Consider the following 144,179-nt stretch of genomic DNA (forward strand, 5'->3'; position numbering starts at 1 on the left):
AGCTCACTATGTCAGTCAGTCCGTCACGCCTCGTGACACGTTTCCATATATATGATACATAGCTTGCAGAGTTAGTTCAGTCAGATATACTCGAGGGGTTTCATGCTGTGGTCAAGGGCGCATACATATACTCAAGGGTTTAACATGCTGCATTACTATGTGGGTGTATTCAGTGTGTGCAAGACCCACATGTCATTCGCTGATGTTGCAGTCAGCTGACCAATTGGGCGGGGTACTTATTAAGCTCACTAGACTGCATGCTTCTTCCCATAGATATTATAAGAAATAGATGCCCCATTTGCCGCTGCAGTTCATTGGAGCGACGTGTATCCCAATGAAGGCGGAAGTGCAGTGCTGAAGGCTTCTTTTTTTTTTAACAAATCTTTATAACAGTCATGACAATATACATTACAATACAAAACAAGACAAACAAACAAACACAAACAACAAAGTTATTAACAATACAACATCAGAGCCAGGGGGATTAGATTACTAACAGAAAACATTAAAGAGTGAACACAAAGCAACAGTTCTCCGCAGCTTTCTTATTTAGAAGTGCTGAAGGCATTTGCTGAAGGCGACTGCGTCGCTGCCCAAGTGACGTCACTCATGTGACTCCTCCATGTCTCTCGCTGTCACTCAAGTGACTATACTGGCCAATCACAGCGCGTCTTTTCCGGGACTTTTGTTACGCACGCGGAAGCTTGACAAGCTTCCGCTTTGCTTCCGCTAATGCTTTGCAAGGAATGTCGGGAAAATTGTGCCTTCAATGGTGACACACGCGTCAGAGCCGGAAAGGGCGTCTATGTATATATGTCTATGCTTCTTCCTGCCTACCTTCTGCTTATGGTTCCTGGTTGTTGTTATGTGATGTTTGCTCCCACCACCACCCCAGCACCACCGGTGGGCTCTGTTATTTATGTTCCCCATGAGGGGTTGTTATTGAATATCTATCTCCCTGCTCTTAATGTTTAATGATGGTGTTTGATTGTGCCGAGCAGGGAGAAAAATGTAGCAGAGCTGAACGCCAAGATAAAATATTATATGCACACTTGTATTCTCTTTCTACAATAAATATTGGTTCAATCTATTCGTGAGTTATCTGACTGAAATGAAGATCACAACACTGATCATGACACTGACCATCAAACCCTGGATAGCCATATATGGAGAAGACTGGATCATCACCTAGATCTATGGAGCCGGCCAGCAACTCAGCTCTGTTATTTCAGCGCGACCTGGTCCTCAGGGCGTCTTACTGGTACTGATGCTGTGATATGTAATCTGCTGGATACCCGGGACTAAGGTTATGTACCAAGCCATATATATTTGTTGAAATTCCCCGCCAAGCCATGGAGGATTCAAACCCCTATTCTCCTCGGTGGTGGGCAGGAACTTAATGATGCAGGAGCGCAAAGCACCAACGAGCTGGCCGGATGTATGGAGAACAGGGATGACTGGAAGCGACGATGGAAGGCTCGTCTGAGGACGACCTAGAGAGAGCCACCCAAAATACACAAAATTGCTGTGTATAAAATGTGTGGACTTTATGACTGAATGCTCTCATTAAGGGAGGGAGGGATCTTTCCCTGTCATTCTGCACTGTTCTACTCAATTGAGAACCTCTCTACTGCCTATTTCTCCTGACCTACACTGTCTCCCTTTCAGTTTTCCTACTGCCTGTGTCTTCTAGTTATCTAGTACTGTCTACCCCTCTATCAGCTTTCCTAATGTCTGTCTCCCCTACACTTTCTCCCTCTCAGTGTTCCTATGCTTTCCTATCCTACGCTGGGCATTGATTGATTGATTGATTGAATACTTTATTAGTTAGAAATGAAAACATCACGATACAGTCAGACATTAAGTCTAAAAGGATAACACAAAAGAAAAGTCCTGGGGATAATTTCCATTGTGGCAAAGTTTGTGCATTTGCTCATTACCCTCAGACCATGTTGTGTCCCTGTCATGTGTGTACTGACATTTCTAGCTGCTCACAATTGTTGTCACACCTGTGTGAAGTGAGGCGCGCTCTTATCATCATACGTCATCTCATTCCGTCCAATCACAATTTGCGTCCTCAACTTCATCTTCAATGTATGTGTTTACGCAATGTTTGTTTTCACAAACACTCAAAACTGGCCATTCATTGTCAATGGCATTCAATGTTAGTGTTTGCACAAACACTCAAAACTGGTCATTCATTGTAGGGATGCACCAAAAGGGAAATTCTTGGCCAAAACCGAATATAGTCAAACCGAATATCCGAATATGATTAATATTTGTTGTCTCACCTACGTACTGGACTCTAACCAAGAGCATCCAGTGTGTCTTTGATCTTTGAGGTTTGATTGGTTGACTGGCCTGCAGACATCAGTGCAGCATCTATGTTGCCATGGACATGGGATGCTAGACATTTGCTCAGAGCCATGAGCACTAGAGTGCTAAAGTACCAGAACACATCTTTTATGCTTTCCTGTCTGGGAAATGAAAGCATACAATTATAAGAGTAAGAGTTTTATTTCCTACAACTTTACATTTCTGAATTTAAAGGGAACAGGAGGTGGAACAATGTTGCAAGCTGCATAATTGTACACGGGTGCGATCAATATCACAAATTGGGATCCCCTGGTCGCTGTCCACGGTGCTGAATTCTTTTTTTTCCTTCTTCAATTAATTGATCAACATTAAGGCAACAATAAATGAACTATTGACTGAATGACTATTGCCATTCTAAATGACTATTAAGCAAGGTTAAAGTCTCTTCAAACTAGGTAGTAATACCAATATGTCATAGTCAGTGACAGACAACGGCTATGATCCTTTAAAATACAAGATCAAATCCAGTCAGATTAACAACATGAAACAACATCCCTGGTGAACATTTGGCGAAAATAGCAGATCAGCAAATACCTCTTTTTAACCTCTCATCTACTCTCTGACTTTTGTGAGCACTCCAGACAGTTTTTAAGATGCTTGATTCAATATTTAACTATTTTAAATTAATTTTATTAGACACCCCCCTTCCTATAAATACCCACTGTAACTTTAAACTCCATTTTAGCCATATTAGATTAATTGAAAACACCCATCCTTGGTTCTGGTGACTGATATATTGTCATTTTAATGCATGAGGGGCCGTGTTTGTTTTGTTTTGGAAACGCTACTGAATACAATTTGGTCACACGACTTAGACGGGATGTGAGGTCACAGCTTCACACTGATTGATGAAAGTTATTGGCTCCTTTTTCTTTTCAGTTTGGATGATTATTATTATTGATTAGAGCATTAAAGGGATTGCGGGGGTGTGACACATTAGGTCCAGTGACAGGGCTGTCCTGCCCACCCAATTTTCTTTTAGCCAACATATAAAAAAAACACCTAAAAAGAATACCACAAACAAAGTCTGTAGGAGGCCTACCATTTATCATTTATGATTGGGTGGGCAGCATTTTTAAAGAAATTTTGACCCACCTGAACACACGACTGAAACCGGTTTTGCCGACTTGCTAATGGGGGACCATTTCAAACAAAGGCAGCTTGCTGTGGTTGGTGTGATTTTGGACATGTTAGCTACAAAAGAAATGTGCATACACAGGGGGCTGCCATAGTCTCTGAGGTGAGGTAGAAAGTCTGGTGACCCGAGGTTGCTGCCAATGTCATTTTGTTGGTTTTCTTGTTTTTTCGCCCCAGTATTTCAGAAGCTAGACTTCATGGTGCAAGATCAAATGACTGGGCCTGTGCTGCAGGGTGCTGATGGAAATTGGGTTACTGTTGGTCAAATAAGGAGAAGATAGATAGATGGATAGATAAACTGATATGAAGATAGCATATAGTTTTCTATGCATTTCGGGGGTTCACAGGGATTTGACCCCCCAAAAAACTTTGTCCGTGCCGCTACGCGGGACGCACCCCCATAGTCATGCCCACCTGTAGCAGGTTAGAACCGGCCCTGCAACCAGACATTCCAAAGCAGTGGTTCTCAAACATTTTAACCTCAGCCGTCCATCTGAAAAGATATTGTGCCAGGGACACCGGCAAGATATTTTTTGTGTTAACATTCATAATCATTCAAAGCTTTTCACAATTCAAGCTTTTTCAAAATGTTTAAAAAATAGCCCATCTACAAGCTTAAAACGGTGTGATGTGATGCGTTGTGAACTTGCAACATCGGCTATTTTGGAATATCCAAAGACCGAAGTAGCCTACTATAAAATAGAATTAAAGTGGATTTTGATATGAATTATATTAAGTAATTTAGCTGAGGACACCTGTAGCCTATCTATAAGTGTAGTCAACAAACTTAGCCTATGTCTGTAGGCTATGTAATACATGCACTTATTTTACAACCATACATCTTAACAAGCAAACAATGAGATCAATCTACTTAATAATAATAATAATAATAATAATAATAATAATGTCAAGGTCTAGCCTTAACATTATTGGTTTCCCCCATTGTTGTGCATATATAGGCTATATTCCTGTAACCTATTTAGGCCTAGAATATAATGTAGGCTACACTGTATCTCTGACTATGGGCAGGGAAGGGTTAACAAATGTGCCATAAGACGTGCTTGAAGGAGGAAAGGGAAAACACACAAGCAGTGAGGCTCTGTGCACACACAGCACAGAGTCACCAAAGGCAGCCCACACATGATCGGTGACATTACACATCAATAGGAAAATCATCTGATCGATCGATCGCCCGATCGGTCATATCAGAATAAAAAGGAGGACCCAGACATGGAGCTAATCTCGGTCACCACCCCGACGAGAGGATACAAAAACACGCGTGGTTTGCGGTGGTTTCTGTTTGCTGCCGCTGCTTCTCAGTAGCGCGTCGGGTTTGGTCGGTCGGTCGGTGTCGGTGCGCGCTTGTGTGTGTCTCTCGGGTGTTTTTGTGTGTGTGAAGACAACCGGGGGGGTAATTTACAACAACCGGGCAGCCAGCCAGGATCGCCACTCCACCAGGCCCCGGTCACCAGCAGCTTCCAGCGTTTTAATAACGACACACACAGTCACACACACCACTGTGAAATGACCAGGTGGTCCCAGTCGAGGGTCTTCATGCTCCCATCCATACCGTTGCTGCTGCTGCTGGTGCTGGGCTTTCTTCAGTTGATCTTCTGCACACATGTTGTACACGGTACGTTTTCCCCAAACACACACACTGCGGATTATTTATATGGAGGCGGGAGGAGGAGGACGCATTATGGGCTTGAAACGATGAACTAAAAACGCTATTGTCGCTTCTTTATTTGACGTGTGTGCCTGACTGACATAAGGTGTGTGTCTGTGCGTGCACGGTGTGTGACCGTGCAGTGCACCTGTTCTTCGGTGGGTTTGGTCTAGACCTGGGTTTTTCTTTTTGTTCAACCTTGGATTTGCGGAACAAATCCTTGACACACAACCTTACTCTGAGAGGATAAAGATGTATCCTCTCTGAGTTATCAAATGTTTAACACTGATTATTTAACAGGTGCACGTCACACGTGTGTGAATGAAATTGCTCAATCGAAGCTTAAAGAAATAGCTCCCTGTTATTTCGTTATGGAAGCTAATGGAAGGAGTGCGTTTCATTCACACACACCCCGTTTAACGCCTCGTGCGATTTAAAATTTCACTGAATTCCTCCTCAAACGGGGTGGAAATACTACTCCCGTTTGTGTTGCTGTTGCATTATAATAGTTTGTCTACATACACTGCAATGTATATCTTTGTGTGTTTCATATCACTTGTGGTCACTTCATGTAAGGCTTTATTATGTAGGCTATGTAGACAATTTGTTACACATTTCCAGTCCAGTGTATTAAGATACAGCGTGTGTAGCCTAGAGATCTTGGTGTACCAGTCAAATTGAAAACCCGCACGCGCTCACACTACACACACCTTTATTTCTCGTGTGTCAGTCAGTCAGACTAACTCATTCCCCAGTGGGCTTGATGGATCTAATTTATTAATTTATATATTCATGAAGTGTGGAGGCCGTCAGAGACGGGGGTGGGGGTGTTGAAGGCTAGCTTTATTCAGTCCACGGTACAGCGCGTAGCAACACTGCAATCCCCATTGGATGAGAGAGGGAGGGAGGGAGGCAGAGAGATGCGGGCAGGAGGGATAAACCCGTGGTGGGGGGGAATTAGCATCGGCAGGTGATGCCAATAATTATGAACCAAGGTTAATGCCAATTGATGCTGATGCTGCTGTTGAACTGTGAGGCGTCCTTGCAAATGTGCTAAATAATTAGTTGGCCAATTTGAAGAGGGAGAGAGAAATGGCACAAGCTTCATTTTATTATTGTGCCTTTGTGGCTGACGGGTTGTATTAAACATGAACAATGTAATAAATAATAGATCTACACGCTCGCAATGCATGCTTTCGACCTTTCGTGATGTGTAGTTGTGAGCTATCAGCTTGTAGATCGGCTATTTTCCTGCAGCAACTGCTGGCCTAATTAAAATGGAAGGCAATTTCCCTCAATGGTGACTGTGGCACTATTAGACCCAGTTCCTAAGCTGTGAGGAGAGAGAGAGGGAGACGGGGGTGGGCGCGCTCCGTCTTTCAAGCGGGAGGGGTGGTGTTGGACGGGGGGTGCACCCACTCGGTGTGAGTGGGTGCGCTGGAGTCTTGCTGTCTTTAAGTGGGCGGGGTGGTGGGAGGAGGTTAGGCTCCATGACAAGTGCAGTGCATGGTGTCTGTCTCTGTTACTGGGGCAAATTCTATTACCACCATGACCTCCAATGTGACAATTCATACAAAGCCCAATGGCTTGCTATTTTAAGGCCCAAATGGCTGTTCATTACAGCAATGGTGTGTTTGAATCCATGTTACTTTTGACGTTTTGTTCATTACATATGTCTAATCTAAACAAAATGGTAATGTTACTTTGTGACCTGTATTAGGCTAGCCTAATGTTTCAACTAACCATGCGTCTCCCTCTCTTCTGCTGTCTGTCTCTATGCCATGATGTCTCTCTACTATGCATTGCGGTCTCCCTCTCATTCTCCCCTGCTGTCTATGCTGTGTCCGTCTGCTTTCCTACTGTCTCTCCTATGCCGTCTCCCTCTCATCTTCCATATGATCCTGTCTCCTGGGCCCTTTCAGCTTTCCCTACTGTGTCTCTCCTCTCCTACGCTTTCTCCCTAATCTTACCTGCTGCGTTTCTTATGCTGTCTCCCTCTCAGCTTCCTTGCCATCTCCCTCTATCCCTCAGCATTCCTACTGTCTGTCCTACGCCATCTCCCTCTCAGCTTTCCTAATATCGGTCTCTCCTGCAATGATCATCTCTCACCTTTCCCTGCCACCTGTCTCTCCTACACTCGCCTCTCACTCAACTTTCCTACGCTGTGTCTCAGAATATTCCTATTGTCTGTCCTATGCCATCTCCCTCTCAGCTTTCCTAATATCGGTCTCTCTTGCATTGACTACCTACTTCTTTCATTTTCCTGCCGTCTGTCTCCTACGCTCTCACTCAACTTGCCTGCACGCTCTCTCTCTCTCTGTCTCAGCTGTCGTAGACTGTCTCCCTCTCAGCTTCTTTCTGTTCACTGTCTCTTAGCTTTCCTACAGTCTGTATCGCCTGCCCTACACTGTCTCCCCCTCAGCTTTCCAATTTGTCTGTGAAGAGAATACAAACTAAACCAATGCAAAAGACTGAATAGGATTGGTCCGCACTCCGCAGACTCTTTTCTAAACTATTCTTTGGCTGCATTTATTAAAACATGTCATTAAGTAATGTTTGGTCATCTTGTCCTAATTCTCTAATGCAGACGCTTTCAGCAGTGGTTCCAAAATCCATTAGTAGATTGTAAAATCTCAGTGGGTCAAAAGCCCCAATAGTGGGTCATGAAAATCTCAACTGTGCAGCACAATCCTCAGTTTAACTCCTAGTTTAAATATTGACTACATTGTACATTGTTACACTCTTAACACTGAGGATGTTCTGTGTGCATGGCGGAGAGAAAGAACAGTGTTTGGAAGAGGAATATTGACGTTTGGGTCCCTGAAATCATGAGATCAATAGAAACTGTGTGCATAAGCACAAAAATCTGTTTAGAATTGCTACTATACATGCCTTTATACCCAGCAAAAGGGTACATGTCTATGTTCATGTTCAGGCTTAATTTAACACTGATTTTAATGTGTTGCATAGATGTGGGCTGGGTCATCAGTAAATTAGAACATAGGTGTGAAATGCTGACTGTGCTATTTGCTTCAAAACGGCTTCCAAGTAAGCTTGTTGCACTTGCATTATTCTGCCTAATCAATAATCATACCCCCCTGGTTCACATGCCATCAAATGTGATTGTTTTTCCATCAACAGATGACTAAGCACTTGCCATGTGCCTGAGGCTAGCTTACCATGTAGCTATAGTATGTACTATAAACGCTACTATAAGTATGTACTATAATTTAAATATCCATGCTTTTGGTACTTTTTTCATTTGTCTAGTGACTCTATAGTCCTTGGACCAAATCCACAATAGCTGCTTCTCTGAAACAGGGTAAATCTTAAACTTCTGAATTAAACATCATAGAATCATGAGTGATACATCTTTGTATCGGTTTGAGGATGTAGAAACCATTTAAAGTAGACATTACTTTGAAGGAACTCTGTTCTCTGTTTAGCGTTAAAAAAACACATCCCATCATGTCCTATCTATCAGAAGCGTCACGGTGGTACACACAACTGCACATGGTTTGTGGAAATACACAATCTAGGCCTTGGTTTGGGAGAAAACCTCTGAGAGTCTGGTTACACTACACACATTTAGGATCTGACACTTTGAGTGCCTTTGGTAGTCATGGAAATCTGAATGAGGTTATTAAAGAAAAACCTAGATTTTCAGGAGACATTCAAACAACTTGGCCAGATTTGGGATGTTTCAACAGAGCTCTTTGACCAACTGCAGCAGTTCACTTGTAGCTGGTACCTGTCTGGGACCACCTACAGTGACGTGAACGAGATCCACTACCAGCTTTTCTGTGCCAGGACAAGGGAGGCTGATTCCAGTCAACTCCCACCATGTAGATAATGTCTTTCTCCATGCCCAATGTGCCAATACCAGACTTGAATATGGAGATGCTCTCTCAGACTCACCCATCTGCACCAGATCCCATACAGAGTGGATGGACAACTGTTGATGGTGGACAGTTAGCAATTCAGTGGATGCGCACAGCCCCTGCACCAGATGTAGTCCTTACTGTTTAACTTAATATCAACATGATGAATGTGGTTTTCAACCACTTCTCTAAACACTATTTTTAGAGTGTCTGGTCCTGACACTTCACTCTGAGGAAGTGCTTTGGAACTGGAAATGTTTTGCATTTTGTTGCTCAAGGAAATTGTAATTGTAAGGAAATGCATATGAATATTCTTCCCTCTCAGTCTGACCATGTTTTATTTGTTCTGAGGTGGTGCTGGGGAGACTAGTTTAGTTTTGAACTGACTTCTTGGAATCACATGGTCACATTGCTTATTGCCTGTTATACACTTAAATTTGGCTTGTAACATTGATTATGGCCTCTTATATGCCACAACTACTACAGCGGTTAGAGCATATGCCATACATGCGGAAGGTTGTGGGTTCGAACCCTGCCTGGGGCCTGTTCTAGGCTGGAGTCTCCGGACGTAAAAACAAACTGCCTACTAATTTGTGTACTTGTACATCCAAAGTGACAAATATTTATGGGGTGTTGCCAAAAAGACAAATTAATTCAGGTGGTCAGACTTTATTTCACCAATGTCAGTGTCTCTTTAAAAAAGTGTTTTAACAGGCATGCTGCATAGTAAGATCCTCAGTGTTACTTTAACTATGAAGAGTGTAAGTCTACAAATGGAACCAAATAAGGGTACATTTGGTTCCATTTGTACACTCCTCAAATTTTACTGTGTGGTAGTGGTGCGCGGGCCGGCCCGTTGCCCGCAGGTCTCGCGGGTTGTACCGCGGGGCGGGCGGGCGGTTCGGATGGTTTTCAGCACAATTATCGCACGGCGGGCAGGGCGGGTCGCAGGCGACACATTGTGAGCTTGTAGAGCGTCTATTTTTGGTGTGCGGTACCGCTGCCGAGAGCTACATTGCTGCAGTGCATGCACAACCCAAACGAGTGAAGTGAACCGTTCTGAGACAGATAGGCGGCGGCCTATGTCACGTATGTAAGTGTTGGGCTTAAGTTTTATATGTTCATTCGGGGGACCGTCACGGCGTCACCTCTCACTCTCGCTCGCTCTCTCGTCTCTCAGTCAGTCACTTCTAGGCAATCAAGCAAATGCGATTATGCATGCGTGCGAATGATGCGATCGCCTACTTAATATTAATAGCGGTAAAGCAAGCAACTGCTCATTTTACTCTGATAACCAGTACTTTGGGCTGGTTGGGCAATTTCCTATAGTGTTTCAAATGAGATATTCCTCTAAATCTGGGTATATGTAAAAGAAAGATAAATGTGCCTCCTCCCCCCCCCCCTCTCTCTCTCTCCCTCTCTCGAAAGCAACTGTACTTGCTGTTGAAAAGCCGGTTGTTTTTTTTGTTTTTGTGGGCCGCGGGGCGGGTTGTTGATTAATATATTGTTTTGCGGGGCAGGTTGGTGCGGGCTGGCTCCCGTGGCGGGACGGGACAGGCGAGTTATACAAAAAAGCCGGCCCGCGCAACACTACTCTGTGGGGTCCGTCATGGGCAAAACAAATTTGAATCTTAGAATGCAATTATAAGCAACCTTTAGTAGCCTCCCTATAGTACCTCTCGTAGCCCTCCGTTTTATCTTTAACTTATGCTCAATTTATTTATACTCCGTCGCACGGCTGTGTCACTCGCTGACGAGAACACATTTTCAAGATAACGGCGTGTCACATCGCAATTAGGCAATGTATTATTTTTAGCCTCCCATTACCTTTTTTTGTTTCTCTCTTTTACTCCTCCACACACGCACACACCGGGCACCAGGTGTCCCTATAGTGTGGTTGTTTCACTCCTGTCTCCTTAAGACGGGTGGATAATTAGCTATTTTTCCACATTAGCACCAAGCATAGTGCACTGCAATGGCTCCAGCCACGGTGAGACCAATGGGTTCAGCAAATGATGACATATCACCTAGAGTAGTCTTTATAGGCCATACCTGTTAAACAATGGTTTAAGGCATAAAATGGCTCAGAACTAGAATTGACCACAGTAGGGATGCCGCCGATTAATCGATTTTCCGATTAAGTCTCCGAAATAATAATAATAATAATATTTCATCAAAAATCGAGGCTGCATGATATATCTTCATATGTACCTTCATCAGAGTGGAGAATATAAGTATAGATCAAGTTGAGCAAAGCCACTCTTCTCTGCCCCTCTCTCTAACAGACACAGTTAACGATCGCTTGTTAAGTGCCTGCCAGACAGACAATCGGATGAAATGAAGGCAGTTGTAGAGTAGAGTGTAGACTAGTGAACTGAACGTTTTCTGTTTATATCAAGTACTATGAAACTACTTCTCCCCAAATCCAAATGGATTTCATTTTCCATCCTGAATGGCAGTAACTAGCATATAATGAGAACTGAGAAGATCTCCACAAAGGTTTACTCATCAAAACTGATTATAAAACTGTAACCATCAAAGCATGCACTCGACATATAATGGTTATGTGACCATGGCATGTGCATAATATAAAATCTTAAAAGTTTTATCTGATATTGATTAAAAAAAAATGTTAGTGTATATGCATAGTTTCATTATGTAGATATTCCACTTTTAGACGGATGTTAACTAGGTTCTTAGCTTACGCATGCTTCTTGATGACTATTTTTGTGTATTTAATTTTATGTATTAACATGTGTTCCTGCTTACTGTAAATCGCTCTGGATTAAGAGCATCCGCTAAATGGCTACATTTTACTGTTCAATACAGATGTGTGCTTCCAATTTTGTGGCATCAGCTTGTGAAAGGCCATTTCCTGTTTCAGAGACAATCCCCCAGTGCCCTCCCACGCTCCCTTGATACAGAAATGTTTTGTTGAAGCGTGAGGAAATGTGACCGGCCTGCACTGAGCCCTGACCTTAAAGCAGTAGTTCACACCAGTAGTAGTTCAGCTATTAGTGTAGATTTTTGTCACAAACATTAAATTCTCATTGACAATGAATGGGGAATTTTACCTCGTACTGTCTGAGCAAATCGGCTTAGTGTCTATTTTACGTCATGATGTACAATAAGAGTGCCCCTCACTTCACACAGGTGTGATTATTATTATTTTTGAAGGTCCCTCCTATATACAGCTTTTGTCCCCACACGTCTCATATTTGCCATTGACAATGAAAGGAGAAATTAGGTCATGTCCTTCAAATATGATGTAAATTTGTGGCAACACAAACATTAAATGCCATTGACAATGAAGGGAAAATTTACGTCGTATGTAGACGAGCAAATCGTCTACAAGCTAACCAATCACATAAATTCAGTTGTTCATGAGATGATGTATGATGATGCATAATGATAGTGCCCCACACTTTTTTGAGTGGTGTAAACCACTCCTACAACTGGCTTTGTTAGTTTACGTGTCTGTCCGTACCAAAAAAATGAGCATGGTTGCTATGGTCACCCAGTTCACCCGGGTGTGATTTCATTACGTCAGGCATTACGTCAGATCACAGCTGATCAGGCTATATAATACCTTACACCACCCATTCACACGGGTGAGGCCTTGAATTCATGGAGATTTATTTAGTTTTGTGTGTAATTGCGACCAGGTCGCAGTTAACCAACCCATTTAGACCTGGGGACGATTCTACAAATGCCTTCTAAATCCTGACAGTTTTCCTCTGTTTCTATGTCAGTCGTTCTCAAGTAGCAGTAGTACTTAGAATATATTCAAAGATTTGCGCCACATTTTCACAATTAAAAGAAAATAGCAGACCTACAAACTCATAGCACGGCACCGAGTGCCGCGCTATGAGCTTGTAGATCTGTTATTTTTCAATAGCTAAAGCATAACATAATGCTTAAAACACCAAAAGGGGTTCCCGCCCAGAATGGGTTAACCCCGTCGTCAGTGTGTTGGTCTGGGTGAGAGAGCACGTAACATCAGGGATGGAGCCCATATATGGAGATCCCTGATGTCATCAATATTGGCCAGCAACTCTACATCTGACCTCAAACCCTTAGATCTCCATATATGGAGCTGAGCTGTTCTGACATTCCATATGTTGATCATTCCTCATCCATCCTTCCTCTTCAATGTCTCCCTTTGACTGATTGACTGCAGCCGGCGAAAACTAGAGTTCTCAAGAGGCCCGAAAATTAAGATCTTACCCCCCATGCCAAAGCGCCAGCGCTCGCCCAGCGGTCTGCTGTCACCCAGGCAGATATATTGATCTGACCCCCCATTCCAAAGCGCCAGCGCTCTCTTGGGGGTGAACTATAACCCCATCAAGCACCTTTTGAAATGAACTGAAACGGTGCGTGTGAGCCAGATCTACTACTCACCAGTCACCCACCCGACCCAACATAAAGTGTTTGACTGATTTCATTGATCCCTTGTATATACTTCATTGTGCAATGAATAGCAGAAATAGCTGATCTACAAGCTTGTCTGCTGTTTTTATAATTTGTTTATTTGTCTTTTCTTTTTCACTTGCTGTAAGATATTAGTAGCTGTCATGTGGCCCATAGGTCAACCCCCTGTTTCTGTAGCGTGAGGTGGCTTGATGTACAAACATACCTCCCTGGACTTGATGCTATAGTCTGTCTCAGGGACATGGCCCAATCCTTGATGTTGAGTGCCAAGCAGGGAGGCATTTAAGGGTACCATTTTATGTCTTTGGTATGATTTATTAGCCATGGATTGACTTGAACCATGACCTCTCAATCTCATGGTGGACACTCTTAACGACAAGACCACTGAGCCGTTCTTTTGAGTGGTGCAGCTACTCCATTGCCCAGCAATGTGTGTCCCTGGTTGGGTCCGAGCACGGAAATAGCGTTTTTTTCACCACCAAGTCTCACTGTTGCGCAGCTACATAAAGCAGCACTCAGTTCAGACGGGTTTGATTCTTCTTTTTACAATGACATACCCAATAGGGACACCAGGGTTGATGTGGTTAATGGTCTTGTGGGCAAATGCAAGCAAATCACAGGCATTGATATGGTGTTGACAGTTGATCCCCCTTTATGCTACGATAGAACAGTCTCCACTGTTCTGGGAAGGCTTTTCATTGGTTGGAACACTAATGCAGTTTTCTTCCATTCAGCCACAAGAGTGTTTGTGAGGTCAGGCACTTCATGTTGGGTGAATAGACCTGGCTCACATGTCATTCCAGAGGTGTTTGACAGGGTTAAGATCAGGGCTTTGTGTAGGCCAGTCAAGTCGATAAAACTATGGTACTGTATGCTTTTGAAAAGGGTCAGCAGTAATGTCAAGTATATAGTGAGTCATAGTCAATGGACTGTATTCCAAACTGTCAGTATTATTGTACTGTTTGAGTATAGTTGCCCCAATCATGATCTTGTTTTAGCCTAAACCACAGTAGAAATTGGTGTGGTTGACCTTAAAAAACGTTTTGCCCCGATCCGACCCTTTGGTGTGGTTTGGGCTTTAGATTTAGACTCTTTGAGTAGATGTATTTTATCGATTTTGACATTGTCTAAGTCCTCTTCCCCCTGTGGATGTTTAAGAGACACTCGCTGAGCCCCTGCAACTCTGAACATGTACAAATGCAAAATTTAAGGTGCTTACTGCTTACCCTGATGCCCCAAATGTTTTTGTGATGTCAAAATCGATAAAATACAGTCTTGAGTCTTTTTCTCAGACTCTTCAGAGCGAGTATTCATCTTAAATTAAAGTGTTTCAAGGTTTCAGATTTTTGGACTTAAAGCTGTAAGAAATATTTGCTATTAATATAGTGGTTGCAAATGTATTGACTGAGTCCCGTTGGTGGGAGGTCTGGTTTTGGTAAATATTAAGTAGTTCCGGTCATTTGGTGGGGTGGTGCTGGTGGGAGTGATGCCCAGTCATTAAAAATGGATTCACAAAACTAGCATAATTTGTATCGTTTACTTATTTCTATCACTCTTTCTGTCACATGGAACTATGGTTTTGTGCTGCTGCTCGCGTAGTGCTACTGGACACACAAAATAGTTCCATGTCACAGAGGTCAAAGTTGAACGAAAGTTGTGCTAGAATAGGTCAACAATACAAATGACGCTGGTTTTGTGGATTCATTTATTTTTTACGAGTGGCCCCCAGACCCCCACCAAATGACCAGAACTACTTGATATTCACCAAAGCCAGACCAGAACTCTCACCACATGACTAGAGTCCAAAAATCAGAACTAACCCTTTAAGTCTGTCATAAACTCATAATGTGTGGCAGTAACAAGCATTTAAACGTAGATCTTCTCCTTTGGTTTGTGTTCTAGGAACTGATGTTTGTTCTATCCCTATTCTAGAGCGACCTTGATGAAAATGGCAGATCTAGTATTACGCTCACAATGCATGTTGTGAGCTTGTAGATCAGAAAAGAGAATCATGGGGTGTGTAGAGGGACCAAGTATAGAGCCGTACAGCATATATAAGACTTTATAAGTCTCATAAGTTGGAATATAAGTTCTTGACACAAACCCTACAAAGTTTAACCCTAACCCTGATAGGTGAATAGGATGAAAAAAAATCACACCTGTGATTTCTTTTTATCATCATACGTCATCTCATTCCGGCCAATCACAATTTGTGTCCTCAACTTCATTTTCAATGTAGGTGTTTACGCAATGTTTGTTTTCACAAACACTCAAAACTGGCCATTCATTGTCGATGGCATTCAATGTTAGTGTTTGCACAAACACTCAAAACTGGTCATTCATTGTAGGGATGCACCAAAAGGGAAATTCTTGGCCGAAACCGAATATAGTCAAACAGTTGGCCGAAAACCGAATATCCGAATATGATTAATATTATATATCTTTTTTTCTACCATTGCTGTCATGGCCGTACCTTAAAGCTACCTGATTTATGGCAAAATAAATGGTTATGGCAAAACTTAACTTAAAATAATAATTACTATTATGGGTCCATAAAACATTTATTCAGATCTTTTGAATGCATTAATTGCATTGTGATATATTTTCTGCCCATTTCGGGCCGAAACCGAATAGACCGTAAATGCATTTTTAGCCATTTTCTGCCGAATATTTTCTGCGGCCGAATATTCGGTGCATCACCAATTCATTGTCAACAAAACTGGCCATTCATTGTCAATGGCTTTCAATGTTTGTGTTAGGATATTAATGTTTATGTTTACACAAACCTCAAAGCTGGACGTAGGAGAGGCTAGTGACCCTCAAAAACCACACCTGTGTGAAGTGAGGGCCGCTTTTATCATCATCCATCATCATACGTCACATTCCGTGCTCAACCAATCGAATCATCACAAATGTCATTCCGGCCAATCACAATATGCGTCTTCACTTTTCTGTACTCACTTTTGTCTTCAATGTTTGTTGCATGAAAAGCTGGGCATAGGAGAGGCTAATGCATATTAATTTGGGCGTCCTTGACATGAAAATGTTTGAGAACCCCTGACTTGGCCCACTTGTCAATCCAAACCAGCCTTGACCTGCCTTATAGTCAGTCCCCAGAGGAAAGGTCTGGAGGTTTAAATGGAGGTTTAAATATCCACTAGAGTCTAGTGGATATTAAACTCCAGACGAGTATGTGAATAAGACTGCAGCTACTTTGTGCATACGTAGCATAATTAAGTGAAGTATAATGTCAACCTAGAGGGAACTGGGCTATTGGCTAAAGCCTAGGACAGTTTCTTTGTTTAGGGGAAATCAATTTGTCTAATACCGCTGATAATGCTGAGCCCTATTATGTTTGTATTTCCATTAGTCTCTTGCTTGGTCTCCTGTAAATTAATACATCACACAAACCTGTTGACCTGTGGGTTATGAATTTATATATTCTTGTATAAACATTGCTGAGGACACCCATGACTTGAACCCCATTCATTTTCTGTCATAAAATATGAATAATGTAGCAAGCAAGGTTGCTTTGTTTTCTCACTTAAAGCTGTGGTTCAACCCCTGACCTTAATTACACAATGTTTATCCATTTGCCCTGAAAGCCTTTCCTTAAAGTACACCTTAGCTATTTTATATTATTACATGGCTTGGTTGAATGCTTGATGTTTGGTTTTTGAATTCAGCCGTGTGTTATTTCTGGATAATGACCACTGCGCTCTATAACAGACCGATGGCTAATCAAAAGGCTTGGAGCACCTGGCTGCGCTGCTTGGATTTTATGCTGTACCCAACATGACAGTCATGTAAACTAACACACAATGTAATTTAACTAAACATGCTTTCAATGTTTTTGAAAACATTTGAAGTGAGAAATAGACTTATCTATCAACAATGACCACCCAGCCAGCCATACATTATCCCTTACATAACATGCGTACCACAATAATGTACTACTGTATATTGTGGTTTATGCTTTTTGCACTTGTTCAGATCTCATTTTGTAATTCTAATTAGTTTGTACACAATTGGGCTCAAGTGGGTCCTTTTCTTTAAGTTTACATTTATCACAAGTAGGGGTGACAACGGAATAATGCTGGATAATTTGACCTAGGAAATAATGAACTCTGTGGACTACCTTAATTTGCAATAAACATATGTCTTAAAAGGGAGGCCTTGTATATTGAAGTGATTCAAGTGAAGATGAAATCCAAATTTTCGTTTCAAATATTTATTGTGAAGCACAGGATAAAGACGTACTGTACCGGTAGTTACAATTCCAACACTTACTGTATGAAGTGCTTCCCATTACTTGTTTCAAAAACAAACTGACATACAAACACAAATTAAACGGTTACTATGCGATACAAACGACAAAATATACATATTACACATACTCATCACTGGGAGGCCATTCTATGACGTCAGTCATGTGTGTGTTTGGGGAACTCCATATTTTGGCAGATAAGTGATGCAGACAAACCGAAATTACATGGAGACTCACTCACTCACTCACTCACTCTAACACACACTAGTCTCCCTGTTGCCTAGTAATAACACTAATGACACCAATTCCGTCGGGGATCTCTACATATGGGCATAATCCACCTGCAGTCGTTATCAGTAATTTATAATCTTGCATATGTAATCTACGCTGATGTCGTCGCTACAGTACTTATTTGGACATACCACTGTCTGCTCCATGTTTCCACCTGGACTGGCACAGAGTCACGCCATGCTGGAGCTTCCACCAAGGTCACCCACTCTTTTTAAGACTGAGGGATAAAGTAGAGGGGAGGATTTCTTACTTTGTCACCTTCTTTATTCCCTTTACACAAAATTTCTACTTTGGTGGCAGCTCACAGGATAATAAACGAAAAGTGTAGTTGCTTATTTGAGCTTAATGGGTTCTCAAATATTTTCATGTCAAGGGATACATTTATATTGTCCGCAGACCCCCATTTGAAAATGATTTGTGCCAGGCACCCACATACACGTTTTTAATTTGCATACTAAAACTGACTTTGATATATTAACTAATTTAGCTTCTTTTGGGGCTTGTTTTCGTAGACCCGTCTGCTTGTTTCTCTCGCAAAATCTGGCAACACTGGGTTAGCAACACGATAACTACAGCGTACAAATGATGTTGTGTTTGTCACTTAGAAGTGAGTGTCTGTGTGGTGATGTCATTCTCTGAATTGTTTAATGAAATCAAGACTTGAGATTCACCCTCGTACACAGTAGTAGGCCTCAGGATAGTGTACAAATGTAAACTTTCACTCTTGTTATGTACACACTGAGGGTGTTTCTGCGTAGCTTCTAATCTAAACCGTAACACGCATCCAGTTTGTTTCTGTGAGTTGATCTCTCCTTCTGTTTTGCTCTCTCTCTTGCTCTCTCTGTCTCCAGGCGCTACAACAGAATGTGAGCCCAATCAGTTTCAGTGTGGTAACGGTCGCTGTATTCCATCTGTGTGGCAGTGTGACCGAGATGAGGACTGTTCCGATGGCAGCGACGAGAGCTCGTGTGGTAAGGGGACTTCACTCACTCCTCCACACTCTCTCTCTCTCTCTCTCTCTCTCTCTCTCTCTCTCTCTCTCTCTCGTGCATAGCATGTCAAAACCTAATCCTTGCACAAAACCCTCACTGACTGAGTCAGCTATTTCCCCACTGAGCATTTTTTGGGCTATTAGATGTCCAAAAACATCTAAAACGGGGTTATATCTGGTCTAAAAGTGAATGTTTATTTTTTTTCTGTCTAGGCTTAGATTAGACATTGAAACGTAATTTCAACAGCTATATATAGCTACTTAAACTGCTAATATATAGACGCTTAAACAGCAAATCAACATCTAAGCTGAGCCTAGACCGCTAAAAAAACGTTCACTTTTAGACCAGTTATAACCCGATTATTGCTCAGTAGGTTGTCTATAGCACACGCATCCACACACGCAAGCATGGACAAACGTGCGTGCGTGCATGCGCGCTAGTCACTGTCCAACCTTGTTTAGATGGGCCCCAGTGGGTGTTTACCCAGCATCCTTTAGAAAGGGGGAGAGAGGGGTCCAATAACTTGTGGCTCTCCTGTCTTCATCTTCTCTCCCTGATCTGTCTGTCATGATGACCCAGATAGATGTTGTACCAGGAGGGAGGGAAGATGCGAACAAGAATGGCGGATGGGAGCGGGAGAAGGGGAGGATATCGGGGAGATGTGGGAAGTGGGGTCTCGGTGTTTAATTTATACTTTTAAAAATGATAGTTCTGTTCTATTTCACCATACTATTCATTGATTTCTTTTAGGGCATATCAGAGTTTTACAAAGCCCCTTAGCTGTTCTAAAATCCACACTAAACTACAGCATCAGCCTCTTCTGTGGCTCATTGCTTTAATTTGTAACAGTGTACAAAATGTAACCAAATGGAGCATGAGGGACCCGTAAGGCTCACAACATGTCGCATTGCGAAGCGGTGTGAGCTTGTAGACCAGCTAGTTTCAGTTCTTTTTTTCTTTTTTGACTAGATGCATTGATCGGATGTACTGTATTAACTGTATTTGCAATTGCTAATGTTTCTGCATCTTTCGTTGTGGTGAAAATGGCTCTTTAAAATTAAATTCTCCCTCTTTATACCGCTTTCTCTCTTGACTCTCTTCCCAACAGATAAGAACACATGTGCGGATGTAGACTTTGTTTGTCGTAATGGTCAGTGTGTTCCCAAGCGGTGGCAGTGTGATGGCGAACCCGACTGTGAAGACGGTTCTGACGAGAGCACGGACATCTGCCGTGAGTAGAACATGGTTTGCACTGAGCTGTTCTCAGGTTAAAGGGCAGTAGGGCACATTGGTTTGAAAAGGATCCATTAAGATTCTACAAAATGTCATCTAAAGTTGACAAAATGTATATTTGGCCGTGGACCGCATCTCAAATTATTTTGTTCCAGGGACCAGATCAAAGATTTGAGTTAAATAAGTTTGCTTTAAACACAGGATATATTTATTCAAAGATTTGCAAAAAAAAATTAATTTATTTTTAATAAAAGATCTACAAGCTCATTGTGCCAATTTGTGCAGCTATGCTGTGAGCTTGTAGATCTGTTATTTTTGAATAGCCAAAGAAATCTAAAATGACAGATGCTTTCCCGGTTTTAATGAGGGGAGGGGAGCCTGTCGGCAGGGAGTGTTGGGCTGGCTGTCCTCCTGGTAGGGCCTCCTCACTGGCAGGTGAGCCAAGTACGATACAGTGGCAGTGAACACATAAATATGTGTGGGGAGGAATGAATTGGCATAACTACTAAATTGTGGAGAAAATGTGGTTAAATAGATCTAAAGGGAACTATATTATATTCTACCACCTACACACTCTCCCTCTCAGCATATGGTCCAACACTGTCTCCCTCTCAGCTTTCCTAATGTCTGTACTGTCACTCCTACATGGTTTCCCCTCTCAGCATTCATACGCTCTTTGTCTCTCCAACACTGTCTCACTCTAAGCATTCATACAGTCTGTCTTACCTACACTGTCTCCCTCTCTGCTTTCCTACTGTCAGTCTCTCCCATGCCATTTCCCGCTCAGTTTTCCTATGGTCCCTCTCCTACACGGCCTCCCTCTCGGCTTCCATCTGGGTTAATACAAGTGGAATAAAGCCATAGCGCCACGTCCGGTTGAACACTGCCCCTTAGCTGTGATTCAGACCCAGTATACTATGGCCTGCAGTGACTTATCGCTTTCATGAAAAGGTCACCAAACATGGTGATATGAAAATCATAGAGGCAATGAAATAGCTTTTGTTTTACGGCATGGCTCTGTATGAGGCCTACTGTACAGTAAGTACTGTACCTCTTGGGGGTGGGAATTTTGACTAGTTTTGCAAAGGTGTAACCTTTGGAATGTGGGTGGTTGGCCGTCTATGGCGTCGTATCAATACATTAAATTGCAGTCCTATGCGTGATTGTGTGGGCCTTTTATTATAACATGCATTAGGTCTACGTCTCATTCCGTACGGCTATTTTTGAGGGGCGCTAGTCCTTCCAATGCATGGCTTTTGAAGATTAAGTCATGTGGCATGAGTGCTCTAAAAAGACTTTAAAAAGTCTATGGACTTTTTTATGTTTGTTTAGAGCACTTATGACATAAATTGTTTGCTAGCCAAGTCAGACTGTAACCTCCCACTGTGGCAGCCCCTCACTTCACACGTGTGTGGTTTTTTTTAATTAGGTATTGTAAAATGTAGTATGAAGAACAATTTATAGGTTAAGGGATTTATTTCCTTAATATTTTATTAATATTTAATATATTTGCATGACGTAATTTTGGTTGTTTGATATAATTAGGGGTCAAGCCCAAAGGGGCGTAGACCCCTTTTGTTTCTGTGAAAATGTTGGCAGTTCTGAGTTCCTGAAAGATTCTCACGGCCCTCTAACCATATTGCCGAATGAATTCGGCAATATGGTTAGAGGGCTCAACCCTCAAAAGACCTCTGACCTTTAGATCTCCCGATGAGAAAATTGTTAAGATTTGCTTGATCCACTTTTCGGCCTTTATTTGGGTCACGTCAAAGAATAACGACTCCCATTTCAAATCGCATTTCCATTCATGCAAATGGAGTCTGGACTCCGGTTACGGGACTACAGCGTTGACATTCGGCTGAGAATGTGATGTATGAATGTGATGTTGATAAGAGCGCCCTTCACTTCACACAAATGTGATTTTCTTTTTGTCCTTTACCCCGTATTATCTGCTTGCAGCTATATTTTTGGTTAATTTCAGTTATTTAATACTAAGCGGTTAGTGACACGCATTTTGGTTAACCGTCCCGTCCCTAATGGTATGTCTGTCTGGGGATAACTTTGAAAAATGCAGATCCAATTAGTGCCAAATCGGGCTGAAACCATGCCCAAATATGGAGTCATAGCGTCATAGATGTCTGAGATCCATGAAGTCAAGCCCTTATTAGATCTTGTTATGTGGTGTTAACATACATTTCATTAGAATATTTTCTGCCATGAATTTCATTACAATAATTATTTTCTGCCATATAAAGTAGACCCTGACTGCCTGCATAAACAAATTAGATTTGTTATTCCAGTTATCTTTGTAGTATTTCTGAGGTCTTTGACATTGATGTTTCTGATACTGACATAGAAATATTACATTTAATTAACCTATTACACCTTTGATGCTGTTTTTGGAAGATTTTAACTGACACCAGTCATCAAATCCATGTAATGTTCCATTTAATGTGTTTAATGGCGTTTGCTTAATTTAGTCTGCATAAATGAGGACTCTTAAATGCTAACACAGCATGAGGGTAATGTTTATATTTCTGCAATTGGAATAAAGCCAAAGATTGAAAAGAATTCCCAGGGGTCCTGTCACTAGTCAATGCGTAGACCCAAACTGCAACACAAAGTCGATTCACAAGACAAAACGGAAGTGACTTCAAAAGGCAGCAACAAAAACCTTTAAAAAAAGAAAAGCACTCCTTTCAGATGCCTGACAGCCGAGGTGCGTACAAAGTGGTATTTGACGACGTTAGATGTTAGTGCTGACTCTTTTCTATCAAACATCACAAGTACCCTAACCATTTATGTTCAGGCCTTCAGAAACATTGGAGGGGTGGGGGTTGTTTCCTAAGGCAAGTCGGCCTGTCAACTAATGATGGTAGTTAAAAAGGAAGCCGTACCACATAATTAACAAGGTGGCATTCATGATTAAGGAGATGATTATTAACAAGGTGGCCTTCACGCTTAACACTTATACCGCCATTGCCGTAGATCTAGGTCAATTAAAGCCTATTATTTAATGCTACGCTTAACGCCATTGCCGTAGATCAATGGCAATTGCGCTCTTATAGCGCTTTCGATCGATCAAGCCATAATGCTACTTACGTTAGCATCGGGTAGCTAGCTGTTGTCACATCTGTTTCTTTCAATCGCCTGTATCTCCTATTCCTTGTCCCAGATGGCATTTTTGGTCAAAACAACGTTTCTTTGATGGCACAGAGCTGACGATGTGGAGCCCTCCAGTGCCCCGGTATAGATCCATCTTGTGAACAGTCGTCCAGGACCCGTTCGACTTCATAGTTTATGCTCACTTCCGGAAGTCTGGAAATGTGGTTTTTCAAAATAAGAGCTCAACTGGGAAAAATGCTGGCGTGAATTGGATCCTAATTTGTCAATAAATGATAGCGGGCTAAGTGTTAAGGAGATGTGATGTGCATTTATCTTTAGTTCAGTTGTGATTCAGTTGTGATTTTATTTTGTTAAATCTTAAAGATGGAAACGAATACATCAACACCCTGTTTAGTTTGACAGTCTGATGCTCTTCTGAAAGTGTAGCTTTGTGCCGTGTCAAACAACCTTTAAACAAATCAAAGGCCTTAAATATTACAAGGAAGTAAGTAAGTCTCTTTTGAGACTTAAACACGTTCTTGTTTAATATTATCCATTGTTTAATATTATCCATGTCCATGATCCAGAATAGGTTGTGAACCACTGATCTACTGGGTGACACTATTCAGAAGACCTGAGACAAGATTCTACAAAATGGCTTCTAAAATCATGACTGTTTTCTGAAAATTCCTGTTTCTATATCAAACTATTTCATGTCAAGGAGCCCATAGGAGGCTATGTTTCACCAGTTTTAATTGAAACGGGCTTCCACCCTCAGGGGGGCCTCCAAGCTCCGACAGGCGTCAGTCAGTCAACCCCCCGCCACCCTTGGCCCTCTCTCTCGCTCACTCGCTGCCTTGCTCTCTCCCACAATGTTAAGTGACACCTATTTCCTGTTAATAACCTGGGTAAAATGTGCGGCATTGGGAGGTAAAGGGGAGACACTTTATTGTGAAGGGACGACAGGATGAGGAGAGGTGTTGTTGGTGCCAGGCCTGGAATTTCATCCTTTTAGGGGCAAGGCCACTTGGCCTTTAGTGTGGTCAACTTTTTGAGGGCACAAGGCCAAGTGCCAGGGCATGAAGGCCATCAATTAAAAAATGATTTTCCGATGAACATTGGTTCAGAACAGTGCTTCTTAAATAAATAATCACAGCTTTAAATAACTAAATATAAGTAGCTACTGTTGTAAAATATTGTAAACATGTTTTGGGGACCCAGTCCAGAGATGAAAATCATAATGAAATGGCCTAGGACCCTGTCAGGCTGTCACCCTAGGCTAATTAATATAAATTTAATTTGGGGGTCCTTGAAATTTAAATGGCTGAGGATCATTGGGTTAAACTGTGAGTTAATTCACATAAAATACAATGACAGCCTACATAACTTTTGAATAAGGGCTTGGTTTAGAAAAGTACATTTGTTTGTTTTGGTGGGCTAGATAGATTCGGTAGATCATCTCTCCTCCTCCTTGTATGGACAGCCACGCTGTTTCGCATTAGACAAAAAGAAATCAGCTGGACCATGTCTGACCAGCGACCAACGTTAATGCATGTGATGTAGGACCGCAACACTGTCTCAACTGTAGAAAACATTATTTTATTTTGAGTGATAGTTTGACCGGATAGCTAGATTAGCTACACTAGTAGGCAGCGTGTGGGCTAAATGCCCTCTGTTTACTCTGTCTGTGTCTGTGTGTGTGTGTGCGTGCGCGTGTGTGCGTGCGCGTGCGTGCGTGCGTGCGTGCGTGCGTGCGTGCGCGCGTGTGCATGCGTGCGTGCGTGCGCGCGTGTGCATGCGTGCGTGCGTGCCAGCCATGACGACCAGCGGCAGCGGGGGTAGTTATTAAGGCAAAGTACCGCAAAAGAATCAAACCACTTTGCAAATGGCAACACAACTACAACACAGATTTGTTCTGCGCGGGACGTGAGGGGAACATTGGTTACCGTAATGACTGGAAAATTGCACAGAGGAAAAACGGTAAAATGAACTTCTGTGGGCGCCGGTCGGGGCACCACGGCCACTGTGGCCGTATGGGCATATACTTTTTCGAGGGGCACACGGCCAAAGAGAGGGGCAACGACGGCCATGGCCGCCGTGAAATTCCTGCCCTGGTTAGTGCGTAAGTATCGAGAGTAATATTGAACAGTCAAAACGTACTGTTTGTATCAATACACCTGTATCAACAGAATGATTATGTCATAGGTATATTTGGGGGCCTCATATTTGGTCTTGAAACAGGCCTCCAGATTCCTATGGCCGCCCCTGAAGGAGCCCCACAATTGTATATAATTCGCCGCCGACCCCCATCTGAAAATGTTATTCCAGAGACTCCCCAGAAGCAAAGATATTAGTGAAAAGAAATTTGCACACATTTTCACGATCTTTCAAAAATAGCAGATCTATAAGCTCATACTCAGTGCTGCACTATGAGCTTGTAGATCTGCTATTTTTCAACAGCTAAAGTTTAACAGCTAAAGTTTAAAATAATGGTTAAAGTGGTTAAAAGCTATGCGGTTCAAAGCTATGAAGTGACACCCATGCGTCCTCAGATCTAAATGGGTTAATAGATGTACCTTTTTTGTTTTCATATTTCAGTAGTTATGGGAAATAGAAATCTTTTTAAGATGTTGAACCTTTTTGACTTAATTACTAAATCCCAGATACCAAGGCCACACTGCTTTGCATTGATGTAAAAGGGGTTATAAAATCAAATGACAGTTCACAGATGTAACGCGGCTGGTGTCAGCTGTCTGAGTGACTGAATCACAGAGCAAAGAACAAGTCTGTTCTCTCTTGTTCTCTCGTGGCTTATAAATTTGCCTTTTAGAATGTTGTCTGCCGTGTCGTCTTTCCATGCCTATGTGATAAAGGCTCATGATACACTGTAAATATCTTTAGTGTTCATTTGTCCATTTGTAACTCTTGAGTGTACAATGGACCCTTTATGGGTAAATTTTGTTTATTTTATACACTACACTACTCGTTACAAATTGAGTGTGTATAGTGCTGTGCATAACTGTAAGCAGGTTTACAGCAGGTGGCATAATGTTTTCTGGTACATTTCCCCATAGCTTTGTTCGATGGGCTCGGCAGTATATTTGAACCACGTATGAAGGTGTGGTATGCATTTCAAATAATCTGCTACATGGAGTTGCATAATGTTATGCTCTAAACCAGTTTGTTGTCAGCTACTTTCACACACTGTGAAACCATTATGTTCACTGTTCATCAGAAACCCAGTGTATTTGAAAACACAACCTTGCTCTGGTAAACGTGAGAGAGGTAAAGGTATGTCAAAAAGGCATAAAAGAAAATCCAGGTCCCAGGTGCTCGAGGTGGTTTTTATAAGTAAAAAGCCTTTTATTATATTTGGGCTAGAGACATTAAAATACACCAACGCATGTCTGCTTCTGTGTCTTTAGGGTGTAGTGAAGAAGGCATTTTACTTGACTGCCTCGACCTGGATTTCATATGCCTTTTTGGCATAATTTATCCTCACTGAATATTATTCCCTTCCATGAAGGGAACAAACACCGGTGGTTTAAGGGATACCAGAATATCTCCTGTAACTTCTTTTTTTTCTTGTTCTGGTAATGTCATTTGCCTGTGTGTGTGTGTGTGTGTGTGTGTCCTTGTCTGTATATACCTGTAGTGTATATACTATGGCCCACTTTCAGATTCTGCCCCACTTGTTGTGAAACCCTGCAGTGAATTCAAATTATTTAAATGAATGATTTACATCTACATAATGCTGTATTTTAAATGAATGGCGGACGTACAGTACTTGTTTGCGTTCAGTGCCTGTTCCTGGCTGCAGCGGGTTCAAGATCTAAATGGAACAGCTGTGCCGATGGAGGACATGGCACTGAACCAGCACTGTTTACACACGCACGAGCGCACGCACGCACAGGCATTACACTGGCTCTGACCAGAACGGAATGCTCACAAGGTTGTCCTCTTTTACCCCACACACACACACACACACACACACACACACACACACACACACACACACACACACACGTTCTTCACATAGACAAGTCAAGCTTATTATTAAACGTGTATGCGCACACATATTCATGCACTGCACATACAAACACACATACAAACGCACACGTGTGGACACATGGATACCACTGCTGTGATTGGCCAGTAGTCGCTGTGACAGTCCTCGTTTTTGCAACTATGCCTAACGCTAACCTCAGTAAATATTATGCATAAACCTAACCCTAACATCAGTAAAGCTAGGACCGACACGGGTAAGGTGGATCTATCCCATAACATTGGTGGAATCGTGTGCGTGCGTGTGCGCGTGCGTGTGTGTGTGTGTGTGTGTGCATTGTGCTTACAGAAATGCATGTAGTACGTGCATGTACTTTATTGGTGTACTGTAGGTGCAATCGACTTCAGTGTGTGTACGTGATGCCGGTCAGCTTGGATCCAGTGTGTACGTGCGGGCATTTCTCTGTAGTGCATACACTTTGGGTTGGTGGTGGTCGTCTGCGGTTAACCGTAGCTTGTGCATCGGTTATGCACAATGCAACTCTGTGGCTTCTTTCTAGCTGTCAAAATGCATCTGTGGACCAAGTAGAGTGTCTGATCCTAGGGCTTTGGCAACATGACTTCTTTCGAACTTTTGATTAGGATTAATGAATGATAAACAAGTGCTGTCTCCGTTGTGCATCTGTCCCCCCCTATTTTTTCATTTATTTTACGTGTTTGTCTGTGACAACCTCTCGGCCGTTGTTTGCGTTCGTTTCCGACCCGCTTTTGTTAGTTCAATCACTGATTTGTTGTGTAGCTCCAATTAGCTCACAACATTAGCCGCTGTTGGGTTAACACTTCCTCGTTGTAACCAAGAACTGTCTAAAGAGGACGAGACGCGAAGACCGTACGGGCGACGCCATGGTGCTCCATGGAAGGAAAGAAACATGCGCAATGGGCTATTTGCAGCCAACACTTCCGCGTTCAGCTTCCTTGGTCTCAACTGCGCATGTTTCTTTCCTTCCATGGAGCAACATGGCGTCGCCCGTACGGTCTTCGCGTCTCGTCCTCTTTAGACAGTCCTTGGTTGTAACCAAGGAAGCTTTGAGAAGGAAGAGAAGTGGTCACGTGACTGGACTGTCCATGACACTTTCATGGACACTTTCATGGGAGCCAAACTTCATGGGAGCCAAGACCTTTGTCATATAAGCTGTTCAGGAATATAAAAGAAGACATATCGCAGGTTGTTTTCTAATCACTTACTTTTCGATGTGCACAGTATATAATTTTATCTGAGGATCTAAACAGCAGCAGGTATCGTTTCTGGCTCCGAAGTCTCGCGATATTTGGCCGACACAGGAAACGGTGGGAAGTCTCGCGATACTTGGTACGTTCAGAAAGGTACTTTGTGCTCTTTAGATACCATACCTCTATAAATATTACAGTGTACACATCGAAAAGCAACACAGCAGACAATAATGTGTTACATGTCTTCTGTTATTTTCCAGAAGTGATTACTTTACAAAAGGTCTGTCATTCATAAATAATGTTTGTTCATGAGCTGGTCACTGAGCTCTCATTGACTCCAGTGCATTCTGCCAAACTTTCAGGGCTTGGGAGGCACTCCCATTGGTTTAGGCGGCTTTTCAGAGTATGGGTTCAGACTTGGGGCAGCCAATCAAAAGTGTCTGGTAGCCTAAAGACAAGCCAGCCAATCAGGACTAGGTCGCGCAAAGGTCAGAAAAAAACAGCGTTTTGTTTTTCACGTTTAGTGATATTTATTTGTGTGCAGAACAGGGCAGCTTGAATAGTGTGTGTGTGTGTGTGTGTGTGTGTGTGTGTGGGGGAGGTAGCTACAGTCTACTGTAGCTACTGTATTCTTGCTATCACTGTCTTGTTTGACCAGCTGTTAGACTTATAGCATGTCATGTAGACAGCACAATAATTGCATTGTATGTAGTCATAGCACATCATAGTACATATGTATAGCATAGTATAGTATATATGTATATTTAATATGTATAGTGTCATTATATAGATATGTTCTAGTTACGTTCTTAGCTTACGCATGTTTCTTGATAAATGCATTTTATATATGTGATGTATTCCCATACTTTTGTTCTTGCCTAATGTAAGTCGCTCTGGATTAAGAGCGTCTGCTAAATGCCTAAATTGTAAATTGTAATTGTTACACATAGCTTGGCAGCACAGAATAGTGTGTATTTTGTGTTGCCATTTGTCTGCAAGAATGTTACTGTCTATTAAACGAAGGGTAAGTGATGTTAAAATGTGTTAAATAGCTCTATATTGTGATGGTACTCATTGCTATAGAGTGTTTGCTAGTGAGACAGAGAGACTCCTGTTACTGAACAGTGTTTATTTTGACAGCAAATTTTGATTTAGTTGAAGTCTCAGCCCTTTGAATAAAATTCAAAGGGAAGAGTACACAGCGCCCTCTGCTGTTTCCTTTGAATTTGCCTCTGTTGGTGCCACCTAATGTGGATTTGCCCGTTTGGTCCACCCTCAGCCCTCTCTTCCGGTGGGGCGCTCAGGTTTTCTTTCCACTAATCCCCAATGTTTACACGTTCTGAATTCCCCTGCCGACAGATTCAGTAGCGAAGCTCTGAATCTGTTGAGAAATGAGTATATTAGTAGCAACATTTGTTCAAGCTTCAAATACGGACGGGGTGCAAAAGGCCTGGCGGAGACGATAATGGATAGATGCAGCCGTAGAGACCTAAACGGTAGAGAACTAAGATGGAGGGATGAAGGGGGAGAACGAGACTACAGAAACACTAATCTCAATTACATCAGGTTTAATTGGACATGCTTCCATCATTAGGGTTCAGCTGCAACTGAATTGATCTATTTAATGCATCACATTAGTTTAATCACAGATCGAATCTTGCTGTGCTGTTCTCGGGTCGTTGTTCTTACAGAAACATTGAATCATTACATCTGTGTTCCATTTAGCTGCTCTTGTAAGGTCTTTAATCTGTGTCTGATTAAGTGCCTGATTCTGCACGCTGATTGTTTTTACCAGTGAATCGCCAACCCCCCCCCCCCCCCCCTTTTTTAAACAACCCCAGTTTGGTGCATTAATTCACGGACCCCCATTTGATAGGATTTTTTATCTCTGGTACCCCAAATGTACATTGTAAAAATGTCCATTAGATTGTCATATAGCGCCGATGAAGGTCCTATGACCGAAACGTTTGGATTTTTGGAAATCCATGCCCCAACCGGCTATGCAATACCCGCTGTTCCAACCATCTGTCTGTGTCCCTTTTTTGCCCATATATAGAGATTTCTGTATCGGTCTCTCTGTGTCCCTTTATTCCTATGGAGTTCTGTGTCAGGCAAGCCCAAATATGGAGTGTTATGTCAGGCATTTCCAAATATGGAGTGTTTATGTCAGAACAGGCCAGCTCCATATGGACCCTGGGCAGGGGCCCTCTCCAGAGCCCGGGCAGAGGCCTTTTGTGTGGTGGTTCTGGACAACCGTGGGTCCGACCGACTCGACACTGGGCACTGCACTCCCTGTGAGGGTGTGGATCGCGGGGGGGGGGGGGTTCTTGACTTACGTGCATTCCAGCGTACTACTATACACATGCATACGTCCAGACAGACGTGGTGCATTTATTGATAGATAGATGTTGAAATTAAAGAAAACGTTATTGATGAAGAGGGGTCCCATCGAAACAAGCAGACTTCAAGCACACTAAGCAAGGATTAAGATGTAACCCCTGTAGATGTAACAAACTGTACAATGCCGACCGGGAGGGGGTCGGTAGTGCTGTCGCCTCACAGCTAGAAGGTCCTGGGTTCGATTCCCGCTGTGGGCGATGGCTGGGGGTGTGCTCTCTCCTCCGCATCATCAGTGCCCATACCCGAGGCGGGGTTGGCGAAAGGGCCTTTCTGTGTGGAGTTTGCATGTTCTTCCCGTGTCCCCTAGGGTATGTACCCTCACAAAAACATGCAGTAATCCTGGTCTCTAAACTACCTCCCCCCTGGCCAGCCAGGGCACCCGATGGAGGAGAAAGGAACTGGTCGGAATAACGTGTTCCTTCCATGCGCTACGTCCGGCTAGGGAAACTCTCCCCTGTCAGGTGAAAAGAAGCAGCTTGGACTCCTCATGCATAGAAGGAAGCATGAGGTCAGTCCGCTGCCCCCCCAGGTTGGCAGAGGAAGTGTAGCACCCAGGATTACATTAGATAATTGACACTGGGTTGCAAAATCGTGGGATAAAAATGTATAAAAAAATGAATCTGACCGGGTTCGACAACAGATGTCTTCTTCAGGGCGTGGCCATCTTCTTATCAACCATTTAGCTAGGGACTCCCTGGACCACCCCTTCTTGACAACCCCTGGGGTTCCCAGGCCCCATGTTGAGAACCATTGGTTTATACCTGACTCAGTAATTCTTATACCAGGGGCCAGAGGAACGAACAGGGAGGCGGGACGTGGGGGAATGCACGGCCAACTGGTATTAGAATTACTGAGTCATGGTTTATACGGTGGTGTGCTGTGCGGTGACTTTTGCCTCTTGTTGGTTTATTGTATGATTTGCACTGCCAAGCATTAGATTTCAAAAGCCTGAATCCAGTCACCCTAGAATCCCTAGAATCCAGTCACCCAGAATATTTAGAATCCAGTCACCAAGATCAGTTAACACAGGTATGGAATCTTAAAACATCCGGGACAACACTCCACATGTCCCAGACTCTTCTCCCTTCGGACTCCCAAACTGTGGAACGAACTCCACATTGCAATTTGAACTGCAGACTCACTCCCAATCTTCCGACCTTGCAGGCTTATGCAAAGTCTAAAATGTTATTTAGATTGCATGTAGACAGATTCCAGGTCATTTGTAGACCTGGCATCGGTGTGTATAGTTTCAATGTACAGATTATAGATTTTATTATACTCTTACTGTTTAGAGTAGACTAATGATGGGTTATTTGTTTACAGTACCTATGATCTTCGTGTTTTCCCTGCTTCCTGTAAATCGCTCTGGATAAAGACCGTCTGCTAAATGCCTAAAATGTAGTTCCTTTTTTTTGTAGTTATGAGGGCAATTCTAACATATCAAGGCATACAAGGCTTATTAGCCAGGCATCCTTTTAATGAAGCATCGCAAAAGTAGCGATGGTGTGTGTCTGTGTGAAAAGAAAAAATGTGTTATTTTGATCTCTGTGCTGTCCTATCTGCACTGGCTCCCAGTCCATTGATCTCTGTGCTGTCCTATCTGCACTGGCTCCCAGTCCATTGATCTCTGTGCTGTCCTATCTGCACTGGCTCCCAGTCCATTGATCTCTGTGCTGTCCTATCTGCACTGGCTCCCAGTCCATTGATCTCTGTGCTGTCCTATCTGCACTGGCTCCCAGTCCATTGATCTCTGTGCTGTCCTATCTGCACTGGCTCCCAGTCCATTGATCTCTGTGCTGTCCTATCTGCACTGGCTCCCAGTCCATTGATCTCTGTGCTGTCCTATCTGCACTGGCTCCCAGTCCATTGATCTCTGTGCTGTCCTATCTGCACTGGCTCCCAGTCCATTGATCTCTGTGCTGTCCTATCTGCACTGGCTCCCAGTCCATTGATCTCTGTGCTGTCCTATCTGCACTGGCTCCCAGTCCATTGATCTCTGTGCTGTCCTATCTGCACTGGCTCCCAGTCCATTGATCTCTGTGCTGTCCTATCTGCACTGGCTCCCAGTCCATTGATCTCTGTGCTGTCCTATCTGCACTGGCTCCCAGTCCATTGATCTCTGTGCTGTCCTATCTGCACTGGCTCCCAGTCCATTGATCTCTGTGCTGTCCTATCTGCACTGGCTCCCAGTCCATTGATCTCTGTGCTGTCCTATCTGCACTGGCTCCCAGTCCATTGATCTCTGTGCTGTCCTATCTGCACTGGCTCCCAGTCCATTGATCTCTGTGCTGTCCTATCTGCACTGGCTCCCAGTCCATTGATCTCTGTGCTGTCCTATCTGCACTGGCTCCCAGTCCATTGATCTCTGTGCTGTCCTATCTGCACTGGCTCCCAGTCCATTGATCTCTGTGCTGTCCTATCTGCACTGGCTCCCAGTCCATTGATCTCTGTGCTGTCCTATATCTGCACTGGCTCCCAGTCCATTGATCTCTGTGCTGTCCTATCTGCACTGGCTCCCAGTCCATTGATCTCTGTGCTGTCCTATCTGCACTGGCTCCCAGTCCATTGATCTCTGTGCTGTCCTATCTGCACTGGCTCCCAGTCCATTGATCTCTGTGCTGTCCTATCTGCACTGGCTCCCAGTCCATTGATCTCTGTGCTGTCCTATCTGCACTGGCTCCCAGTCCATTGATCTCTGTGCTGTCCTATCTGCACTGGCTCCCAGTCCATTGATCTCTGTGCTGTCCTATCTGCACTGGCTCCCAGTCCATTGATCTCTGTGCTGTCCTATCTGCACTGGCTCCCAGTCCATTGATCTCTGTGCTGTCCTATCTGCACTGGCTCCCAGTCCATTGATCTCTGTGCTGTCCTATCTGCACTGGCTCCCAGTCCATTGATCTCTGTGCTGTCCTATCTGCACTGGCTCCCAGTCCATTGATCTCTGTGCTGTCCTATCTGCACTGGCTCCCAGTCCATTGATCTCTGTGCTGTCCTATCTGCACTGGCTCCCAGTCCATTGATCTCTGTGCTGTCCTATCTGCACTGGCTCCCAGTCCATTGATCTCTGTGCTGTCCTATCTGCACTGGCTCCCAGTCCATTGATCTCTGTGCTGTCCTATCTGCACTGGCTCCCAGTCCATTGATCTCTGTGCTGTCCTATCGGCACTGGCTCCCAGTCCATTGATCTCTGTGCTGTCCTATCGGCACTGGCTCCCAGTCCATTGATCTCTGTGCTGTCCTATCTGCACTGGCTCCCAGTCCATTGATCTCTGTGCTGTCCTATCTGCACTGGCTCCCAGTCCATTGATCTCTGTGCTGTCCTATCTGCACTGGCTCCCAGTCCATTGATCTCTGTGCTGTCCTATCGGCACTGGCTCCCAGTCCATTGATCTCTGTGCTGTCCTATCTGCACTGGCTCCCAGTCCATGTCGATTACTCCATAAACACCACGGAGGTCTGTTTGGCCCCAGAATGCAGATCCGACTATAACAGCAAATCAGCAGGCTGCAGGGCTTTCATGTCTCTGCTCTGATCTGAGATGCTGACTCAAGATTCTTTTAAAACCATAGAGGAGCTTGGCTACACTGTAGAGTAGCATCTTGCTTTATCTGACTGTATGCACATCTTGTATTCCTTATTTTATTACTGTTTATGTGATGTATTAAATCTTTTACCGAATTGAGCGTGTGAAACATGCTTTCTGACTCACATTATGGGGCTCTCTATGAACTTGACGTACACGTAGTAATATTAGTAACTAGGCAATTCATTATTTGTGAAACAGACTTAATTTTGTGTTGGATTCAAGCATGGAGCAAAATATTTACAGTATGCTTTATTTTACCTAGCAATGTCTAAATGTAATGTTAGCAAATGGGCAGTGGTGTCATGCTCGTTACACGGGTACCCAAAATGACGTGCAGGTACGGCACGGTACGGTGCACGCTAGAACACGTACCCCTAGATTCAAGAGAAGACTCACCAAGTAGCCTACCCAAATCCAGTGGTTACTTGCAAACCAATACGACCCACTGCTTTTCGTGCCGGCAATCTGCCCCTCTAGACCAGAAATCCCACAGGCTGGGCCAGGCTAACCGTATGATGGCTACTTGTGCACGTGCGTGTGTACTTTGATTACTATAATTGTGAGAGCCAACTGTCCCCACAAGTATGGTTGAATTTGAGAAATGGACATTGAGGATAATTGTCCTGGTCATTGTAAGACAAATGATGGGTTTAAAATATTTTGGTGAGTTGGGGTTACAATGAAAAATATATTCAGATTTTGAGGTTAGTTTTAGGTGTTGTAGCTGATTTACATATGCATTTGCGCGTCTGTGTCGCACAACAGAAATGGCATATGAATGCAGTGTGAGCTTGCAGATCTGCTCATTTCGGTGCACATCCAAGTATAACTGCAGCTTTAGGGTAAGCGTTAAAATGGCATAAAATGTTGATGTCCTCATGTTTGAATGTGTGTGTGTGTGTGTGTGTGTGTGACGTGTGTGTGTGTGTGACGTGTGTGTGTGTGTGTGTGTGTGTGTGTGTGTGTGTGTGTGTGTGTGTGTGTGTGTGTGTGTGTGTGTGTGTGTGTGTGTGTGTGTGTGTGTGTGTGTGTGTGTGTGTGTGTGTGTGTGTGTGTGTGTGTGTGTGTGTGTGTGTGTGTGTGTGTGTGTGTGTGTGTGTGTGTGTGTGTGCGCGCAGACATGCGTACGTGTCGTGTGAATGAGTTTAGTTGTGGTGTGGGCTCCACTCAGTGCATCCCTGTCTTCTGGAAGTGTGATGGAGAGCGGGACTGTGACAACGGAGATGATGAGTTTAACTGTGGTGAGTACACACAACACATTTGCGCACACACACACACACACACTCTTCCTCACTCTGTCTTTTCAGCTCTCACGCTCCTGTTGTGAGCTTGTAGATTGGCTATTTTCACTATTTTCCTTACTTATTTGTTTTGGGCATACAAGGTTTCCACACCCACCAGCAACGATTATACATCAGCTGTTTCTCTCTGTGTATCCGTCTAACACTTGGTCACTGTCTGCTGGAAAGCTCTTATCTCTATACTGAAAATGGCAGATCATAGATCGGCTATTTTTGCACTATTTTTAAATGGATTTAATGAAGCTCGCATCAAAGGAAGCGTCTTGGACATACAGAACAGTACAAGGATTACAGCAACGACTTACATGTACATGTGTACACAATACTGTACATGCTCACAAACACGGATGCAGTTCACTCACTCGACTCACTCAACTCTGCGTGTACAAATGTAACCAAATCAACCCGCAAGGTTTATTTGTTCACTGAATTCCAAATGGATAAATGAACAGTGAGGGTTTCACTGTGTATATACTGTAGCCTTCTTTAGAAACCACAGTGGCAGCAGTGGCCGAACGGATAGCGGAGCGTTCTTGATACCGGAAGGTCGCCAGTTCGAATCAGCTGTCCGACACGTTAAAATTACCACCGCTGAAGTGCCCTTGAACAAGGCATTGAACCACTACGATGAAATGTGTTCTATGAGCAGGGCCTGGCTGGAAACAAGTTCTTGAGCTTAGCCCAGATACCCTGGGTAAATATAGTAATCATTTCATTTCATTTTTTCATTTCATTTAATTTAATTTCATCTACAGCAGATAATAGGAAACCTATTTTTATCAAACCTCCATACTGTATCCTTGCCAGTTACCGTAAATGTGCGTTCATTTCGAAGGGTGAATTATATGTTCTGAGCTTATATCACCCACATTTCCATGCCCTTAGCAGTACTAGGCTTTTTTATTGTCTCCACCAGGCCGAAGGCATGGGGAGAGAGTATGTTTTGCACTCCGTCCGTGTGTCCGTCCGTCCGTCCGTCTGTGTACAGCTAATCTCCGGCACCGTTAACCCAGTCGATGTCAAATTTTGCACACACACTCCCTGGATGCCAACGATGAACCTCTGCCCCAACATTTCCAGAACGGCCTGTTATAGCGCCACCAGGAGGCCGCTTTGTGCAAAACAAGTTTTTGGACAGTACACCTACAGATTTTGTCCAAACATCACGCAAATTTGTACACAGTCTCTCTAGAGCCATTCAATGAAACGGGTCTTTCACATTTCTCAAACTCCCTCCTGATTGGCTAAGATTGTCTTCCAAAGTTCGCAGGAGTGCTCAGTTTCAAACAAAATGCTGCAAATCATGAACACATCGTGTGATTCCCCAGAAATTGTGCTCGCACATTCCCACTAGGCCGAGGAAGAAATGCCACGTGAACATTTTCAACTCAGCCTCATGGTGGCGCTATAACTGGCCGAAAAGTGTATTTACCTTTAACTGCACGGATCTGTGGATAACTTTGTATGCCAACTCCCTAGAGGCCAAGGAAAAACCTTTGCCTGGAATTTTTCACATCTGCTCTTTGTAGCGCCACCAGGAGGCCAACATATGTAAAACACATTTTCTAATTTCACGCAAATCGGTACACATGCTCTCCATAGTCATGTGATCAAGACGGGTTTGTTTGATTTCTCATAATCCACCCTAATTAGCTACAATTGGCTTCTAAACTTTTCAGGAGTAGCCTGCTTTGTACCCGTTGTGTACAAATCGCCACAACTCCTCAACGCAGCGTCCGATTGCGGTGAAACTGTGCATGCATATTCCCACTAGGCTGAGGAAGAAATGCCACTTGACAGTTTTCAAATCATGGTGGCGCTACAACAGGCCAAGCCGCGTCTCACACACACACACACACACACACACACACACACACACACACACACACAATTACTCCTAAACATTTAGCCAAACGTCACATACACTCCTATCCTCCTGGTGGAGACCTGTGCCCAGAAGGGCACTTTTTTCTAATTTAAGCCTGATTCATTGTCGTCGATACTGCGAAATGGGTTTTCTCCACTGTTTTTGAATGGCTTAACCCACGGAACCTCTTCCCGGAGCTAAAGCGTAGATATGAGGTTCCAAACGGAGCTAGGGTTCAAGTGGTTAAATAACATGCCATCTACATTTTTAACATTGTGGTCAAGAAAACCAACCTACGTAACAATCCATCTCTCCCTCCTCTCCTCTCCGTCTTGTCCTAGGTAACATCACCTGTGCTCCCAACGAGTTCACCTGCGCCAGTGGCAGGTGCATATCCCGTAACTTCCAGTGCAACGGGGAGGACGACTGTGGCGACGGCTCAGATGAGGTGGACTGCACGCCGTCCTCCTGCGGTCCCACCGAGTTCCAGTGTGGGAACTCCACGTGCATCCCCTCCAGCTGGGTCTGCGACGACGACGTTGACTGTCAGGTACTGTAGTGGGGGGCAGTGGTGGAAAGTAACCAAGTGAATTGTACTTGTACACAGTAAATGTCCAATTTTGACTGGTATGTTGACTCAAATCATGTACTTTTACTTCATTACAATTATTTGACCGCTTGAGTTACTAGTTTGCAGATTTGGATTATTAATGCAAAACATACATTAACTACTTAAGCCCTATTGTATACTTAACGCATACACGTGAGCTTGTTGAGTTCTTTTACTGCAAGTATATTTTGAATATTTTGACTAAGTATACTTTTGCTCAATTTTGGTCCAGTAGACGCCTTGCTTGCGTGTCGGAAGTGTTGCTTTAGGTGTTTCAACATCAACAAGAGGACAATGCAGAGCCGTTCTGAAAGCACTTACAGTGCACAACATTGCACAACAGAGAGCATACTGCTATAAAGGGAATTGTTTTCTAACTTAATGTATGCCAGCGATGCCCAGGTTGGTCCTCACTTTCCCACACCCACCTGCATTTGTAAATGATTTCAACCACAGCGGCACAACGTGCTTCAACGTGGCCGTCTTTCATGACGTCCGGTCGGGTTATGAAAACAGACATGGTATTTTCATTTAACCCATTCAGGCCTGACGTCGAAATTTAAACATTTTTTTTTTTCTAAATCATGACAAATTTCGGAAAGATTTGAGGCACATTTTAACGATTTTTCAAAAATAGCAGACCTACAAGTTCATAGCGCGCCACTCGGTGGCGCGCTATGAGCTTGTAGATCTGCTATTTTTCAATAGCTAAATTATAACATAATGTTTAAAACACAAAGGGGTTCCCGCCCAAAATTGGTTAATGGTTAATGTGGTTAAACGCTAACGTGACATGGATGCGTTCCAGGTCTCAATGGATTAAATGGGTAATGGGGGGGGGGAGAGAGGGAGAGAGAGATTCTTCTAAATCAGTAGTTCTCACATTCAAGATGGTTCAAAAAATAGGCTTGTACAACCTCAAATATTGCTATGTAACATTTTGCGCAAATGTTATATAATTCACGTAAAACTTAGAAATGAGCCGCAAATCAAGCTTGTTTTGATCAAAAACGCAGCCTGGAAGAAGAAGAATCTGAGATATTGGGATTCTAAAAACTCTGTTCCCATAGACGGCATAAGCCAGCTGACTTTTCACTTCTGTTTTTTCAGTTCATGTTTTTCATTGCACAGCAACCAGAGTGTTATGAGCGCGTGCAGAACAGAGTTGTGGAGCATAGTCAATATATATTAAAAATGACGTCCAAAGATGATTTCGACGAGGGCCCAAGTAGGTAAAGGCGTCAAATGACGATCGCGGCGGCGAATTAATTGCGTACATCTGCTATTTGAATAGCCAATGCTAAAATAAAATAAGAAACACGTTTCCCGGTTTTAATGGGTTAAAGGGATAGTTCACCCCCAAAATGTCTCTGGGTGAACTATCCCTTTAAGATGTGCTATGGCACCTGCTTCGTTCCATTCTCTACCACTCCCCCCTGGTCTAAGTCACATGCTCAGCAGAGCTGAAATTATGCTCGCATGATACACTTGTTTCCAGGCTGCGAGGGATCATCCATGCCAGGTTGGCAAGCTGAGAGGGAAGTCTTAAAGTCTTCCGTCTCAGCTTGTCAAACCTGGCCAACGATTGTTGCTGCTTTTCCCAGAAACTGATGAGGTCATCACCTTACCAGACCATCTGGGTGTCTCATCTAACCTGGTGTATGTGTGTGTGTGTGTGTGTGTGTGTGTGTGTATGGTTGGCTGCCGGGCTGGTTGGCTGATCTCCATCTTAGTTTTTTCAGGAAATTAATGTCCTATTTCATCACCCTACAGTGTCACACAAAAGTAGCAAAAAGATATTTTTGTGATATTTGAATCCTGAAAAGTAGCACTTTTGGACATCGTGTGTGTGTGTGTGTGTGTGTGTGTGTGTGTGTGTGTGTGTGTGTGTGTGTGTGTGTGTGTGTGTGTGTGTGTGTGTGTGTGTGTGTGTGTGTGTGTGTGTGTGTGTGTGTGTGTGTGTGTGTGTGTGTGTGTGTGTGTGTGTGTGTGTGTGTGTGTGTGTGTGTGTGTGTGTGTGTGTGTGTGTGTGTGTGTGTGTGTGTGTGTGTGTGTGTGTGTGTGTGTGTGTGTGATACTGTACCAGCAACATTCAATCATACAATTCATACAGTAGTCTGTTTATAGTAGGGAAATGGAACTTGGCTTTATAAGATATCTCCTCCATCCTCCTGCATGCGCTCTTGTTCAAGGGTAGTGTTGAAAGTCTGTCCACGGGATGTAAGGGCCTGTTCAAAATGTTGTTCGATAGTCCCGGTTCTGGGCATGTATACTATCCAGTTCAATAAAGTTATTGGGTTTGGTGAGCCTCCTTTAATTTCTCAGTGAAAATTCTGATTTGTCACAGTTGAATTGTGGAGTGCAGCGCTGTGAATGAGTGTTGGAAATGACAAGTGGACGAGGCAAAGTAGTCTACAGTTGGGATGATCCGTCAGAATCATTTTCAGTTTGCTGGCCTTGTGGTTAGAGTGTCTGCCCTGAGACTGGAAGGTCAGGGTTCGATTCCCAGCTGGGGCATACCGAACCCCCGAAAAAATGGGACCTATGAAAAGGAACAATGGTGGGTAAAACTGCGGCTGTGTGCAAGCACTGTGCAATATGTTAGGCTTATGCACTACTTCCAATATGATGACCCATTTAGGAAACCATCACCCCAGTGCGTCCGTTGACGCTGAGCGAGTCGAGCAGGAAAGAACAACCCTTTCTCCCTGCAGCATTTAAACAGTCACAGAGGCTGCGTGATTTCAGCATATGATTTAAAGCGCTTGAGCTGTGCTCTATCCGCTCGACGATGCTTCAGCAGCACAGTAATTCATTATGACAACAAATTAATTATAGCTTCATATGAACAGACACGACTAGGAATTGTCAAAGAATGAGCCGACACAGCCTCCTACTGCATACGGATGGACCTCCTGTGTGTGTGTGTGTGTGTGTGTGTGTGTGTGTGTGTGTGTGTGTGTGTGTGTGTGTGTGTGTGTGTGTGTGTGTGTGTGTGTGTGTGTGTGTGTGTGTGTGTGTGTGTGTGTGTGTGTGTGTGTGTGTGTGTGTGTGTGTGTGTGTGTGTGTGTGTGTGTGTGTGTGTGTGTGTGTGTGTGTGTTCTCTGACCTCCCACAGTGTTAATTGATTTCCACTTTATTCCCTTCTTCCCTCTCTCCTGTCTCTTTTCTTGTCTCTTTTACTCCTTCTCTTTTACTCCTTCTCTTCTCTCTCCAGCTCTCCCTCATTATTCATCCTCTCCTCTTCTCTGCCCTCAGGACCAGTCGGATGAGTCTCCGTCTCGCTGCGGTCGCCCCCCCACCCCTCCGGCCAGGTGTTCGTCCAGTGAGATGCTGTGTCGTTCTGGAGAGTGCATTCACAAGAAGTGGAGGTGTGACGGTGACTCCGACTGCAAGGACGGCAGCGACGAAGCCAACTGTCGTATGTGCTTTAGATCTGATGTTACCGTTTCATTAGAAAACTCCTGACAATTATAAATAGAATGTTTTTATTTATTTTTAAATACAAGAATATATTTACCAACCATCATATCTCTGCTGTCGGGAAGAAACAATTTTTCAGAAAATGGAAAATATATTTTGAAAACGATGCAATACTGCCTTATCAAAGTTGGTGTTGACTTTATATATTGCCAATTATTTACATGGTGAAGTTGGTTAGTAAACAGTTTGAGGGTCTTTTTACTACTTTTCATTGGTTCAATATTTCTTTAACCAACACACAGACGTAAAGGGTGTTCAATAGCACTGATTTATGAAAAGAATAATCAAAAACCTCAAAAATGGAGTTAGGTGGTTTCCTCCCGACAGCAACAAATTATATTTTAGTTTCATTGCCAGATATTAGTAGTATAGTAAGATATGGCAATTTTCTGATAGTTTACTATGCAGATATGTTGGTTACCTGTTGACCAACGAATATTATTTAGGTAGCATGTTGTTTTTTGACAGATGCTACAGTGTGGGTTTCATGTTTATCTGGTGTCCTACAGAAGTCTTTGCACTCGACTACTTATATTACTTTATGTGACCATTTACCTTGTCTCCACCAGCCCAAAGGCATGGGAAGACAGTATGTTTTGCACGCGTCCGTCTGTCCGCCCGCATGTGTGTCTCCGTCCATCTGTGTACAACTAATCTCCGGCACTGTTAACCCGGTCAATGCCAAATTTAGCACACACACTCCACCAAATGAGCTTCAGTTCATATGCTAACTGAACTGAAGCGTCATGTTGCAGTTGCACTGAGGCTGACTGAGCTATCTCGTTAAACCCAGCTGGCTGCGGTGAATAACCTAATCATAGGCCTAATCAACGTCATATAGTCACCAACCGATCCATATAAATGATATAATTCTGTAGTGTATGATGACCACGCAACGTTACAGTCCACTGCAGGCTACAGGTTATTTGATTTCCAAAATGATTAGTATTATAACCGCCGTCCCTCGGTGCGGCGGAGCGCCTCGTTATATGTGCCCGATTTAAAATAACAGATCTCTAAGCTGTCGAGACACGCCATGAGAGGTGCGTGGATGGTTTGTAAACTTTGTAGGCGATGTTTGTTCTTTTGGACACCGAACGGGGACGATACTTGGACATAGCTGCTTCACTTCAGAGGAAACTAAGGGGAGCTACTCGCCACCACTGGAAATGGAATCTATTAGAATGATATGGAAATGGAACATTAACAGTCTAACGTGAGCTACATAAATCCTTTATTTCGGCGATAAGTCCATTGAACTCCGTTCTCACTCTCACACAGACACACTGAACCACGGCGTGCGCCGCTGCGCTGGCCTTAACCCATTCAGGCCTGACGTCGAAATAAAAAAAAACGTTCGCTCTGAAAGAATATATATTCAAAGATTTGTGCCGCATTTTTACGATTTTTCAAAAATAGCAGACCTACAAGCTCATAGCGCGCCACCAAGTGGCGTGCTATGAGCTTGTAGATCTGCTATTTTTCAATAGCTAAAGTATAACATAATGCTTAGTTAAAACACCAAAAGAGGTTCCCGCCCAAAATGGGTTAAAAGCTATAATATGACACAGATGCGTCCTCGGGTCTAAATGGGTTAAAGTGGCTTTTTTTTTTTTTATCAGGCTTTGGGCATAACATTATGGTAATCTTTAGACCCAGTTAGGGCCGGGCCGGGCCTTAATTTTTGGGCCCGTTGAGAAATTTGGGCTGCCAGTCTAAATGGGCCCTGTGTACACACTCGGAGTGAAACAGATTTGACTGTATGGTGTAAGCCAGAATGCGATCACAGAATATGATCTTTTTGTGTTTCCTCAGCTGTGCGAACCTGTGGGCCGGATCATTTCAAGTGCGACGATGGTAATTGTATTCCTGGCGGCAGGCAGTGCAACGGCGTTAGAGAGTGTACCGACGGATCCGATGAGATCAACTGCAAAAACAGTAAGATGCACTGCGCTCATGTCATTTGTTTTTCTTTTTCTTTTAGATGTTCAAATTATTTTCCACAACATACAACCACACAGACAAAACACGTAGGTCAGAACACTATATACAAAGAAATGCTTTGCTTCAAACTAAGTAACGTGTATGTATTCACATTCACACCAACAAGAACAACACTATAAATATCAAAGCCTATAAAGAAGTAGGTATTAACAGTATACAGATATAATTGACAAAGGTTAAAGGTTTGACTGATCAAAGTAAGACAAAAATAAAACTTTCACATTTCCCCATGTGTGCTAAATCTCAGTTTCTCCAGCTTAAGGTATCCCAGTAAATCCCCAACCCAGTGTCTATTAAGCAGGGGTAGAGTCCAATTTCCAGTTAAGTACAATAAGCCTCTGGCCAAAATAGTGCCATAAGCCACAGACTCCAGCTGAGCTTTGGTTAGGGGTGAGCCTTCCGGCAGGACTCCAAACAAAGCCATAATAGGGCAGAAGTCAAAATCTATACCAAAAGCGTCTGAAAAACATAACAAAAGTCAACCTCATAAGTCTGCCATTTAAGGACCAGACCAAAATTGATGAAATAAGGTGGCTCGTTCCGATTTACATTGAGAAAGAAAGGGGGTCAGTATCTGGAAATATCTCCCCCAATTCCGCCCTGCTCCTCCGACCAGAGGGGTGCTTATTGCTTAAAGGGGAAAACCACCCATTTTCAACATTTTACTATGTCATTAATATACCTTAGAGCTGTTGTGTGGAAATAATAAAAAACTCCCCCATTCTGTGTTTCCTAGAACTGTAATTATGAAAAAAATCATTAACATGGTGAAACACATCTTGATGAAATCATCAAGATGTGTTTCACCATGTTAATGATTTTTTTCAGACCTCTAGTTCTAGGAAACACAGAATGGGGGAACTTTTTTATTATTTCCACACAACAGCTCTAAGGTATATTAATGACATAGTAAAATGTTGAAAATGAGTGGAATGCCCCTTTAAAGGACCATTTCACCACTTTTCAACCCATCTTCATATAATAGGTCCTCACTAATAATCATGATAAAATGTCACAATCTTTTTCTACTCAGTCTGTGTCTCATAGGAGGGCTGTGGGCAGTTGAGAAACCGTCCACCAGTGACATCATGGCACCAGTTTTTTCTACTCTATTAGTGAGGACCTAGTACAGAGAAAGACGTAAACATGTTGTTGCTCAAATTATGTAAGGCACACCACGTATTGAATGCTTCATCTAATAAGGCCGGAGAAAACATGAAATTTTTTTCCATTTCTGGCCCGATTCACCAAAATGTCAAGGGCAAAGGTCAAGCGGAATTGGTTCCATGTTTTAATAGAATGCTTTACTATCGGATTCTCGCCACATTTACTCAACATCAAAGAAAGAACAGGACAGCAAAGAATACAGTGAAGCAGGCACCCATACAAATGGATCTCCCAGTTTTGTCCGGCATCCAAAGTTAGGCATTGCTAAGCCACCAAGGTCCTTGGACTTTTGGAGATGGTATATGGCTACTAGAGCAGGGGTTTTCAACTGATTGTGAAGCAGGAACCACCGCACTGACTAAGTAAGAATCAACTTGGGGACCACCGTTGTCTTGGGTCAAGTCAGGATGATTTTTATTCTTTTCAGCACTCAAACACTCATGTCCATGCATCCCACCTCTCAACCAATAGTCCATAGACTACTAGTGATCCATGGCATAATTAGGCCTGCAGGTGGTCAAAAATCACGGCACTATCTCTTTAAAATGTACAACAAATTAGTAAAATACCTTGTTAAACGTATTCGTGTAATGGGAAAATTACATTTCAATCTATGTAAGTCAACTGCTGACAGAGGTAGTAGGAGTAAATAACTCTTTCACCTGTTACCAGCAGTCAAGAGCCTATTTGTGTGAATTCTAGCAGACTGATTGTGAGTTTAAAATATCCAGTACATTAGTGACTTAAAGCTAGAGAAACACTGATGTGACTAAGCATACATTACATGAGCATGTTTCCTAGTAATGACGCCCTCCTTGAGATTCTAACTCCCCCTTTCTGTGGAATTTCTTGATCTCCAACTTCCCAGTAAATGACTACGTATGTTGTCATACGCTATCTCACCAGGTCATTAAGCAGGGTTTCCCAAACTATTTAGTTTGTGACCCAAAAGACAAATTAGTTTGCCCAGGACCTAAAGAATTGCCGATCTACAAACTCACAACATGTCGCTTTGCACCACGAGCTTGTAGATCGGCTAATTTCATTACTTTTGTAATTTATGAAATTTCTGTGAATTCCGCGGACAAGTTAAACACCAGTTCAACTCTTGACATGGGCATGTGCGTGAGACGAACACGGAGGTGACAGTGTCACAGGATTGCACTCTCGTCGCTACGCCTGTCGGAATTCCTGCCTGCTCGAATGCTCGACTCTTACCAGCCACGGCAGTTGCTTTCCATGTGAGAAGCCCTTTACTGTGCCTTCTCAAGGACAAAACTGATCCTCATGCACAGCATTTTCTCTCTCTTCCTCCTCTTTCTTCATACTCTTGTTCTTAACTCTCAAAGACACCTGCCACACATACAAAATACCCTCTTCTCCTTTCTGCCTCCCCTCATCTTTCTAGGTCTTTGCACGCATGCACGGACTACAACATAGTGTACCATCTACAGTATATTCAAGTATAGTACCACCACAGTGTGGTGAGGACGCCACGCAAAGGATCTATTAATTGTTAAATGTCTAAATGGGTCACGTATCACTGGGTGATCCATTGTCAACCTCTGCTCTCTCCGTACAGTGACCCAGTGTAATGGTCCTGATAAATTCAAGTGTCGCAGCGGTGAATGCATTGAGATGATCAAGGTGTGCAACAAGGCCAGGGACTGCCCCGACTGGAGCGATGAACCCATTAAGGAATGCAGTGAGTAGAATGACTTCATGTCCATATTTCAATGTTAAATGGTGCATTTATATAGCGCCTTTTATCCAAAGTGCATTACATTCACTCACTCACTCATTCATGCATACACACCAGCAGTGAAGGAAGCCATGCAAGGCACAAACATGCTCATCGGGAGCATTTAGGGGGTTCAGTGTCTTGCTTAATATAAAAAGACTTCAACACAAACCCAAGGGGTGCTGGGGATCAGACCGGGGACCATCTCAACCGGCTCAGTGGCTGCTTTACGTCTTGGGGCATTGCCGCCCCACTGCATTTGTAGAGCGTTTTAACAACTTTCAACCTTGCATCCCTATTTCTGTCGGGTAGAAACCTTATCTCCATATTTTTGTGTTTTCTCGTAAATTAACAAACTACTTGATCATACTACAGAGTCACACACAAGCATCAAAAGTAGAACCTGTTTGATTCACATTGCTGCGTGTTCCTCCAAACACAGCTGATTTTGATTGCAGAACTTTTAATCTCATACAATGACATCCAGACAGTGTATTACTCATTTGAAACTTAATCGGCATGCTAAAATATTTATCTAAAGACATAGGTTAGAAATTAGTCACGTAGTATAGCAAACATGCTGAGCTTGCCGTCTGTCTCTCGCTTGTAAACTGACTCCACGTGAATGTAGCGTCGGATACGAACGTCCCATAGCCTGAAGGGATGAGACACTCTGATTGGTTCAGAAACACAGGCTTCTGTTTCAGACTGAAACTTACTGTCAATAGGTGAGCCTCAACTGCAGAGATATGCATTGAATTCAGACTGTCAAGAAATGTACCTTGAATTCAGGCTGGCAGGCTTTTCATGTTTGGCATGCAGTAACTTTATGCAGAATCTGTTTTCGATGTGTTGGTTATATTTGAACCTCAACCTGAGATAATGTGCAGTTCACAGAAATCTATTTTCTAAATTGATCGACACTGCTATTACTGACGGATGTAAACATTAACACCTAATCTGCACTGTTTTAGCTTTTGCTCTTGTGTGTGTGTGTGTGTGTGTGTGTGTGTGTGTGTGTGTGTGTGTGGGGCCTGCACACCATATTAGGTGCAAAAAGACTTCTTTATTTATTTGTCTGACGTTTCGATCCTGTTGTGGATCACGTCAGACAGATAAATAAAGACCTAATATGGTGTGCGGTCTCCATCCATCTGTAAACTGAAGTGTCTTTAGCCCAGCACCGCCCTGTCGATGTGCATGTTCTACGCATACTTAACATTCGTCTCCGTCTCCCAGATATGAACGAATGTCTGCAAAACAACGGAGGTTGCTCTCACATATGCAGGGACATGGTGATAGGCTTCGAGTGTGACTGTGCACCAGGACTGCAGCTCATAGACCACAAGACCTGCGGAGGTACTGTCAAGATGATCTGATCATGGCCCAGGCGGTGGCGTAACCGTCTGGGCACCCGACTGGTAATCCAGTCGCAGTGTGCCGCGGGTTCGACTCCCGAGCCCGACACGACCTTTACTGCATGTCTTCCCCCATCTCTCTCCCGTTTCCTGTCAGCCTACTGTCTGTCCCTTTTAAAAACCAATAAAAGGCGTAAGCCGCAAAAAATTAAAAAAAAAAAAAAAAAAGATTATCTGATCATAGGTTTATGACTATGATTCACATCCCCGTCAGCACCTCTGGCAATCATTATTAACACTTTTACTTTTGGCAAATATTTGCCTATACTGTATGACATGCTCGGAATAGGGACATGTGGTTAAGTTCATACAGAAATGTTCAACATACTTGAAATAAACAGTAATGCCGTTTGAAACTGTATAGCTATTGGAAATGTCCCTCAAGTTTAGCAACTAGTGTCTACTGATCATCAGTCTGAAGACTCACTCAGTGGAGTGGGCGGCGTCTATGGTGTGGACCCCTTTTTTTCCCCCAACTGGTCAGTCAAATGAGATATTGGCAAATAAGTTATATTACACTAATTTTTAATATTTTCTTGAGGTAATTGTTTATCCCCCAAAATCACAAAGTCTAATTTGACCATTGGGATATACAACAAAGTCGGTGTCCTAAAACGTAGTTACTGCAATTTGGCTTTGCAGGGCAGTATAGTTATCATTGTCATTTCCCCTAGAGAAAAAAAATGAAGAAAAAGCCAACAGATCATGTTTGACTAAATCAAGTCTTCTCCTCCTCTGTGCAGACATTAACGAGTGTCAGAACCCAGGAATCTGCAGTCAGATCTGCATCAACCTGAAGGGAGGTTACAAGTGTGAGTGTCACAACGGATACCAGATGGACCCGCCCACTGGAGTCTGTAAAGCTGTGGGTGAGTTCAACGCACTACAAATAATCAAAACTGGATTTTTGTCAGTGGCTTTTTTTGGGCAACACTTCTCATAGCTACTTGGTCACTACACTGTGTGTTGGTTGCTTGATTTTGCTGCTGACTTTGCTAATAATAGATTTAAGAAAGGGGGGAGGGTGCTGGGACATTCGTGTTGAGTGTTTAGTTGAGTGATTGAAAAGGGACTGGCACAGGCACTGGTAAACACTTGAGACAGAAGAATGTTGCGATAGAGCAGTGGGCACGTCACACTGGTTATTGTGTCAGTGAAGAATTATTTCAAAAATAAGACATTTTACACAAGCTCTCCAGTACCCAACTTCGCTACTGTTCAGCTCCCTGTAGCGAGCGGTATATAAGTCTGTTATTGTACTGGTCAGCTCCCAGTAGCGAACAGTATAGGTCTGTTGTTGTACTGGTCAGCTCCCAGTAGCGAACAGTATAGGTCTGTTGTTGTACTGGTCAGCTCCCAGTAACGAACAGTACAGTATAGGTCTGTTGTTGTACTGGTCAGCTCCCATAGAACTATGAAACATGGGGGTTGTTTGCAAATGAGTATATGTTGCAGTGGATTGCAAATGCTGCTGCAATAAAGTTTTAATAAAAAGATAAACAATAATGGCCCAGATGGGACTGCAAGGTTATAGCTGTCCTGACAGGCCTCAGATGTGTCCCAACTGTGATGTCACCCTCTAGGCTGGAGATCACATGGTGTTTATGGCAGTAAAAAGGGTTTATTGTGTTGGTCATAATGACAGTTCAGGCCGAGTCCCCTCGGACAGAACACCACACTGTAAAACCCTTGGTGTTCATTTAACTCTGAGAGTGTACAAATGTGTACACTCTTGGAGTTACTGGGTTTACTGTGTGCAGGACCTCTTAAACTCAACAATTATTTGATGATACGAGCGTCTCTAAAACAAATGATGGCCAGTAAACTTGAACAGTGAATGGATGACAGGGTGGCTAGACGGTCTGTCTCTCAGTCTGTAGGCAATCTGCCTACTGTAGAGTCTAGACCCATGGTTCTCAACCTTTTCTGGATCAATGCCCACTTGGAAATCCCCAGCGTTTACGGCCCACCCATCTGACCACTTAACTCGGCAGCCTATATCAGATGGGTGGGCCCTGTGCATTTTCAGTAGATCAATGGAACTATAATTTATATTTTTGAGGGGCGCTAGCCCATCCTACATCCAGCTTTTAGTTACCGTCCACAAACTTTTAAGCAAACATTAATTCTTTCTGCGCCATCTACGAACCTATTCGGACCCCCTAGGCTAGGGTAGGCAGGTGCCAACTACAGTACGTACATGTTCGTAGACAACCGTACTCCATATATGAAAGCGCCGATCGCCAATTTACCTTGTAGCATTGGTCCGCCTCCGTCCCTACCAGTCCAGCTATGGTTTATTTCCATCCAGCTCCATTGAGCCTCCATTATAACATGATTTTCAAAGCCATGTATCTCTAAAGCTTCGAGCGCTGTCCACGGTGAGCCGTCGCACATCCCGATAATCGGATTTCATTTGTGACTTTGTCTCGCATCGCTCCGGACATGTAACCGTTTCTGACGAGAGGTAAAGGGCTATGCGCTAATGGCTAATGATCACTGTGCTCGCAGCCCAACAGCCCCCACCTCCCTGATAACCCGGAAATTAAACTGAGGCTCGTAGACTGAGACTGAACGGCTGGCACATGTTGGCTGTGCTTATGCTACAGTACCACCTAGCGCAGGGGTTCTCAACCCGTGGGTCGCGACCCCTCGGGGGGTCGCCAAATTATTTTAGGGGGTCCCCAATTTTTTTTTTTCACGATTTTTCAAAAATAGCAGACCTACAAGCTCGTAGCGCGCCACTCGGTGGCGCGCTATGAGCTTGTAGATCTGCTATTTTTAAATAGCTAAATTATAACAATGCTTAAAACACCAAAAGGGGTTCCCGCCCAAAATGGTTTAAGGTTATTGTAGCAGTCAATTTATATTGGGGGTCGGGAGGGGGCGGGGCGGGGGTCCCGAGACGTTGCCAAAGCATTTCCGGGGGTCCCCGGCCAAAAACGTTGAGAACCCCTGTGCTACAGTACCACCTAGCGGGCAAAATAAGTTACATTCCCATTAACAATGAATGGAGAATGTTATGTCATAGTGTCTGAGCAAATAGGCATAGTGTCTATTTTACGTCATGATGATTTATTTATTAATAGATCAGATTTTTCTTTCAATTTGTCTAATTTGTGAGGGGCACTATATACCGGTTTAATGTTTGTTTTAAAAACGCCATTGACAATGAAGGGAAAATTTACGTCATCTTGTCCCTAACACAAACATTAAATCCCATTAACAGATTAATCGCCCAGGACGAAGTTCTTTGTCCTTTCTATTAGTAACGCCCGACGCTCAGGACAAAGTATTGTCCTAAAGACGAAGTTTATTGATACGAGAACAGATCGCCTGGCTGTATAGCCCAGGCGCGCCTGCTGGGCTCTCCTCGGTGACGCGCAAGACTGAGACGTCATCAAAAAACTCCCTCCTCTGTTTAGCTGATGAAAACGAAAATCTTAAAACGTTCATAAATCGCGATCTAAATCATCCCGTCTTTTTCTGAAAAAAGATCCTGTGTTAGACGGCGCTCCGCGGTCCAGTCGCTAGTCTCGATAGATTTATTCTTGTCTCCCGTTGTTGTCGATCGATTCTAAAGTGCTGTGGCTATTGTTAGCTGCTACACAACATCATGAACTTCCGGCCGGTCCGTCCGGAAAAGGCGTCCGTGTTTATAAATCGACTGGGCGCATGAATGTAATGGATTAAATAGTTCCGGGCAATTAAAGTGTTAACAATAAAGACAATTTAATGTTCGTTTTGACAGTTTGTTTTACATCATTACATCACCTAATCATAGAAACACGAGTTAGACGTTAATATATTGGCGCCCCTCACTTCACACGCGTGTGATTTTTGCAATACATTACGTACACGTAATGTATATACAATATAACAATTATTGAAGAAAAACAAGAAAAAGTGTTGTACCCTGCCCTTCCCATTTCTGTGTTCGCCCAGAATATTGTGTTGTCATGATTTGTCACGATCCGAGTTGGCTTTGTTCGAGGCTGACATATCTTTAAATAAATACTTTTTGAAAACCTATGGGGAAAATGAATGGGGAATTATTTCCTGGGCCACTCGTCATTCTGAAAGGGGGCGGGACTCTGACGCTCTATATTCAGTCTAGGAATCTACCTCCAATTAGTACCCTGAATAGACTCTTTAGCTCTTAATTAGTACTGTGTAATAGACTCTATATGGGTAATGCAAATGGTAATGAGGCATCAGGGCTCAGGCAGTCACGGTTAAAGACAACCTAAATCTACATCAGCACCATATAGTTGCTGTCGGGCAGAAACCTCTTACTTTTAGTGGTTTTTTTTCGTAAATTAATGTCTTGATCCTACTACAGCGTCCCACAAGTATAAAAAAAATCACACCCGTGTGAACTGAGTGGTGTAAGGTCTGTCTGACGTAATGAAATCATGTCTGACGTAATGAAATCACACCCGGGTGTGATTTCATTAACTGGCTTTTTGTGCAGAAAAAATTAGCATGGTTGCTATGTTCACCCTGTTCACCCGGGTGTGATTTCATTACGTCATTACAACAGGGTGAACATAGCAACCATGCTCATTTTTTCTGCACAAAAAAGCCAGTTGTAGGAGTGGTTTACACCACTCAAAAATGGCAGATATGCAAGATCGAAAGGTGCCGTCAACTGATCCTCTCTGCTCCTCTCCAAACGATAAACTTACTTACTTACGATACTTTTTTGTCTTTTTCTACATTATTGGATAGTCTATAATATATCAGACAGGAAACTTTAGAGCTTGCGGATCTGCTACTTTTGATGCTTTTTTGTGTGACGCTGTAGTATGATTCAAGTAGGGCGTTCATTTACAAATAAAAACGTAAACACATGGCGATACAAGAGGAGGCTTCTGCCCGACTGCAACGAAATATAGATCTGCCTCTGACCCCGTCAGCTGAATCTCCCCTCCCGCAGGCAAGGAGCCGTGTTTGATCTTCACCAACCGTCGGGACATCCGGCGCCTGGGCCTGGAGAGGAAGGAGTACACCCAGATCGTGGAGCAGCAGAGGAACACTGTGGCGCTGGACGCCGACTTCAACCAGCAGAGGATCTTCTGGGCCGACATGGGTCAGAAGGCCATCTTTAGGTGAGAACGAGACCCACGCACTAGAGGTCTTCACGGGTCCAATTTGACCGACCTATGCCCAAATAGACCCATATAAAATGTACCCAGAACCTAATGGACCCGGCTGTTGTTGGAATTCTGAGTTCCGGACTTCGAAAAGTACTGAGAGATGTCGGAAACCAGAGCCGAACGGACCCGGCTATTAGAAATGTATAAGTTCCGATCCGAGCAGTACAGAGAGATTGCGGTCTGTACACGTACAAAACCCAAGGAACTGAGGCTCTTTCTTGTTGTCTACACAGTATCGCTGCTACTTCCTTACTAAAGTCACGTGACGCAAGGCACGCAGGCAGCTCGCCAGAGGAGGAAAAAAGGGGGGAGCAGGGGTGATTGACAGCTGTGACAGCCAATCGCCGGGTCAACTTGTGTATTAGTGGAACCATCATTTCACTGTCGAAACATACGGTAGCGGTTCTGACCTGGCCCCCGGAGGCGCTTCTTGTGACTCCAGGGTCGGATTTCGGGTTTACACAAAGACCTCTGCCACGCACACATGCACACAGTGCCCGTGACCAAGGTACTGGCATTACAGCTGGAGTTGGTCCCCAAGCGGCGAGCGCACACTGTCTGTTTACCGTTCACTGTTGGGAAGGGTTAAATGCAGAGGACACATTTACACAAGGGGACAGTAAGTGATCCAATTAAACCCTAGCTTTCTCTTTATCGCTTTCTAATTCACGTACGCACACACACTTTCTCTCATAAGTCTCCATATCTACCCCCCCCCCCCGCCCTCTGTCTACCCCCTCGTCTCTCTGTCTCTCGGTCTCAGTACGGTGATGGATAAGCGTGGGGACGTTGGGACCCACCGCAAGGTGCTGGACAACATTCAGAATCCCGTCGGCATCGCCGTGGACTGGATTTACAAGAACCTGTACTGGTCAGACCTCGGAACCAAAAGCATCGGCGTGACAAACTTCAACGGCACCAAACAGAAGGTTCTGTTCAACAGCGGCCTGAAGGAGCCGGCTTCCATCGCCGTTGATCCACTCTCTGGGTGAGTTGAGTGAGAGTTTGTGTGTGTGTGTGTGTGTGTGTGTGTGTGTGTGTGTGTGTGTGTGTGTGTGTGTGTGTGTGTGTGTGTGTGTGTGTGTGTGTGTGTGTGTGTGTGTGTGTGTGTGTGTGTGTGTGTGTGTGTGTGTGTGTGTGTGTGTGTGTGTGTGTGTGTGTGTGTGTGTGTGTGTGTGTGTGTGTGTGTGTGTGTGTGTGTGTGTGTGTGTGTGTGTGTGTGTGTGTGTGTGTGTGTGTGTGTGTGTGTGTGTGTGTGTGTGTGTGTGTGTGTGTGTGTGTGTGTGTGTGTGTGTGTGTGTGTGTGTGTGTGTGTGTGTGTGTGTGTGTGTGTGTGTGTGTGTGTGTGTCGCATAGAGTAATAAAAGGATAGAGACCGAACCGGAGTGTTAGCCCCGCCCCCCCGCTATTCATTTCAGTCGAAGTTGCTCAGTGACGTTTTGAAGCACCCGGAAAACTGCCGGAAGTATAATTATAACTCAATGGCTCGAGCGAGCGGAAGTTTAGCCTAGCCTCAATTTTGAAGTCCGGGATCACGCATGTGACGTCATGAACGTCCGTTCACCTCCATGAAAGTGCTGCAATTCCACATTTCGCCAGCAGGTAGTGGCAGCTTCAACGTTGGATAGCCTTACTGCAGGGTGCTTGGTGTGTTGCCACTGCTGTGTGTGGAAACTAGGGCTGTCAGATTACAATATTTGCTTCAATTAAAAAAAAGTAATGTTTGATATAATCTTTCACCAGGTACATTTTTCCACAATATCAAATTATCCATTCCACAGAACTGACACTGTTAAACTCGCACCACTCGCACCAAAATGATGTAGGCACCGGCACCAAAATGATGTAGGCACCGGCACCAAAATTATGTAGGCACCGGAAATGTACCAGAAATATGTTTTACAGATAATTATACCACAGGTCGTTTCGAGGAAGCAATCTGATTGGTTGAAACAACCTTCTAGCCGTGGGTTAAACCAGCACCATTCACCACCTAATCAAAACAAAGAATTCAGCTGCTCTGTTCTCCCAGAGCGCTAGCAAACTCGGTGGCTAGGCTAGCTAGTTTCTTGGGACATTTGTGGTCGTAGTGACTACATCTGTCATTAAAAAAATATATTCTTTCAGCGATTTTCTTAGTTTTAAGGGTAACTGTTGTATAATTGCAATATTACACTCGAGGGTGTGGGTTAACGTGATTATTGCCACTTCAGTGATGCTTGCGGAACTCGACTTCGTCTCGTTCCTCACCGCATCCCTGTCGTGGCAATAATCACGTTAACCCACACCCTCTCGTGTAATATTGCTTAATTCATTGTCTGTCCAACTGTGCATGTATAACCGTGTGAGCCTCTGTCTCCAGGTTTGTGTACTGGTCAGACTGGGGAGAACCAGCAAAGATAGAGAAATCTGGGATGAATGGAGTGGACAGACATGTGTTGGTGGACAGAGACATACAGTGGCCCAACGGCATCACTCTGGGTACACACACACACACACACACACACACACACACACACACACACACACACACACACACACACACACACACACACCCTACAAGCTCCAACAGTCTGTGTCATTGAGGGGTGCGCTAGCCTCTCCTATGCACAGCTTTGTCTGTTTGTGTGTACCCCATAGCAATGATTTGTTTGGTTGAGCACCCCATAGCAATGATTTGATTGGCTGAGCACCCCATAGCGATGATTTGGTTGGCTGAGCAAAGTACATATTGAGGATAAAACTTGAGGACCCCAATTGTGATTGGCTGGAATTGGATGATGTATGATGACATACATCTTCACACAGGTTTTGAGGGGCACTAGCCCCTCCTAAATTCAGCTATAGTGTAGATTCTTGTCCTAACACAAACTGCCATTGACGATGAATGGAGAATTTACGCCATATGTGTCGGCTATTTTTGTGTTAAAACAAACATTAAATGCCATTGACAATGAATGGAGAATTTACGTTATATGCAGACGAGCAAATCGGCTATTTTGTCCTAACACAAAGAATAAATCCCCATTGACAATATCAATTGTTAAAGTGGTTAAACACTAAAGCGACACAGATGCGTAGCACTGGAGTTTTGTATGACTTACATAGAATTTATCGATACCTAGGGAACAGATTTGATTTATATTGCGCATTTGCAATCCTTTTCTTCCAAATGACTTTGCTTTTTTTATACTAGAACATTTTAAAACAATATAGACCATGAAAAGTTCAATCATGCTAGAACATTTTAAAACAATTCTAAACGATATAGACCATGAAACGTCAGTCAGTCTTTCTGACATGAAATAAAAAAATAAACTAAATTAATTTCGATTTTAATATTGTGGCATTAAAAATCATGATATATCCCTGAATCGATTGTTTTTGCCCACCCCTAGTGTGTGGGTGTGTGTGGTAAAACATCCTCTCGTCTCCTCGCTACCCCTCTCATTTCTTCTCATTCCTCTCCTCGCCTCTTGGTGCGTTTCAGATCTGATCAAAGGCAGGCTGTACTGGGTGGACTCTAAGCTCCACATGCTGTGCAGCGTGGACCTGAACGGAGACAACAGGAGGAAGGTTCTCCAGTCACCAGACTACCTGTCTCACCCCTACGCTCTCACAGTGTTTGAGGTACTCCACACCCCATAGATAGACTGTCATGTAACCACACCCCATAGATAGACTGTCATGTAACCACACCCCATAGATAGACTGTCATGTAACCACACTCCATAGATAGACTGTCAAATATATGGTCGACGGGAACGGTGCTGCTGGAGCATTAACACTTTGACTCCTCCTGAACACGACTTACACAAGTTAATTGACTGTAGAACAGCTTCCCTCCCAAGTTATGTTTTCATTGTTTAATCCGTGTTTTTAATAAGTTTGAATTGACTCGTTTTGATGTCATCGCGAAAACATCTGCAAAGGGTTCTGGGAAATTGAGGCCCAATGCATTACAATTGCGCGCGTTCCTTCTCCGCTCTGTTGTTGTGATCGCCACTTTGGAATATTTTGTAACACTACGACAAGCGATTACACCACTTTAAAGTGGATTTTCATGACAAGCAATGATCAAGTCGGTGCAGTGGCTTTTCAAAGGTTAGTGAAAACTAGGCAGGGAGATCTGGAACACAATTGTTTAATTGCAGCATACTTTTAAAAGAAGCTTCAAATCCATCTGAGCTTCCTTGCAGTCTGCACCAACCCTTACTCTTACTACGATCATGGTTTTCAGTCCTTCGCTTTTGCCCAAATATGAAGCCCTACACTAGTCATAGATATGCCATTATCTGTGCATGCCCAGCCCAAGTATGGAGGTTTTACATAACTCCAGGCTTCCTTCCAAGTACTCTGTTGATTGGGTACTGCACTTGAAAACAGAAATCACACTTGTGTGATGTATGATAAGCGCACTTGATGCTCTTATCATAACTCATTGACTGACAATGACATTTGGACATTTGTTGTTGTCGGCGTTTAATGATGTACATATTTGTCTGTGTGGTGTTGATACTCTGTCTCCACCTTCTGTTGTTTAAAATAAAGTTAGATTTTGACTTGGAGATATTTGGTGTCTTCATATTTACAGGGTGTGTGCAGGCTGTTAAGAAACTCTTAACAGCCTGCACCTAACTACTAACATTACCATAAACGGTAATGTTAGTAGTTAGGTTGGAGGAAAGAGTTCCAAGGACTAGAGGGGGGTTTCAAACTTGCACTGGAAGTTGGTTCCAGTGCATAAATCAGGCTTTACTCACTAAATCACTGCCTCCCTCCCTCCCCCCTCAGGACCGAGTATTCTGGACGGACAGACAAAACGGGGCCATCTACGGGGCCAACAAGTTCACCGGTTCAGAAGTGGTGACTCTCGCCAGTAACTTGAACGAACTGCAAGACATTATTGTTTACCATGAGCTGATTCAGCTGTCTGGTAAGAGTTAACATGGGGCTTTAACTAATTTATCGCTAATTACGCCTTTGACGCCTATTTTTCTATCTACCTCCCTGCCGATGACGCCATATCACGCCTTTTTTAATATCCTGTTGTCCTGTATGCGCTCATAACACTCTGGTTCTGGCGCAGTGGAAAAATTTGAATGATTTATTTTTCTATTGGTATATTGGATTCATGTTAATGTATATTTTCAGACTTTTAATACTTAGCTCTGTACTTGATCTGCCCTTTTCCCAAACCTCTTCACTGAAAATAGCAGATCTACAAGCCCCAGAATAGGGATGCTACTGTTCAAGTAAAAGAAGTTCAAATATTTGGAACCCCACCTGTAGTGACTCTTGAGGACCCATGACCCTAAACGGTGAATCCTCCCTGTTCTCCAGGTACCAACTGGTGTTCAGAGAAAGGCAAGAACGGAGGGTGCAGTTACATGTGTTTGCCGGCTCCACAGATCAACAAACATTCCGCCAAGTACACGTGTGTGTGTCCCCAGGGCCAAGAACTGGCTGCAGACGGCATGCGATGCAGACCAGGTGAGTCGTCCAGCCCTCGTTAGCGATGAAACTAGGGTTGTGACAGTTAATCAAACTAATCGATAAATTGCTAATTTAATAAAAATAGTCTATCTACGAGCTTGTATAATGTGCTATTTTAAGTTTTTGCACAAAATCTAATTGGTTTGCTTGATAGTTGCAGCCCTGCCCTAGATGAAACTGTCATAGATTTTGATCATGAAGTTCTATAGACCAAATATTTCTATACACGAACATTGAGACTGCAACCATGTGCACATTCAGGTTGCATGTAAGCGATTCCCAAACCTGCGATCGCTTTGGTTCACTCAGCATCCCGAGTGTGAGACTTGTGACGTTCCCCGGAGCAATAATTCTTTTGCGATTCGTCTGCGTCTCACAGCTAATCTCAGTGACTGGAGGCCGGGGTATTTTGGAAAACTGTTTTGGGAATTGCTTGCACTCAGTATATATGGTGTATAGTAAAGGATACGTCAGAATAAACACAATTAAAAGCTTTCTTCCTCCACACCGGGAGGTAAACCCGAAGGTTTGATGGCATGCATTTTATGTGCGAGTGCCGTGGCTTCTTTTCTATTGTGTCTTATAAGCTTCCGGTTGTTTTGCAAGTTGACTCTATGATAGTAGTGTGGCGTGTTCTGATAAGTTGTCTATAGTCTGAGTGAAAATCACGGTTTCATGATTACTACGCTTAAATGTATTCCACCATTTATATTCCCCACGAAAGGTCTTTGTTGGCTAGACTATTTTTGATAACCTGGTTGGTTGCAGTGTTTAATCTCTCATTGCGTTAAGACAACCTTAACCCCGTTTTGTTTTACACTTGCTCAAGTTAAACTGAACTGTGTTTTGATGCCCAAATGAATGGAAATATTGAGCAGAAGTATAAACGCTCCCTGTTTAATGTATCCATTTGTACACTTTGTTGAATTCCTTGATTTTACAGCCATTTAAATTCGTTCACACAGTGATTAAGACTTTACCCTCATAATGTTTACCTCAGCATTTCCATGATCATTAATTGATTTTAATTATTAATCCTGTGTGAGCTTGTAGATTTCCTACTTCTGCTGCTTTTGTTTGACGCTGTAGTATGTTGGGCATTCAATGAAGAAGTTAGAATATGGAGATAAGAGGTTTCTGCCCAACAGCAACATTATACTGGACAGCCCCTGGACTCTCCTCAAGGACCCCTGGGAGTCTCCGGACCCCATGTTGAGAACAACTTGTCTAAACATGTCTTTTCCAGTTAATTATGTGGACATGTAATCTAATCTTTTTTTATTTTCAGTTAGCTATTCAGTTAATCAGTTTTTTTCCGTTAGTTATTCAGCTGTTATCAGCTGTTGAGAAAGGCAGGTTTATTTGTATAGCAGGTTTTAATACACAAAGGCACCTCACTGAATCCCCTTCTATGTCAATCTACTGGACCACTTGGGCTGTTATTTTTACCATTTCAATTTAATTTCTACCTGGTAGGCTGGGATAAAGGGCACTGAAAAATCACTCTAAATCATTATAGCAGTTGTTGTGAGAGAACAAAAAACATAAAACATAAAAATCAAAGAAATCAATAAAGCACAAGACAAAACATAAAAAAAAAACCAAACGGGCAAAGCAATGGGTATAGCAGGTGCAGCAAAAAAACAAAACAAAAAACTTAAATGTCTTGAGCTGTGATTTCAAAGTGTCTACAGAGGGTGCTAGTCTAACGGCCGGGCTCCACCAGGCGCGTCAGCGTCGCGTCTCCGTCACCGTCAGGGAATGTTCCCTTTTTAATCAATGAAGGGTGGCTCCACTGCCCGCGTTGACGGAGACGCGACGCGTGCATTAAAATTGAACCGGTGCGTTTTTTGACGCGACGCAACGCGTCCGGTGGAGCCCTGGCGTTAGTGGGAGTTTATTCAAGGCCATCGGCCCGTTGGAGCAGAAAGCTGTTTCACCATATTTTCTTAAATGCCTTTTTTGGGGGCACCTCGAGCAGGTCAGCAGTGGCGAACCTAAGGGTGCGGTTTGGGACATATCTGGGCAGGCAGTCATGAAGGTAGGAGGGCGCAAACTATTTAGAGCTTTATAAACAAGTAAAATAATTTTAAATCGATGCTAAAAACAACCGGGAGCCAGTGTAAAGAGGCTAAAACTGGCTTCCCCATTCTGAACAAGCTGTAGCCTGTCAGTTATTTTCTTTGGCAGGCCAGAAAAAAGTGCATTGCAGTAATCGAGTTGAGAGAAAATATCTAGTTGAGGGCATTAATTCCCCCTCCATATTTCAACTATTAAGAGTTGAAATATGGACATACAAGGTTTCTGCTCGACGGCAAGAATATGAAAGTGCTGTGGTCTTGTTGCTCAGTTTAATGTACATTAATACATTAGTACACGTTGCTTGTATTTAACTCCAAAAGCGATGCTGTCTGGTCAAGCTGCTTTGCTCAATCTCTGGATTGCATGAGTGCTTTTTTTAAACTAAATGGAAAATGCTGGCCTTGTCATGTGGAACACGGAATTAATTTGGTCCTTTACTAATGGGTTAAACTGGATTTGATGTTGAAAAGAGTTTCATTTTGTTGCTTTTGTACTGGTATTCATCTGCTAAGGTTGCCAATATGACATTTAGATTTCGTTTTTATTTGTTTCAAAATAGATAATTACTTGGATAATCCAGTGTATTTTGTAATGCACATGACATGCAAATGTCAGGCAGGACTCATAGTAGAGTGCTTAAGCTACCTGAAATCTAAAACGGGGTAAACGATAAACATGCCTGTCGAGATTGAACGACATGTGTTCAGATTGTGGAATCAGATGGTACACAGAGTTTAACATTGGTGAAATGGATATCTGAATTTTTAAGAGAAAATGAAATGGGTTGATATCGACCTGTCAGCTACAGTAGTCTTCCTGTTTTCCCCAAATATCAGCATCAGCCTTGAATATCCATATCCGACAACCATATCCCAAGTACCCCGTGTGGTTGTGCGTGCCCACAGCATCACATTGAGTGTGTTTGTGTGCTATCCATAGGTGTCCTGGTTTTAGTGTTTTTCTATGCCAGTCAGTAGCTGAGTGGGTAGAGAGGCCATCTGGGAATCTGAAGGTCGCAAGGTTCCAGTACTGTACGTGTCAGTGTCCTTGAGAAAGACACTTAACCCATAACAGCCCCCCCCCCTCCCCCACCTAGGGTTGGGATCCTTTTTTATTTTAAAGATTCCGGTTCCTTAACAATTCCTTCCTCTTGTACAGAGGAAGAGTTATAGTGGTCCTTGAAACGCAAACGTTTGAGAACCACGGGTATTATGTGATGGAACCGAGATTCCGGATCCTCGTTGGTTCCGGATCCCAAGCTCCCATCCTCCAACCCCCCCCCACCCCCTCCTGTGATTTGAGCAGCCCATCTGCTGGGTGAGGCTTTACTTCTGTTCCGTCGACTAGAAAACACACTCCTCTTTCCTTTCTCTGGCCAGCCACAGTGTCCTGTCTGTCTGCGGTTAGCAGTGTGACAGCTGAATAGAAGCTGTGCCAGTGTGTACTGTGTATGATCCCGTTTTCTCAGCCCCTACTGTCTCTCTGCCCTGCCTCTCACCCAGCCTGGCTTTGTTGTCTTGTCATCTTGTGCGTGCTTGAGTGTAACTATACTTGTGAGGGGCCAAATGTCCCCACAAGTATAGAACAATTGTCCTGGACCTCACAAGAAATATTTTTAGTTGGGTTACAATCAGTGTTGTCAAAGTTACTCTAAAACAGTAATATTATTACTTATTACTTAAAAACTCCATGCCAAAAGTAACTAGTTATTACTTTACTTATTACTCGACCCCAGTAATTGCATTTTCTTTGCATTTTCAACATTAGCAGTTTTTTCTCTCCCTTTATTTTACTCTGAAAAGTGTACTGTATAGTGTACACATTATGATGGGTCCATTTGGTTTAATTTGTACACTCATTTGAATTAAATGAACACTAAGACTTTTTTTCCAGGTGTTTCATGAGATTTGAAGTTGAGTTTTTCGCCGTGGAAAGTTCCTCCTTCCCTATACACGACTTTTAGAGGCTAGGTTTAGTGGTTGGGTTTGGCGTGAGTGATGCCTGATTTGTACTTGATGGTGTCGTGCACAGAAAATGGCTAATACTGTATGCAATCTCTAGATCTGCGTGTGTGTCCAACTTGTGTGTGTCTCCAACTTGTTTGCCCAACTTGTTTTTGAAAACCTTTATATAACCATACCTAATACCATGCCAAAAATCTAAAACTTGTCACCAAGTGCACAATCTTGTTGATTTTGGACGAATTGGCCCCCACCAAAATTCACCCGAACACCTGCCCTTTTCTTTTTTTTTTTTTTTAAACAACATTTAAAATGTTCTAGTTTGATTTCTATTAACAAGGCTTCGATTATATCATTCTAACTTTCCAGAAATGGAAAGCTATTGGCTTGGATTCCACATCGATGTCACTGGTAGGCGGGTTTCCAAACTGTCCACAGATCTTCTCTGAGACAGACGTGGTAGACTCAAACTTTTTCATGTATTTGTGCCAGAAGCAAAGATTTGAGTTAATAATGTTTGCTTTAATAATGTTTCTGGAATTTTCTAAATGACACACTATGATCTGCTATTTTTGAATATTTAAAACACCCAAGTGGTTGCACAGACTTCTTCCACTACTGGTTTTGTGCCAATAAACAAACCATCATGCCCCCCCGGCTCGCTAACACATTTGTCCCATTTTACAGCTGTCACTACTGTCCCCAATAGGAGCTGTAATGTTGCTTTTAGCAGAGCTAATCCTGTTAGTGCTGTGGTTTCACACACTCTGTTCATTCACTACAAACCTCTCAACGACTACCTAGGGGTTCATTCTACACTCCGTAAAGGCTGATTAGGGAGTGTTTTGGCTCAAGTTAAATAACCGTGAGCATGAAAAGCGTTTAAGATGTTGTTTTTTTACATCCCCCCCCCCCCCCAAACCCTCTTCATGGAGACGCAGGTTCATTAACATAAATAACCCTTGATAGATCCCAGGGAGGATAAACCCTTTGTTTCAGTAGCTGCTAATTTAAATGGAAGCAGGAACAGAAATGTATTGCTCAAGACTAATTTCGCCGCTTTTGTACGGCTCTGCAGGAGTCTAGCCTGGCTATAAGGGGGTCTGTCTGTATCTGGTGCTAGTTGAGCTGGTCTGATAAGCCAGTAGGCCACAGCAGTATCTCCATATTATCTCGACAGTGTTGTAGTGCATATAACATGTTTTATACTCTACTATAGTGTATATAACATGTTTTATACGTGACTATATACAGTGTTGTTGTTTATATTACATTACACACAACACAATGCCCAAGACGTCCACAGACATCCTAGGAATTACCGCATGTAGTGCCCAGGACGTCTGTGGACGCCTTGTTTTTTTTTCCTTTCAAAATGTCAAAATGTGGGTCTAAAAGTGGGCACCCCACGTTGCCATTTTGAAAGAATGAAAGGGCACATAATGTGTTAATATAAAACATGTTGAACTTCAATTATAGAAGTCAGTGAGGCTCTGATCAAGGCCAATCCTTGTCCAAATTTGGAGTTTGATGTTGTGGATGACCGACATCACAGGCGGGTTAGATGAAGATCCAGGATCCACAATGGAGCTACGCCGTTCCCATGTGAATCCCGTGATCCACATGATTAAATGTTTATCGATTATGTCATGAGGTTACATTGGTGTTTGACTGTTTATAATTAGTCTGTGGGTTTGAACTTTGAATCCCTCCATTGAGATGGATAATGAGGAAGGCAGAGAAGGTAGAGTCTGGCCTACCCCAGTCAGGATAATTTGTTGGCTGCCAACTCCCCTTATGGACAACATTTTAATGAGCCCTCAAACCTAGAATTTGAAAACTTCTTTTAGTCGTTGTTTGGTCTTCCTGTCTCGTTGGAATGAAGCTAGCTTAGTTTAGCTCATTCCCTCTCTCTCCATTAGAATGAAGCTAGCTTAGTTTAGCTCATTCCCTCTCTCTCCATTAGAATGAAGCTAGCTTAGTTTAGCTCATTCCCTCTCTCTCCATTAGAATGAAGCTAGCTTAGTTTAGCTCATTCCCCTCTCTCTCTATTAGAATGAAGCTAGCTTAGTTTAGCTCATTCCCCTCTCTCTCTATTAGAATGAAGCTAGCTTAGTTTAGCTCATTCCCCTCTCTCTCTATTAGAATGGGTTGCTATAAATAGTTTCCATTTTATTTTCTTTATAACGAGGTGATTGATCCCAAGAGACAAAGCTCCACGGATTTAAAGACGGGCCTATGTAGGTCAGCTCGTACCATCTGAACTTAATCTACTTGTTTTTCATTCAATATATTTGTGCATTCATTTGTTTATGTACATTTTGTTAGTTGGTTAGTTGTCAAACAGCATGACCATGACTTTGTGTACAACAGACCCATCTACCACTCCCTCAGAGAATGATGGGAACTCTCCGCCTCTCGCAGGTAAACACCAGCCACGGTGTGACGTGTTGTGAGCTTGTAGATCGGCTATTTTTGGCCTGAGAGACTGGCATATGACTAATTGTAAATCAGGCTTAGTAGCTAAAATGCAGATCGCTTATGGGTCCCTGAGTAAAGTAACTGATTTGCTACCAGAGCCCAAAGTAGAGCAACTGATTTGATGCGAACATTTTGGGACATTTTTTATTATATTGATTGAGTCGATGTCTGAATGCGTTGTGCCTAGCAGACCACATGCTGTGCCAGTATTGACTGTGCTGCAGAGATAACAGCCTGAAGAGGATGCTTGGCCTGCTTGCTAGCATCACTAGCATTGTTAGAATGATGTTTTGTGCTTGTGTTGAATGTGTTGTGCAGTGCTCTTGCGTTACAAACCTTTTAGCCCGTGACCCAGAAGAGACATTAATTTGATGTCTCCCCCAGACCCAACCTAGTGATGGCAGATCTACAAGCTCACAACGTGTCGCTTGTAGGTCGGCTATTTTCACACAAAGAAATTGACTAATTTGTGGACATTGATTGAATGTCCTAGTCTAGTCTCCGATTATAATACGACCCCGTTTTATAGGATATTTCCAATTGGAAAAAACGTAGTCTTATAGCATTATTATTTCAACATGTTTCATCAATTACCCCATTGTACTGAATATAAGTTCTGAGTGGTCTGGATGCAGACCACAGATAGGGGCAGATCATATAGGTGGTGGCTTCTATAGGGGAAGTGGATCATATAGGGCTCATACTATGCAATGGGACTACCTCTTTCCCGGAGCATTCTACCTGATGAACGGGCTTGCGTCCAACGTCAGACACCGTGCAGACCACGTGACTGGAGAGCTAGTGGCACCCACGTTCCATGCCCGTTAGCTGATGGTTTTGGAGTCGATGGCAATAGAATAAACTCAGATTTTTCAGTATCTGAATATATCCCTTATGCTCTATCTTTCCACTGGAGTAGATTTGGGCCAATTGAACAGTCAGTTCAGTTAAATGGAATACACACCCTTCAGTTTTAAGCAAAAGGGTACAGAATTGGAGGTACAAACAATATTATACTTTGATTATGTATGTTTGTATTGCGTAATGTGCGTGTGGCTTATCACACAATAATTAGCAGAATAAGTACAGTATGTAATTGCTATAAACTAAGCCATGGGCCATGTGGTCTTGGCCTGTCCAAGGCTACACTTGTTAGGGATGTATGTCATTGCATTTTAAATACTAGAGATGACCAACTGATTGCTATGAGTCAATTAATGTCACTTTTCATTTGAGATGGGCCTAATTAATCCATTGAGACCTGGAACGCATCCATGTCACGTTGTCACGTTAGCGTTTAACCACATTAACCATTAACCCATTTTGGGGCGGGAACCCCTTTTGGTGTTTTAAACATTGTTATAATTTAGCTATTGAAAAATAGCAGATCTACAAGCTCATAGCGCGCCACCGAGTGGCGCGCTATGAACTTGTAGGTCTGCTATTTTTGAAAAATCGTTAAAATGTGCCTCAAATCTTTCCGAAAATTGTCGGAAAATTTGACTGCTCTCACAATTGTTTCCAAACCATGTATTGTACCACACTGCTAAATGCTGTGGCTCTTCTTCCCATCAGTATCATTCTCATAACCTTTCTATGACGTTCTCAATTTCTCAGAACCTTTGAAGTGATATTTTTTTATAAGCTTCCTATAGTGTTGTAAGAATCTTCCTATCATCTCAGAACCATGATGCCAAACAATATGGCAAATGGTGCGTTTATATCCAGTAGCGTTTCTATCCAAAGCGCTTTATAATGTGCATTTCATTCACCCATTCACACACCAACCTGCTCATCTGGAGCAATTAGATTCAGTTCTTGCTCAAGGACACTTCAGGGGGAACTGAGGATTGAAGAGGGAACCTTCCAATTACCAAGCGGCCGCTCTACCTCCCAAGCCTCTGCCGCCCAGGCAGGGCACTCAGACAACACAAATACGGTACTGCAGTAAGAAGTACAGTGATTGTGTAGGTGTGGAGGAAAACCGGAATGAACCGGGCACAGCACAATGACGACACCTGGTGGTCGCTGTGCTACAGTATCTGTTATCAGCAGTTTAGCCTCAGAAACCCAGACTTTTTGAGTGGTGCAACCACTCCTATACGGAGCTATGTGTGTCTCTGGCTGGCTGTGTCCCTGTGTTCGAGCACAACCAAGTGTCACTGTTGCGCAGCCTAACGCAAACAAAGGAGTGTTTTTCGTGCAAAACTAATGCATGGAATGGATTCAGAATGATGAAAACCCCCTAGTTTGACACAAAGTGTTCATATAATTGTAGTGGAAAAAAATATTTTCCTCTGAGATGTAGTGGCGTAGAAGTGAAAGTATTGAAAATACTGAAGAAAGTAAAACAATACCTCAAATGTACAGTACTTGAGTACATGTACTTGGTTACTTTCCACCACTGAGACCAGGCAATGTTTTTACACCACTGAGACCAGTCACCAGGCAATGTTTTTCCAATCTTCTTGGAAGTGTTGTGTTCCCCCTGTGTGGTCTTCTGCTGCTGTAGGCCATCTGCCTCAAGGTTCCACGTCATCAGAAATGCTCTTCTGCATCTAAGCTCACTTGGGCTTGTAGATCTACCATTTCTGGCATACGCCGGAATGTAAAGTCTGTTTTTTTTGTTCCGACGTGTAACTTTGTGTACACACTATGTTTCTGCCAGGCTATCTGCTGGACACAAACACGCACACACACTTGGGAATGGGAATGTTGTATAATAGATGAATGACAACAGTGACGTGAACAGATATTTGCTAGAAACAAAAGAATGAAGTGAACAGATATTTGCTAGAAACAAAAGAATGAGAAACAATGATTTCACATCATGTTGTATTGTGTTGTTCCAGAAGCCAATATGAGCACAGCAATCCATGAAGTCAACTCTACAACCAGAGGATCAGCTGCAGCCTGGGCAATACTACCTGTCTGTGAGTAGAGGCACAACCAAGATTATTATAGTTAAATTGTGAAATATATAGTTTTTAGTAAATGGTAAATATATTTAACGCTTTTAGTTGGCACTGCATAACTTTTCACTATTATTACTATTAAGCATCAGTTGAGCATTAGTAAATACTAAATTCATCATGAATTCATCATTTGTATAGCATTATTCAAAGCTTTAGTAAACAACGGCTATAAATGTTTCAGCTATACACTATTTGGCATTAGTTAAGTGTGTGTGTGCGCATGTGTTTATAGTTCTGCTAGCCATGGCAGCGGCAGGCGGTTACCTCATGTGGAGGAACTGGCAGAGTAAGAACCAGAAGAGCATGAACTTTGACAACCCTGTGTACCTGAAGACCAACGAAGAGGACCTGAACATCGACATCACCAGACACAGCTCCAGCGTGGGTCACACGTACCCAGCGGTGAGTCCACTGCCAATGGGCTTTATGCACACAGAATAAGTCTTCCTACTTCCCGGCCGCCTCCCTACCTGTACTTCCTTCACAGGTGTTACAGGTGATACTAATTAAGGCTCTGTTCCATTTAGTGGGCTCTGAGAGTGTACAAATGGAACCAAATGGACCCGTACGGGCATTTGGAACGCACTCAAGGACACTTTGAGACCCACTGGTGTAGCAGAATGTTCCCAGTGAGTATTATGGGTAACACCTGTGAAGGAAGTAGGGAAGTGGCCCAAGTTCTTTTCCAAAATGCCGTGTGTGTGCATAGAGCCCATGTAGCAGGTCTACACTCTTTACCTAGAGCCACTTGCGATAATATAAGCAAGCAGGATCACAGGTAAACCAAGAACCTAGCAGCATCAGTCTAAACGATATACTATCAAAACATCTGTTCGTTGAAACTATAGGATACTAGGTAAACACACACACACACACACACTTTAATTTTGATTATACCAATTTGCATTTGACTTGATGTCTCCTGTTTGTTTTTGTTTAAATTATAAATTATATCATTTTGGCACATTTCATCTTTGTATACATTTACATAGTTGTTAACCTTGTATTGAAAATAAATGTTTTGTTTGTGTTCATGTCACTGAACTGCTCTGCTGACTGACATTCTGACAGACATTCTCTCCTCTCTCTCCCTCGCGCTCTCTCTCTCTCGTCATCTCCAGCTATCGGTGGTGAGCACAGAAGACGACTTGTCGTGATCATCGTTGTGGGTTTCCGGGTTCCTTTTTCAACTATTTTTCGGCGACCCTCTGCGCTTTACAGCGGTGCCTCCTTCTTGTTGCCAATGCCAACGGTTTGTCAGTAGCAACAGCACCCCCTACTGTTTAGACCACATGCCTTCTGAAGTGCATTACGTTGTTAGCTGTGGTGAGGGCCCAGGGAGGAAATGTTAATTATGTTAATTTGTTGTGTGTGTATATTTAAAATATCAGTGTCGAAATCTTTTCTCGGAGTGTTCAAAGAGAGAGAGGTGGAGGATTCAGATGACAATAAAAATCCTGTTAATTTATGAATTTATAACTGAGGATATACAAATGGAACCAAATGGACCCATAAGGGTCCTTGCGAGTCTATTTGGTTCCATGTGTATATTCACTGAGACACTGGGATTTTAGTGTATATAATTTATATTCTTTCCTGACATAACCTTATGGGCGTGGGGTTAACCAACTTCCTGTCCCTCTCTCCTGAACAGACACTCGTGAATGTTTATGTAATTATTTTTTTTTAGGCCTTAATGTTTCGGTCCAAAAAGATGTAAAGATGGTTATTTTCTTTTTGTTTGTAATTTTCTTACAAACATTACCTCCTCAAGCGCAATCTTATGAAGCATTTTCTTTTCTTTCTTTTTTTTTATTCCATGCTCAATATGTATTATTATAATTATAACGGCTCTGTAAGGATCGCCATGGTTACAACATTTGTAAACACTGTACATATGTACCCAGCAGCCCTCAGAAACATTTTCACCAATCAGGATCCTCTCTCGATGCACTTTGATTCCAACGCGCTCTTTCTGTAAATAAGATCGTATACATTTGACTTGAAATATGAAATGTTTTGCTATGGTCGGGCATAGTACCAGGGTTAGAGTTAAGATGTATTTAAGCAAATAAATAAATAAATGAAATAAAATAAAAATGAACTAAAAAAAAGAATACTTGCATAACAGTGATACACAATGACAGAAAACAAAACTGAAATTTGTTAAAACTATTTTGTATGTTTGTGCCGTTGCTGTGAACTTTTCTAGCATTGTACAGTTCTGGGGGAATACTGTTAAGGAAAGCTCTGTTCATCTGTGAAGGAAACATGGATTTGCAAATCACTTCAAAATAAAACCGACTCGACAAAGTTGTTCAGAGAAACCTGCCGTGTGTGTGTGTATGTTCATGATCACTCATTCTGTCAATATTTTGTGCCAGGAAACCCCATACAAGATTTGTTCAATTAATTCTTTTCATTTTTGAAAATGCCTGACAAGCTCACGTGTCAAGATGGTGGTGCTTTGGGAAACCTTTAACTTCCATTACACCTCAACAGTGCCACAGGCTTATCACCTCCATGCCACGCCCCATTGATGAAATCATTTGTTAAAAAGTAGCCCAGACCAAGTATTGACTGCATACATTAATACACTTTTCAGATGGTCGACATTTCTCGATTTTTCTTTTTTAGTGGTTAATATTTTGAGATGGGATTTTTAGATTTTCATGAGCTGTATGTCATAATTGAGAATCAAGCAGTGTGTGTGTGTGTGTCACGATGGGGTCAAACACCTCGAGGAGAAACGTACCCAACAGAGGATGGTGCGACGCCAGGAAAGACACCATGCTGATCCAGTACCACCTCAGCCTCCATTTAAGTCATCTACGGTGGCATCGTCGGCAGCAAAGATGACCACTGCCAAACTCGCCACAGCATAAGGAAGCTACGTCATCTTTGACACCGATGGACTGCCAGAAGAAAGGTGTGTGTGTGGTCCTGAGTGCAAGAGGTCTGTGCTGCTCAAATCACTCTGGCCTCAGATGAACTCATGTGTGACAGTTGGTGGGGTTTGTGTGCTTCCTGGCATGCAATAAACTTGTGTAACTGTTGGATATGTAGATACAGTATGTATGGAGGCATGTGATTTACTTCACTACAAGCAAGTGGTAAAATGAATGGAACATAATGTCAAATTGAACACGTGCTTGTGTTCTACAGAGAGGAACGGACAGAGGAGAAGAAGATGGCAACCCTGCCAACCCCCAGTTGCTTTGCCTGTTTGGTATAGATGCCACATTTTGCTTCATGTCTTCTCTTGGAAAACGTCATTAGTTCTTGCCACCAGAGGCACATCTGTGTACAGTACGCAGATGTGCCTGCAATGGGCATTTGTTTACCTGGCAACGGTTTGTGTTATTGTGTGATGTGTGACGGTCACACATCACACAATAACACACTGACCAGACTTCAAGAGAGCCATAAGAACACTAGTACAGTTGTATCACATCTATCACGGGATACCACTCCACATCGGAAATATACCAACTAGAGTCCTCGTCCACATAGCTTTCATTTACACCAGCAAGCATGAGCAGCGAGGCCAACACACAACCACCGCACCGTGCTGCAGATGCCGAGTGCATATCCAGCCTGGCCGCTTCTGCAGGGAATAGGAAAGTCATCTCGACCAAGGTTTTGGGTACAGTGAAATGGTTTAATGTCAGCCATGGATACGGTTTCATCAACAGGAATGACACAAAAGAGGATGTTTTTGTCTACCAAACGGCCATAAAGAAGAACAACCCAAGGAAATACCTTCGCAGTGTTGGAGAAGGAGAAACTGTGGAATTTGATGTGGTTGAAGGGGAGAAGGGAAAAGAGGCGGCCAATGTCACCGGCCCAGGAGGTGCTGCCGTCCAAGGGAGCAGGTACGCCGCTGATAGGAATCGCTACCCCCACAGGAGGGCTCCGCAAAGCGGCGGAGACTGTCCAGACAGCTTCCAAAGCGATAGTGAGGCCGCTGAGAGTGCCCCAGAGGGACCCGGAGGGATGCAGCAGCAACAGTGCCAGCCCCCGTGCACTGACGGACCGCGAGGAGAGATGACTGAAGGAGCTGTAGGTGACGAGAATCAGGGGGGCCGAGATCCCCAGAGCAACAAACCAATGAGGCAGCACAGCCACAGAGGCTTCAGACCAAACAAAGAGAAACAGGGTGGCGAGGCTGTCCCAAACCAAGAGCCCCACCAGCGCCGTTCCAGCCGCAACTTGAACTCTCGCCACAGACGCCAACAGGCCAACGGAAAGCCTGACCTTGAGGCCAGGGAGACCATGGCCATGGCTACTCAGTAGTGTTATGCATTATAACAGGTCTGTGTGAAAAGGTTGGGGCAGAGGTTCAGCTTTAGCATCCAGGCACTAGGCAGTGTGTGTGCACAGTTTCGCTGCCATCAAGCCAATGATGGCGGATATTACCTGTTCACAAACGGAAGGACGGTTCCTTACGGCATGGGCAGCGACAAAAACTAACGGATATTTAGGTAGGTATTTTTGTCCTACACAAATAAATATATATAAATTCCCATTGACAATGAATGGAGAATTTACGTGATACTGTATTAATACACCCATTAATACACTGATGGCGGAGGAAAGTGAGGGGTGCTCTTATCATGCAAATGATGATGAGAGCACCCCTCACTTCACACGGGTGTGATTTTTTTTTTCTCCACCGCACTTCATGTAGATTAGAAGCTTCAGACTTTCCCCCACATACAACACAAATTCAAAACAAAAGTGGACCTGTTCAAGTTCTATAGAATTTGGAATCTACAACAATCATAATCTTCATGACACTGTAATGTAGGCCTATCTATAGAACTTAGACTAATACTGAGCATGTTGCAACCCATAGCCCTTTCAAACCCAATTCTAAAAAGAGAATCCCATCAACAATGTTTGTCTAAATGCATTTACAAAGAAGGTAACGCATGATGTTGAAACATTGTTTCAGGATGGCATCATAGGATCAGGAAATTCAATCTCACAAAGGAGGAGAACCGTCCAGGCTATTCAATGGTTCCAAAACAGCTTGTTGGTGAAGATGACGGATAAGAGAGGTTGGGGTAAGGACCAAACCAATACATAGAGGCTCAAAGCCAAAAAAACAGAATGAGGATGCATTCTAAAGACTCCTGGAGAGTTTTGGAGCTTGAAATGTAAAAAAATTGCTTTATGGTGTATTTATATAGCGCCTTTACCCAAGGCGCTTTACAGAGATTGTGCATTACATTCACCCATTAATACACAGATGGCGGAGGAAACCATGCAAGGCACCAACCTGCACATCGGGAGCAATTAGGGGTACAGCGTCTTGCTCAAGGACACTTCAACACTAACTCTGGGGAGCCCGGAATTGAACTGGGAACTGCATGGTCTACCAGCCACTCCACTCCTGAGCCACTGCCGCCCCATGTTTTAGCATAAAAATATACGTTTTTTTTTCCTGTTTTTTTTTGTGGAAAATTACAGATCTACAAGCTCATAACAAGTCACATTGTATAAAATCCAAAACCAAAGCTGTCAATGTAATTATTGTGGAGTAGATGTAGCAAAAATGGAAAGTAAGTAGTAAATGCACTTAGTTACTTTGCATCACTAAGCGGCCAACGACTAGACCACCAACTGTACTAATTATTGCTAGATTACAGAGGGACATGGGTTGATGGTGATATTTGTTGAGTGGTCTTAACTCAAAATGTATACATCACACAACATAGGTCTGTACCATAGACTGTAAAAAAAAATAGGTCTGTACGGTGTAAAAAAAGATATCCGTAGTGTAAAAATTACGCACGCGGGTGAAATCACCTTTGCAGTGACTTTACGAGTACATGGGTCATTCCTCCTGTGTCCTCTCTCCCCAATGGAAAACCCCATTGCAAATGCATTGGGTGCTTAAAGTTAAATATCTCAAAAATGTAAAATGATTTCAAAGTAAAAATGTATATAATTGAGAAAAATGCAATAAATATATTGTTTAAAATAAATGAAATAAAGCTCAAGTGTGCATTTCCACCACTAAGGTGTTTAATTTAAGGCAGAGGTTCCCAACCCCTACCTGGTACTAGTACCTCTGGTGGTACTTGAGCCCCCCTCTGGTGGTACACAGAGGAGTCACCCGGAAAAGGAGAAAAAGACAAAAGTGGAATTTAACTGACCAAGCAATTGGTTGAAATAGGATATCCAGCCGTGCTGAAATGAGCATGACAGCACACCTAGCCGCTAATAGAAGATTTGATAACGGATTAATCACATTAGAAATATTATCAGTTGTGCTGATTTAATCTAACCTGACTCCGCCAGATGGGGCAGCAGAGAGTACACTGGGTTCCCCCCTCCTGCTCCCATCTGGGAACTCTCAGGCAGACTTGATGCCCGGCCACAAAACGGCCTGGCCAATCAGCTAGAAGCTGCTGCTAGAAGCTGCTGCTGATTGGCCAGGCCGTTTTGTTAGATTTAATCAGCACAACTGATAATATTTCTAATGTGATTAATCCGACATTATGCGCACTGGCGCAACGATTGTGTACCGGTTGTGTTCATGTTGTGATGATTAATAACATCTAAACATGAACATGTAAACGCAACATGAACATAGTACTCTTATTAAGCATATCACATTCTCACCGAGATATATTTTAGAGTTGGAAAAAAGGAGAAAAAAACAAAAACGAATGGTTCTAGCCCATTAATTAAGATTCGAGTGCCAACCCTAACGAGCGAACATTCGAACCCCGAATGTTTGGGGACAGCCTTAGCTGATTAGTGATTAGACAGAGTTTTGTCAGAGCAGCAGCAGTTCAGTCTCTATCCTTCTTTATACTCTATGGTTGAATCCCAGGTGGTTCTACTCTTTCACCCGTCCTGGTCCTGAAGGGACTAAACAAGTTCCTTAGGGTGCCAGTGGCTCAGGGGTAGAGTGGCCGGTAGAGCAGCCAGATGGGAACTGTGAGGTTCGATCCTGGGCTCCTCCTCAGAGTTGGTGTCAAAGTGTCCTTGAGCAAGACTCTGAACCCCTAATTGCTCCCGTTGTGCAGGTTGGTGCCTTGCATGGTTTCCTCCGCCATCAGTGAATGTAATGCAAAATCTATGTAAAGCGCTTTGGATAAAATCGCTACATAAATGCACCATTTACCTGCACAGTAGGCATAAAAACAATACAAACACAACGTTTATATATATATATATATATATATATATATATATATATATATATATATATATATTTGTAATCATAGTCTTACTCATGTCATGCAAAACAAAGCCACTTGTCGTATGTGCACACTGCACACACGTGCACATTTAACCACCATCTATCTTATACAAAGGCTGCCTTACAGGGGTAGGTTTTACCCCAATGGGGTTTACACAGGAGATCCATTTTCACTGCCATGCAATTTGTCTTAGAGGCTATCTGCTCAACCTGTGGGTCCGTTGCCGCCTTCCAGAGGTCATACCTTATATATATACTCTATGGGTCATACATGTCCTGGCCGTGATGACCATGCGAGTTCATCATCTGCTTGTAAATTCATGGGTGGTAGGGCGCCTTGCCCCCACCTGCAAAGAAGGCGTGATCCTGTGGCGTGACGTATGGATGGTGGCATTGAGGGTCAGAGTGGCTTGGTAGATCTTCTCCACTACGTCCCTGGAAACTACGTTCCCAGACCCTGACGTGAAGTCTGGGTAGACTGACCATGGGTACATTTCGAAGGGCAAGTAGTACTTGCTGCCCCTGTCTCGGACGGGCCATCAGTGTTCATGTGGCCGGCCCACAGGTCGGTGACGTTCCTCTGGGCCGCCTCCTGCAGGTAGTCGTCCAGGTTGGGAGTGTGGACCAGAGTGTCATCAGCCGTCATGAAGAAGCGTGCGTGCAGGGAACAGCGCTGGCACGTCCAGCGGAACTGCATGATCAACTTCAGGGTCAAGTTGCGGAACTTGCTGGATCAGATCACCGTGGAGGCGGTCCTCCCGGTCCAGAGCCTCATGGACCCTGTGGCTCTTCTGACCGCTCGGCACTCCCAAGGCGAACAGCACTTTGACCGTGACTTGCTTGGTGCGCTGAATATACGTCTCGTTGCCCCAGGTGGACCTGATGGCCTTCTGTCGGTCCACGTGCGCCGGGCACTTTTGATAAAGAGAAGAAGATGGACGTCTTGTTCGGAACACTTGCCTGGATGGTCCAGCAGGTAGGTGAAGTTGCTGAAGCGCTCAGCCTCCTGCCGCGTGACGGTTAAGGCCTTTCTGAGGAAGGTTACGTTTTTGTCTGACTGCCGTGACATCCGGGACTGCCGTGACATCCGGGACAAAGTGGACATGCTGGGTCTGGCTCATCTCCTTCCAGCACCAAATGAAAGCTTTAAAGTTTAAGCAATCATCAGCAACACCAATATAATTGTGGCGATCAGCAATGCAGGTCATATGAAAAACATATCTCACCTGTGCTCTTCTCAGGGTTAGGCTAGGGAGTTGTTGATGAATAGTGTAAAAGTAAATTTTCTTCTGTAATATATAAATTCAAAAACAATTAACTTGCATTCCCGATTTGTTTTAATTTAGATTTTTATGGCATACAGCTCATGAAAATCCACCTAAAAAATGATACACAAGACCACTAAAAAAAAACAATTTAATACAGAAATGTCTATGCACTCAATATTATACCCCCACCCACCCCTTTTACCCTCACTGTAGGCCTATATGTTTTTTCCCTTTTTACCTCTTATTTCCTATTTTGGGCTATATAGAAATTTGTATGTCTCTAAATGTTATGATGAATTTAACATGGTGGACCCTATTGTAAACAAGTGTAATGCGGAGACTGTTTGAGCGAGACAGGGCTCATGATGCTGGACACAATGTCTCTACTGAAAAACAAACTGCATTGGAGGAGAAGGAATGAACATAATCTCATCATTGTGCTTTTTATGCTTTTCATTGTTCAGCCACTAGGTGGTGCATGTATGCTGTGTATTAGTGTAATTCTCTTGGCACTGTGGTCAAAATTGGGCCTAATTAAATTGAAGTTAGGAACACCTGTATACTTCATTCTGTTGACGAACTTGCAAGTTGTGCAGAGAGCAGACCACAGGATTATTGCTTGCTGTAAGTTGTGTAATTTATTTGTACAAATGTCAATATTTGCTGATTTACGCTTCAGTTGTGATTGTGAACTACATTAGGTCTAGACATCGTAGCCCAGCTTAATTGGCTGGTGCTGCATAAGCCAGCTTTGTTTTGTTTGGGGGTTGCGTTTTATGTGCTTGTTTACAGTAGGCTACTTTTATTATGTTCTGTATTGTTTAAAGTTTAAACTACACGTCATGCATAATATGTTGACAGCTCTGTTTGATGTATACACTACAGAATTATTTACCAAGGTTTATTTCCTTTTAGTTTTACTGTGCATCTTGCTACTGTGAGTGAGTGCTAGCTCCTTTCGGAACCCTACGTTAAAGTTTCTGACATTTTGATGACTTTATGTAGGGTTCCTTCTCACCGGATTCAAGCGACATGGGATGCAATCTGATTTCCCCTGACTTACCCCTGTGCTGCGGTGTGGGTGTCACGCTGACATATTCCAAACGAAGCATATGGACGCTATAGGAGACAACGAACCATCTGACCCCCCCCCGCGAACGGCTCAGAAGCCGTTAAGTATTTTTAATGTTTGTACGACCGTTTTGCCAGCTCTGAAATTCTCTCTTCGGTCCCTCCTTGTTGACATCTCGGTTGGCTAGCTGCGCCTACGAGGCGCGTAGGGAGGCGCTGCTAGCCAACCGAGATGCCGAGAGGCGGTACAATGGGATGTCAACAAGAGAGAATTTCAGAGCTGCCAAAACGGTCGTACAAACATTAAAAATACTTAACGGCTTCTGAGCCGTTCGCGGGGGGGGTCAGATGGTTCGTTGTCTCCTATAGCGTTCATATGCTTCGTTTGGAATATGTCAGCGTGACACCCACACCGCAGCACAGGGCTAAGTCAGGGGAAATCAGATGGCATCCCATGTCGCTTGAAGCCGGTGAGACCGGACCCTACGTGGTAGGTCCAAAGGAGCTCAACCCGGGGGGTCCGGAGACGGGCTAAGTGAGTGCCTGAGTGGAGAGGAATAAATCCATCGCGTGTGACCCGAGAAACAGTACAATGACTCGAAGTCCCAGTTGTCTGTCTGCCTAGTTGAAAAAGGGGGCACTTTTTGACAAGGAATAGTTTACAACATCTAACTATAAATGCACCACGTCTCTGTCTGTCTGTGTGTGTGTACGGTTGTAATCCACCGACAGTCGACACAGACTTCAAATTTGACACACGTTCCACACCCCCTGCGGCCTTGAGTCTGTGAGATACACCGTTGTCCAGAAATGCCACAAAAGGCTCTGGTCAGGCTCTGCCAGTGGACATAATGAGCCAATGTCCCCTCACCTCATCATTTGATTGCTTGGAGTCCATTTTTCACAGTTTGCACTCTTCAGAGGCAATCACTACAGGCATAGAGAAATCTCCATATACAGTATGGGCACAAAAGGGACACAGACGGGAGTTAAAAACGGGTGCTATGACAACAGGTATTATTAGTACGGTAACTAAATTGCATCGTTCCCAAGTAGGCCGGTGGCCGACGGGCACAGGTCTAGTTAACTATAAACACTCTATTATAGTATATGTTATTACATGGACAATCATCACCTAGGGAAGAGGAGGAGGAGACGGGATGCAGGAGGAGCGGCACGCGGAGAGGACTGAGGACGAGGATGGTCTGAGATGGATGGTTCAACAGCTGGAGAAAGACAAACTAGACCTGATCTCCCGACATTCTCAGGAGGTACAATTTACAAACCTTTTTCAGTAGTGGTGTAAAAAGTGCTCAAATTATGTCTTTCTCAAGTAACTGTAAAAGTCCAGAATTCTGTACTTATTGAAGTATTATTGGCTTAAAAATGTACTTTTAAGTACCAAAAGTAGAAAGTACTCATTATGCAGAATGTCCATGTTTTCAAATGCATAAAATGCATAAAATTGCTAAACTGAGGTATGAGGTGGAGAGAGGAGAAGCTGTGAGACAAAGCCTGGAATATCAACTGACTGTGGAGAAGATGCATGCTGCTAAACTGTCTGGTAATTCTATCACTACTAAAAATAGAACTTCTTCACTTGCTGGAAATGCTGGATATTTACTGGGGGTGCCGTGAAAAATCCTGCTTTGGGGGGGCCAGATTGCTCAGGACCGGCCCTGGATGCCGGTCTCAAACACCCCTGATAATGAATGAACCATACCATACTGTATGTATGGTATGGTTGCAGTCGGGCAGAAACCTCTTGTCTCCATATTCTAACTTTTTGTGTTTTTTCGTAAATGATCACAGTCACACTACAGCGTCACACAAAAGCTGGAAACTCGGCACGCAGCGACACGTTTTGAGTTTGCATTGCAGATATGCTACTTTCTAATCCTGCTTTACCTCACTTATACAAATGGTTGCCAACTCCCCAAATAGACCTAATCCTACATCCTTGTTATCTATCTATGCTAGAAAGTAATATTGTTTCCGTAATACTAAAAGCAAAGCGTTTATTGTGCTGTACACACTTCTATCAGGAGTAGAATTAGTGTTTTGGTCTTGAGAAATTTTAAATGTAATCCCAAATTATTGCAACATAATTAAAAATCCCTCTCAAATTCATTTAAAATAGTCTTGCTGAATAAAACACGGACTGGTAATTCAGCAGCCTTAAAGCAGTGGATAAGGCTCTATTTTCGCCTATACCTCTTATCCTTTGCCTTTTTTACTATTTTGAAAAACATTTTACATTTTTCATGTTGTGAGCTTGATCAGCTATTTGAACTATTAAACAATATTTTTCAAAATGGTAAAAAAGGAAAATAAGTTTCAGGGTAAGGCAGTGACGAAAATAGGACTATCACCTTACCCCTTATCCTTAAACATATTATATTAGCCATATTTTACTATTTTAAAAAAATAGTTCAACTAGCCGATCTACATCACAAGTTGTGAGCTTGCAGATTGGCTATTTGAACTAAGTAGTAAAAACTGGCAAAGAAGTGCACTAGCATGACTGAGAGGTCTGACCGTTTTTTGGGATAAGGGTTAAGGTTGCGCACAAGATAGGGCCCTTATTCGTCTGCTTTAGAATAGGTAGCATTAATAGAGGATAGTAAACACTTAGCACTTCCTTCCCAGATCTTTATTCGTTCTAAGGGCCAGATTCACAACGCCGTTTACGCTCATATTGTGAGTGTACGGACATTTACGAGGATTGCCACATTACGTGTGAAATTCATGAACTTGAACATGGCCGTGACGTTGGCGTTGGCGGACATTGGTCGTGAAATCTGCTCATTTCCAAGTCAGCTCAGAGGGTGGTGTACCAGTGATCAAGCCATGCGTATATGCATTTAGAATGCTTTAGTCTTCATGCTGAATTAATTAATAGTCAAAACCTCAAAAAACCTAAAAGAAAATTTGTGCACAGCATTTGACAACACACATACGTAAAAGAAGAAAATGTGTCACCTGCTTAGCTTATGTTATGCTGATGCAAATTCCACTGGTTTGTATTTGTATTTATTTTGTAGGCTATATAGCATTCAGAACTGAATTAAGTTCTGAATTTAAATAGACCATCGTGCCTTAATGTCACTGCATGAGCACTTAACTGCCTCCATTTGTGCCGTGGTATATCATGTATATTGATCACATGGATGCCACACAGAATAGTTTGATAACTCTTACCAGTTGGTGAGGAAACAGCCAGCTGGATAGCTTGCCTTTTCCGATGTATAGATCAATGATCCGAAACGGATTAATACCTAAAAAACAAAAGGCAAAACTCTGGTCTGGGAAATCTGTCCTGTGTCCATGACCTGTCCATATTGTTCCATTTGCTTTCCAAATGCGATGTAGATCTGTTCTTTTTAAGCAGCAAACTGAAAGGACCGTTCATTTGTAGGCCCAACACTAGGCTACATTAACAGTAGGCCTTGTATGTTTTTATGCCAATCCTGCCCGCTCCTGCAATGATTTCTGACAGAGAGAGAGAGACTCCACGTGCAATGTCCACTGCAGCACAGAAGGGGAAATTGTGTTCTCCTCAGATCTTTTATTTTCATATTTATTACTGTATATTGTTGGAATGTTACACACCTGCTCAATTAATTGCACCATCAGTGTGCTGTGCAAAATAGATCAGGTCAAATCAATTAGGTTGGCTCAGCCACGCAACTGCGCAAATTGAGCCGGTGGGATTGAAAATGTCCACAACCCCACTTAATCGTTTACCCGCCAGGAACATAGGAATATTAACACGTAGAATCTTGTAGCCTGCCACAAACGGAAAAGCCGTTTTAAAAGCGATGTATTCATTAATGCATGTTTTAATACGATCGTATCGAAATCTACCGTCCGTTAGCTTTGTTATGCTTCTGACACAATGGGCGCGGCCATTTTGAAAATGCGCGCGCATCCACTAACATTGCCGGCTCTGTTTTCAGACGGCTTTATCTCACAGAAGCGACATTGCAGAGGACGCTTTGTCCCAGACAAGCGTTTTCAACGGCCTGTAGCAGGCGCTGTGATACTCGCGGTCCACTTTTTCCACCACCGACCGAGAGAACGAGCACCAGCTTCGTCAACACACACGGAATGGTTTCATAGTAAAATGCGATACGGATATTTGGCTCTTCAAAGTAAGTGTCACGCGTGATTAAACCATGGCAATACGCAATCGAGGGATTAATTAATGGCGGCAGTTAATGGGTTAACTCACTCACGTAGGTGCACGGGTGACGTCACCATAGTCACTTGCATGCATGCACACAGACAGTCACACAGCGGAGCCAAATGAAGACTAATGAGAATCGTTTGCGGAACCGTTAATAAAAAAACGATGGAACCCGTTCCGCAATCTCGGAACCGGGTCTGAAACGGACCCGGTTCCGAATCCCAACCCTAATTGCGAGAGACTCGCCTCTGTTCATGCGGTGCGGTGCATCTCGGAGCATGCGTTCACCGTTGGGAGAATGATTTATAGTTTAATGGTATAGAAAAGATAAACAATCATCATGCACAAATGTAACTGTATATGGATATAAAAAAGTTTAAGTTCAGACCATTTTCTTAAAATGTTCTTTGGTGTCCTTTGATGGATTGAGTGTCAGTTTGTACATAGTACAGTGGTAAGCCTTCATACAAAGGTGCAAACACGAATATATAAAGCCCTATAAGGGCTTGTTTGTGGTCCTGTGTAGAATTATGAAATACCTCTGCACAGCACTGACCAGTGCAGTGATTTCTTTCCAGCAATATTTTTTATTGTTATTTGTGAAGCCTTTATATTAGTATCTCTAATACTAGAGAAAATAATTATTTTGTTGCGTTCCACTCCAAGAGGACCTCAATTTCGTTTGTACTGTAATTCCTTTTCTTAATCTTGGGCATGGTGCCAGATCTTAGACAAACTGCTGAGTCATGCTTGACGCCTTTTATGGTGTGAAATGGGGCATGGAACAATGCAAATTAAGTTTACGATCATTTGGCACCCGCCCGCATTCATCATGATATACACCTGTGATCCGCTCTTTTCAAGGACATATGCACCCCTTTGTGAATGGCACATGAGGTTCATCGTAGAGTGTATATACACACTCCTTTCTTTACACACTTCAATTACACCTGGTCGTAAATCTCCGTTGTGAATCTGGCCCTAAGAGTTGTTGAAACGTGAGATGGAAGTTGTTTTTTGCAGCTCAGAAAACTGTGGACACGCAAACCAAAGTGGTTCTAGGCATTTAAACTCTGCAGTGTGCTCATGCTGCATACATACTGTATGTAGCCTGGATCCAGCCCAAAGACCCCGCCCACTGTATGTGCTACAATATTATGGAAATCAACACTCAGTATTGTGGTAACAAACAAACGGAAACAATATTTGTTCATTATGAGACTGTGGATGTGCAAATTACACTATGTCGGACCACCCCAGACTAGTTGATTAACACTAGCATGTCTGAATTAAAATCACTACTACTATGACGGCTAACGGTCAGGCTGACCGGTGTTTTTCGTGCAATTCCATTGGCCACTCTCTCCCTGCATCTCTTCACACCTCTCCCCCCGTGGCGGGGGGTTGACGACTTGCCATTGTCTTCTAAATGTCACATTCCAACTAATTCAAGGCAGCGTTTCAACTCGACAGGACAACTCAAAGTTATTTTTCAACATGTATTTATTTAGCTATGCTCAATAGATAGGTGGAAACAATACGCCAGTCAGTCAACACACCATATTTCACCATATTTTTGATGCGCTGATATATGAAATGAATATGCGCGACAGCTGTGCGTGCGTGCGTGCAAATCAGAAAAGTTTAGGCTACAGACAAAGGAGTTGGGAGTTTGGGAGCGGCCGGCTAGCCACATATTAGCCTATATATATTTTAAAAATACCCAGCATAATTGTTGGGAAGGCTAAGCCTGGCCTAGCCGCCGCCTATGATCGATGTCATTTATATATATTTGATTTATTGTGCCAGCAGAGAGATCCGTAGCAGCAGCACGGTTTATATATACACCATAGGATAGATCAAGTCATGTGACGCATCACCGCCACAAATAGTGCTACAGCGTTATCTAAAATGCACTTCCGCATACCTCACCGTCAGTTACTTGGATATTTTCTCCCTCTCCACGAGAGAGGGAGGGAGAGAGAAAAAAGAGAGCCGTGATGCGTGGAAATCAGTTCCACTGGTCGCGTGCAGAAAAGTTATTTTCTTTTTCATTTCAGTTTACCAAACTATAATTATAGTGACGATGTGAGCGCTATATATTCAATATATACAATACGCCAGTCAGTCAACACACCATATTTTCTTTTTCATTTCAGAATGATCTGAGAGCTATATATTCAATATAGCGCTCACATGTCACTATAATTAATTACCCTTGCGCAGCAATTACACTGTCCATCTTTGTATTGAGACAATAAAATAAATACGACATTAGCGTTATATATTGTCATTTTTATATAGAGGGGATACATTATAGGGAAGGAGGTCTATCGCGTTGGAATGATTCATGTCATTGATTCATGTCATTTTTACACTGTTCGTTTAGCGTGCCCTCCGAAAAATAAAGTAAAAATATTTTTGATGCGCTGATATATGAAATGAATATGCGCGACATAGTCACAATGCTATAAACTTTATTATTCCAACATAATTATGCTAAAGATGGTGTGTATAGTCAACATATTTCTTTTTCCGTTTCGAGAAATAAAGTCAGACATCGTTATTTCTGCAAACCGCATATAAGAAATATAACATCTAAAACAACATTTAGTTTATGTAAGTTTGTAATGTAAGTTTGCCTACATGTGGACTTCCACATGTAGGTTGGAATGCAAATGACACATTAGCTTGAACAATGCCCGTCTCCAGCCGGGAGGAAGGTGTGAACAGCACGGCTTGTGGGGGAGAAAGGGTGAGGGCTCTAAGAGCGGTCCCACGGACCGCAAAAGAGCAGACATTTTAGTAGAATTATGTCTAAAATCATATTTCCAAAACGTTTCAGATGAAAAAAAAAACAGATGGTTTGAATCGAACATTTAGAAAAAGTCATGCAAGGGGAACTTTCTCAGGACTTCATGGGCAAAGAAAATCCACTTCAAAATTTCAAAATCGGTCAGCCTGACCGCTCCGACGCGCTAGTGTTAAGGGGAAACACTCGTTATGTCAGTGGTACACAACTGTGTGTGTGTGTGTGTGTGTGTGTGTGTGTGTGTGTGTGTGTGTGTGTGTGTGTGTGTGTGTGTGTGTGTGTGTGTGTGTGTGTGTGTGTGTGTGTGTGTGTGTGTGTGTGTGTGTGTGTGTGTGTGTGTGTGTGTGTGTGTGTGTGTGTGTGTGTGTGTGTGTGTGTGTGTGTGTGTGTGTGCGGTATGAGCAGTGCAGTGTACAGAGCTTCAGCAGACAGTGTGTGACCTGAAGACGGCTCTGGAGGTCACCAGACAGCAGGACCAGCATGTACTGCAACAGGAAGTAGAGGGGAGATTCAGACTACACACTCTGCTGCAGGTAACACACACACACACACACACGCCTATGCATTTTTGTGCTCATGCCTTCTCTCTCTCATCTATCACCTCCACCCATCACCTCAGGAGGAAGAGGTGATGGGCGCATTGAAGAGGAGGTTGGAGGAGGTGATGAGGGAGAGAGACGCCGAGGCCCTCAAACGACAAACCAACAGACTGAAATACCTGATGGAGAGAGAACTGGAGGTAGAGAGATTTGACCGTATAAACACCAGTAAGACGCCTTAGTATAGGCGAGGAGCGACCGCAGGGCTGAGACACTCTACCGGAATAATGTCACTTCATTATGTCAGCACTGTCATAGAAGTTTAATTTTAAATTGTCTCATATAAGCATTGTGGTCCAAAAATAAATAAACTGTCTCAGCAATATTGTCTCTGTGTCGTCACAACTGTAAATAAACTGTCTCAGCGATATTGTCAGGGAGTTGTCTGTGTCGTCACAACAGTCAGTTAGTGACTGATTTGATAGCGTCTGTTTATAGCGAAATTTGTAATAATTCGACGGCAGTAACGTTTTAGTAGCGTTTTCTCTCAAGTCAGTTGATTCTTAATATCCATATGAGTCAAACCACCGCGATCATGGGAAGTGGATGGGAAAGTCCCTGGTAGTCAAAATGACAAAAGCGATCTTTTTAATCTCACTACACACAAACCAACTATTTTATAAGAACAAAATTGATGTAACTAAGAGATTCGACGAGTTAGCTATATTTTATATATAGAGTATCGTGATGCGACATTTCCTGGTTTAAACTCCGGAGCTGAGTAGCTCACACTTTCTGGAGTGGGCGGTGGCTTTACAGGCGTGTGTGTGTGTTGTGGGCAGCTTTATGGGTTTGAAGTCAAAGCGGTAGGAAATACTTGCCATTATTAAGGCCTTTTCAGACGGGCAGCGACTGACACGCCTAGTAATTAATTTTCGATGAGAGGCGTGCATTTATTTTGGGCGTTTATTGAACCTGGGGAAGTTAAAGGGCGATTACCGAAGCGTGTTTTATCTTTTGTGCTGCTGCTGGCGTAGTGATACTGGCCACATGTGACAGAGGGGTGGTTAACAGGATGTTGGCCTGTTTGGTCTGCCCTCAGCCCTCCTCTTCCTGTGGGGCGCCTATGTTTTCATTCCCACTATCAACAATGCATAAACACTCTGAATGGCCCTGATGACAGATTCAGCAGCTCTGAATCTGTTCTTGAGACATTATGGTGATTGTGATGTGAATGTCATTTGTAGTTGTCCGGTCAGAAGGTGAAGAGTTTACACACACACACACACACACACACACACACACACACACACACACACACACACACACACACACACACACACACACACACACACACACACACACCAAATACACTTAAATGAGATGTGATGATAATCACCAGTAGGTGGCAGTTGAACACCATTGTAGTACTGTAGTAGTTCACTGATTTTAGAAAGCCATTTATTTTAGACCGTGGGTTCCCAAACTTTTGAAAGAAATATTTGCATTACTGAAACTCGTTTTCAATCCATGAAAATATTTTTGAATCTTTGTAAAAAGTTTTGATAGGCCGGGAGTGTTTATCAAATCTCTGAAACACATTTTACAGTGTTCCGCCAACAAACCCCGCTACTGCTCCACACCCTCATTACAACTGGTCGGCGAGAGGCCAGGTGTATCTGCTACCGCTCCACCAGTATCACCGTTGGAATTGTCAGCCCCAGAGGAGTTGGTCCTGTCAGGAGATCACTTCTCTTCACCCCTCTCTGCCCCACTCAGGGAGCCTGGCTCTGGGTGTAAGACGCTGCCGATCATCACAGAGGCTCCAGATATGGACAAAACGCCAAGTGTGATCACGTTGACTTCTGATGGCTCAGACTGTGAGAAAAGTGGTGACGACAAAAATACTGTCAGTTTCCGGAGATTCATTGATCATCATTGATGCTCTGAAAGACATGTGTTTGTGCCGAAAAACCACTGAAGATCCACAAATGGTGGAAAGTGGTCAGACTGCAAACCACTCATACCAGCTGTGTCCTCCACCGCCTTGTCATACTGACTATTTAGAGTCATTAATTGAAGGTCAAACCGTTTGTCCTTCAGAGTTGCTAACTGACTCATTTCATCTTTTCCTCTCTGGGAGTAGTAGCCAATCAGTGGCCCAATTTGACTCTTCGGACAATAGACCTTCAGTCACAGATGTCCACACGAGTAGCCTTGCACACTTTGTTGAATGCCACCAACAGGTCAGTAAGCAAATGCCAGAAGAGAAGGCTGCGATGATCAGAGCCAGGCTGAAGGAGGAATGTCTTGCTAAGAAACGTACAGTTCCACTGAAGAGACTGGCCTCGACACAATGGACTGGAGCTCACGGACATGGCATGCACTCTGAGCACACTGCAAGGGAAAACGTTTCCACTCATTCAGAGGACATGACAAGGGACCGGCCCGGGACGACCAGGAAGGTGTTTGTGAGTGGTCTGAGTGTGAGCCGCTGGAGAGACGAGGGCAATGCCAGCGCAGACAGTTTCCAGAACCAGTTGTCTGGACATCATAATGAACCCAAGGTGACAATGCCACATGACACATACTCAAATAATGAACCCAAGGTGACAATGCATACACAAATAGCTTAAAGAATGGTACTGAACTTCAACATTTAGTGTTTACACACACTGGATTGAACATAATTGGCAAGTGTTGAAACTAGCTGTTTGCACCTCAATCATTACTAGGAATTAATCTTAATAGCAGCTACAAAACGGCTAGTGAGAGTACTTTAGTTTTCTCCTGCATATGATGCTAATGTTTCAAAATTACATGTACACATCTGCATTCTTCATACGATGCTAATGTCCTAAGTATCATGTATACTGTATGTGTACTACCTTTTTCTTTGCGCTCACTATCTTGTCACGTGACACAAACGATGGCGTGAGCAAATCACACACAAGCTGTGATGTGACAAATAAAACTGATTCAGAATCTTTTTTTCTTTTTCTTTTTTGCCTTCAGATGGTCAATGAGACACACAAGTGGGGCCGACTCAAAGCTCGCCTCTCTGTCCACCGCAGGGTCACAGGTACCGCGACCGATCCATTACACACACCACTCTGTTGCTCCACGTCAGTGTTTCTGGACCCTTGGACCCCCCAAATTGATATGCACATTGCATTTGGCTTCAGCCCCCCATTTCAATTTCACCCATTAATGGGTTTGCAAAATATGGTGCCATGCCCCCCATTAGAGATTTGTCAACAGTTTTTTGAAAATGGCTGATCTTGTGAGCTTGTAGAGCAGCTATGTTCAAATATGCAAAAAATAAAATGGGGATTACATGTTTAAACTGTTCTATGGACCGTCTAGGACCCCTGGAGGTCCCCAGACCCCACTTTCAGAACCACTGCTCTAGATGGTTTAATCTTTATCATAATTATAAAGAGCTTCATTGTTTAATTATGTCTGTGTTATTTCCCTTCCACTCGCTTCATCCTAGCGAGGATGCTCCAGTCACGACTGCAAAACAGCAGTGCTTCTCTGGTATGCATACACTACACCAGCTGCATAGCACATTTATACATAAAGGAATCTGTTATCAATTATTACTTGTACATAAAAAAAAAAAAATCCCTGATGAAAATAAAACTGAAAGTTATTCGTATGGGATACTACACATTCGTCATTGTGCCAAATGTTACGGTTTGATTTTCCAAGTTCAGTTAAAAAGTAGAATCCCTCAGGGTTTAAACAACCAACCTTTGAAATTGCTGTTAGAATTGGACACTGACCGATATGTAAAACTGGATCATTTGAACCATTTCACCCAGCCCAGACAGCACAGACACACAGACAAATGAACATCTACACGCTCGCACCATCAAGCTGAATAACCTTTATACCTTTTAATTCTTAGTTCACATGAAAACAGGAAAAAGGTACATCTACATTAGTGCATTTGGTCATGTGCTCATCATCCCTTTCTCCCTGTTCCTGTCTTCATCATCAGAATGCAAGTGAGGGTGCAGAGTATGATCTGTCTGATGCAGAGAAGGTGTATGTATGCAGAGTGCAACCAGCAGGGGCCTCTGCGCTGGGAGGAGTGCATTCCGGCTGTGCGCAAGAAGATAGGCGAAGGGACCTATGGAGAGGTTTTCTCCACCTCCAACTCTTCTGGGAACACTGTGGCACTCAAGGTCTGTATGATGTAGCAAGACTAAGTTTTGGATTTATAGGGCAAATTCCAATACCCAAAATCTCGGCCACTCACCCACACTCGATCACTCCAGCATGGTGGCGTTATGGTGAAATTGGTGACCTGACGAAATATGTGACCATCTTGTGGACGTCGCACAACTTAAATGGAGGTCTTTAAATACGTGGCCTAAATGCCACTAGTTTGAACTCTGCTAATAAACAAACTGCAACGATTTACATTCGGACACTGACAATGTGATTGTCTACACACTACATTGTCACATATTTCACCATAACACCACCATGCTGGAGTGGCAGAGATTTGGGCTATTGGAATCTGGCTTTAGTCTTCAACGGGCCTTCTAGTTAAGTGGTTCCCAAACGTTTTATAGCCTGTGACCCAATAGTGAAAATGGCAGATCTACAGGCTTGTAGATCAGCTATTCTACGTGTGTGCGCGTGTGTGCGCGTGTGTGCGCCTGCGTGCGCCTGCGTGCGCCTGCCTGCCTGCCTGCCTGCCTGCCTGCCTGCCTCAGTAACAAGTGGGATGACTACCAGCCTCACTCCAACGTGATGTGGCTCCACTACCTGTGTTCCAAGCTGCTGTCCATGAAGTACCGGGGTCGGGCAGGACCCAGTAAGGACAACCTGCTGCAGTACCGCTCTGCTACCGAGGCACTGCAAAGCGGGTTGTTTTGATTCTTTTTTTAACCATTTGTGACCGTTTCTGACATTGTTGTCTCCACCAGGCCGAAGGCATGGGGAGAGAGTATGTTTTGCACTCCGTCCGTGTGTGTGTGTGTGTGTGTGTGTGTGCGTCCTTCCTTCCGTCCGTCTGTTACCAGCTAATCTCCGGCACCGTTGGCCCGATCCATGCCAAACTTTGCACACACACTCTCTGGATGCCAACGACGAACCTCTGCCCCAAATATTCCTCAACGGCCTGTTATAGCGCCACCATGAGGCCGATTTAGGCAAAACACATTTCTGTAGATTACTTGTACACATTTTATCCATACATCACACAATTCGGTATACACTATCTCCATAGTCATGTGATCAACACGGATCTGCACCATTTCCCATCTTCCTTCCTGATTGGCTAAGATTCGCTTCCAAAGCTCGAACAAAATGCCACAAATCACAAACAGTGTGCAATTTCCGTGAAATTATACACGCACATTTCCACTAGGCCGAGGACGACATGCCACTATTTATTTCCCAAATCAGCCTCACGGTGGCGCTATAACAGGCCAATTCCTGTTTTTACCTATAACTGCATCGATCTGTGTACAACTTTGTATGCGCACTCCCTAGAGGCCTTGGAAAAACATTTTCCATGCATCCCTCCACATCTGCCGGTTATAGCGCCACCATGAGGCCGATTTCTGCAAAACACATTGTTTATATTAGTCGCACAGATTTCATCCAAATCTCATGCAAATCGGTATACATGATCTCTGTAGTCATGTGATCAAGACCAGTCTGTTTGATTTCTCAGATTCTACACTGATTGGCTAAGATTACCTTCCAAAGTCTTCAGGAGTGGCCAGTTTTGTACAAAATTCTGCACATGTCCTGCTCATCCAGAATTCTATCCTCAGAGATGCTATGAGTGATCTGGCTCTGCATTTCCTCAACAAAAAGAAGAAAATTGTTGCAAAAAACAAACAAACATGTTTATATCCCTCCTAAACATTTTGCCAAACATCACACACACTCCTATCCTCCTGGTGGAGACCTGTGCCCAGAAGGGCACTTTTTGTCTCCACCAGGCCGAAGGCATGGGGAGAGAGTATGTTTTGCACTCCGTCCGTCCGTCCGTGTGTCCGTGTGTCCGTCCGTGTGTCCGTCCGTCCGTCTGTGAACAGCTAATCTCTGGCACCGTTGGCTTGATCGCAGCCATACTCTGCACACACACTCCCTGGATGCCAGAGCTGAACCTCTGCTCCAAAGTTTTCACATTGGCCTGTTATAGCGCCACCAGGAGGCCGCTTTGTGCAAAACAAATGTTTTGACAGTACACCTACAGATTTTGTCCAAACATTACTCAAATTGGTACACAGTCTCTCTAGAGCCATTCAACGAAACGGGTCTTTCAGATTTTTCAGACTCCATCCTGATTGGCTACGATTGGCTTCCAAAGTTCACAGGAGTGCTCCGTTTCAAACAAAATGCTGCAAATCATGAACACATCGTGTGATTTCCGTGAAATTGTGCACGCACATTCCCACTAGGCCGAGGAAGAAATGCCACTTGAATACTTTCAACTCAGCCTCATGGTGGCGCTATAACTGGCCGATTTGTGTTTTTACCTATAACTGCACCGATCTGTGTAAAACCATGTATGCACACTCCCTAGAGGTCAAGGAAAAACCTTTGCCTGGAATTTTTCACATCTGCTCTTTATAGCGCCACCAGGAGGCCGACATATGTAAAACACATTTTCTAATATTACTCCTTCAGATTTTATCCAAATTTCACGCAAATCGGTACACATGCTCTCCATAGTCATGTGATCATTTGTTTAATTTCTCATAATTATCCATCCTGATTGGCTACGATTGGCTTCTAACGTTTTCAGGAGTAGCCCGTTTTGTACAAATCGCCACAACTCCTCAACGCAGCATCCGATTGCAGTGAAACTGTGCATGCCTATTCCCACTACTAGGCTGAGGAAGAAATGCCACTTGACAGTTTTCAAATCAGCCTCATGGTGGCGCTACAACAGGCCAAGTCGCGTCTCACACACACACACACACACACACACACACACACACACACACACACACACACACACACACACACACACACACACACACACACACACACACACACACACACACACACACACACACACTCTCCTATCCTCCTGGTGGAGACCTGTGCCCAGAAGGGCACTTTTTCTAGTTCTTTTTTTTTTTTCTGTTCATTTTGAAGAAATAAATCCAAAGTTTGTCATATTATGTTTTAAAGTAGGCATAAAATAGCTGTTCAGTCAGTGTGTGCAGACTAGACTGAGAAAGCAGTGAATTGATATATGACCTAGATATGCCATATGCGCAACTGACTGGCAAGATAATTAGTTATTGGCAGCACCTGTGTGAAATACCAATAGTATAAACATAAAAGGCTTTCATATAGCCTACTCATTTCGGCCTACTCGTTAATTAAATTAAATGTTGTTAATTAATTAATTCATTGATTGATTAATTAATGTTCGCACAGGGCCTCGCATTTTTCCCAGACGCCTCTGCTACATATATGGAGCTGACCTGTTCTGTTCTAACATAAACTGCTTCACAAGAAGTATAGGTGTTCTTAAGAATAACCGGTGTAGTGGCTAATTTACACCCGATGTGCTGGTTGGTACCTTGCATGGCTTCCGCTGCAATCGGTGTATGAATGTGTGTGTGAATGGGTGAATGTAATGCACAATCTATGCTATATAAATGCACCATTTGCCATTTAACAATAAAAAACTCAAAAGACATTAAGGGCACCATGGTAGCAAATCTTACTCAGAGGTAGGAATGAGACCATTGTCCAGACAGGCAGCAAAGTTGGGTGGTGTTTATTTCAGCTTTTTGGTCCAGACATAGTACAGCAAAAGATGGTAATTAAATGTTTGCTAGGCTCATCCCTGACCTGCTGGCAAAAAACATATGCCCTCATGGTGCTCATTGACTACCTGACCCTGTGTGTGCTCATTACTTAAATAACCTCAGCTGTGCCCCCAAAACTGCCCATCACCTTCAACATAAAAGCATATAGCTGCAACACAAATAGACTGAAATAATGGCTGTAAACAAACCAAGCAAGATAAACTAAATAAATGCATTAAATAATATAGAAAAATACTACATTAGCAAATACTAAATACAGTATATCACCGTTTACGTTTGATCACATTTATTTGTTTTGTATTGTGCAAGGGGTCTCCGCATGTACTGTACACCTCCCAACAGAAAACACAGTATCAAATATAGTAGCCTATGGAGCATAAACAGGATTTCTGGTTGTAGTGTTGAGTGTTATATGTTCTTTACAACGAGGACACACTTAAATGATACCAGTAAACGCATCAATAGTTTTAAAGTACGTTTATTATGGAGACCCAGTAGTACAATTCAATGGGTTCAATGAGACAATCCTATCAATATGTACAGTCGGTACGAGTTGCACAAACAGAAGGTGACTTGTGAGAACATGGATAGTCATGCCATTTGCCTTCACAGTTCATATGGACACATTTTTGGCCACTACTGTCTGGCGCTCCGGCTCTCCACATGTGTTCGATGTTCTCTGCTTTGCACCCATCAGACCACATCCAAAAATTATCCATGTGAATGTCACTCAGTCCAATCCAGGCCCAATCCTGTGTTGGGTCACTGAACTGGACCACGAGTCTGACATAGCTGTACTCATTGTCACTGTGGATGGACACCAGGTTGCCTCCTACATTCAGGCAGTTCCGTTCTGCTTCGGCCCAGGTCATAGGCCTACTGAAGTACTTATAGCAGCGACCGTTGGCACTGAACCATGAGCTATCAGGACACTGTCTACGCACCTCAGCCGTGGCATTAGTGCGCCCGCTGTCGAGTGGCTCGATGTCACGCTGTAAGTGGACTTCAGCCGAGGCAGCAGTGTCCAGGGTGTCTATCGGCAGGATGTCAGGCTGTAGCTTCACCTCAGCCGAGGCAGCAGTGTCCAGGGTGTCTAGTGGCTCGATGTCTTTCTGTAGCTGCACCTCAGCCAAGGGACTGGCGTGCACGGCGCCTAGTGCCAGCAGGCCCAGAATCAGGAACATGATGTCAGCGTGAGGTTCTCTCTCTCTCTCTCTCAGTGGAGCCTGGATTGGAGTCTTCTTGGTGTCTCTGTTGATGTCTGTATCTTGCAGACGTTGGACTGCTTGTATTTATATCTGCTCCACGGAGGGTGACTGCGCTCTGCACAGCTGATGTAATAATGCTGTTGGCACATTGTCAGTAGTAAATGTAAGATGAAGAGATTAAGAATTGCCAACAGAAGAGATAAAAGAAACGGAAACAGGGCACGAGAAAAAAATAATTACGATAAAGACAATAAGGATGTAGAATAGGTGAAAACAATAACAGATAAAATGTTGCAACATGACAGCATAAATTAAATTAAATAGTAACTGATAAAATGACAAAACAAAAGCGTTGACAAGCATAATACATTCAGATTTAGCTAACCTGAAAAAACAGTAGACAAGGACAAACTTCAGACGGGACAAAATTCAGAGGGTTTTGGGGTCATTGTTTCTTCTCATGCCAATAAAGCCCTTTGAATTGAATTGAATACCCCATCCCACAATAACTGTCTGTCTGCCTGTCTGTCTTTTGCGTGCGTGCGTCACGTGCGCCACGTGCGTGCGTGCGTGTCTAGTCTTTACCCTCTTGTAGCACAGTGGACAACTGCCCTCCAAGCCAGAAAGTAAGACGAACCATATGTAACCGCATACGTCAATGTATTGTTACTGTATTTTACTATTTTTTACATGTTACTGTATTGCTTATTAAACTGTTGCTGAATCAATTTTGAGCTATTCATTATTTTTAGAAAAATCATCTGATGTGAACGTCTTAGTTCAGTAACCCTGGAGTCACTTTGTGGTCAACCCACTACGGTAAACAGGGTTATGGGTTATTATGACATATTATTTATATGAGAGAGAAAGATTTGATCCTTAAACTAATGGTTTCCCAGAAGTTATCAGTGATTTGAATAATTGGCAGTGTCAACCAATGGCCGTGGATACATGGATTATGATGATAAACATACTTTATATGAGACAAAGATAAGATATGATCAATATGTGGAATACGGTTTCCCATAAGCTATCAATTATTAGTTTAATAATTGTTAGACAGATTGACCACCGGACACGTGTTTTAAGAGACGCTTAAAGAGATCAAAGAGTTCAAATGCATACAATAATAGTATTATACAAAATAGAAATTAAATATTTGTTACCAGTTTCAAGATAATATACACAGTATGTAGTGACTGAACTCAGTTCCACATGATGGCTACTATTAATTTCTCTCTTTAATTAATAGTTCAATTATATTGATTGATATTACAGACAGGCAGTGGTCCAGTGTATAGTCTACATCAGGGTTTCTCTAAGTGGTTGTCAAGGCATTGGAACAGGAACGTGTGCCAAAACACACTGGTTTACGGACTTGTCTGTACCTTTGTACCAAATGTATGTAGGCTATAGGCCTACTGTAAGTACAGAACAAAGAATATTCGGAATAAGGTTAGTTTAGGCATAGTTTTACTGAGGTTACGTTTAGGAAAACCTGGTGGCGACCGTTCCGAGGTCACCAGATTTGACCCTGGCGAGTGTCCCTGTTTTTGTCTAGACCAGGGGTACCCACACTTTCTAGACTTGAGAGCTACTTTCAAAATGACCAGCTCAACCAGATCTACCCACCAAAAATATATACATATATTATCCCATTGCTGAAAATACAAATGCACTTCTTTTCTTTTTTTGTAATATTGATGTTTGTGCGAACACTTTTGAAAACACGGTAGGCCTGTTGCATTGTGGGTTTGCGCTGCCTTTTTGATGTCGATCAATCAAGTGTAGTCACCTTAATGTGTGGCAGATGCCAATTTTTTTTTTTTTTTATTGTATATGTTTAGGGGCCTTGTCATGTGTTCTACCTGCACAGCCTGTGTGATCTACTGGTAGATCACAATCTACCTTTTGGGCACCCCTGGTCTAGACTCTCCTATCGGAGCAGCAGATGCATGTCTGTAGCAATGTAGCATTGTCCTACGTGTATATCCTTCCCAACTAACCTAAACGTAAGAAGGAACCAGAATGACCAGGTGCTCACAGAGAGACAAAAGTGCTATTAAAAGTGTCAGCGGTTCTTTTGGATCCAGCAGGATCGTAGCTAGAGAGAGGGAGAGGACGCAATCAAAAGGCCAACTGGTGTTTTGACAATGGCGTTTGTTTTCTCCTCTTTTAAACATGTGAGTGCCGGGATCATCTGTTTTTCTTCATCACCTAAAAAGTAAGTTTATTGCTCACAGTATTGCCCTGGTACAGGTCAGTTTGAAGCAGCCTTGACACCCAGGGTACATGACAATATAGAATAGATCTATTTCTCATGTCCTGCATCAGACACACCGTCTCCTACTAGCATAAAATGACTTAATGGTAATATTCAGCACACATCTATATACTATTCCTAACATTATTTAATAGACATATTTCCATGAACATATTAAGGCTTATTAATGCCCCTCTCATACTCTAGATAATGTTATGTTAGTTCAGTAACCCACTTTGTGGTCAACCCACTACGGTAAACAGAGCACATGGGTTATGATCACAAATTATTCTTTAGAAAAGAGAGAAAGATAAGATTTGACCCTTAAACTAAAGTAGATTTCCCCAGAAGTTCTCAATGATATGAATAAATTGTCTGTGTCGACCAATGGCCTTGGATACATGGGTTATGACTTAGTTATGACAAAACAAAGATAACAAGATAAGATACAACTCTGTGGAATACTGTTTCCCTTAAGCTATCAGTTATTAGTTTAATAATTATTAGACAACTTGACGTAAGGGACACTTGTTTTAAAAAGGTTTTAAAATAGTTCAAATTAATACAATAAGTGTAAGTATTATTGTACAAAATCTAATATTTATAGAAATATTGGTTACCAGTTGGTAATGTATACAGTACAATATACACACAACTTTAAGACCCTCTAATAAAACGGACCAGAGGTGCACAGTAGCATACTCAACCTACACCAAATCTCTCGATATACATTCGCCAACATAATCGCAGATCTTTAAGCTCACAATGCGCGTTGGGGGCTTGTAGATGTCCTATTTTTGGCCAATTCTCCAGCCCCCAGAATAGTTTTGATAGAAAATATTGAGGTCATGGAATTATAGGGGAGGAGAGAGAGAGAGAGAGAGAGAGCACTTAAACCCCAGCATCCATATAAAACCAGCAGCATAATGTAATGTAGGTACATTCAACTTAAATACATATAGAAGCAGCAGCTACACAGACACATATCAATACACTGACAACATAATGTCACAAGTTTTCTTTTCTAAATAAATGTGCAAATCAATGCAATTTTTCAAGTTTTTACCCTGTAGGTGACGTCATGCAGCCCATGCATTTCAAATAAAGTGCATATTATATATGTAAAACATCCAGCGCACAATATAAAGGTTCATCATTTTATCATAGAAAGTGCAATACCAAACCTTCTATTATAGTGCATAAAAAGTCATACATTAACCAATCAGATCACCATGACGTTATCTGAGGCGAACACAATCAACTTTTCATCTGAGCTCAGAAACCCACACCTCCCGTCCAGGTCCACTGGCGGGTCACGCAGACATCCTCATGGGCTATGATGACAAACATACTTTATATGAGAGAGAAAGATAAGATGTTTAAAATTCTGTGGAATACCGTTTCCTCAGGTGCTATCAATGATTTGATTACCTCTCAGTGCCAATTCCAACGACCATGGATACATGGTTTATGACAAACATAATTCATATGAAAAAGAAAGATAAGGTTTGATCAATAAAATTACATGGATTATTGTTCCCCAGTTTCTATGTAGTACTGTGCAAGTTTAAAATGAACGTTTTAACAGCTAAATCCACCCCACTGTCAACATTCAGAAAACATCCAATAAACTAAAAAGGAGTGCTCCATGGAGCGCATATCTATGCCAGGCACAGTTTTGTTCCATTTCTGTTACATTTACACTTCTTGATAATTGTGTGGGGAAAACAAAATATTAGCCCTTGGTTTTGAGCCAGGTTTAAAGGGCCGTAACATAAAATCAGGTGATTGACAGGTGAGTCTCTAGACCAGCAGATGTCAGCAATGTCACAGGCAGAACAGGCACTACAACAGAACAGGGACAGAGAAACATTTAGTGAACAACAAATAAACACGCTCAATCAGTATGAAAACCTTAGATCTCCATATCAGGGCCGCTTTTTAGTTAGTGGCCTCACGCTTGCAGCCCCCCCCCCCCCCCCCCCTTTTTAATAGGCTTATAAATGTTAACAATCACTTTCCATCTGAGACCTCAAATCTATAGTTGTGCTTACATGTTTATATATTTCACATTTAGTACTCGCTGAAATTGCGTGTCTGCGTCCTAAAATCTAGTTTTGCTTACATGATGCATGGATATATTTGACATTTTGTAGCCTACTCGCTGACATTGCGTGTCTGCGTCATATCAAGCGCAGTGATCATGTGCATGGTGGATGGTGTGCGACTGTGCGTGGGGCAGGCGGGCAGCGTGGTGGTGGGAAACTTAAAAGACACAAAGTCGAGTTGCAAAGAAAAAAAGAAGAGTTCAAGAGAGTTTCATTTGATAAATTCATTACAAAAAACATCGATCCAACCGCGCCTTAATCAGCCGTGAGGCCCTGTGTCGAGACAACCGAAAAATGATGCCTGCAGCTGTGCAGCTGACGGTCATGTGAAGAAGAGTAGACTATGTTGATTTGGATTTGCAGCGCAAGGCCCGTATTCAGGACAGGAGGAAGGTGATATCCATATTAGCAGCAGCAGGCTGCAGCTATATTGTATTCGCTGAGCAATATTGTATTCGCTCAACAAAAAGAATAACGGGACTGAAACGGAAACGGGACATATTCCCTGTGAAGTTGCCCTTCGGATCTGGGGGTCACAGTTGCAATGTTGCACATGGGGAGAGCCGGTAAATTAAAACTGATCTACACGGGATTATCAAGACATTATTTCAGAATTTGCTGCAAGGAAAGCCAGGAAGATTGAGGAAAATGCAATTCTTTGCTGCTTGTGAGTAACATCTGAGTGCTTAGTGGGAACGGCTGAGGTTCTCTCTCTCTCTCTCTGTCTACACATCTGTCACAATGTTTAGTGCAGTGTGCACTGGTGCTTTCGTTCGCAGTGCACCCTGGTCCAATAACTAACACCCACTGCCCGCCTGAATGTGTGAATCACTTACCTTAATGCTTCTGTTCGTTTTGAAGAAATAAATCCAAAGTTTGTCATATTATGTTTTAAAGTAGGCATAAAATAGCTGTTCAGTCAGTGTGTGCAGACTAGAGTGAGAAAGCAGTGAATTGATATATGACCTAGATATGCCATATGCGCAACTGACTGGCAAGATAATTAGTTATTGGCAGCACCTGTGTGAAATACCAATAGTATAAACATAAAAGGCTTTCATATAGCCTACTCATTTCGGCCTACTCGTTAATTTAATTAAATGTTGTTAATTAATTAATTAATTGATTGATTAATTAATGTTCGCACAGGGCCTCACATTTTTCCAAGACGCCTCTGCTACATATATGGAGCTGACCTGTTCTGTTCTAACATAAACTGCTTCACAAGAAGTATAGGTGTTCTTAAGAATAAGCGGTGTAGTGGCTAATTTACACCCGATGTGCTGGTTGGTACCTTGCATGGCTTCCGCTGCAATCGGTGTATGAATGTGTGTGTGAATGGGTGAATGTAATGCACAATCTATGTAAAGCGCCTTGGATAAAGGCGCTATATAAATGCACCATTTGCCATTTAACAATAAAAAACTCAAAAGACATTAAGGGCACCATGGTAGCAAATCTTACTCAGAGGTAGGAATGAGACCATTGTCCAGACAGGCAGCAAAGTTGGGTGGTGTTTATTTCAGCTTTTTGGTCCAGACATAGTACAAAAAAGCAAAAGATGGTAATTAAATGTTTGCTAGGTTCATCCCTGACCTGCTGGCAAAAAACATATGCCCTCATGGTGCTCATTGACTACCTGACCCTGTGTGTGCTCATTAGTTAAATAACCTCAGCTGTGCCCCCAAAACTGCCCATCACCTTCAACATAAAAGCATATAGCTGCAACGCAAATAGACTGAAATAATGGCTGTAAACAAACCAAGCAAGATAAACTAAATAATAAATGCATTAAATAATATAGAAAAATACTACATTAGCAAATACTAAACAGTATATCACCGTTTACATTTGATCACATTTATTTGTTTTGTATTGTGCAAGGGGTCTCCGCATGTACTGTACACCTCACAACAGAAAACACAGTATCAAATATAGTAGCCTATGGAGCATGAACAGGATTTCTGGTTGTAGTGTTGAGTGTTATATGTTCTTTACAACGAGGACACACTTAAATGATACCAGTAAACGCATCAATAGTTTTAAAGTACGTTTATTATGGAGACCCAGTAGTACAATTCAATGGGTTCAATATGTACAGTCGGTACGAGTTGCACAAACAGAAGGTGACTTGTGAGAACATGGATAGTCATGCCATTTACCTTCACAGTTCATATGGACACATTTTTGGCCACTACTGTCTGGCGCTCCGGCTCTCCACATGTGTTCGATGTTCTCTGCTTTGCACCCATCAGACCACATCCAAAAATTATCCATGTGAATGTCACTCAGTCCAATCCAGGCCCAATCCTGTGTTGGGTCACTGAACTGGACCACGAGTCTGACATAGCTGTACTCATTGTCACTGTGGATGGACACCAGGTTGCCTCCTACATTCAGGCAGTTCCGTTCTGCTTCGGCCCAGGTCATAGGCCTACTGAAGTACTTATAGCAGCGACCGTTGGCACTGAACCATGAGCTATCAGGACACTGTCTACGCACCTCAGCCGTGGCATTAGTGCGCCCGCTGTCGAGTGGCTCGATGTCACGCTGTAAGTGGACTTCAGCCGAGGCAGCAGTGTCCAGGGTGTCTATCGGCAGGATGTCAGGCTGTAGCTTCACCTCAGCCGAGGCAGCAGTGTCCAGGGTGTCTAGTGGCTCGATGTCTTTCTGTAGCTGCACCTCAGCCAAGGGACTGGCGTGCACGGCGCCTAGTGCCAGCAGGCCCAGAATCAGGAACATGATGTCAGCGTGAGGTTCTCTCTCTCTCTCAGTGGAGCCTGGATTGGAGTCTTCTTGGTGTCTCTGTTGATGTCTGTATCTTGCAGACGTTAGACTGCTTGTATTTATATCTGCTCCACGGAGGGTGACTGCGCTCTGCACTAATGTAATAATGCTGTTGGCACATTGTCAGTAGTAAATGTAAGATGAAGAGATTAAGAATTGCCAACAGAAGAGATAAAAGAAACGGAAACAGGGCACGAGAAAAAAATAATTACGATAAAGACAATAAGGATGTAGAATAGGTGAAAAAAATAACAGATAAAATGTTGCAACATGACAGCATAAATTAAATTAAATAGTAACTGATAAAATGATAAAACAAAAGCGTTGACAAGCATAATACATTCAGATTTAGCTAACCTGGGACTCTTGAGCAAGCAGTTCCACAGCTGAGGAGCCCTGACAGTGAAGCAGCCTCTGCCTTATTCTGTCTCACTGGAGACAGAATAAGGCTTTAGACATTATCAGTAAAAATTAATTTAGGCTGCAATTTGATGAATTAATGACCAGAAAAGGCTTAATATACAGAACGTATATTAGGAGAACGTATGTTTAAGTGGTATAACCAAAAACCAAAAACTCCTGATTGTTGTCGATATCTCCAGTTCTACTGGGGTGTTTGATATGAGCTTAAAAAAAACAGTAGACAAGGACAAACTTCAGACGGGACAAAATTCAGAGGGTTTTGGGGTCATTGTTTCTTCTCATGCCAATAAAGCCCTTTGAATTGAATTGAATACCCCACCCCACAATAACTGTCTGTCTGTCTGTCTGTCTGTCTGTCTGTCTGTCTGTCTGTCTGTCTGTCTGTCTTTTGCGTGCGTGCGCCACGTGCGTGGGTGCGTGTCTAGTCTTTACCCTCTTGTAGCACAGTGGACAACTGCCCTCCAAGCCAGAAAGTAAGACGAACCATATGTAACCGCATACGTCAATGTATTGTTACTGTATTTTACTATTTTTTTACATGTTACTGTATTGCTTATTAAACTGTTGCTGAATCAATTTTGAGCTGTTCATTATTTTTTAGAAAAATCATCTGATGTGAACGTCTTAGTTCAGTAACCCTGGAGTCACTTTGTGGTCAACCCACTACGGTAAACAGGGTTATGGGTTATTATGACAAATATTATTTATATGAGAGAGAAAGATAAGATTTGATCCTTAAACTAATGGTTTCCCAGAAGTTATCAGTGATTTGAATAATTGGCAGTGTCAACCAATGGCCGTGGATACATGGATTATGATGATAAACATACTTTATATGAGACAAAGATAAGATATGATCAATATGTGGAATACGGTTTCCCATAAGCTATCAATTATTAGTTTAATAATTGTTAGACAGATTGACCACCGGACACGTGTTTTAAGAGACGCTTAAAGAGATCAAAGAGTTCAAATGCATACAATAATAGTATTATACAAAATAGAAATTAAATATTTGTTACCAGTTTCAAGATAATATACACAGTATGTAGTGACTGAACTCAGTTCCACATGATGGCTACAATTCATTTCTCTCTTTAATTAATAGTTCAATTATATTGATTGATATTACAGACAGGCAGTGGTCCAGTGTATAGTCTACATCAGGGTTTCTCAACGTTTTTGGCCGGTGACCCCCGGAAATGCTTTGGCAATGTCTCGGGACCCCCGCCCCGCCCCCTCCCGACCCCCAATATAAATTGACTGCTACAATAACCTTAAACCATTTTGGGCGGGAACCCCTTTTGATGTTTTAAGCATTGTTATAATTTAGCTATTGAAAAATAGCAGATCTACAAGCTCATAGCGCGCCACCGAGTGGCGCGCTACGATCTTGTAGGTCTGCTATTTTTGAAAAATCGTGAAAAAATAAATAAAAAAATCTTTTTTTTTTTTAAATAATTTTTGGGACCCCCTAAAATAATTTGGCGACCCCCCGAGGGGTCGCGACCCACGGGTTGAGAACCCCTGGTCTACATCAGGGTTTCTCAAAGTGGTTGTCAAGGCATTGGAACAGGAACGTGCGCCAAAACACACTGGTTTACGGACTTGTCTGTACCTTTGTACCAAATGTATGTAGGCTATAGGCCTACTGTAAGTACAGAACAAAGAATATTCGGAATAAGGTTAGTTTAGGCATAGTTTTACTGAGGTTACGTTTAGGAAAACCTGGTGGCGACCGCTCCGAGGTCACCAGATTTGACCCTGGCGAGTGTTCCTGTGTTTGTCTAGACTCTCCTATCGGAGCAGCAGATGCATGTCTGTAGCAATGTAGCATTGTCCTACGTGTATATCCTTCCCAACTAACCTAAACGTAAGAAGGAACCAGAATGACCAGGTGCTCACAGAGAGACAAAAGTGCTATTAAAAGTGTCAGCGGTTCTCTTGGATCCAGCAGGATCGTAGCTAGAGAGAGGGAGAGGACGCAATCAAAAGGCACTGTTAAAATGCCAACTGGTCTTTTGACAATGGCGTTTGTTTTCTCCTCTTTTAAACATGTGAGTGTTTTTCTTCATCACCTAAAAAGTAAGTTTATTGCTCACAGTATTGCCCTGGTACAGGTCAGTTTGAAGCAGCCTTGACACCCAGGGTACATGACAATATAGAATAGATCTATTTCTCATGTCCTGCATCAGACACACCGTCTCCTACTAGCATAAAATGACTTAATGGTAATATTCAGCACACATCTATATACTATTCCTAACATTATTTAATAGACATATTTCCATGAACATATTAAGGCTTATTAATTTCCCTCTCATACTCTAGATAATGTTATGTTAGTTCAGTAACCCACTTTGTGGTCAACCCACTACGGTAAACAGAGCACATGGGTTATGATCACAAATTATTCTTTAGAAAAGAGAGAAAGATAAGATTTGACCCTTAAACTAAAGTAGATTTCCCCAGAAGTTCTCAATGATATGAATAAATTGTCTGTGTCGACCAATGGCCTTGGATACATGGGTTATGACTTAGTTATGACAAAACAAAGATAACAAGATAAGATACAACTCTGTGGAATACTGTTTCCCTTAAGCTATCAGTTATTAGTTTAATAATTATTAGACAACTTGACGTAAGGGACACTTGTTTTAAAAAGGTTTTAAAATAGTTCAAATTAATACAATAAGTGTAAGTATTATTGTACAAAATCTAATATTTATAGAAATATTGGTTACCAGTTGGTAATGTATACAGTACAATATACACACAACTTTAAGACCCTCTAATAAAACGGACCAGAGGTGCACAGTAGCATACTCAACCTACACCAAATCTCTCGATATACATTCGCCAACATAATCGCAGATCTTTAAGCTCACAATGCGCGTTGGGGGCTTGTAGATGTCCTATTTTTGGCCAATTCTCCAGCCCCCAGAATAGTTTTGATAGAAAATATTGAGGTCATGGAATTATAGGGGAGGAGAGAGAGAGAGAGAGAGAGAGAGAGAGAGAGCACTTAAACCCCAGCATCCATATAAAACCAGCAGCGTAATGTAATGTAGGTACATTCAACTTAAATACATATAGAAGCAGCAGCTACACAGACACATATTAATACACTGACAACATAATGTCACAAGTTTTTTTTTCTAAATAAATGTGCAAACCAATGCAATTTTTCAAGTTTTTACCCTGTAGGTGACGTCATGCAGCCCATGCATTTCAAATAAAGTGCATATTATATATGTAAAACATCCAGCGCACAATATAAAGGTTCATCATTTTATCATAGAAAGTGCAATACCAAACCTTCTATTATAATGCATAAAAAGTCATACATTAACCAATCAGATCACCATGATGTTATCTGAGGCGAACACAATCAACTTTTCATCTGAGCTCAGAAACCCACACCTCCCGTCCAGGTCCACTGGCGGGTCACGCAGACATCCTCATGGGCTATGATGACAAACATACTTTATATGAGAGAGAAAGATAAGATGTTTAAAATTCTGTGGAATACCGTTTCCTCAGGTGCTATCAATGATTTGATTACCTCTCAGTGCCAATTCCAACGACCATGGATACATGGTTTATGACAAACATAATTCATATGAAAAAGAAAGATAAGGTTTGATCAATACAATTACATGGATTATTGTTCCCCAGTTTCTATGTAGTACTGTGCAAGTTTAAAATGAACGTTAATGTGGAATTACTATAGCGCAGTAACTAATTATGTTATATACATTTTACAATAATATACAATAATTATGATATAAATTTGTTTTTTGAACAGCTAAATCCACCCCACTGTCAACATTCAGAAAACATCCAATAAACTAAAAAGGAGTGCTCCATGGAGCGCATATCTATGCCAGGCACAGTTTTGTTCCATTTCTGTTACATTTACACTTCTTGATAATTGTGTGGGGAAAACAAAATATTAGCCCTTGGTTTTGAGCCAGGTTTAAAGGGCCGTAACATAAAGGTGATTGACAGGTGAGTCTCTAGACCAGCAGATGTCAGCAATGTCACAGGCAGAACAGGCACTACAACAGAACAGGGACAGAGAAACATTTAGTGAACAACAAATAAACACGCTCAATCAGTATGAAAACCTTAGATCTCCATATCAGGGCCGCTTTTTAGTTAGTGGCCTCATGCTTGCAGCCCCCCCCCCCCCCCTCCCCCTTTTTAATAGGCTTATAAATGTTAACAATCACTTTCCATCTGAGACCTCAAATCTATAGTTGTGCTTACATGTTTATATATTTCACATTTAGTACTCGCTGAAATTGCGTGTCTGCGTCCTAAAATCTAGTTTTGCTTACATGATGCATGGATATATTTGACATTTTGTAGCCTACTCGCTGACATTGCGTGTCTGCGTCATATCAAGCGCAGTGATGGTGGATGGTGGATGGTGTGCGACTGTGCGTGGGGCAGGCGGGCAGCGTGGTGGTGGGAAACTTAAAAGACACAAAGTCGAGTTGCAAAGAAAAAAAGAAGAGTTCAAGAGAGTTTCATTTGATAAATTCATTACAAAAAACATCGATCCAACCGCGCCTTAATCAGCCGTGAGGCCCTGTGTCGAGACAACCGAAAAATGATGCCTGCAGCTGTGCAGCTGACGGTCATGTGAAGAAGAGTAGACTATGTTGATTTGGATTTGCAGCGCAAGGCCCGTATTCAGGACAGGAGGAAGGTGATATCCATATTAGCAGCAGCAGGCTGCAGCTATATTGTATTCGCTGAGCAATATTGTATTCGCTCAACAAAAAGAGGAACGGGACTGAAACGGAAACGGGACATATTCCCTGTGAAGTTGCCCTTCGGATCTGGGGGTCACAGTTGCAATGTTGCACATGGGGAGAGCCGGTAAATTAAAACTGATCTACACGGGATTATCAAGACATTATTTCAGAATTTGCTGCAAGGAAAGCCAGGAAGATTGAGGAAAATGCAATTCTTTGCTGCTTGTGAGTAACATCTGAGTGCTTAGTGGGAACGGCTGAGGTTCTCTCTCTCTCTCTCTCTTTCTCTCTCTCTCTGTCTACACATCTGTCACAATGTTTAGTGCAGTGTGCACTGGTGCTTTCGTTCGCAGTGCACCCTGGTCCAATAACTAACACCCACTGCCCGCCTGAATGTGTGAATCACTTACCTTATTGCTTCTGTTCGTTTTGAAGAAATAAATCCAAAGTTTGTCATATTATGTTTTAATGTAGGCATAAAATAGCTGTTCAGTCAGTGTGTGCAGACTAGAGTGAGAAAGCAGTGAATTGATATATGACCTAGATATGCCATATGCGCAACTGACTGGCAAGATAATTAGTTATTGGCAGCACCTGTGTGAAATACCAATAGTATAACATAAAAGGCTTTCATATAGCCTACTCATTTCGGCCTACTCGTTAATTTAATTAAATGTTGTTAATTAATTAATTCATTGATTGATTAATTAATGTTCGCACAGGGCCTCACATTTTTCCAAGACGCCTCTGCTACATATATGGAGCTGACCTGTTCTGTTCTAACATAAACTGCTTCACAAGAAGTATAGGTGTTCTTAAGAATAAGCGGTGTAGTGGCTAATTTACACCCGATGTGCTGGTTGGTACCTTGCATGGCTTCCGCTGCAATCGGTGTATGAATGTGTGTGTGAATGGGTGAATGTAATGCACAATCTATGTAAAGCGCCTTGGATAAAGGCGCTATATAAATGCACCATTTGCCATTTAACAATACAAAACTCAAAAGCCATTAAGGGCACCATGGTAGCAAATCTTACTCAGAGGTAGGAATGAGACCATTGTCCAGACAGGCAGCAAAGTTGGGTGGTGTTTATTTCAGCTTTTTGGTCCAGACATAGTACAGCAAAAGATGGTAATTAAATGTTTGCTAGGCTCATCCCTGACCTGCTGGCAAAAAACATATGCCCTCATGGTGCTCATTGACTACCTGACCCTGTGTGTGCTCATTAGTTAAATAACCTCAGCTGTGCCCCCAAAACTGCCCATCACCTTCAACATAAAAGCATATAGCTGCAACACAAATAGACTGAAATAATGGCTGTAAACAAACCAAGCAAGATAAACTAAATAATAAATGCATTAAATAATATAGAAAAATACTACATTAGCAAATACTAAATACAGTATATCACCGTTTACATTTGATCACATTTATTTGTTTTGTATTGTGCAAGGGGTCTCCGCATGTACTGTACACCTCACAACAGAAAACACAGTATCAAATATAGTAGCCTATGGAGCATAAACAGGATTTCTGGTTGTACTGTTTTCAGGGAGAGGCTTTGCTGTGTGATTTGCTGTGTTCCATGATGCCTTAATTGCATGTATTGGAATGAGCTACGATTGTTCTACTTTTGAGGAGATAGACGCACGCGCATGCACACACACACACATACACACATGCACACACAGAATCACGCATTATCTTGCAGCTGTGGAATTCCCATACTGGTATCATGGTATGATGTGAATGGCAGACAGTAAAAGTAAACAAGCTACAACGGCTTTTGACGACAATGGTAGTTTGTAATAACCTGACTAAGTTTGTGAGGGTAATGAGTACAATGATGAAATGACAAAAAGATATGAAACTAGAAAAAGTGCCCCTCAGGCCACAGGTCTCCACCAGTATAGGAGCGTTTTTGGAAAAATGTCAAGTGGCATTTCTTCCTCAGCGTAGTGGGAATATGCGTGCACAGTTTCACCACAATCGGACGCTGTTCATGATTCGCAGAATTTTGTACAAAACGGGCCACTCCTGAAAACTCGCAGCCAATCAGGATGAAATATGAGAAATCAAACAGACCCGTCACGATCACATGACTATAGAGATCATGTGTACCGATTTGTGTGAGAATGGGATAAAAACTGAAGGAGTAATATCAAAGAATGTGTTTTACATAAGTCGGCCTCCTGGTGGCGCTATAAAGAGCAGATGTGGAAAATACAGGTCAAAGGTTTTTCCTTGGCCTCTAGGGAGTGTGCATACAAAGTTGTACACAGCTCGATGCAGTTATAGGTAAAACACGATTAGGGCCTGTTATAGCGCCACCATGAGGTTGATGTGTCAAGTGGCATTTCTTCCTTGGCCTAGTGGGAATGTGCATGAACATTTTCCCTCAAATTGCACTCTGCGTTCCTGATTTGAGGCATTTTGTTCAAAACGGACCAATCTTGCAAACTTTGGAAGGCAATGGGGATGGAATATGGGGAAGCGGACAGGTCTGTGTTAATCACATGACACTGATTTGTGTGCTGTATGTATAAAATGTATGTATAAAATGTGTACGAGTAATGAAATGTGTGTGGGGCAGAGGGTCGTCGTTGGCATCCAGGGAGTGTGTGCAGAGTTATCGACCGGGCCGACGGTGCCAGAGATTAGCTGTACACGGACGGACGGACGGACACACACACACGGACGTAGTGCACAAACTGCACAAGATACTCTCCCCATGCCTTCGGCTGGTGGAGACAATAAGCAAAAAACGTAATAGAACAAATAGGGGCTGACTTGACACACTAGGCATGTAATAGTGCGTCTCATAAATCAACATCACATCTACATTCTAACTCAGGAGTAGGCAACCTCAGGCACGGGTGCCAACATTGGCACAGGGGAGGGTGGTCACTGGCACACTGGCATAAGTGTGTGAGAGAGATCTGTTATTTTAATATTAAGAAGTATTCCAAGAAGTCTGTGAAATGAAGTCCCCTCACATCTACAGTTGGGTGCCACCGATATTGTCCCTTATCATTTGACCCATTTAGGCCTGACCTCAAATTTTTAAAAAATCCTTCTAAATCCTCCAGTTTTCTGAAATAAATATTTTCACGATTTTTCAAAAATAGCAGACCTACAAGCTCGTAGCGCGCCACTCGGTGGAGCGCTATGAGCTTGTAGATCTGCTATTTTTCAATAGCTAAATTATAACATAATGTTTAAAACACCAAAAGGGGTTCCCGCCCCAAAATGGGTTAACTGTCCTTTTGCGCAGATCACGCAAACCTCAGCAAAAAGAAAAGGACAATATCGATGGCCTCCAACTGTATATATAAATTACACCCTGCACATAATTCTACATTCACTCAAACTCTGGGCTCTGAGTCTGTGTGAAAGAAAATAGGCCACATAAAAAGGTTATGCACAGCCTATGGACAATCAAAATCAGATGGAAATATTACATTTGTATGTGGTGACATAATTCAACTTTATGTTGAAAAGGCACACTGATTATCAAGAAAATTAAAACATGGCACTTCATGTCAAAAAGGTTGCCGACCCCTGTTCTAACTGATGTAGCTTAGTGATGTGACAACATGTACAGTACAGTGAATGAGAAAGAAGACAAACAACATAACCCCCACCCACGCACCCATGCACGCACGCACGCACGCACGCACGCATGCACACAAAGGCACATGCAGGCACCAAAGCCAGAGCCAAGCTCTTCAAATATTCCCAATTCTCGGACAAAGGTATAGCATTGTGATTGACGTTGTCATGGGAAAAGTCATTATGGAATAATGACTGAACACAAATTCGGAACTGGCCCCCGTAAAATCTGAATCCCCCCCCCCCTTTTTTCCCCTCACTGTATATGTTTCTTTTCCCTTTTTACCTCCATTATGATGAATTCCTGTTCTGTTCTTTGTCTATATAGAAGTGTCTATTTGTACGTCTCTAAATGTTTTGATGAATTGAACATGGTGGACCCTGTTGTAAACAAGTGTAATGCTTAATTGGGTCGTCCACTCACAGTTAACAGCCTTTGTATTGAGTTTGTGCTCGAAATGTACTGTAATTCTGCAAACTGTTAATAAATATTTCAATCAATCAATCAAATCCCCTCTTTGCCCTCTACATCAAATCTCTTAATGGAAAATAGAACTACTCTGACTGGGGTCACCCATGGATCTATACTAGATCCCCTAGAACAGTGGTTCAAACATTTTCATGTCAAGGACCCCCAAATTGATATGTAATGTAATTGATATGTACAGTATTTGACCCCCATCTAAAAATACTTTATGTTGGAGAGAAGCTCTTTTTTTAAGTCAAAATTATAAATGTAGGCATATACATTTTTCTAAAATGTACAAAAAATTGCCAAACTAGAAAATATTTTTTCTGGGGACCCACTCTGGAACCCCACCAATGACCCCTAGGGGTCCCAGAACCACTTCTTCACTGAATCTTCACTGTGAAAATAGCTGGTCTACAAGCTCACAATGCATCGTGTTGTGACGCGATGTGGGCTTGTAGATCTACTATTTTCGCATTATGTTCGTCCCCAGGATAGGGTCACTAGGGTTCAAGTTGTGAAAGCCAAATGAATAACATGCTAAAGCATCATAGTTGGTGGTTTGTGTTAAAGTGGTTATAGGTACAACATGTAGTACTTCAAGATGTTGTTGTTTTTTGTTTTTAACATTTTCACTACTAATTACTGCTGTAGCAGAAGAACACTGAACTGCAGTTTCATCAATGAAGTGAAAACAAACATCACTTAGTCTCACAGATTGAGGCCCATGTAACTGAACATCCCACATTAAACCATGTTCCAGAGTTAGGCCCGTGATGGTAGGCTGCACAGTTCGTGTCTTTATCATCATTATGAGGCCATCCACTGCCCCAGTACCTGCACAATAAACAATGTATTTATTTAACCACATCCACTCAGTCACTCACATAAATTGACTGAATTACAGAAAAAAAACATGTCAAATGTCTCACTGTGTTGTCAGTGGTGTTCCATCCACCCACGTCCAGCTGCCCTCAGTCCAGGTCAGACCAATCCATGATCCAGAATACCCCCCAGTCCTCAATCCTCTGATGAATACCTGATTATTTGTACATGATTGAATCATCATTAATTGTATTCAATAAACTTCTTCACTATAATTGAATCATCATTCATTGTATTCAATGAACTTCTTCACTATAATCACACACACACACACACGCACGCACGCACGCACGCACGCACACACACACACACACACACACACACACACACACACACACACACTAACCTGTTCTTCACTACTGTTAATGACCACCAGATCAGCTCCTTGACTCTGACATTCTTCTCTACCTTCCTGCCATGTTTTCCATTCAGTAGTTCTGTTGTAACAGCTGCATCCAAACTTCTTCCATCCAATGGGACACGACTTGTCTACAAACATCAAACAGGAGATTTACTAATGGATTTTCAATGTACTGAAAATCAATTCTAACACACATAGTTGTAATAATAATAGTAGTCAGAGATGTAGTGGAGTGGAGGGTAGAACTATTCATCTACTTTATCAATGGTGTTTTCTACTCCATACATTAACTCAAGTAAACATTCCTGGTATTTTTTACTTCAGATAAGTATTTCAAGTTTACGATGGGCCTACTTTATACTTCTACACTTCACTACTTCTCAGAGGCAAATATTGTATTTAGTTTTGACTCCACTACATTTATGTATTTATTTTATTTATACCATTTTAATTTATTTTGTATCCTCTCTCACCTGCTATCTGTGTCTTCAGCTGGTTTACTTCACTTTGAAGCACGTTCTTCTCCTGGTTCAGGTTGCTGTTGAGGATCTTTATCTGGGTATTATCCAGGGTCAGGGTATCGTTGTTGGACTTTAGCTGGTTATAATGATGCACCAGGATGTCGTTGGTCATGATGTTACTGGGTGAACGATCTGCAAGGACAGAAATGGATGATAAACACTGTTGTTACTACTGTTCATGATGAGGTCAAGCATCTGTGTGGAAATTTTGATTTGAGACAAACTCAATGTTGTTGTTATTATTTACGTGCATTAAATTGTCAACAAAAGTTGATACTGTGGTGGCCTTAATACTTGTCGCATCTACAAAAATGTCAGGCAACAAACTCCCTGAGTGAGTGATGTGGTAGTTTAGTGACATGCAATACTCACAGTGCACAGCCTGGGCTATGATCACAGCCAGCAGCATAAGACACAGCATCCCCAGACACACAGCGACAACTCTGAGAGGCCTTCTCTCTGTTTTAGAGCGCTGTCCTGAAACAGAAAGTACAGCTAGGTGTGCAGCGACAGAGAGAGAGAGAGAGAGAGAGAGAGAGAGGGAGAGAGAGAGAGGGAGAGAGAGAGAGAGAGAGAGAGAGAGAGAGGGAGAGAGAGAGAGGGAGAGAGAGAGAGAGGGGGGGAGAGAGAGAGAGAGGGGGGGAGAGAATTAAAGTCTGAAAGCTCTGCTACACTATAACTGAACAGCCGTCTAAATCAGGGGTTCTCAACCCATGGGTCGCGACACCTAGGGGGGGGTCGCCAAATTATTATTTATTTTTTTTGCAATTGAATGGCTGGATGCATGCAGTCAGTTTGTATTGGGGGGGGGGGGGGGGGGCAAAGCATTTCCGGGGGTCCCCAGCAAAAAACGTTGAGAACCCCTGGTCTAAATCATCATTATAGTGAAGGATATGCACTTGTTACGTTTTGTGCTTTAAGAAATTCTGAATCAAATATGAATAATCTTCTATTGAAGGACAGACAGTTAATTGCTGCATGTATTTATTTAGTTTTTTTTTTACATTTTAAACATTTCAGACAAAAATGTCAAAAGAACCACCGCTCATCGGCTGAAAAAACTTAAGAGAGGTGCTGGAGCCACAAAGGGAACGTGAGAAAAATAAAGGGAAGCTCCACACACTCAGATCTGTGCACAATCGATGTATTTATTTAGCAAGCCTTCGGTCTACTGACCTTAATTCTTCAGGCGCCTGAAGAAGGTCAGTAGACCGAAAGCTTGCTAAATAAATACATTTATTGTGCACAGATCTGAGTGTGCACTGTGCGGAGCTTCCCTTTATTTTTTTTACATTTTAAACATTGTAATCACATTGACAACGACCAACTACTTGATCAAACTCACCCTGAGTCTGTCTTCCTGCTGTGTTGTCCCTCACCATCATGTCCCCCTGTGGTCCAGGGACGAAGTCGTCCACACTCTGGTAGATGTCCACCACCATCTCTACACTGTCCTCAGCAGGGTCCCCTCTCTGTCCTCTGTCTCTATCTCTCTTTCTCACCTTCTTTGTCATGTCTGGCTCGGCATAAATATCTGTAGACATCTTGAAAAGTAACTGCTGTTGATTACAGATAATAACTATGTTGTATTTGCCGCTCCTGTATGTGTCATTGTCATATCAAAATCATTGCATGAACTATATAACCATAATTATACTGGCTTAGCAAAATGTGACCATGTCAGCCTGTGGCTGGTTTGGCACAATGCTTCAGCGTTAAGGATGTACAAAACCTAAATTATCACGCACGCACGCACGCACGCACGCACGCATGCACGCGCACACACACACACACACACACACACACACACACACACGCACGTGTGATGACATATTGACTGTGCAGAGCACAGTGACCACAGTAGACAAAATAAGGACGTTTGAAAACTATTATGCAATATACAAACACACTTTTCAGCAAATTACACGAAATGTATATATACATCACCATCACAACCTGTGTTGGGTCATTAAAATGTTTGACCTAATGTGAGTCCAGAGCACATGAAGTAAAAATAAAACTTTTTTCAATCAATTTGAATGATTGATGATGATTAAAGGTCACATGTTATTATAAATGAATACATACAATAAATGCTATCCTCTATGAATACATCTGAATAGATTAAACAAATAGGGGTGACTTGACACATCAAGCACATAATAGTGTGTCTCGTGAATCAACATTTTGATGTAGCCTAGTGATGTGACAACATGTAGCCTACATTAAAAAAAAAAGACAAAAGACAAACCACATTTTAACATAAGGGGAAGAGATAAAGTGTTGGTCATAGTCCCTCCCCCTAGCCCCCACACACACACACTCCCAAAAACACGAACGCACTCACAGAAACTCGCACGCACGCACGCACACACGCACACACACACACACACACACACACGCACACACATGCATAGGCGCCACATAGAGCCAACCTACATGACGCATGCCCGTTGAGTGACAGTGCACACACTCTAGTTCTGCAGTCTATTTGCTGCATTCAGAGCAACCAAACACTCCGCATAATGTGCTTAACTGAGGAGATATCAGCTCTTAAAGTATTAGGTTTTATCAACCAAATTAAGGCATAGCCTACTGTATTACGGTACATTGTGATGATGCCTCTTCATGGAATTTGATTCTATGGGCCCTTTTTAGGTTAATCAGCCACAGACATTCAGGGTCAGGTGAACAGTGGGTGTACAGAAAGCCTGCCCACTTTTATAGACCCCAGGGCCATCAGTCAACAATATGACACCCATCTTATTTATGTATTGTTTATAATTGGGCCTACCTGTGAGCAGCAATATGACTGACCTGTACAGCACTTAATTGTTTACTATATCATTATTTACTAAGCAGGTCAGTCAGTCAGAGTAATGTATTGTCCATGTCAGCTGAGAACGAGGGTGTCTATCCTTTGCACTAGACCCCTGCCTGGGAGATGGAATGATGTATGAGTGTGTGCAACACTCAACACTCCCAGTACGGATGCACATCTTAGATACCCAAGCCGTGCTACTCATGCCGTTGCCCGAGACCAATTAAAACCAGAACCTTGTGGTCCAAAGCGGAGTGCTCTACTAACTATACTATGACCCTGCCAGCTGTCTAGTGGGAGTCCATGTCGGTTGGATCAGGCTGTAACCATTATAGTCATACAGTACGGTACGTCATAGATCAGGGTTTCTCAGACTCTATACTGTAGAATTGTATTGTATTGTATTGTACTGTGACTCATGTCTGCCTCCTGCTGGTGAAATTTTGCATCGCCCTGCTGTGTTGAGAAGCAGGGACTTATGTGTTTTCAATGAGTCTAAAGGGCCATTCACATCAGGCGACAGGCATTGTGCCACCATGATCCCAAAACTTATTTGCAATTTCTTTTACTATTTTGAAAAATTACTATTTTGTCGATGTAGATCACCTAGTTGAAATATTTTTAAATGTTTTCCAAAATAGTAAAATATGGCAAAGAAGTTTAGGGATAAAGGGTATATAACGATATAACTATTGTCACGGGGCAGCCCGTGCCCTATACACACACACACTCTGATTAAGGACATTGCACGCACGCACACTCCACACAGAGGCATCTAACTATTAATTTAGACCACTGGCCGGTGTGGAAGCAACTGAAGTGACTGTGGGTACTGGGTAGTGGGGCAGACATGGTCCTAACATATAAGGGTCAATACTGTTGATGAATGCGTTCACAACTTATTCATGATTCACAATGATATCAATGTTTCACGATGATGCACAAATGAAATGATACACACAGACTTGCAGGGTAAAACATTACGTTTATTGTAACCAGTGTTTGCTCATTGTTTGTCACCTGTATGGCCTCTGCACTAGTCTGCAGTGCTGGCACACTTCTGTCTGAATCTGAACTGCTGAACCAGAGCAGGGCTCTGGCTCAACCATTCAGTTTAAGAGGGTGCCAAGTACTGCTGAGGAGTAGGGGTGTTTCACAATGGTGATGAGCAAAGTATGTCTAATTATCTTTCGAACTGGATGCAAACTTAAATGATGTTTAGTCTAAAATAGAACATCTATTTAATTGGTTACTTATTCATGTTCATTATGATACGTGTGAGCTTGTAGATCAGCTGATTTGAGTTAAGTGGTTCTCTGTGTGTGGTAGGATCCTCTCCTATAAAAGGGAGACTGCAGGCAGAGTCAGGCCCAATCCCAATCCACTCCCTTGCTGACTCAATGAGCCCTCACTGACTAGGCCCAGGCCACACTACTCTGGATCTTTTGCAAAACGGATATTTTCGTCCTCCGTTTTAGAAAAAATCCTTGGCCATACGACAGAGATATCTATGTCCACACACAAACGCAGAAACGCATTGAACACAGGATAAAATCACTGCAGTAGCAGGTTTCAATTGTAGGCTATATTATATTTGATTTTATATTTACACTTATGAGGTGCCAATCATATTTGAATGAAGGAATAAGTACCGCATTTTAAAAGCCACCTAAATTGTGAGTGGAAGTATATGTTTCTTTCATTGTCTGTCAGCATGTCACACTATGTGCGTAAATCTCCAGATCCCGACTCTCGACTTTTCTCTCCATATAATTTAAAAATGATAGACACTTTACCATTGCTCTGGCGACCTGGCAAGTCCTGCACAGAAATTAATAGCAGAGTCAGACCTATAGAAGTGTCCACAACCAGTTGTGAGCTTGTAGAGTGGCTATATTTTCGAGCTGTATAATAAATGTCACGTTATAATGTAGGCTAATACAAGTTCACGCGCACATTGTCAGCATGTAGGCACAGTGACATGCAGTCAATGGTGCGCCCTAAACATGAGAGATGTGCCATAATGCGCACGCACGATGCGATTCCATTCACACCTCTCTCTCTCTCTCTGCACCCTCTCTCTCTCTCTCTCTCCTCGCATGACCATGACCATGATGCAAAATACAGCACGATATAGTTTCACATGCGGCTATGCACACACCACGCATAGACTTGTTGGTGTAGGCTACTGCGCAATGGCATTTGGCCTGGGTCCTTATTGGTAGGTTAATATCCACAGTTTATCTGTAGCGGTCCGCAATTAACCTATTGGCTTCGCACTCGGCACCAATACAAATTAAACTATTTGAATAAAGGTTGTACACATCAGTGAAATTAACCTCTGGGAAAATCCCTAATTGAGAGTGTAGGCCTAGCAAGTGCACTACAGATCATATAGGCTGCATGGCTATAAGGGCTTGGGCACTACCCTACCATCTCTCTATATCATTTGATGAAGGCATATTAAAAACATGACTTGTACACCCAATGAAAATATAAACTTCACGGAATATATACCACTTCGAATTATAACAATCGGTTGAAGATTATCTGAATATAGCACGAGTAAAATCTCAACCTCTTTGCACAACGGGCCATTGCGCTGAGGACTGGGATGGCAGTGTTTTACCTATACTTGTGAGGACCTCTGCTTGACAAGCTGCATGTGGGCGGTGGCGGTGACATCATCGTTTCTCAAAAGCTCCGTTTGGCATGACTACACCGCTCCACTGATCCGGATATTTTCGAAAATCTTCACTTATTTATCCGTTTAAAAAAACCTCCGTTTGAGTGGCCGAAAACTCCGTTTGCGTGTGGCTGAAAGGCCCAAACGCACAGAGAAATGTGCGTTTTGCAAAAGACCCATATACGTGTGGCCTGGGCCTTAGCTGCGCGTTCATGTGAAGTCTGCGAGGGCTTGAGGGATGTCCCATTTGAAATTGGTAAGTCAGTGAGGGCTCAGCCCCGCCCCTTTATGTGCCCTTTGCCAAAGTCAGCATCGATGCTGACTTTGGCTGACTTTGGCAAAGAAATTACCCACAGTTCATAGCGTTACCAGGGGAATGAGGGGGATCCTCCGAACGTCAATCATTTAAGTATGCAAATTAGTGTCAACTAATTTAATGTCAACAAACACAATAGTGCTTTCTCACTGTTCTCAAAGGGAGACGGAATGGAAGGATAGGCTATATATTTAATAACAATAATAATAATAATAAGGGAAACATGATGAGAAATGACTAATGAGCAAATAAGTAAAAGTATATGGAAATTCAATTTATAATGAATATTATTATATATGAATATTACAACCCCTATCACACATGCAGGAAAGTGTATTTATGAAACTAATAATAAAACGATCAGCTTAAGTACTAAAATAGACGTGATAGATATGTATGTATATGTATGATATGTATAAATAGGCCAAGCATGTAGGTAGGCACTGGCTGTGAATAAGGACAGTTTTTATAAAGTGATGCAAAGTGTCATGAATGGCGGACTCATCTTCAAAGTGCTGTCCCGTTAGCCTGGCTAATAAGCCAGACTAATATCACACAACACTGTCGCGGTATATTAGTCTGGGCTGGCTCCACTTGGATTTCATTTCCCGGGGGGCGGGTTCAAACATTTTCTCTTTGACGCAATTGGTCAGAGCTACTGTCAGTCAAAAGTCTCAAGCATTGAACGTCACTGTACCAAAGCCCGCCCATATTGCATACCGTGTCCCGATTGGTCCGACCTGTTCTCGGTTGTAGGAAAGAGGCGTGCTACTGAGCCTCGCCAGACCGTAATCCGCTGGTAGGCAAATTTTTTTTGCCAACGGCTGATTCGGTCTGGTTTATTAACCAGGCTACTGTCCCGTTTCTTTCACAACAATTTGGAGCCCTTGCAGCCTCTCACCCTCAAGCACTTACAGCTGACCTCACTAAAGTCAATGAGGGTTCAGGGCTCAAGGCTTGAGGGAAGCAATTGGGATTGGGCCTTAAGTCAGTTATGCACTGGAGTTGGAGTTAATTGGGAGAAATAATATCCACAAAAAGCATCGCTGACTGTTTTTGGAGCCGTGGCAACTTTACAACTATAATTATAATATTGTTCACCGTATTTGTTATAGTTGTGAACTCTGCCATCCACATGATGTGTGTGTGTGTGTGTGTGTGTGCGTGTGCGTGCGCGCGTGCGTGCGTGCATGCGTGTGCGTGTGTGTGTGTGTGTCCGGGGCTAATAATCTTGCATTCCAGCTGGACCGATCGGCACAAAGTTTATTAAGCATGTACACCAGTAGGCCAAGGAAGTACCTTTTTAAATCCCCCCCCCCTCCCTCCCCCCAAGTTTTATTTAACTTTACATTTACAGTTACGCCACCAGTTACTGAGACGCTGAGTTGGTTAGAGACACTAACTAGTGAAATAGATTCCTGTCACAGGAATTGAACCCACCTTGTTGTGAGTCGGGCAGCCGTGGCTGACCCAAACAGAAGGAACCGTGGCTGACCCAAACAGAAGGAACCGTGGCTGACCCAAACAGAAGGAACCGTGGCTGACCCAAACAGAAGGAACCGTGGCTGACCCAAACAGTCGGGCAGCCGTGGCTGACCCAAACAGAAGGAACCGTGGCTGATCCAAACAGAAGGAACCGTGGCTGACCCAAACAGAAGGAACCGTGGCTGACCCAAACAGTCGGGCAGCCGTGGCTGACCCAAACAGAAGGAACACAACCATAATATCGTTGCTGTCGGGAGGAAACCTCATAACTCCATGTTTGAGTTTTTTGAGAAAAGATTGAACCAATGGAAAGTAGTAAAAAGTGCTTTGGACAAAACCTCCTAACTCCATTGGACCCTCAAAATGTCTGCTAAAGCAACTAACTCCACCACCTCTCCCCCTCTCATGGAAGTAATTGACAATATATAAACTCACAACACCAACATTGATGAGGCTGTATTGCTTTGTTTTAAAAATATAAGGTTTTCTTAATTTCCTGAAAAATGTATATTTTTCATTTCCTGAAAGAGCAACAGAAACCCGACAGCAGAGATATGCTACAGCAGAGGTCCCTGACCCAAATCACTCATAAATCACTCATTTCAATGGATAGCAATAAATACAGTAATACTATTCTATTACGATATATTCATTTATAACAGTTTCATAAATTACTGGTGAAGTATCATACGTTTTACAGCAAAGAAGAAATATGTTTGGCAAACCTCAGTTTAATTACACAATTGTTACATTGTCATCAAGCTACCTAATTGGTTAACTCAAACGAGGCCATCTCCAATCTGTGTACCATGGGCAAGAAGCAAACTAGTAAGAGATCAAGAGACCAACACACAACATTTTGTGCTTGCTAAATGTTTGAGTTTTCCCTCAGTCCTTTAAACAATATTAATTGGTAGAAACCAATTAATATTGTTTAAACTAAAGGACCACTTCACCCATTTTCAACCTATCTTCATATAATTGGTCCTCAATAGAGGGTATGCGTGTGACATCATCATCATACGAGGAAGTTCTGCGGAAATGCAGTGGCAAAAAAACTACTTTCTGGCCTTGACAGCCCATACATCCAAACAGAAAAGTCATATTTGATTGCATTAAAATAACTTTAATCAACATTAAATTCACTTTGTCACTCACTTTGCCACTCGATCTCCCATTCACTCTATAATGTCCATTATCATATCATCATATCATCATCATCATCATACTATAATTCAGTCAATGTCTGTCTGAATGAATGAATGTGTGTCAGAAACACCGCCGTATCTCCTCACCGCCTGCACCAATCGCTCCCACTTTTCACACAGGCATTGACCATAATAATATGGAGGTCTTAACGAAGCCCTTTTTTTGATTTTACACATTAATGATTAATAATGAATTTATTAGTGAATTCAAAACGCACCCAGGGTGCAGTACCCCCGGCGGCCACAAGGGGGGCGGGGCAATATCTCACAACAATCTACTCTGTCTGGTGCAGTTACAGTACGAACCGTGACATCATCAGTGACATCATCAGTGACATCATCGATGGGGACTCCAAGCTAATAGAAACGGCAGGCTTTATATTGCTGAAAAGTTACAATTCGATAATGGAAGCCATCGTTCTGGCGATAATACAAATCTAAATATAGTTGTTTTTTTAATGTATTTTTGTTTTAGTTCTTTTGCTGATTATTAACGTTCATGTGTTTGGGTCATGGGTTTCTGAACTGCCCACAGCCCTATGAGACACAGACAAAAGTGCTATTTTATCATGAACATTAATGAGGACCATGAAGATAGGTTGAAAAGTGGTGATGTCGTCCTCTAACTTCACACAAAGCAGAAGACTAGAGCTGCACATTAAAGGGACAGTTGAGATTCTTTTAATTTAAGTTGTATGAAATACTTGCCATTAATCTAGTGGTTGCAACTGTATTAATTGATTGCCCGAGTCCCATGGTGGGAGTTCTGCTCTGGTTTTGGTCAATATTAAGTAGTTCCGGTCATTTTGTGGGGGGCACTGGGGGCCACGCAGTAAAAGTAAATTAATCCACAAAACGAACGTAATTTGTATTGTTGACCTATTTCTAAAATATTAGCGCGACTTTCGTTCAACTTTGACCCCTCTATCACATGGAACTATTTTTTGGGCGTAGTGATATGGACACAAAAAACATAGTTCTGTGTGATAGAGGGGTAAAAAAAGAACGAAAGTTGCACTAATATTTTAGAAATAGGTCAACAATACAAATTACGTTAGTTTTGTGGATTAATTTACTTTTACTGCGTGGCCCCCAGTGCCCCCCACAAAATGACCGGAACTACTTGATATTTCACCAAAACCAGAGCAGAACTCCCACCATGGGACTTGGGCAATCAATTAATACAGTTGCAACCACTATATTAATGGCAAGTATTTCATACAACTTAAGTTAAAAAAATCCGAACTATCCCTTTAAAGGTATACGAGAAACATAACTTCTCACAGATCGAGGGCCAGGCTCTGGCATATGAACACAACACATTATACCATCCTCCAGTCCTGTGCCAGTAGTATGTGCAGTTCCTGTCTTCATCGTTATAAGGATATCCACTGGCCCAGAACCTGCAAAATAAACATACTGTGTTTTTAGCCACATCCATCACTCGCTCATTCACTCACAGTTGTCTTTGATAGGATGACAATAGAACAACGTGTCAAATGTCTCACTGTGTTGTCAGTGGTGTTCCGTCAGCCCACGTCCATCTGCCCTCAGTCCTTTTCAGACCAATCCACGATGTTCCGTCCCCATGGGTCAGTCCTTTGACGAATTTCTGAACAATTGCACACAGGGACGTGTAGAGAGTGTTAGAGGGACAGGGGCTGAAATCCCGTAAGAGGGCACTTTTGGACACAAATAGCTGATCTACAAGCTCTCAACGCGTCGCGCTGCGACGCGTTGAGGGCTTGTAGATCAGCTATTTTCGGAGCGCACTCTTTAGCTATAGTGGAGATGCGATGTAACGACATGGATTTCTAAACAAGTTCAACGCAAAAGGCTGTGTTCAAGTTCAGGAGACTTCGGGGGAAAAAAAGCAATTCTGAATGCTGCCTTCCGGCATGGCATGGAAAGGGAGTGGCATTTGCATTTCTTTTTTTTTAATATAATTTTTAACCCACAATTTTGTAACCCAGTTTTTTTTTTCCCAGTGCCAATTATCTAATGTAATCCAAGCTGCTTCTTTTCACCTGACAGGGGGGGAATGTCCCCGGCCGGACGTAGCGCGTGGAGGGGACGACCAGTTCCTTTCCCCTCCATCAGGCGCCAGGGGGATGTAGTTTTAGAGACGAGGATTACTGCATGTTTTTGTGAGGGTACCTACCCTAGGGGACACGGGGAGAACATGCAAACTCCACACAGAAAGGCCCTTTTGCCAAGCCCGCCTCGTGTATGGGCACTGATGACACGGAGGAGGGAACACGCCGCCAGTGCCAATGGCGTCCCCAGCGGGAATCGAACCCAGGACCTTCTAGCTGTGAGGCGACAGCACTACCAACTGTGCCACCGTGCCCCGCGGCATTTGCATTTCTTTCGTGGTCTGGATCAGGGCAGTTGTTTTACAGACGGCGTAAAAGGGCAAGGGCTGAAGCCCCCTTTGATGTCTATAGTGTGCACGTCCCTGATTGCACATGATGTAATTTCCTGGGGTCTAGTAGGACTATAGTAAATAATAAAATAATAAATCGCTATAAAATTGTGTGCAAAAATACATATTTAGCCCCATGTTCGAATGCCCCCGCCCCCCTGTCAAAAACTGCTAAAATGCCTAAAACGAAAGAAAGCAGCAAATGAAAGAAATCAACACTCATCTTTTACTTTCTCTAATAACAACCTAAAACATGAACCTTGGTTGAAAAAAACTAAAGTTGTCCTTTAAGGGGGGTCCTTGCAAATAAAACATTTGAGAACCACTAGTACTAGTCAGACTCCTAATAATATGCCATAGTGTCGTAGAAAATGAGTGCATCCTCAGTGGAGAGAACTGGAGACTTGACATTCAGTAATTGGGACTTATATGATCAAAATAAGAACATTATACTGGGGTGTATACGGTCACAATGCACGCACGCACGCACGCACGCACGCACACACACACACACACACATGCTCACACAGATACTCTTACCTGCTCTTCTTTGCTGGTAATGATCAGCAGATCTCCTCCTGTCTTCAGACATTCTTCTCTACTTTCCTCCCAGGTTTGCTTTTCAGAAGTTCTGTAATAACAGCTGCAGCCAAACTTCTTCCACCCAGTGGGACACGACCTGTCTAAAAACATCAAACAGGAGTTTTTTTTACTATAATGAATGTCCAACGCACTGATAATAACTTCTAACCTGTTGAGTTGAGACATAATGAGAATAGTTGTCAGAGATTTAGTGGACGATAAACCTTTTAAAAACAGCAACCAACTAGAAAAAGTGCCCTTCTAGGCACAGGTCTCCACCAGGAGGACAGGACTGTGTGAGATGTTTGGCAAAATGTTTAGGAGTAATATAAACATGTTTTTTTTTGTTTGTTTGTTTTTTTGCAACAATTTTCTTCATTTTGTTGAGGAAATGCAGAGCCAGATCACTCATAGCATGAGGATAGAATTCTGGATGAGCAGGACATGTGCAGCATTTCGTACAAAACGGGCCACTCCTGAAAACTTTGGAAGGCAATGTTAGCCAATCAGTGTAGAATCTGAGAAATCCAACAGACTCGTCTTGATCACATGACTACAGAGATCATGTGTACCGATTTGCGTGACATTTGGATGAAATCTGTGAGACTAACATAAGCAATGTGTTTTGCAGAAATCAGCCTCATGGTGGCGCTATAACCGGCAGATGTGGAGGGATGCAGGGACAATGTTTTTCCATGGCCTCTAGGGTGTGCGCATACATAAGTTGTATACAGATCGATGCAGTTATAGCTAAAAACAGGAATTGGCCTGTTATAGCGCCACCTTGAGGCTGAGTTGGGGAAGAAATGAGTGGCATGTCATCCTCGGCCTAGTGGAAATGTGCGTGTATAATTTCACGGAAATTGCACACTGTGTTTGTGATTTGTGGCATTTTGTTCGAAACGGACCAATCATGTGAGCTTTGGAAGGCAATCTTAGCCAATCAGGATGGAAGATGGGAAATGGTGCAGATCCGTGTTGATCACATGATACACTAGATAGTGTATACCGAATTGTGTGATGTATGGATAAAATGTGTACGAGTAATCTACAGAAATGTGTTTTGCCTAAATGGGCGTCATGGTGGCGCTATAACAGGCCGTTGAGGAATATTTGGGGCAGAGGTTCGTCGTTGGCATCCAGGGAGTGTGTGTGCAAAGTTTGGCATGGATCGGGCCAACGGTGGCAGAGATTAGCTGGTAACAGACGGACGGAAGGAAGGACGGACGCACACACACACACACACACACACACACACGGACGGAGTGCAAAACATACTCTCTCCCCATGCCTTCGGCCTGGTGGAGACAACGAGGGGAGAAAGGTAGATAAATGCTATTGTAGTTTATTGTATATGTGCCCTATATGTTCTATATGCTCGAGAAAGGTTGAGAAATGCTATTGTAGTTTATTGTATATGTGCCCTATATGCTAAACACACATTAATGGATTTATTTCATGTACCTTTATTAAGGAAACCTGCTAATGGTCTTGTTGTTTGCACGCACATTGCACAATGTGATTGTTCCATCAGAATCGACTGGATGCCACTGGGTGAAAAAAACCCATATCACACCACATCCACAGACGACGGATCAGGAGCATGTCAGTTTACTGTCGCTTTATGTATATTAGGACTGAATAAACTCTGAGTACACACACACACACACACACACACACACACACACACACACACACACACACACACACGCACACACACACACACACACACACACACACACATCTGTAATAGCTTCAGTCATCAAATCAATTTCTGCAGGCCCACATTTAGCTTTTCAATGGATGCAATTACAAAATGGGTGCAAAGGGTGGCAGCCAGGCAGCTGTTCCACCTGTGGAAGTGGCGCCTCGTGAGCACCACAAAGAGAGAGAGAAAAATATATATCCACTGTCAAAGTGCTAATACAAAAAAAACAAGTAGCGTGATCTCGACCAGTTCACAGTACTCTTTGTGCATAAAAGTACACAATTCCATGATCTAAATTCTTCACTGTTTCTTCATCTTACTTTATTGTCTCCACCAGGCCGAAGGCATGGGGAGAGAGTATGTTTTGCACTCCGTCCGTCCGTCCGTCCGTCCGTCCGTCCGTCCGTCCGTGTGTCCGTGTGTCCGTGTGTCCGTCCGTCCGTCCGTCCGTCCGTCTGTGATCAGCTAATCTCCGACACCGTTAACCCGGTCGATGCCAAATTTTGCACACACACTCCCTGGATGCCAACGATGAACCTCTGCCCCAAAATTTCCAGAACGGCCTGTTATAGCGCCACCAGGAGGCCGCTTTGTGCAAAACAAGTTTTTGGACAGTACACCTAAAGATTTTGTCCAAACATCACGCAAATTGGTACACAGTCTCTCTAGAGCCATTCAACGAAACAGGTCTTTCAGATTTCTCAGACTCCATCCTGATTGGCTAAGATTGGCTTCCAAAGCAAGCAGGAGTGCTCAGTTTCAAACAAAATGCTGCAAATCATGAACACATCGTGTGATTTCCGTGAAATTGTGCACGCACATTCCCACTAGGCCGAGGAAGAAATGCCACATGAACATTTTCAACTCAGCCTCATGGTGGCGCTATAACTGGCAGAAAAGTGTTTTTACCTCTAACTGCACGGATCTGTGGATAACTTTGTATGCCAACTCCCTAGAGGCCAAGGAAAAACCTTTGCCTTGACTTTTTCACATCTGCTCTTTATAGCGCCACCAGGAGGCCGACATATGTAAAACACATTTTCTAATATTACTCCTTCAGATTTTATCCAAATTTCACGCAAATCGGTACACATGCTCTCCATAGTCATGTGATCAAGACGGGTTTGTTTGATTTCTCATAATCTACCCTTATTGGCTACGATTGGCTTCTAAACTTTTCAGGAGTAGCCCGCTTTGTACCCGTTTTGTACAAATCGCCACAACTACTCAACGCAGCGTCCGATTGTGGTGAAACTGTGCATGCATATTCCCACTAGGCTTTGGAAGAAATGCCACTTTGACAGTTTTCAAATCAGCCTCATGGTGGCGCTACAACAGGCCAAGCCACGTCACACACACGCACGCATTTACGCACACGCACACGCGCACACACGTTTATATTGCTCCTAAACATTTTGCCAAACATCACACTCACACTCCTATCGTCCTGGTGGAGACCTGTGCCCAGAAGGGCACTTTTCTAGTTTTTTTTGTTTTGTTTCTTCATGTCATATGAAAGCATGGGAATCAATCAAGCATGGTTGGGTTCGATTCCCTCCGTGGGCGCTGGGGCGTGTTCTTTCCTCCGCATCATCAGTGCCCATACCCGAGGCGGTGTTGGCGAAAGGGCCTTTCTGTTTGGAGTTTGCATGTTCTCGATCAAAATAAAAATAAACAGTTTTTCTCCTCTCCTGAACAGTTTGTCTTGCCGCCATGACTGTCTCTGTATCAAAAAATAGTCACATTTGTGGCTCAGGCTGGGAAAAAGTGCCTCAATTCGCCAATAGTGAATTGAAATTTCATATAGTTGATCTGATGCAAACTACTGACTGGTGATCTTCCTATTGTGTAATGTGTATTCACCAAACCCCTGGTGTGTAAAGACGTTAAGTTTCATGTTGTGTTGTGTCTGTGTGGAGTTCCTTGTTGGTCCACAATCAGATGGAGTATATGTGACCTAACGAGGCATCATCGCCACAATCCTTGAGGGGAGTATACGAAACAAAGGCAAAACAAATCTCCCTTCCTCAACAAACATGACTTGGTGATGAATCACCTTGGTCTCTCTGCAAAGCATAAAGGATTGACGTACTTGGTCTGCTCTTATTTTCCCCTCTACACCAATCCCAAAACCATCTCTTCACTGAAAATAGCTGTTCTACAAACTGAGCTTGTAGATGAGTTATTTTAGCTGATGCTCCCCCTAGAATAGAGACGCTCAAGTGGCTATATCCATTACAACAGCAATTTCAATATAGACAACTAGGAATAGTGTTTCTGAGCAGTGGAAAATTTGTAAAAACTGCAAGGCCTTGCACACCGGGGGCATGACAAATGCTTTTGGCTGCAATGACATCCCGCCCTAGTACAGGCGAATAGTGGAAGGGGAATCAGTCATGTGAGTGTGTTGGTACAAGCAACGGTGCTGCTTGCGTGGATTTGGATTTTGGATGTGGTGGTTGCACGTCCCTGCGTTACAGGGACGTGCTAAATGATTGATAGGAATTGAGTCTTATGGGTCTGTAACTATGAAGGGTAACCGTTAACCGATAACCTGGAACTTTATAGAACCCGTGAAGTTCTGTGGTTTCTTTCCATTATAATCAGAACCACCCGTGAATCACCACTATCCTGGTATGTCATGAACTCAGGGTAGTATACCACTTCCAGAAAGGCCCATAATTAGGTTCTGAGAACCTTATCTGAAACTGAACTAGTAGTGTATGGAAACAAATCCAGCACCTGTGAAATAAGTTTCACGGTAAATATCACTTGGTCTAAAAAGGAGCTATAAGATAGTACAAAGTGCTAGAGTTAAAATAACTCCATTAGGGGTCTGTGGCCTAATGCATATGAATCTGGAATTAGAAAGGTTTATAATCACTGGTGATTAATACTAAAGCATTCAAATGGGTTTATTAGACATGCTCCCACTTGAAATCATACAGTACAATCTCATACTCACAAATTAATTATAATTACTTATGATGTACTAGGGTGTCTTGGTTCCAAAATGAAATTTATTTTCATGACAATATCACCATCTAAGTTGGTGTAGTAGTAGTATATAGGTGTCACACAAACGGTGGATATACTGTATCATTTGGAAACGACTCCTGTGTTGTCTTTATACACATTGGTCGCTGGACAGGTGTTCATGGTCAGGATTCCAGGTATTCCTCCCAAAGCACTCTGCAGCCATCCTGTCACACTCGCAGATAAACATTGCACATTCGTCGTTTTTGCCTGAGAATGGGAAAGTAAAATCTATTAATTCAGAGTTTCTGTTATTTCAGAGATTAGAAATGTGGTCAATATTGTGTGTGTGTGTATTTTAACCAAAACAATATCACTTAAAGAATCCGAACAGTTGCTCAAACAGACAGATAAACTATATTTCACATCTCTTTAAACAGTGGCTAGTTTACCTTACACTACCTTTCTGGGAGGCAGTTTATCAGAGATAAGGAATTATAAATAAACTCTAGCGTGATACGCTGGGGTCGACAGAGGCCATGGATTTCAAAAATAGTATGTCACTAAGGATATCAGTCAGTGTCTGTGGCAATACTTTATTTTTCAAGAAATGTATACAGTTAAGGCCCATTTATACTTCCATTTTGTGAATCTACTTTTCATAACTCGGAAAGTTATGAAAATAAAACGTTTTCCAAGCACAGGGTACGAACGGTAATATATCCATGGAACTTTAGGTTAATATTTTAAGTCAGATGGGTGAGCGCAAGCATTTTCAGAGCATGTTTATTTTAATGGTCAATGATCAATCAATTGTGTTGAAAAATCAAAACACATTTTTCAAGATTTTATAGACAAAATAGCACAACTATTTGTTACATTATGTGTTTTTGTGTTGTAAGTATACTTACTTAGACAGCTTGGCTTCCTATTGTCGTGGTCACAGCTCCAGAAGTAGTGTCCGATGTAAGGGTTGTCAAGGATGTACCAGCACTCAGGATGATCCACAGCATCAGCGTAACAATTGTCATGCACCTGACAGCACCTACATTTCAACCAAAGAGATACATATATGTACATGTCCATCTCAATGAATTAGAATATTGTGTACATTCGAGTTCATTTTTTCCCCTAATATAATTCAAAAAGTGAAACTTCATATATTCTCAATTCATTGTGAATAAAGTGAAGTATTTAAAACCTTTTTTTGTTTTAATTTTGATGATTATAGTGTACAGCTCATGAAAATCAAAAAGTCCTATCAACAAATTAGAATATTGTTTTTTTTAACGAGAAATGTCGACCATCAGAAAAGTATATTAATGTATGCAGTCAATACTTGGTCTGGGCTACTTTTGAACAAATTATTTCATCATCACCATAGCGCCCCCTACTGTCGAGAAAACAGAGCTGTATGGAGAGCACTCTTGGCAATGTGAGACAGCACAAGAACTAAATTGATACTTCTGAATCTGAATCAGTTCACTGGCCCAGAACACATGATGAATTTATTAGATGGTGGCCACAAGAACTCAATCAATGGCTAATTTATAGGACCTGGAAAAAACAGTATAAACAGTATAAAAGTTAATAAATAAATGTGTGTGTGGTATAACAATTTATAGAAATGCATGTGGAATCAAATGTTACAGGTGCATACAGAAATGCTGGTGTAATATTTTTGTGCAGGCCTCATTCTTGAATGTGGCACTTACAGAATATTTAGTTTCAAAAGAACAATTTATCTGGAGACAGAGTCATACTCCTTTTAGAACAAGAGCTCTTTCACTGTGTAATTCGGAGAGGAAAGTTGACAGTGAACATAAGATTCAAAGAATGGAAAATAGAACTTTTTGTTCATCCTATACCCGGTTTAATTATTGCTGTCCATATCTATACCTGCAGTGTCAGTCAGCCATTGTAAATACATTTCAAAATAATGTGGTTCTCTGAAAGAGCACTGACTTGTCCAGTCCGTCCACAGGGGCCCCGGAGCCTCCCTTTCCGCAGTGGCATCCATAGTCAGCATAGTCAAAGACGGGCCAGCTGTCTGGCATCACACACAGCATCATGGTTCTGAACTGGGCCAGGTTCTTGTGATCAAATGCCTGGGCTGGAACAGAACAGAACACACTCACGTTTAGATGTTTACTTTTTTTTAAAGACCTGAGGCAGATTCTACAAAAGCCTTTTAAATCCAACAGTTCTCTGAAAAACGCATGTTGCTATATTAGTAGTTTTCAAAATCTTTAATGTCAAGGACACCCAAAATATGTATTTGGCTGACATCATCAAACCCTCTACTGTATAACCATACGTGGAGAAGACTGGATCATCACCTAGCTCTGCATATATGGAGCTCTACATCTGACCTCAAATCCTTAGATCTCCAAATATGGAGCTGATCTGTTCTGACATTCCATATGTTGTTCCTACCCCACCCGTCCTTCCTGTTCTGACATTCCATATGTTGATCTGACCTCATCCAACCCTGTACACTCAATACATGCTCCATATATGGCCAGTACATAATTCATCCATATGTTGATCTGACCCCCCATGACTGCTGGGGGAGCGCCCTCAGGGCGTCTTACTGGTGGTATACTTCACTTTATTATTTCCAGTGATGGACAGTAACTATATTTACTTGAATATTGTACATAAGTAACATTTTGGAGTATCTGTAATTTACTTGTGTATCTGCTTTTTTGGATTCACAGAGGGAAATCAATCAGTGTATACCCTACTCTCAGCTAGGATGTAAAAGGGAAAATTTGTCATCCAGGCGCACAAGGCTATCCATCTGTTTCACTCACACAAAAGGCAGAGAAGTACGCGTTGAGTGACCCAATGATGATGAGTTTGACAAACCATGATAAACCAGACAGAGCACCCATACTGTATATTGGAATGAGAAAGGGTTCATTTATTTTCAATCCATGTTTTTATAAGTGTTTATATAGGCTTTGTAGTGGTTCTACATGCAAGTCATTAAGGTTTTGTTCAGAAAGTTACAATGTTCTATAAATGAGTAGTGAAAACAATACTACAATGTGGATTGATATAAATATTTAACCTACTTTTACTTTTAAATGCTTAATGGATTGATATAAATATTTAACCTACTTTTACTTTTAAATGCTTAAGTCTTTTCAAAAGCATGTACTTTTGAATACGCAGTAGTATTTAGCAACTTTTACTTCTATTAGAGTAATACACCAATCATAAATACTTGATAATTCTACTCCACTACATCTCAGAGGTGAATATTGTACTTTTCAAGCTACTTTAGATTAATAATACCAAACATAGCCTGTACATGAACCAATTAAGCCCTATTGTATACTTCGGCTGTTCAAAAATAACCAATCTACAAGTTCCTTTTCAAAACCTTTGAAAAGGAACGTGTAAAATCTTGGAGTCCGGATCAACAACATTTTGTAAAGTGCTACTCACCAGTAGAGAGGGCTAAAGCCATAAGAAACAGGCACTGGAGGGTCTTCATGCTGTGAGTGTACTGGTCAGCCGGAGATAGAGGTCTTCTAATCCTGGGAGGGCTTCCTTTTATAAATCAGGTGTGACGCCTTGGTACTGTACCTGCCCTCTATGCACAGGCCAATCCAGAGTGTTGATTTAACCTTGCATCAGTCACGTTGTGAGGGGGTGTTTGGCATGAAAGATTTGGGAGGTTGTATAGGCATATCCTGGATCATTTGCAGATCCCTTGGGTCCTTCCATGTCCATTTGGTTCCAATTGCAAAGTCTACTCTCAGAGAAACAAATGGATAAATGAACACCAGTGGTGGAACGTAACTAAGTACATTTACTTAAGTACTGTACTTTTTTTGTACGATTTGAGTATTTCCAATATCCAATACTTCTACTCCACTACATCTCACAAACTCCATAAAATCATCAACGTGTCCAGCAAAATAGCTGGGGTACAATTTGAGAGTATGACTTCAATGTATGAGACCCGGGTACTCAGGAAGGGGAAAGCTATTAGGGACAATACACACCCGTTACACAGCCAATACCATCTTTTACCATCAGGGCGACGGTACATGGTACCTTCTCTGCAGGCTAGGGCCTCACTCACACCTTTCGATCTAGCATACAACATTGATGCATGCTAGATGTAAGCAAGATGTAAGTGTCATGGCCGCCCCAATGCATTTCCAATGGAAGTCACATGGTTTGATACAACATTTTGGACTACAAGCTGTTGTATGGCTTTCGGCTGTGTTTCGACTGCCCCCCTCCCCCTCATACAACACAAATGTTGTGTCAAACCATGTGACTCCCATTGGAAATGCATTGCGAGCTTGCATCAGCTATACATCTCATACAACAAGCATACATCAGTCTGTTGTAACGGTGTGAGTCGCCCCTAGGGCTGAGCTCACACCTTTAATGCAATTCTGGTGCTCGTTGGATGCATGTTGTGTAGTGTCATGGCCGCCCAATGTATTTCCAATGGAGGTCACATGGTTTGACCCAACATTGTGTTGTGTGAGGGGGAGGGGCGCAGTCGTCCGCCATTGGAAATACATTGGGCGGCCATGACACAACACAACAAGCATCCAACGAGCACGAGAATTGCATTAACCGTGTGAGTGCACCCTAGGGCTTCAAGATTGTTTGTTCCTATAAGTATAGGACAGGCCCCATCTCAGTTCCGTGCATAAAGTGTGATGTGATGCCTCTTGGAACTATGACTGGTGGCCTTCTGTTGGCATTGTTTCTTTATTGTCAATGTACTGTGTGATCTGTTTGTTTGTATATGTTTTCTGTATCCTGATGACTGCTTGGCACAAAACAAGGACAAATAAAGTATCTATCTATCTATCTATCTATCTATCTATCTATCTATCTATCTATCTATCTATCTATCTATCTATCTATCTATCTATCTATCTATCTATCTATCTATCTATCTATCTACATTTATTTGAAAACTTTAGTTACCGGTATCTATAGTTACTTTGTAGATTTTGATTATTATTAGAAAACATACATTATACACTAAAGCCCAATAGACATTTCAGCCATTTGAAATATTCAAAAGATATTTGAAAACTTGAAGTGGGACATTCTACATATTGACTACTTTTACTTTTGGTACATTTTGATGCCAATACTCATTTTGAATTATGCACTTTTACTTGCAAAAGAGTATTTCTATATTGCAGTATTGATACTTTTACTTAAGTAAAATATTTTAGTACTTTTACCACTGATGAACACTGAGGATTTTGCTGTGTGGGACTTCTCTGCCACACATGGTCAAGCAGGCAAGCACTCACTCTCACAGGGCAGGGGCCCAACTGCCAGCATGTGCAAAACCAGATGATAAATCCCACGCTCTAAATGACCTCACAACTTGTTGCATTTATTTAATGTTCCAGCACCAGTGAACATAAACGGAACTTGGCATTGTATGCCCATGGTGGCCTTGCAGTGCCATGGGAAAAAGGGATATGATAAACAAATTATCACCTGCCATTCGTCATCGTCATTGCCCTTGTATTATGCAGCACTAGTCAGGCTCTTTTGAGATTAGTGGCTTATAAGCAGAGCAGCATGCACACATTTGGCATTGACCAACAGTAATAGTTTGATTATAGCTATATTGGACTGAAGGATGGACAGGCCGATGGTATGGCAGAAATTAAAAAAATTACTGACATTTAGCTTTCTTCATAATTTACTATGGAGATTATGTTCTCACCCTTGTGTCTGTCTGTGTGTGTCCAGTTGCTGGTGAAGAGGTGACCACAGAAAACGACAACAGCAGTGGTCATCGCTCACACAGGTCATGGTCTGGTCATGGCCAACTTCCTCCACAAATATTTCCCAATCCATTAACAAGTCCATTAAAGGTATATTCAGTGATTTGACTTAATTCAAATATCACTTATTTTTTCTTTTTTTCTGGATAATCCTCCCTACTATAGAGTGTGCTGACCATATAAGGAGTTCCTCCCTGTCCCCAGTGAGCCCCTGGGGTCAAAAAACCCTAGTTTCAGTTTTGGTGGCGGGTGGCAAAACCTTCATCCAATTAGGATGAGTGGGGCCTTCCTCCAATCATGATCGAGTGGGGGCGGGCCTTGGTGCACGAGCTGTTGGCCTGTTGCACTTCCCCCCACTGTAGAGCGTGCATGTGCACATTTTGTTACCGGGGCGGACTGGGTGGTTTTCCAAATCACCCAAATCACTGAATGCTCCTTTAACAACAAAGAATTTAATATTTTTGTGAATGCAAAAACCCACAGTCCTGCAGTTCCTCCAGACTTATGAATTCACATGATCGTGCTGCTATGCTCAGGTTCTTGCTCAGGTGCTAATATCTCTAACTTTAGTTTAGAGTTAGCTTTGCATTTGTTTTTGACACCGGTTTTAAATTCCTCAGACAGACACAGACACAAAGCGGTGTGTATCAGTGTATATTCCCCATACAGACAAAATCATTGTGATAGGCAAGCAGGGGCTGCAACACAAAGAGAGACCATGAAAAGCAATGTTTAAGATATATCAAGGTCAAGTTTATATAGGCTGTCCCAAGCTGGGCCCTCCACATATTATGTGGACTCGGAGTGCATGTTTCACTTCAGCTCAGTAAAGACAGTAGCCTATTAGAAGTATACAGTATAGTTTTTCTTGTGAACTTTGCTGCACATTTCAAGTAGAAAGTAGATATAAAGAGGCCTTGTCAGTACACACAGCTTGCCCCCCCCCCCTTCCCCTCACTGTATATGTTTCTTTTCCCTTTTTACCTCCATTATGATGAATTCCTGTTCTGTTCTTTGTCTATATAGAAGTGTCTATTTGTACGTCTCTAAATGTTTTGATGAATTGAACATGGTGGACCCTGTTGTAAACAAGTGTAATGCTTAATTGGGTCGTCCACTCACAGTTAACAGCCTTTGTATTGAGTTTGTGCTTGAAATGTACTGTAATTCTGCAAACTGTTAATAACATTTTCAATCAATCAATCAATGTTTGCAGCTTTATATCTGGAAAATCGAGATATTTCAAAGCCTAAGAAATCCTGGGCAGCACGTTGCAGATCCGGTCTAGAGCGGCTACGGAAACGGTCTGCGTGCGTCCATGCATGTGTAGGCCTACATGCCAATTACACTACAGGACATAGTAGGCGGGCTCTATACCGGATCTCAGCTCTGTGCAGTGAATAGAACCCATAGACTATTTCTAAGGCTCTGATAGATAGAACCCAGGCTTTTCCAGCCCAGAGCCTCTGTTCCAGCCCTGGTGGTGACGCGGCGTTAGCACGGAAGCTGACGTAAAACTCAGAACTCGCATGAAGGAAGGAGCAGGCTGGCTTGGCAGTGACAGTTGTCATTCATTCATCGTTTTAAACGCAATTAATTCGGTTTCCTTTGGTTATTTGTTGGAGTGTTCTTTGGCCAGTCATGGCAGAAGGCATAACAAAAGGTGCGGAACAGCTGGCAGTGGGTAAGACAGGAGGAGAGGGATGTGTATTGAACTGGTCAGGTGTGTGATTGTGTGCACGTCAGTATTGCATCAGTCCGGGTGGCTAACGCTAAAGTGTTACGCCTTAATCGGTGACTCGTCTAATTTTGTGACCACTCGCGTCGCTGTTAAGATTTTCGGATGACATTGAGGTTGTTGTTCAAGACACACAATGAATCAATCATTTCAGATGCAGTCCAGAAAAAACGTTTGTTATTTATTGTTCATTTGAAGCACGACTGTCGACGATATAAAGGCGCCCTGTGGGGTCGCCGTAGTCAATAGGTCACCAATTCCGGTATAACTGTTAACTTCACATAGTAGCACGCGGCTACTGTTGAACCTAAATGGGCGTTTATGGTTACAACTCTTTATTCATTCTGCAGTAAACCTGGACTTGTTAAACGTGTTCAAATATTTGGTGACGTGTGTACAGTAATCAAGAGTTGAATAAAGAACACTGGATTTTACTTTACTTTGTAGTTGTCATTGTCAGCAGTGGCAACAAGGTTGTGAGGTAGCTTATTGATGCTGCATTTGCTGTAGCCCTGGTCCAGTGAGAGACTCTCTATAAGCACTGGACCAGGGCTACATTTGCTGTAGCCCTGGTCCAGTGAGAGACTCGCTGTAAGCACTGGACCAGGGCTACATTTGCTGTTGATTTGACAGTATTTTTAAGTGATGTGAGCCAAGTTGGGGGGGTGGGAGATACTTTAAGACTATCACTAGTAGTCCATGGGCCCAGACCAGAATTTTCACTAGTGAGGGACATTCAAGGTGGCAAATGCTATCATGTTTTTTTGAAAAGGTCTATATCCCTAGATAATATTTCAACATGATAGCAGTTCCTAAGTGGTAGCTTAGTTGCAGTTATCAGCCTTCAAAGACACCAACCATAGATTCACAGAATGAAAAATCGCCTAACTGTTTTTTGAATAAAACATGTCATACAGAGGGAAAAATTAAGAATTATCTGTCTTTCACTCAATTTAATCAATGAACATCATCATAACCATCACTGTCATATCAATTATTCAGTATTCATCATCTTCATCATTATCACATAATCAATCAGTTTAATTTCATCTTCCTCTTCCTTCTGATTGCTACAGGTTTGTAGCTTGCACATTTCTGTGCACTTTAATTTGTTGGCAAGGCAGGAGCAGTCTGAAAGCTTGCAGGTCCCTACACACTTGCAGGCCATAAGTTCCAGCACAGCCATTTGTGCTGGTGGCCCCCGCATCCAGTCTAAAATCAGCATAGCTATAAGAATAAGAGATGTCATATGTCATATCAGTTAGGAGCCCAAATGACTATGAATTTCAGATTGCTGGGCATGGGGGGTCAGATCAACATATGGAATAAATTCTGTACTGGCCATATATGGAGCGCCTTAATTTTCAGGCCTGTTGAGAACTTTGCGGCAGGCCCGTCTAGAGTTTGAATGGACACTTGGACAGGTATCGGTCAAAAGGGAGACATCGAAGAGGAAGGACGGGTAGGGAAGGATCAACATATGGAATGTCAGAACAGGTCAGCTCCAGTTTTGAAGCTCCATATATGCAGATATAGGTGATGATCCAGTCTTCTCCATGTATGGAGACGGCTATAGACAAATTCAGAAACGGGTCTCATGGTCGCAGCTTACGTATTTCCTGTAGGCGGACTCGACATAGCTGCGTGGTTTAAACCCTCACCAGGCGCACCTCTTCAACTACAGTGAACGGTAGAGTGACTGATGTTAGTCTGCCTCAAACGTTACTCTTTTACCTGGTTTTTACTAACACTATCATTACAAAGATGCCCAGAACATCGAATTTAGTTTATGGCTGCTCCAACATTCCAACATTCCAAAAAGGCTGCCGTACTTTATACCTCATACTTTAAATGCTTAGTATGAGGTATAAAGTACAGCAGCCATGTGTTCATAAAACAGAAAGATTGGGTATTGGGTAAGACTGACGTTATGCATCTTTCAGGACCTTTCACTGCTTCGTCTCAACCATTACTCAATGGCTCTGGTCTCAGACCCCGCGGTGGATATTTTGATATCTTGAAGACGCGGGCGGCTGTGGCTCAGGAGGTAGAGCAGGTCGTCCAATGATCCCTGGGTCGGCGGTTCGAATCCCAGCTCCTCCTGTCCACATGCCGAAGTGTCCTTGGGCAAGACACTGAACCCTACATTGCCTCCAATGAGTTGGTCGGTGTGAGCTCGCCACCATTGGTGTGTGAATGTGGGAAGTGAGGATGCTGGCATCAACTGTTCGCCGCTCCCAATGTATGAATGAATTAACCATTGTAAAGCACTTTGAGCACTTGGAAAAGCGCTATAAAATGCAATTCATTATTATTATTATTGAAAGTAGCCAAACCAAGGCTTGCCCCAGGATTAAAGTCATCAAGGTTACATTTAACTTAATTATGACAAGACATTATTGTATGGACATCAAAACAGACTTTAGACTGTAAGATCCTTCTCAATAAATGTAAAGCAAAACATAATAGCTATTTATGGGTTTCAGCCTAATTATTTCATAATTTATGCAAATATGCTAAATGACAAAAGGTTGAATAATTTAGTCATGGCAAGATACGAATTCCAGGAAATGTATAGACTCAGAGTCTAAGAGAGACTAAGATAATTATTGACTAAATGTGAAAAATGTAGAAATGTCCTTATTTCGACTTTTGCAAATTATGCAAATTAAAAAGGTGGCATGATTGCACCATGGTAACAGATGAATTTCTATACATCACAAACATAGACTCACCTTTCTAAGTCAAGTAAAGCAAAGTTATAGTAATTTCTTGTGTTGGGGAATATTTAGCCAATTATGCTAATTTATTACTATAGGCCTACATGTTTATATACTTTGATAACATACTTTTATATGTCATAGCATTTGTGTGTGTGTATAATTATAAGTGTGAATAAACTTAATTGTAACATTTACAGTAAACTGCACAAAATCCTACTCTGCATATAATGGGAGTTAATGGGGAAACAATGATTGTCCCACAAAAGTATTAAAGCTACTCATTTGAAAATGCTATCATGTCTCAAAGTACTTATATGGACCCAACAAACAAAATGGTAGCAAATAGACTTCTGGTCTGGCCCATGGACTATAGAGGATCTTGAAATGAATGCATTATGCATTGCATCCAAGCCGTAGGTCAGTTTCGGTTCTCTAAATGAAACTAACTACCCCCCACTCCTTCCACTTACGGGAATCTGACAACATCATCAGAGTCATGACGAGGGAGGGAAAATGACTGAAGATGAGTCAAGTTGATCATTAATGTCCCTTGTCTCTACAGCATAAGGAGGACACTTCAAAATCACATTTTTATCCATACTGGTTCAGGGCATCATAACTCCACACACGCTCACACACACATGCTCATGCAGTTTAAATCAAAGCAACAGTAATTTGAAAACCGATAACGATATAACTTTTTTCCAAACCGTAAAGGTGGTTGTACACCGGCCACGTTTTTCGGAAAACCGATGGAGAAACGCTGCTAAAGATCCGAATTCGCATCCGATTCGCGCCCGGTGTGTGGAGACCTTTACAGGGTAAACAGAATAATCGGCTCTATGCATGAAATGACTGAGGGGGCAGTTGAAAATGGCGAGGAGGCACATCTCATTTTTCTTTTTTTTAATATATTTTTTATAACTTTATTGGTTTTTTCACAGAAGCATTATTGAAATACTGGAGTTGAAAAATAATAAATGGTGGCATTAACAGCTTCTCTTAACAAACCCCACAAGTATAACGTACAAGAATGAACACATTGAATTTTCACAGGGACAACAGAAAACAAGACAAACAAACCTTAAATACAGGATCAATAAAAGTTGAAAAATAAAAGGCAGACAAAAACAGTACACAACATCCTATAAACAATCACAAGTACACGATACATCCATAATCCGCATTACATCACAGCAATCCAATCACAGTATACCGGTAGGCTACTTTTAAATCAAAAGTCCAGCAGACCTCACACATCCTCAAGCAGAGACGGATTCAAATTCTGAATGAATTGAAAGAATGGACGCACATCTCATTTTTATATAGTAAAACAATATAGAATATGTACATACAACAATTTGCAACTGAGGGTGCCAGGCCCCCTCTGGCACCCCCGGTTGCATGTGTTTAGTTTAGTTAGATTGTCTAACTAAACATCTAACATGATCTGTCTAACTTAGACATACCTACAGTCAAAGAAAACAACTGACAGATTACAACTTGTCCAAAATGCGGCAGCCAGAGTTTTAACTAAAACTAAGATGAGCGAACATATTACTCCAGTTTTAGCTTCACTGCAGATCTACAAGCTCGTAGTCAGCTTGCTTTCCGGGGTTTTACAGGGTTTATGAAGGTTATGTGTTTCCATATGAAGGTGTCATATGTTTCCGGTTCAAATCTACTGTCAAGCCAATTAAACAACTGGAACAGGGAAGTGGTAGCCTATAACGCCTGTAAAATGTCATCTGTAACATGCTCTTTCCAACGATGTGTTGGGGAAACTATTCATTCTGTGTTTAACCGAGATGAATGCCATGAACCCACCTGTCATGTATTCTGTCATGTATTTTGTGTGGTAATGAAAGGATCTGTGTTGGTGTGCAAATTAATTGAATCTATTGTGTTAAAAAAAAAATCTATAATCAGAATGTAGATATTAAAATAATCAATCCCTATTTTGGGCATAAAATGTGTTGATTATACAGAATAAAAAAAATAAAACGGCTTAGTTATCGATTATGACATTAATTGAAAAAGGTAATAGATTATAGAATAATCGCTAAGAAAATAATAGATCTAATCTGTATTTGGCTTTATTGTGTTTCTACAGGGGAGCTGTATGTATCAGACAAAGAGGGCAGTGATCAGGATGGAGACGGAAGCGAGCAGAAGCCCTTCAAGACCTCTCTGAATGTAGTGACTCATTTTTGCTTGATTATTATGGGACAAAGTAAATAGACATGGTTAAATGTACAACCCCTGTTCCCCTGTTCACATGGTTATGTTTAGTTGTAAGGTTATATAAGGTTGTATTTAGGGATTAGGTTAGAGATGTTTAGTGATAGGGTGGCGCTGGGGTATATTACCTGTCAGACAGTGTCAACTACAGCGGAGTCTAGGGTTTCGAATCCACCGCAGTGCATCTGCTTTGACCGAGTGTCGAACACAATTGACCGTGTTTGGGGGAGGGAAGCCGAGCAGAGACTCAAGCGAGGGTTATCTTTGTTGCTGCTCATACTCCTATTGGCTGGGGCAGTGCCTGTCGGCAGGAAGTTCTAAGCTGGAGGAGTAGAACGGAGGCGCTACGTCCTCCCAGTGGGGGCTCCTCACTGGCAGGTGAGCCAGAAGGGTACAACAGCAGTGGCAACACAGAAATGCATGGGGAGGACTTGATTGGCATGATGGCTAAATTTGGAGAACAAAGGGCAAAAAATTATTGGCTACTCTAAATTGTGTAAAATATAAAATAAATCCCACTGCGTGAAGTGAGGGGCGCTCTTATAATCGTAGTACGTACATCATCATACAACAACTCATTGGAAAGAGTTTATGGCTGGAACCAATCACAATTCGCGTCCTCACCTTCGTCATCAATGTTCGTGTTACGCAATGTTAGAGTTACACAAACACGCAAAATTGTCCATTCATTGTCAATGGCATTTAATGTTTGTTAGCACAAAATTTGGGTTACACACACCAAAAGCTGGACATAGTAGGGGCTATCGCCCCTCAAGAAAAAAGGAAGATGTTTAGGCATGGGTTTGGTTTTGTTAAGATCACGGTTAGGCTGGGATGGCCTAACCGTGCTTGTGTCTTATTTTGAATTTAATTCTTTGCCTCTTCATTCTTAGCGAGTATGTGTCTGACCCATGTACTTCTCACATTTTACAAATGTTAATGACTTGATCCCATTTTCACTTAACTTTTATTTCCACAGGCTCTGTTGTTTGTTGGGAAGGAGCCTTTCCCAACTATCTATGTGGACTCGCAGAAGGAAGGAGAGGTAAGGAGAAACTAATTATTAATCGGCCATGTCTATTTTATGTACTATTTTAGCTATTTTCAAATAACTTTACAATACAAATACTTTAGGATTCCGCCCTACCTGCAAGTTTCTTGTGTTGATCAAGTGTTCAATTTCTCTTCCTTCCCTCCAATCCCTGCAGCGCTGGGCAGTTATTTCCAAGACCCAGATGAAGAACGTCAAGAAAGCCTTCAACCGTGAGCAGCAGAAAACTGGTGCCAAAGACAAGAAGGAGGTAATGTATGTCATGGGTTCTCAACCCGTGGGTCGCGACCCCTCGGGGGGGTCGCCAAATTATTTTAGGGGGTCCCCAAATTATTTTCAAAAAATGTTTATTTTCACGGTTTTTCAAAAATAGCAGACCTACAAGCTCGTAGCGCGCCACTCGGTGGCGCGCTATGAGCTTGTAGATCTGCTATTTTTCAATAGCTAAATTATAACTGCTTAAAACACCAAAAGGGGTTCCCGCCCAAAATGGTTTAAGGTTATTGTAGTCAATTTATATTGGGGGTCGGGAGGGGGTGGGGCGGGGGTCCCGAGACATTGCCAAAGCATTTCCGGGGGTCCCCGGCCAAAAACGTTGAGAACCCCTGCTGTATGTCAGTAAGCAGGCATCATGCAACTGCTCAAAGTCTGTATAATAGGCTTTTTTTTGGGTTAGGGGTATAATAATGTTGTGTGACAAAGCTCTAGCCTACAGGCTTAACCTCATGAACCCTAACATCCCTATTTTGGGCACGTCATAATCGGCGAAAAATGATGATGCACTGAATATCTTTGCCAAAAATCGCTGATGTACAAGATCTCAACATGTTGCAATGTGATACATTGTTCGCCTATTATCACATGCCCAGAATACAGATGGTAGGGCTCATGTGGTTAAATAACAAACAATATTAATAATAATAATATTACAAAACGGCATATAAAGTGATATTTGTGTGACCCACAGGCCGACGACATGGATAAGAGAGAAAAGAACTTGGAAGACGCCAAGAAAATCATTGTTGAGATGGATTCTAGCCTGCCTGAACCAAAAACGGTCTGTTGATGAACTTGGTGTTGGTCTTTGTCTGCGTTTGCCACTTTGCCTGTCTCTTTTCATGGTTGTCCGTTAGTGACTGACTAATAGAGCAGTGGCGTCCCTGGACCCCCAGAGGTCCTTGAGGGGGTTCCAGGGGTCCCCAGCAAAATGATGAATGTAGTTGGGAACCAAATGGACACTATGGGGCTGTAACTCTGCGTACAAATGGAACCAACCATCTGGTTACATTTGTAAGGGTCCATTTGGTTACCTTGGTATGGCTCCATCTAATCTTTCTGCGTAATTAGTGACTGTATGAAACGTGGACACAGCACAGGCCAAGAGAGGCCTGCTTCACATGACCATCTTTGTGACGTGTCTGCCTGTGTCGTTGTCAAACTGCATGCATGCATGTCTGTCTAATTGTTAAATATTGAATGATGATTTAGTCTGCACATTTCTTACATATGTTTTATTTCTTAACATTGTTTATCCAGGTGAAGATTAGTGGCATGGAATCCATGAGAGGTCAGAGAGTGAAGGTTTTTGGATGGGTTCATCGACTGAGGAAACAAGGTAAAATGATAAGACTCCCCCCTTTTGTGTTATATTCTATTGCATAAATGTAGTACCTACAAGTACGTGCAGTGAAATATTACATCAGGTTGAACTTGAACATGTGGACGGATGTATTGTGTCTTCCTCACTGAATATCAACCCT

General features: G+C 42.5%; 5 protein-coding genes and 1 pseudogene across 8 annotated transcripts in view; 4 read left to right on the forward strand and 2 right to left on the reverse strand.

Annotated features, from left to right (window-relative positions):
* The first annotated feature begins 4,752 nt into the window (after window positions 1–4,752).
* Window positions 4,753–70,672, forward strand: vldlr (very low density lipoprotein receptor). Its single transcript, XM_079523743.1, has 19 exons — window positions 4,753–5,146; window positions 18,901–19,020; window positions 20,150–20,272; window positions 35,719–35,841; window positions 38,110–38,318; window positions 41,637–41,799; window positions 43,677–43,799; window positions 46,615–46,737; window positions 48,013–48,132; window positions 48,935–49,060; window positions 53,131–53,302; window positions 54,114–54,338; window positions 55,713–55,831; window positions 56,841–56,980; window positions 58,145–58,286; window positions 58,694–58,843; window positions 68,223–68,303; window positions 68,578–68,747; window positions 69,467–70,672. The coding sequence occupies exons 1-19, from the start codon at window positions 5,038–5,040 to the stop codon at window positions 69,500–69,502; spliced, it is 2,574 nt and encodes an 857-aa protein (XP_079379869.1). The 5' UTR covers window positions 4,753–5,037; the 3' UTR covers window positions 69,503–70,672.
* Window positions 70,673–71,879: 1,207 nt separating this feature from the next.
* Window positions 71,880–72,641, forward strand: LOC306939418 (Y-box-binding protein 1-like; the record flags this gene model as incomplete). Its single annotated transcript, XM_079524006.1, has 1 exon — window positions 71,880–72,641. One exon carries the CDS (start codon window positions 71,880–71,882, stop codon window positions 72,639–72,641), a length of 762 nt encoding a protein of 253 aa, XP_079380132.1.
* Window positions 72,642–75,757: 3,116 nt separating this feature from the next.
* Window positions 75,758–76,743, reverse strand: LOC306939649 (lactosylceramide 1,3-N-acetyl-beta-D-glucosaminyltransferase A-like; annotated as a pseudogene). The gene has a single exon. The product of its transcript is annotated as a lactosylceramide 1,3-N-acetyl-beta-D-glucosaminyltransferase A-like (transcript).
* Window positions 76,744–77,315: 572 nt separating this feature from the next.
* On the forward strand, window positions 77,316–85,795 carry LOC306939650 (uncharacterized protein). Of its 2 annotated transcripts, none has more exons than XM_079524291.1 (5): window positions 77,316–77,456; window positions 79,043–79,174; window positions 79,368–79,467; window positions 85,310–85,437; window positions 85,524–85,795. In XM_079524291.1, the coding sequence occupies exons 2-5, from the start codon at window positions 79,064–79,066 to the stop codon at window positions 85,683–85,685; spliced, it is 501 nt and encodes a 166-aa protein (XP_079380417.1). In that variant the 5' UTR covers window positions 77,316–77,456; window positions 79,043–79,063; the 3' UTR covers window positions 85,686–85,795. The 2 variants fall into 2 exon arrangements, with proteins under 2 accessions (XP_079380417.1, XP_079380418.1); XM_079524292.1 differs by having other exon boundaries at window positions 77,325–77,465.
* Window positions 85,796–129,025: 43,230 nt separating this feature from the next.
* LOC306939419 (phospholipase A2, minor isoenzyme-like) lies at window positions 129,026–132,379 on the reverse strand (the record flags this gene model as incomplete). Its single annotated transcript, XM_079524007.1, has 4 exons — window positions 129,026–129,144; window positions 129,786–129,919; window positions 130,840–130,987; window positions 132,331–132,379. 4 exons carry the CDS (start codon window positions 132,377–132,379, stop codon window positions 129,026–129,028), a joined length of 450 nt encoding a protein of 149 aa, XP_079380133.1.
* A 3,732-nt stretch (window positions 132,380–136,111) lies between these two features.
* The window catches only part of LOC306939863 (asparagine--tRNA ligase, cytoplasmic-like), a 16,494-nt gene continuing 8,426 nt past the window's right edge, over window positions 136,112–144,179 (forward strand). Inside the window, exons 1-6 of one of the 2 annotated variants that reach the window (XM_079524625.1) lie at window positions 136,112–136,329; window positions 141,241–141,323; window positions 142,348–142,413; window positions 142,577–142,669; window positions 143,387–143,476; window positions 143,956–144,034. In XM_079524625.1, coding sequence (XP_079380751.1) covers window positions 136,308–136,329; window positions 141,241–141,323; window positions 142,348–142,413; window positions 142,577–142,669; window positions 143,387–143,476; window positions 143,956–144,034 — 433 coding nt within the window. In that variant the 5' untranslated portion in view covers window positions 136,112–136,307. Of the gene's footprint in view, window positions 136,351–141,240; window positions 141,324–142,347; window positions 142,414–142,576; window positions 142,670–143,386; window positions 143,477–143,955; window positions 144,035–144,179 lie in introns of both variants that reach the window. The other variant, XM_079524624.1, reaches the window with a different exon arrangement.

This window comes from Electrona antarctica (assembly GCF_951216825.1).
Source record: "Electrona antarctica genome assembly, chromosome: 16".
Taxonomy (NCBI): domain Eukaryota; kingdom Metazoa; phylum Chordata; class Actinopteri; order Myctophiformes; family Myctophidae; genus Electrona; species Electrona antarctica.

Bases quoted from the DNA above. Each gene is read 5' to 3' on its own strand.
- vldlr (XM_079523743.1), top strand. From the start codon at position 5,038: ATGACCAGGTGGTCCCAGTCGAGGGTCTTCATGCTCCCATCCATACCG. The intron at 5,147-18,900 runs GTACGTTTTCCC...CTCTGTCTCCAG, and splicing joins CTGCACACATGTTGTACACG to GCGCTACAACAGAATGTGAG. The intron at 38,319-41,636 runs GTACTGTAGTGG...CTCTGCCCTCAG, and splicing joins ACGACGACGTTGACTGTCAG to GACCAGTCGGATGAGTCTCC.
- LOC306939650 (XM_079524291.1), top strand. From the start codon at position 79,064: ATGCAGGAGGAGCGGCACGCGGAGAGGACTGAGGACGAGGATGGTCTG. The intron at 79,468-85,309 runs GTAATTCTATCA...CGGTATGAGCAG, and splicing joins GCATGCTGCTAAACTGTCTG to TGCAGTGTACAGAGCTTCAG. The intron at 85,438-85,523 runs GTAACACACACA...CCATCACCTCAG, and splicing joins GACTACACACTCTGCTGCAG to GAGGAAGAGGTGATGGGCGC.